A 144,179-nucleotide genomic window follows, 5' to 3' on the forward strand; every position below is an offset into this window, starting at 1 on the left:
GACTGATGAACTGTATCCAAAGCACAACTGCAGAAAAGCTTCAGGTATCCTCTCTCCACTTTCCCTTCTATAAACAGAAGAAAATGGTGCTTAAGACTAAATAGGTTAAGTGGAATCCACTCCAAATCCTTCTTTTGAAGCCTACATTAATCATCAAGCCTTCTCATTGATTTTGGTAGAATGGTAACATTATACAGTTAGGAAACAACAACTAATCATGCTGGGCTCTCTACTTAGGCTCTCTGATACTCTGCTGAGGTTAGAAAGGTGATTCAGAGTCACCTTGCACTCTCAATTGCATAAGCGTTACTGCAGATAGTGCTCATTTGAAATACCACAGCACTGGTGCATTATAAGAATTAGGCAAAACTTCCAGACTGCATTTGCAGCATTTAGAAGATCTGACAATTTTCTTTCCTAAAATAAAAATTTTTAGCTTCATTAAAATCTGAGAGGTCTTTAAATAAACAAATAAAGCAGTCAAATGATTTACCAAATTATAAACTTTGACAACCAAATTTTTGTTATAGTACCTGCTAAATTTCCTAATAATGCCAACATTCTGTATATATGTACAAGTTTGAATTATACAGAGCACAAAACTTCCTAAATTAGCACATGAAAGGAGATGTGTAAACCAAACAGTACATCACCACCTAAGATATGCAGTCAACATTTTTCTATGAATATCTGAAAGGGTTTTACAAAGTGGTTTTTAGGCAGTTGGACTAGATGATCATTGTAGGTCCCTTCCAACTGAACTCTTCCATTCTATTCTAACTGACTTCTCTCTCATTCATGTTCATTTCTTTATTCTCCTGAATGGCCACAGTTCCAGAATTTTTAAAAGAAATTACACATTTGAAACAGATTTTGAATGCAGAAAATCCACTCAGCTATCCTTGAAAGAAATTACTGAAGCAATGACAAACATGCAACACATCTGCAAATTTCCCGTATTTGTATTCACTTTGCAAACAGGTAAAAACCCCAGTAAGTAGAAACAAAGCCACAGCAATATTCTTACTAATACTCTTCAAACAGGAAAAGTAGACTAGCTTTCATTTAACTAATTTATTACGTCTTGAGCATCTTAAAACACAAGTGATATTTTAGTTTCATAGCATGCTTGCCTGAACAAAGACTTAATCGTCAACATAAGCTATGGAACTTTAGTTTAAATGTTGCATAGGCTCCAATGGTAGCAGATTATTAAAAGTCAAAATGACTAGTACTGGACAGATTAAAACACTGGCCTCATTCTGCATGTAATATCCTTCTAAATATAATCTTCCTTTGCAACTGAAAGATGGCAATGTCTATAAAGCTTTATAAGAAAGTAATCCAGGAGATGAACTGGTAGTTTGTCAACAGTTCTACAAAAATATGAAAAACACCATGCAGAGATATTTTACAGGGAAATGAACAGGATATGTTTTTATATACTTCAGCTTTATGATTTATTGGATGTCTGCTCAGTATAAGTATACAATAAAGGAAAAGGATGTTTCCACTTTAGCAGACTCATGAAGCCAAATGCATGAAAATAAACAGATCCCTGAAATCCTAGTAAATTTTTGCCTAATAAATACAATTTGTGAAAGATATTTGTCCAAATATTTTTTTATTGTGTAGGTATTTTTATGCAACCTATTAAACTAAAATATATTATGGATTTCTTAGAATCAATTTAAGAATTATATCCTGTATATTAATAAGTTCACAGATGTTGGCCAATCGGCCCTCTGCTGTAGTCCCTTTCTCTGGGTCCCAGCAGTTGCCTGTGTGCTCAGGTAAGGCAGTGAGAAGGCTATAAGTACCTCAGGCCTCATATAGGGAGATGGAGAATGTGAGAATTGCCACCATTAATGGTAGCAGTTTTAAGTTCTTCAATATATATTACTTATATTACTTGAAGCAGCTTAATCTTCAGGTTCAAGTGCTCAGCGAAAAACCAACAGCAACATACAGAGTTGCCAAGATTAAGGTTAATTAAGTCTCTGGTAAGCTAAAAAGCAGTACTTCAAACACCACAAACAACACAAAAGGTTTCCATGAGCATTCATTTGGATTGCTATGTAGGCTCCCTCTGTCAAAAGAAGCATACATATAGTGACCATTCAGACAACAAGGTTTGTTAGTTACATCCTTGTAGAAAGCATCTTCCAGTTATATACACCCAAGCATCTTTACCAAAACTGGCTTCCCTTCATCCACAAAATCTCCATTGTCAGAGGTTGGGTTGGTGGGAATTCTCATTAGGGAAGCAATAAAGTGCCTGGGTCTACACAAATTCAAACAAGTGAAACAATAGGTTTGTTTTTACAGTATTGGAGGACTGATGTGAGATTGCAAACATTATAATTTTAGTCTTCTGCCATTACTTCCACAAACTCTCATTGAAGGTCTTTCCTGTAGCAATTTATGTTTGCATCATTTGCATAGGAATGTTCTTCTGAAAAGCCTTCCTACACAATTAAGAATCATAGCAAGAGAACCAAGGAACAAAACAACACTGTACAGCTCTACAAAACGATACTGTACAGCTCCGTCCAGAGACCACATGTTTTCCTGATTTGTTAGCCAGATCAGGCCTAGGTGTGAAACAGACTGCTCAGATTTTCTTGGTTGTCAATGTTTTCTTACAAATGGAAAGCAAAACATGTGGCTTGGTTCTTGATGCAAGCTAACTCCTCAGGCTGTGAGAATGTCAGCAGCTTTCAGTGCTGGGATCACCCCACTCCTCTCCCACACGGGCTGGCAAGTACAGTCCTGGCAACTGCCCTCTCTGTGCCTGCTCTGCCACTGACGATCTCATCCTTTTCAGCAGAAAATGTAGAGTTCAACTGGGTTTTTTCCTGGCTGGTGGATGACTTTTTATAATTACTGTTACTGACCTTCTCTGTTGAAATACATTTTAAAATGTAATATACACAAAGGTTACAATAGGTATTAAAATTAATCAAGTAACTAAATAATGATAGTATATACCTCACTTCAAGTAACCACAGGACAATAAACAAATTATGAGTTTCTAAGACTCACTGCTGTTATCCTGGATTTCATTCCAGCCCCTCAGTTATGAATTTTGCATTTTACAGTCTGCTAAATTATAGACTCAGTTTTCTGAGTACATAATCTGAATGGCCTTTCCAATCTGACAAAGTCATAAAACCCTTAAAAAATCAGTATAGATACTTACCCATGTTGCTGCTGTCATTCTTCCAATTTGCCAGTCCAACGGTTGTGTGAAGAGTTCAGAGCAGCCAGAGGATTAACTGAAAGAGAACAAAAATATGTTCAGTTTACTCATAAAAAAGCAAGAAGACAAATGAAAATAACGCTAATTCCATGAATTCAGGCACACTTGCTAGAAAAGTCTAAGATAACAAGCATTTCCAGATTAATATTCTCCTCATTCATTACACCGAAGGCTCTTTAGTATCAGTTTCCTATTCACAGTGGTCAACGGTATTTCCTAGGACATGCCTTTCAAATTTTTTCTTTTCTGCTTAGAACTTCATTCATCATGCCAGCTGAGAATCTAGACCAAAACATCCACTTGCTGGAAATGTAGCTAAACCATTTTATGAACAGGTTCAAATACACTCACTTCCCAAAGCACTAAACTTCTGTTACCTCTTCCTAATTTTCTCATCACCATTCTCTCCAATGAAACTTTGCCATTGAAGTATGGAGGTCTAAAGTTCATGCTTATTTTCGTTGATCAAACACTATCACTGGGAGAAAAAACGAAAACCAAAACAAAAACACTTGCGAAAAGATGCCAGACATGTATAATGCAGAAACTGGAGGAGCTTTGCTCTCATTTCTATGTGACGAAAGGAGTGAAATAAGAAGTCTTTTATTTCTGGAGTTTAGTGGGTAGGCAGCTACTGGTTATAGCTCATCATATATTTAGTAACATTAGCACGTAAGGTTGGGAATTAGACTCCTAATGGAATTGTCATGCATAATCTAGCGACATGCTAGGAGCTATTAACCAAATAATTTAAGATACCAACTATGGAATCACCCAAAATGTGGCAAAAAAGGAATGTAAAAGACAATAACCCTGACATCAGCCATCACCCAGTGCAGAGAGGACATGAAAACAACGTACTGCCTTTGAAGGGTGATTGAGTAATTATGCATTAGCTGAAGAAATGTCGTGCACATTCTGTTAAATAAGCCCCTGCTTTCAAAGATGAGCCATAGCCTGGTCTCCCACAAAGCTGAGCAAGTCACACCTGAGTTCCTAATTGGGGGTAACAAGAGAGCAAATTTGCCTTTCTTTTCTCATAGATCCCCAGGCTCATTCATTGTATTGCAGTTCTCTCCTTGAAGAACTTCACATTTTGTTATGATGCAGTGTGCAAAATTCACAGGCAAATGATTCACAATTGTGCTGTCAAAACTCTGGAGAGTAAGAATAAAGGGGCTAGTAGGGATGGGAGGAGCATGAGCAAGGCTCTATGTCTATGTGAGCACTCCTTCTCCAAACAGACAAACGTATGAATGTAAAAAGCAATTCTTTTTCTCCTCATTTAATTCCTTGTTGTACCCCTGCAAGAACCATGCTGATCTAGTGGTCTCTCCTATAAAACATATATGAAAACATATACCTTTTGAGAAAAAACCTCTCTTGTGAGTTTCACATCATGTGTGACGGTTCTCAATGCTGCTGAAAACTGTTGGTAACAATTCAGTATGTCTCTTGTGTCTTCACCAAAGGCTTACAGTCTTACTACAACCAGAAACTGAGTTAGGACTCCTGGTTTACCTGCTTCCTACCTAAACAAAATCTAAATGAAGATACTGATTGAATTGAAGCACTCAGTACAGCAGCTGTAGGGAAAAAACCTCACCACTGCAGTGAAATTAATTATTAGTAAATTATGACTTTATTATATTGCAATCTTCCTACTTCATATGCATGACAATTAGACCATACCTGCTTAAGTTTTCAGCTGCTTATTTTAATAACCTAAAAGTTTAGGGTTCTTCAATGAAAGTTTATTTTCTGTCATGCAAGGAGAAGCCATGACATTAATGGATATTGGCTTATACTCATTTGTACAAGGAAATTCAGCTATTGTAACTTTCATTTCTAGTTACCTTTTACAGTTTATTTTATGAGATGTTCCAAAAGATACGTATGTGTTAGTTAGAGATTTGTGTTCTGTGTTCAAAAACTCCAATTACACTTTCTAATTAAAAGCCCTAAGTGACAAACTTTAACTCAGTGCTCTATAGATATAAAAAGGAACCCAATAAATGTAGAAACATCATTTTATTGAAGAACCAGAACCCAGTTACCTGATGCAACTTTTGCTACAGACTGAATTTCAGCTCAGCAAACACAAAATATGTTAAGTTTTATAAAACATGACAGTAACAAAACAAAACAAAACAATCAATTTCCTATTTCAAACAGAAAAAAATAATGTAGGGTCAGACACTAATGAAATTCTGCTCTTTGTCAGCTGTCTTTGAGAAAAAAAGAAAGCCTACTCAACACATTCAAATTTTTTCAATCACATCTTCTATACTGCCACTGAGGCCTACAGTCTGAAAATTTTGTGAAGTTCACTGATGGGTGGAAAATGTTCTCTAGAAATACCCCTCTTATACTTTTGTACTGCTGCCTCAAACAAAACCAGTAAGGGACAGAGGCTGAGAAATGTCCCTGAAGCTGTAGGCCAAGGCCAGCACCACAGCCAATGTACTGCTGCCTGTTGAAACGAGTTAGCTACTCGTGGTCCTGCCTCGTTTCTCTTCCTAATTCTCCTTACTGAAATAAATTACCTAGCTATGGGCACACTGCCTCACACGGAACAGGCCTGGGATCATGCAGCAGGGCTGGCTGCTGCACCACTGTGAAGGGTTCACTTGAAGTCCTCATTCAGTTAGGGGGAGGGTTTTGAGGGGGGTAAAGGACAGTGCAGAACTTCTTGAACTTTTCTTCTTTTCAGGCTTCTCCATCACTCTCCCCAGCTCCTGTTCTCTCTACTGCCTCACCTCCCAATACTTTTAGGAATGCAGCACAATATTAGATGGGGAAACCAAGCAAATTGCAGAGCTGAAGCACGTACAGGCAATGGATTCAACTACTGCATACTATGCCCTCTGCATTATAGGGTTGTAGTCAGGAAGATGACTGCTAAATTAAATAACACCAAATTAGTGTAACTATCCTATTGGAGCAATGATTTTAACGGTATAACCAAAATACCAGAGCCCAGCTGAACAACTGAGTAATCAGAAAGTACTTGCAGTCCTCCTTGCAAAACACGATGTAAGATAATACACCTGCTGACATGTCTGCTGCAAGTCTTTTCAGACCTGTCAAACCTTTTGTACAAGAAGTTTCTAGTGAGCTCTTTTTTTGGTTGTCAGGGTTTTTTAAGTGGATTGTCATTTTTTGGAGCCACTTTCCTAAGCGTACCAGATACACTTCTCATTTACAGTTCACTTAGATGCTTGGTTGGTTTTGTTCGTTTTGCTTTCTTAGACAAGTTTCTGGATTACTCATGTTATCTGTAAATAACCAAAGCATGCCAAGAACTTCCGTATCACTTAGCAGTGTCATCTCTACTGCTAAGATGGAAAGACAGCAGAAAATGAAAACATCAGATGTGTTCTCTGGGAGAAATATATTAAACCTCAAGCACTGTGTAAATTAAACATTAAGACTATTGGTGTCTCAACTAAATACCTACTTACATGCATACCAGGAGACACAATTTATCCCTAGTTTCAAGTAACTTTAATTTTTCAGCTCACAAAGAAAAGCCTTTCTCATTTATAATACAACACAGAGAGATAAATTATTCAACCTTTAAAAATCTGACATTTAAGAAAATCAGGCCAAAGGATGTCAAAAAATGTTAGTTGCTTTACCAGAGTTCATTAGCCCATCTGAAACAGGATGCTGTGGCTGAATGGCTGAATGGCCAGCACTGGGAAACCTCAAAGGGATTCCTCAAGGCAGCCAAACAATAAAACACACAATAAAATCTCCCTTCTTAAACTCTTAAATTAAAAGGTTTTCAGGCATCCAGTCCAAAGATATATAAAACTTCCTTTACTGCTTTATATATTATATACAGGATAATATATTATATACAGTTGATGCTCACATAAACAGCTTATAGATTTATGAAAGTAATGTAAGTGGAACATTATCCAGAGATGATGTTTTCATGAAGTCTTCTGTTTCTGATCCCTCTGACTCTTCTCAACATTTTATATTACATGGAGCAAGTGTCTGAAAATACAGGAGTTTTGCTTATGAACTCTGGCACTGAAACACAGATTCTTCCAAATATTTTGAGCATTTTAAGTTTTGTTTTTTATTTGTAGTGTTGTCACACTGCATATATAATATGATATTCTGTCTATGAGTAAGCAGACTTAAAAAAAAAATCCCACTAACCTCTTAGTCTGAGTGAAATCCTGAAGCAGCTAAAAGTATGTGCTAGAGAAAAATAAGTAATTTCCTTTCAAATAGAAGTTTAGTTTCATTTAAATTAATATCTATACTTCCTGTTGTCATGGGAGAAGGAGCAAGTGCAAGGACCCTCTCTCGGCTTCACAGTAACAAATGATAGAGACCTTCTCATATCTGTTCTTATTTACTGTTTCTCCATAGTGAACAGTATCAATCTTTTCACTCTTTCATAAAAAAGTTTTTCCACATCCCTAGTCTTGCTTGTCATCCCTCCCTGGTCACTGTGCTTTAATCTGGCAAAAAACTCATGAGATCCAAAACTTAGAGGAAATGACTTGGGAGTGCACGTTTTTATACTATGAGAGCAGACACTTGCACAGCTTATAGAGGGATGTACTATGCTTTCTAGTTTCTACAGCACAAATAGGTGTTTTTAGAGATAATTTAGTTCAGCATTACCAGATGAGGTACTTTATCCAGGGATATAAAGGACATCAGAAAAGATGACTCTAATGCCTGAACATCAAAAATCTGTGGCATCATCCTGAATCTAAAACAGTCAGTAGGGAAACCTGGATATGGCATACTCTACCTCCACCCCAAAATTTGCCTAGCTATTTAGGAAAAAAAGGGGATAAAAGTAAAAAAGTTTCTGCCCATTTTCAAGAATCTGCAATCTCAATGTGATGTCTTTCTGGACAAAATCTTACAAAGCAATATGAGGCACTTAATGGTTTAAAGTATCTTTCTTGCTTCATTTATGCACATCCGAAAAAACTGTCCTAAACAAGCTGATGCGTAAATATGAAAATTTACAGAGGTAATGACTGGCATGGATGCATCAACCTGCAAGTTCTTCAATCTGAGGAAAATACAGAGGATTTCCAGTGATAGTTCAAGGAAATAAAAAACAGATGTGAAATCATTAGAATCAGTATTTCCAAATGCACAGGTAACAAAGGAATGGTTCTAAGGTCATCGACCACTGCATCAGGGGAGGGAGAAGAAAATTAACATTTTGTATAACAAAGAGTTTTTGAGGACTATTTTGTCATAAGGCAGCTTATCCCATTTGTGAGATAAGGACAGCCTCTTGCCTTTGGAAAACCTCCTGCTGATAAAACCAAGAGCATAAATCAAGGGGCTTAAGAGCACACTGAAGTGCTTTGCTGAGTAGGGACAGACTTGTGCATGTGCCTAAATGCTTCATAAAATATTTGTTACCATTGACAGGGACCGAAGATTGTGTAAGTAATAAATAAAATCATTTAAATATCCATTTGGAAACATCCAGGTAGTACACTGTGTTTATCAGTGAATATATACCAGATTGGCTCTACAGACACAGTTCCTCCTGTTTCAAGAACCAAACTCAATTCACAGAACTGGAAGAAGGTACAGTCATCCTTAGGTCATATCCTGCATTTTTCAAGACAGCTGTTTGGTTTTTTCCCCCACTCTCTGCTACCACTGAACAGAATCAATGGGTGAAAGGAGACAGATGTTAGGTCATTTGGGACCTCAACAGGAAATTCATCATCATCCGAGCACATTACTTCTTAACCGCCTTAACAAGGTGGTTTCTATAGCTAAACATAACTTCTGGGGCCGAGACTCAACATGGTATGGTGTTTCTGAATTTGAGGCTTAACCTTCAGTATGCTATCATCCCTCTTGCCAGTTGTTTGACAATATAAACATTTTGGACACTGGCATCATTAAAGATACTTCACACTTAATTACCTTTTTTCTGCTTTAAGCCTTTCTTAATGTTAAGTGCTACTATGATTTCTTTGGTTTCTTTAAAGAAAACAAGGAGAGATCTGTGTGAACAGTAGCTTCATTTAGACAGAGATTACCCACTCTGCATTTGTAAGATTAGAAGATAAATATTAATAAGATTAGTCTGTATGAGGAAATTAAAAGGACCTATGAATAACGTTTCTCTGTATAATTCAACACACAGCTCTAACTTGCTATTAGATGAATGTGATTATGTCTGATTTGCAAAACTGGAGAAAGTGAAATAATCAAACTGGTTAATAAATGAATGTTGGGCAAAATTATCTGTTCCTAGCTACTTGTTCTGTTATACCAAAGTCTGGCATCTCCAGTAGTGAAGTGCACAGCTGTCTTCTCCTCTTGCTACAAACATTTCAACCATATTTACAAATGTTAAATAAAGATGAACATAATGTAAATACTACCAAAAAAAATTAAACTAGGTAATGAGCCAGGTTGAAATACAGCCAGAATACTCCATTCAATTCAGTAGAGTTAAGTCACAAAGTTTTTTTGATGTAACCCAAGGTGCTTGAGAAGGGTTATGTATGACTCCAGCACAGGCACGACAGCACAGGTCAATGGTAACAGTACCTGTAAGTGATCTCTTCAGGAAAGACATTCCCTGAATTATATAAACTCAGGCATTAACTGTCTAAATCCACGGTAGCAGTAAAACAGACCAACACTTATCCCTAAAAAACTGAGGAGTGTCTTAAGAGAAGATAATGATTATTTTCTTTACGAGGTATTGACTGTTCCAGGCAGCAATTAAAGCATGCATGACTAACAGCAGCAAGAAAGATGAGACTTTTCCATTATCTTTATAATGAATTTAATTTCTTGAACATGGTTTGTATATTATTTAATTTACCGATAGGCACAATCTTCAGTGATGCAATCTTCATGCTTCTAAAACTAAAGGAGTTTTGCCATTTACGCCATACTCTTTACTACAGGTTATTTATTAAGTGTTTCCTTTCATGGAATTTATTTTCTGCACTAAAGCAAATGAAAATGTAAACCTTCAGGGAAGGAAACAAAATAGGTAAGAAAAATGTTACAGTTTCAGCTGTCATTAGTAATATTCTAGAATCATAGCACTAGTGTGATTCCTCCAAGCCAGGCCCATTTACTAAGACCCACAGTGATGGGAGGGTCTTTAAGCTAGGGCAGAGCAATAACATTACAATCTTCTCTCTAAAAGGATGGATTCATCCACGCACACTTTTGGCATTTCTTCTGAGTCAGAACTCCTGTAAAAAGGTCATCCCTTCAGTCTGCTGACAAAGCAAAGAATTGGAGACTATACAAAAAGGCAAACATCTACCCACAGTTGTCATTGTTGTTAGTAGGGACTAATGCTCTTCTAAGTGATAGGTACTCTTTACTCTGTGTTGCGTGCTTTGACATATTGGTATCTGGTAAATACATACATTTTATCTCATTCTTTGATATAACACATATAGACACTGACCTCCATACTTTTTCTATTACCTATATAAAATCCAATTAAGAAGGTATTATAGGAGCTCATTTTTACATCAGATTTAATGGCACGATCTGAAAAAAATAGATACATGCATATATACATAAACACTTTTTTTTCCCCCAAATCAGATCTTTGGATTTCTAAGACCCTGTCTACAAAGGCACAGAAGAGATCCTGCTTGGACACAAGTCTTCTTCAAATGACACTGTTGTCTGTCTATAGAAAACCTGCCTGGCTTGTTACAGGTGGGTATTGAATGAGTGAGATGAGACCAAGAAGAAAAATGGTGTCTTACTGTGAAGGAAGTTGTTGAAGGGTAAAAAAGCATGGGGGGAGAAAAGGTTCTGAGACCCTTTTAGAAATGAAACTTTTCACTGAGGGCCACAGAGTTCTTCGTGATATGGGTGTTGAAGTTATAAGTGGGCTCCTGCACAAGTGAGCCTTTGCTCCTACAGAGCTTACTTAAAATATTTAACAATAACTTTCTCTTGTTAAATTATCCTGGAGAGCTTACTGTACTAATACTACTATTTTTCCCTTACACTTTGCATATCAGAAAATTAAATTAACAAAGCACTTCCATTTCATAGTTGCTTAGTAACCTAATTTAGCAATCTGCAAACATCTATGAAGAGTACTATAATCTCAGAATATAGCAAATATTGTTTGAATATTTTAGTAGGATCCCACTTTCAGCTAGTAATAGTCAGTTTAGAGTAATGCTGGTCACTTTTCCTCTGCTATGCACTCAATAAGATGCTAGAGCTGTTACAGAAAGAGAAGAAATAGCACTGAAAAACGTCTGTGGCATGTGTAACTGAGGAATTTTGCAGTGTACCAATCCACTCAATTATATGCAGGCATTGTCTGTATTATCAGTTAACAGTATTGGGGCTTATAGGTGGTGCTCTGAGCTTTCAGGAAACTTTCTCATGATTTGCTCAAAAATTCTGAAGTTGAATTGGAGAGGAGGAACAAGGCAGGAGGCTGGACATACTAGTTATGACTTAAACCATCGCCAGGTAGACTCTCTTTTTTTCTTCTTTTCAGTCAAACTAGACAACTTCTTTCTCACATTCTGATAGCATGTCTTATATAAAGTCCTTAAAAAAGTCTAATCATCACATAAGAATTAAAGCTCTTTCAGAGACATACCACATTTTCTCATTTAGTTAGGCTTTGTAGAGTGCTGGCTCAACAGGGCTTAGATCTTTATTGGCATCTTTGAATGTCACAGCAGTACAAACAGAAAATGCAAACATAGTCACTGTATAAACATTAAGCATGAAAACAGAAGAATGACCCTAGCAAAACAAAGCCCTATTAGCTATCAGCAGAGATAGGGAAAACCTACTACTCAAATTGAAAAGGGCTCAACAATTCTGAATATCCCAACAGCTGCTGGATCCACATAACAAGATGAAAAACTCTGAACAGAGTGAAGTAGAAAACAGATGCAGCAAAACATTGAAGTAGACTCTCCAGAAATAGGAACAGGAGAGAAAGAATTACACCACTAATCTGGAAGTAATACCAGCAGTGAAACTTAAGGAAGGTGAATCTCCCTTACTAAAAGTATTGGTTACAAGCTCTATCATTTTGCCAACTTTGCTTCTGAGGAAAAATGCTCTTTTGTTCTTAATGTTCTTGGGAAAAAGTGAACCACAGACTTCTGGGGATATGACTGCAAAGACTGAGGGTAACTCAAAAAATTGTTTAAAACTTACATGTGTGACTGTGGCTTTGCTGCAGTTTGCAGTAGTAGCTTCACTGTTTTTTGAAGTGTTAAGATTTCATTCAGTGACATGAGAATCCTCACTGGTCCCTGAACCTGGCAGAAAACCCCACACCCCTTCTCGAAGCAGGAGATCGATCCAGCCATAGATTGGACTGCTCTCAGCCAGATTGCCATGCTGTGAAGAACACACAATCAAGGACACAAAAAGGGGGCAGGAGCTGGCTGCTGCTGCAGTCAGGCCCAGCCCACAGAAAGAAGATATGGCCAAGGGTGTTTGTCCAGGGGCTTAGAAGGATCTCCTGATGTGGATTGCTCAAGTTTACACATCTGGTATAATCTATGCTTCTCTCTCTCTCTCCCCAGTCTGGTAATGTTTTGCTTATTTAAATATATTTATATATTGTGTGCATAAGCCTAATGTATAAAGCAAAACCCATTCAGCACCTTTCAACTCAAAGAGCTTCAGAGCACAGGGAAGCCAGGAAACAGAGTCCTCTGCTAGCATCTATTGAAAAGGAGGAATGATAAACAAAAAGGACAAACTGGCAGGCATTAACATGCTTGGTTTCATGAGTTATGTTATTAAGTTAGAGATATTCCTTATAGATAGTGATACAATTACCATACAGCAGAAAAGATCTTGCCATTTATGTATGAAATTATCACAAATCACCCACACATGCCTGGGTGAAGGCTCACCCTAATCAAAGCCAATAGCTTCCAGCATTGGGGTAGAAAATTAAAGAACATAGGAAACTGAGGAGGGAGCTTTATGTAAGTGCCTGCTCCAAAGCATGAGCTGGGAGAAGCTGTTAGAGGGTCACTGATATGTTGGGAGACTGTGTTAGCTCTTAGTGCTACATGCCCTCTTGCTAAGAGCTGAAATAAGGAAAGCTGTTAGCAAGGCTGGTATAGGTAGGTAGAGCAGCAGGTGGCAGGGAGCAACAAGGTAAAAATAAAAAGCAGGTCACCACACAAAAACCAACAACTTAAATCAGGCCGTGCTACCCAGCAAGCCTGAACAATCCCAAGCTGGAGTCAAGTGTTAGCACAGAGGGGGAAGAAACCAGCTGGTCTAACACTTGTTTCAGCAGATGAAAGAGCACCGAAAGCATTATACCCAAGGAATGAAGCAGCACATGCTACTCTACCTACCACATTACAATCCTACTGTTGCCCTTCAGTATAAATCTTGTTTGCCAAGCTAATTTAAGCCTGCAAGCACAGAAGATTAACTCATTGCCATCAGAAAGTGTGGTTAATTTTCCTCAGGTTTCCAGGCCAGAGCTCAGCCGATGCGGTCACAATGGTGACACTCAATCTGAAACAGGCTGCACACCCAGAGCTAGGAGAAAGGCCACCCGTGTGAGTACCTTCCGAGCACCCAAACAGCATTGTTATTTTGCTGGTTTCCAGATGAACTGCATAATTTTAATAGGGATCCCTGCACACCAAGCTTGATTCTGCTGCTGACAGCCAATGCCAAGCAGAAGAATATAAAAGACAAGATTGAGGGAGAGGGCAGAAGATAATCTTTTTTTTTTTTTTTTTTCTCTTGAGTCTTAAGCCTAACTTTAGAAATCCAGACTTTTCTCAGGAGATGGTGACGTGATGTCACAAACCTCACTGCACATTTTGAAAAGAAGCCTTAGTGCCTGCCTACAGAAGGATGCCACAGCTTTCATCACTGTTATCACTTCCCATCCTTTTCACTCATTCCTGCTTCACTGCTGAGGGAGCTGGTGAATAAATTAGTTCCATTTTCAAAACCAGGCTGTGTCATTTTTCTTGAGTGTTAGTTCCTAATGGTATTTTCCTTTTTGTGATACCACTATCAATTTCAGGCCCAATTCTGAAATCAGAGAAACACAGAGAAGCCCTCTTCGCTGAAGTCAGTGAAGCAATAGAGATGTATAATCAGAATCAAGCCCATTAAATACAGAAGATCAAACTTTGTCTTTCCTCTGTGTCTCCTGAATACAAGGTACCAGATGGAGAATTTGGAGTGTCTAAAGAAGTGCTCTGGTTCAAGTGCACCCCTGACAGAATCAAAAATGCACCAAGCTTATGGAGTACAAGAGGTCAGTTTTGCTATTGAGACCCACAGATGTGGTTTCCAACATTTTGTTTGCAAGTCCCTGGGGTTCACCTGACTCTTTCCAAGGGATTCATAAAACCTGCAAAAGGTAGATGGGGAAAGCAAGCAATGTCTGGGAGAAGGTGCAGAAGGGTATGTGCAAATCCAAACAGGTCAACAATTACTGATTGATTCCATTACCTCGTTTTTTCACAATTTATGTAGAAGTAGCAGCTATAAGCAACAAATGTGCAGATAAAAATATTCTATGTATATATTATTACATCATTTATATATGTATTTTTTAGACATTTAGAGTTATATATATTTATTCTTCTATTATTTTTTCCTTCGAGAAGGAGGCATATTCTTAATCTATTGGAACGCAGTGTGGCAAGATCAATTCAGGATTATTACAGTATATAGCTACAAGCAATTCAGCATTTTGATATTATAAAGCCATGCAGAGTTAAATTAATCCCTAGCCTGTAAAAAAATATTCAGTGCAGTCAGAAGCTGTAGCTTGGAGTTGCTGCCAAATCCTATTCCCCAAAATGCTATTCCCTCCAACTTCAGTGATTTCACATGACTTTCCTCCAGATTTACTCTGCCATATCAGGGATCAACAACTGAGTTTTCAGATCTGATCCAGTTTATGGTTCAGGCATAACATGGTCAACAAAGTAACTTCCAGGGGCCAATACAGAAGCAGAGATCTCCTTCCTCACTTTGGTTTCTGTCAAAGAAATATAGCATGAGGATATTTCCTACTGCAGTGTTGTCAGGTCGGAGGTAATCAGTCTGACTTTTGTATGACTGTGGCATATGCTGGAAGCTGTATCTAGAGAACTATCCATAAAATAAGACATAATTTCAAAACTTAACATAGAGTTCAGTTGCCCTCAACTCCAATCATGACAGGCATAAAAGCAGTTGACCAAAACAATGTTGCTTTGGTTTATCTCTCTGTGTGTTGGGGTTTTCTTTAATAAATGCATCTCAAGAGCTACATGTAAACTTTCCACCACAAATGGAAATCAGCTTTTTTGAAACTAAATCCATTATTTTACTCTCACTAATGAAGCTGGTACCAAATAGGTCTGACTGGACTAAAGCCTGTCATTTTAAGAAAAGTTGTAATGTAACAACATCCAACAGCACTAGTTTTTCTCAGAAGCTACATGGGTCACAAAACTAAAACTAGTTTTAGTTCAAACCTCCACCACACTGGTTTTCAAATGATTTAATTTCTATTTCTTTGCAGATATGCAAGTTCACTAAAAAGTAAATGGAACGAGGAGTCTGACTCTGCTTTCCTGAGTAAGGACTTTGTGCCAATGTTAGACTAGACCAAAAACTAAAAAAATCTCTTACTCCCTTCATATATTGCGCATATCTCCTCTGACACTGACCTTGAGGATGATTCAAATCATTTTTGATGAAATCAATGCTTTTTATGCTGTCAAATGTAATGACAGCATAGCTACAGTGATGATACTTGCTGATGGGTGATTGTCCTGGGTTTAGTGAGTGGTGGAGTTTTTTGGTGGCAGGGGAGGGGGCTATCAGGGTGGCCCCCTGTGAGAAGCTTCTCGAAGCTCCCCCAGCTCCAAGTCAGCTCCACTTCTGTTTGGAAAATTGAGCCAATCAGCTGCGCCTCTGTGAGAACATATTTAAGAAGGGACGTAGTGACTGGCAGTGGGACTGGTGAGGAGGAGTTGCTGCAGCTGTGTGAACACCAAGGTCAGTGGAGGAACGGAGGACGAAGGGAGGGGGGAGGTGTACCAGAGCAGAGACCCCCCTGTATCCTGTGGGGAGACGGCAGGGCGGCCCCCCCGCCACCCATGGAGATCTACGGTAGAGCAGACATTGATTTATGGCCTGTTGCTCCTGCTCAGATGATCAAGGTTCTGTGCCCGAAGAAGGCCAGGGTCTCATGGGAAAAGGCAGCCCCGCTGCTGTAATTCAGTGCTGGGAGGATTGCAGCATGCGGGGGAGTCCCACACCGGAGCAGCTCAGGAAGGGCTGCAGCCGTGGCAGAGAATCCAGTCAGAGGAAGTTAGTGACCCATGACGGAGCAGTGTGGGGAACGCTGCGGCCCATGGGAGGAATTCAAGTAGGAGAAAGGTTGTGGAGGACTGTCTGCTGTGGGAGGGGGACCACGATGGAGCAGGAGGAACAAGTTTCGGACACTCCCCTCACCAAAGATGAAGGAAGTGGCAGCGCTGACTGCACCCCCCATTCCCTGCCCCTGCGCCACTGGGGGAGGAGGTAGAGATATCGGGAGCAGAGCTGAGCCCGGGAAGAAGGGAGGGGTGGGGGGAAGGTGTTCTCAAGATGTGGCAATGCTTCTCACTGTCCTATTCTGTTAGGTGTTGTTTGTGTCTGTAATAAATGTATGTTCTTTTTTCCTTCCCCTAACGAGTCTGCCTTTTGCTCGTGATCATAAAAGGGGGATTTTTCCCCATCCCAGTCCTATCTTGAACCCCAAGCCTGGCTCTCTGTCCCTTCTCATTGCCGGAGGGGAAGGGAGAGAGAGCTGCTGCATTGTGGTTGGCTGCCAATCAGGCCTAAACCACGACAGTGATGCAGGATTTGACTTGTCAAGACAGACAAACACATTCCTAGCGCACACCAGCCTGCAATCAGAGCAGGTAATATGAGGAAATTCCAGTAAGCTTTCCAAATCACACATGCAGCAAGCAATAGCAGACAAGAGAACAAACGCTTAGTGAAACTTTGTTCATAAAACCAATATAAGCCCACAGTCAAAGCTGCATTACATACTGAAGCTGAAGACTACAAAAGCAGTTTGCCATCCAATCCTGAAACAGACGGAAAAGGCAAAAACCTTCTACACTGATAATATCATCTGAGGCAGTATACACAGGAATCCCCTGTTCAGTGACCTCTTGTGCTCACTGGGCCTTCTGCAGGGGAGCCAAGGTTCACTTCTGTGCACTTTACGTACTCATTCCCACAAGGTAATGCTGAAATCTGACAAGTTCAGAAGTGGAAACAATCTGAAATGCACATTTTCCTCAGGCTTGATTCTGACTGTCATTACATTGCCAAGAAACTTTAGTTTTAATGCAGCATAAGCAACGTTAGTTAGAATAATTACAAAGGTATTAGCAAGGCCATAGACAACTTCTGATGAGTAAAAAGATACTGATGTCAACAGAATGGTTGTTTGTCAGTGAAATTTAGACTTTGCGTCTTGTATAATCCTGCATATATTTAGCCAATCAGCATGTAAAATGGCATGTGACAACCTGTAAGGGAGCAGGATGTGAATGATTACTGTGACATGCCAGGGTAAAGGCTGGGAAAACATAGGATTTTTGGAAGTGTTACGTATGTCTTAAGTCTGAACTGCCAACCTATTTTTCTTTTGAACCCCAAAGATGGGTTTTCTGTCATGTACGTCACTGGTTCATTAGAATGTTTTCACACAGCTCCCCTTCTCAAAAGTGTTCTTCAAAAATCTGCATAGCTACTCATGCTATAGTGCACCTGAAAATGCAACTGGTTGTCATTCAACAGCATCTTTTTAAGGTAACACTGTGTGGCTGTGGTTACTGACTTCTACAGTGAATACTAAGGAGAAAGGCTTTCCTCGAACTATTACTAAATACTTTATCTAAGTGTTAGTACAACATCAAGTGTGCGCCTCAAAAAATCCCATTTAATGGTTTGTCACTAGGTACACTGTTTAAATAGTGGTTTATATGTATTTTCATTCCTTCACTGGCCTTTAATTATCAAGCAAACACTTGATCCTTATAACAGTGTTTGAAACAAATGTAAAGAATAAACTGTTGAAGTATTTCATCAAAAGAGCACCAAGTTTTAATTAAGGCAAAATAATCAAAATTATTGTTTGCTTTATTACAATTTGTGTCTTTCCATTTAAAAAATCTACCTCATTGAAGATTGTAGAGAAGACAGTCAGAGTCATCTCACAGTGTGCAGCTAAAGGACAGGGATCAACAGACACAAGGTATAAGAAGGAAATTATCTTTTTTCACCAGGGTGGTCAAACACTGAAGCAGGGGTCCAGGGCAGCTGAAGGAGTCTCCATCCTTGAAGATATTCAAAGTTCATCTGGGCAAGTTCTTGAGCAACATGATCTACTTGGGCTGCTTTGAGCAAGGGGTTGGACTAGGGGCCCCCAGAAGTCTCTTTCAGCCTCAGTTCTTCAATTCTATGATTCTAAATAGAGTTGGGAATAGTAATACAGAGAAAGAATATATTGATTAATTTATTCCCCCTTTCCCCTGAAACTAGTCCATAGAAATGGACTGCTTCCTTCCAGAGTAGGTTTGAGTCAAGCTGCAAAACTATTTTCCACCCCAAATACTTCTATAAAATATATTTATGTGAGGATGGAGGGCAGGGTGGGAGGGGGGGAAAGGGACAGGACATGGTTAGAAATGAAGTAACACTGCTTGTGCAAGACTGTGGCTCCCACTGAAGTGAAATAAGGCAACAGAAATTAAAAGAAAATGTCTTGGGGAAAAAAATGTGGTAGAAATCTGGAGATAGCAGATTGGTAGTATAAAGAAAACAGTTATGTGATAGCTGTTAATAAAAGATAAAGCCTTTCTGGATTGGTTTTTATATGAGAAAAAAAATATACCTCCTCTTATATGACTACAGACAGATATGAGAGATGGACAAAAGCGTCTGCAAAACACCAACATTTTAAACTGGATTCTCAGTGCAAATTGGAATGTGGTTGTCCTAATCAAGCCTGCCTAAGGACCAGCCTTGAAATATCATCAATTGCCTATGAGTAGAGAGAAGTGCTTCTAGAGATTCTAAAAGCCCCATTCTTTCAAAATAGGCTCCAAAATCATGTAGCTTTTTAGAAGTATTTTAGGTGCTCCTGAAATACACATAGAAGTAATAATTCTAGCACTGCCATTCATAGTTATTTGGACATTTTTCAAAACAGATAGGTGATCTGTAGAAAGAGCTAAAACTTCTCAAATTGAATAACAACAATAACAAATTAAAAAAAAATATATCTCCCCACACCTAATATGGAAAGCTGACAGACTTCATTAGTCAAAAACCCACCACCTAGAGATAGGTTTAGACCTCTCTACAGAGCCTTATTTTTCTTAGTCTTCAGGATTCAACTGATTAAACATTTCCGCAGTTGCTGCTAAAACCATTACATTTTGTAGTATCCTGTCAGCTGGGAGGAACACAATATTTAAGGGGATGTGAATCTAAGTATTCCTGTGGTCCATGAACCTTAGCATGAATTACAAGCCAAAGCTACCATTCTTATTCCACTATCTAATATATATTTCCTAGTCCCAAAGTCTCAAACACCACAAATTAAAATACACTCAAAAATCTGCTGCTATAGACACAAAACCAAATACATGCTGTAAAGAACACAGCATGAAGGAAAAAGGCTAAAACCCATCTCTTTGAAAAGAACATATTCCTTGACGATAACACTGTCTTCCCAAAGATGAAGGAATAAGTACAGTACCTGTTGACATAGGGAATGACTGGGAAAATGTAAATGAAAAGAGAATGCAATTTCAGCTTAATTTAAAAATCAGTGCCCTACTTCTGCTGTTTCTGGCACGGAGAAATAACGACGTACAGTTTCTCAAAACAACAGAATGGAGACTTATGCTCACGTCAACAGCACATCAGAGGTCGTCCTAAAATAAATTATGGGGGATTGTATTGTGTAAATCTTGCAACACAGACCAAATACAGGGAGTTTTAGCTAGTTTTCCTGGGACCTTCCTCCATTTTCTCTTTCAGCAATTTCTTCTTTTTCCTCTCTTCCTCTCATTTGTCAGCATACTAGAACTAGCATGCAGGTATGGTGAAAGTATAACTTCAAATAATACAGTTACTTTCTACAAATGTGATGTCTTTCCTACGCCTTATTTAAAAAAAAAAACAAAAACAAAACCAAAAAACCAAACCAAACCAAACCAAAAAAAACAACCAACCAATCAAACAAACAACAAAACCCAGTATCTGACAGCAAATGAATAAGCTGACATAACATATGGTCTTGGTCTTAAATGAGAGATGGTGGCAGAATAAGACAAACACCTTTCTCATTAAAGTAACTCTGGCACCATGACTGGATTATTCTTTTCATAAAGGTAATGTTTACTTGCTGTGTAAGGAATCACTGTTCACACCCTCCAAGTAAATAACCTGACAAGCCACAGTCTGTTTTCCATATCTACCCAGCAATAGACCACAGATCACCCTTATTATGGGCACATCAAATAACTCTCAATGTAAAAAGAAAGCAACTTTCAGCCCCAGTTGAAATAATAGAGCTTAAGCCATATACCCTTCCCTGTATAATCTATCTGAGAACAAACAAAAAATAGCCATGGAATTGATTTTCTCCTGTTGCTTCTTCAGTGCTATTGTCCTTTTAGTGAATTTTGTAACACCTCTGGAGACCTGAGCAGTATATTCCTTTTTCAGCAAGACCTGTTCAGAAATCAATAGCACCTATTCAAGGGATTTATAGTGTGATTCTGCAAAATCCTTTCACAGTGGCTTGCATAACTTGTTAGGTAAACTGAGTGCAGCATTATATTTACAAGTGCTCTTCTAAGATTTAAAAACAAACAAAGAAACAAAAGTCATTTAAAGGATAGTAGCACAAGCAACTCACAAATATCTAATGAATTGATGTAAGATTTTAAGATCATTTTAAGAATAACACACTGGAGAAAAATTCTTGTCTCTCTAGCTTCAGGAAAGGTATTGCCACATAAAGACAGAATACCACTTTATGTGATTGGGAGTACTGGATTCTTTACTATTTTAAGTGCAATGCTGCTGTGTCAGAGGAAGGATTAGAGGACAGCAAGATTTCTGATCAATAACTGTCATCAACAAATCCTCAGTGTGATGCAACTGGAAGTGATGAATCTGGTAATAAAACATTTAATAATTTGCTCTACTGAAGAAGGAAACACGACCCTAGCACAGCAAAGCCACAGTTAAGCCCCAATCAGAGCAAGTACGTAAATCATCTTTAGTTCGTAGGTCTGTCTGCAGCACTGGGAAATTTGTTCCCCAGCCCAGAGTTGTTACTGCTCTGCCTCCCTCTGATTGCTGATAATACATACAGTAACTGTTATTTACTGTTCACCACAGAAGTGAATGATTCCAATACTTTGAGCACAGTAGTTGTGCTGTTAGGTTATCTTTGAGATACATCCAGGTGATGCCGCAAAACACAAGCACAGAGGTAGGTGTAATTTCCTCGTGATCAAGTGTTGTTTTGGGCACACAAACCACAGGGTAGACAGTATGAACTATCTTGGGGAGTAGTGGATAGGCGGCTCTGAACAAAACTCTTCCTTTTTTCCTCAGAACTCTTTCCCCTGGTAATCAAACACAACTTGAGAATTCACAGAGATCCATTTGTGAAAGTAAAGTACTACATAACCTGTCAGCAAAACCTCTGACAAAACCAAGTTTAGGATTACTGTGTGCTGATACCACTGTTCTCTTTACTAGTAAGATTCAGAAAGAAGAAATTCTGTTTCTCCATAGGCAAACAGTCTATTTGCAAACAAGACAGTGAAGCCAAGTGTGAGAGCACCTCAAGTTTGTCAGAACTTTGAGAGGGAGCTGCCCAAGGATTTCCATATGTGCTGGTTTGAGTGTCGGGTTTTTCAGTAGCAGGGAGGGGGCTACAATGGTGGCCCCTGTGAGAAGCTTCTTGAAGATCCCCCAGGTCCAAGTTGGACCCATCTCTGGCCAAGGACAAGCCAATTAGTGATGCTGGCTGCACCTCTGTGATAACATATTTAAGAAGGGGAACATGAGAGGGGGTTGGGACTTATGAGGAGGAGTTGTGAGGAGGACACCTATGCGACCACCCAGGTCAGTGGAAGGAAGAGGAGGAAGAGGATAGGTGCACTGGAGCAGACCCCTCTGCAGCCCATGGGGAGACAGCAGGGCCGCCCCCCTGCCACCCATGGAGGTCTGCAGTGGAGCAGAGGCCGACCTGAAGCCTGTGGAGGAGCCCACACCAGGACAGGCGGCTGCGCTTAAAGGAAGCCGGGAACTTGTGGGAAGAAGCGGCCCCCTCTGTTGTAGCTCGGCACTGGCAGGACTGCAACAGCCACGCCGGGGCAGCTCGGGAACAGCTGCGGCCTGTGGGGAGGACTCACTGCGGAGGAGGTTCGTGCAGGACTGTCTGCAGTGAGAGGGGAGCCCCGGGGAGCAGGGGAGGGGTGTGCGGTGCTCACCCACCTCCTGAGCAGGAAGGAGCGGTGAGCTGGCTGTAACCCCCATCCCCTGCCCCTGTGCTGCTGGTGGAGCAGGTAGAGAGATGGTGAGAAGAACTGAGCCTCGGAGAAGGGAGGGGTGGGGAAGGTGTTTTTGGATGTGGTGGCACTGTTCCACCTTGTCCGTTAAGTGTTGGGTTTGTTAGTGTTTGAATTAAAGTGATGTTCTTTTTGTTCCCTTAATGAATCTCTTTTGCCTGTGACTGTAATGGGTGTCATCCCTTTCCGTCCTTATCTCATCTCCTGACCCTTTTGCTTCATGTTCTCCTTCCCATTCCTGATAGGGGGAAGGGGTGAATGAGCAGCTGCGTGGTGCTCAGTTGCCTTCTGGGCTCAAACCACAACACCATGCCAGCTTCTGACAGAGGACTGGAAGATCTTTAAACACAGCAAAAGCCAAACTTCATTACAACAACATTTCCGTTATTTTCATCTTTAAGCAGATAAACTCAAAGTGCCCATGAAAGACAGAAGAGTAAAACAAAAGATTTGTACACAATTCTATCTGCTTATTGCATCCTCAAGACAGGTCTCTGTTTCAAGCCAAATCAGTGATGGCAAGGTCTGCCCAGTCCCTTTCGGTCCCCAGAAATTTCTTCCTCCTATTGATGGGAGCAAACTCTGTTAGTCCCACCTGAGCTGCAGGCTCCCAGCATTGAGCTGTGGCTCTCTTGCCTGTCACTTCTTCCTTTTGAGCAGGATAAGTAGTTCACAAAGGAAAGTTAAGATCTCGCTCTCTCCCTTGAAGAATTTGCATGTAGGTTAGAACCAAGTCGGGGGGAAAAAATCCAACATCAACACCACCACCACACCCCCAAAAACCAACCAACCAACCAAACCCAACTGCAACCATCATCCATTGTCTCAAGTATATTTAGCAAGCATCTGGTTTAGAAAAACAAACTACCATTACAGAATATTAACAGAAAGAAGAAAGAAGAAAAATCTTTCTTTGGAGAAAGAATAATGTACCTTATAGTCAGAGTAAGAGGGCTGTACATACGTATTTCTGGTAGTAGTTTCTTGTGCCCAGTGGCAATACTCATTTAACTTTTCAATCATTATTGTTCCTCCCTCATCTCATTTGTTAAATGTTACTGATAAAACTAATCATTAATTCACTTCAGATCATTATCTGGAAACTATTTTAACACAGCAAAAAAACCTCCATGGGGTTGAAAAGCACATTCTTCCAACAGTTTCTCTAATTATGAGAAAAGTAACTAGGACAACTCAAAGAGCCCACTAGCCTAAGATGTTAAAATAACAAATTAATAAGCTGTATTCAGAAATATGCAACATATTGATCTTTGTTCAAGTTTTAGCATCCAGGGAACTAAAGGATATGAAAGTAAATCATTACCACTTCCCTTGCAAAATTCTTAAAGAAGGAAAAATGTTTAATATTCTTTGTTGCAGAAGTGGTTTTAATTATATTTAATATTTTGGGGCTATCCCCACATGCATTCATTCCAAAGCACTAAAACTTCATAGTGAAATATAGTGGAAGGTGAAAATTAAAAATCAGACATATAAAGGTACTGAATAACTACTGCATTCTACTTTCATACCCGGTATATGCTAACAAAACTGTCACTGCCTATAACTGTTACTGTCTGATACAAAGACTGCACAGACACAGATGTGCATTTCTTAATCTCCCTATATTCTTATAGTGGATAGGACAGAAAGGTTTGTGTAGAACAGCATGGCAGGAAATAATACTGTGGAGATGATTTTAAGTAGAGAGAAGTAATTGCAATTTGTCCCTCAATACTTGCACTTGCCTTCACAAAGGAAATATTTAAAATTCAGTATGTGTCGTATTTGATGGTGTTGAGAAGTAGTGAACTGTAATAATATATGAATAATATATTTGACATGGTCAAGGGTTCAATCAAAACTGAACTACTGGGTACATCACTTAGTAAACATTCTTTGTGTATCCAAGAGTATTCACTCATTTGGTTCATTACTTAGTCAACAAAACTCTCAGAGAATGAAATGAGTATAAATAAGAGGACAAATCATGCAAATGTAACATCAGGAAAATGCACACACTTAATCAGTAAATGGAGACTATTTTTTTAACAACTACAACCAATCATAGCTTCCCTCTTTGTTAAGCCCTTTTGTCTGCTTGGTTTTGTTTAGGGTACTTTTGCACAATGAAGTTGAAACAAGTTATTTAATAAAGATTTTCATAATCTTCCTTTTTTTTTCTTGTTATTTTTGCTATAGAAAAGAGCAGGGAGATATAAGCAATATATTGGAGTTCTGTTCTTTGCAGCCAACATTATTCTGGCTACCAGTTAGAGCTATAAAAAGATGTGCACACACAGATTCACTGGCTGGCAAGAAAAGCAGAGCATAGTGACCTAGTCTTTTCTGAGATAATATGATACAAAATAGGTCTTGAAAGGAGCTCAAGAGATCATCAAGTTTATCTCCTAGCACCAAGAGGAGGGCTGGAACCTCTCTGCTGAAATCATTAGTGATGTACATTTACCTAGACTCTTCTTAAACGTCTCAGGGGAATGAAATACCACAAGTGTCACCAGAACCCCATTCCCAACCCATTCCCATTCTTCAATAATCTTATTACTGGAAAGTACCCAGTCTCTAAATCCACCTCGCTGCTCTGCTTCCAATCATTTGTGTGCAGCTAGTACAGTTTCCACCTCTGTCCCACACTGTTTTTCCAGATGCCACCTTGCCTTATCTTGCTTATGAGAATACCACAGACAACAATGTCAGAGCTTTCACTGAAGTGAAGCTACAGCATCTTACATTTACTGTTTCTTCCACAGCCACAAGGTCTATTAACCTGTCATCGTCAGTTTGACATGATTTCTTTTTGACAAATCCACATTCGCTGCTACTTGCCACTCTATTATTTTTTTAGTGCTTGCAAGGCCTGATCATTTGTTCCAGTATTTTTCTAAAAATTGAAGTCAGTCTGGCTACTCTGTCCTGCCCACACCACACCTGTTTTCCTCCCTCCCTCCCTCCCTCCCTCCCTCCCTCCCTCCCTCCCTCCCTCCCTCCCTCCCTCCCTCCCTCCCTCCCTCCCTCCCTCCCTCCCTTCCTTCCCTCCCTCTCTCCTTCCTTTCTTTTCTCTCTCTATTTCTCTCTTTGTCTCTCTTTCTCTCTTTTTTCTGATAGAGTTCATGCGGACATTCTTCAGCCTCCTAAAACTTCCCATATGTTTCTTTTCCTTAAAGTCCTAACTACAAAATGTGACAATGAAAATCACCTCAAGCAAACCAGCAAAATCCAAAAATTTCAGTTCCAACCCCCAGCTAACTGTATGTCCTTTAAACAACTCTTCTTTAAAGTACATGCCAGAAGGCACCCCTTTAAAGGGCCTACTATGCAAGCCATCTGGATTAGTATTTAAACTACACTAAGCTGCAAAATAGCACATTTCTAACATAGCACCTTCTTATGAGGGAAGGCACATTTCTGTATTCCTTTATGTCCACATCCATCATAGACAACAACATGCCATTAGTTCCAATTATACACAACAGAAACACAGTAATACAGTATTTTATAGTCTATTACCCCCTTTGCACACATATTACAGCTAAGAGTTTCTGACAATGCCACTTCTAACTTAAGCATCAGCCATGCTAAATCTTGCTTCTAACCCAGATGGCATTTTCGATCATATGGTCTTAAAGTGTCGCTAACAAAAGAGGTTTATCATTAGCAACAGTGATTTGGTTTCAAGACCCCCGAAGTCATTTGAAATACATACTTATATCCACAAACAATCAAATACTTTTCTACCTCTTGTTTCCATTAAAGTGACAGTATCAGACAGCTACAGGAACACTAGAGAGTGAAAGCAGAGCAAAATGGTCTCTTGTTATAAATGACTGACTTGCAATATTACTGCTTCTCATTAGAATGTTTTAAAAGCAATTTATATTATTTCCGCTGATAAGTGCATCACTACAATTGAACATGTTTAAATCACACTGTTTAAAAATAACTCATAAAGAAGGCACAAAATAAAGTGGTGTCCGTTGTTTTGCTCTTTGGTTTGGGTTTGTGTTTTTTCTTTTTATGGGTTGTTTCCCAGCAAAGGCAAAGAGATACTAGCCTGTACAACTCTCAGAGCTATTTAAACTCCTGGAGTTTAAATGAAGAAGTATGCAAGCTAATATATTGTATGTAGGGAGTTAGCCACAAGGATAAAATGAACACTCTGTTTCCTTGTTTTCAAGCCTCTTGCAGTTGACTAGACTCTTGCCCAGGCAAAGTTGTTTAAAATTTAATTTTCTCTAACCTTTGTAAGAAAAGACTTTAAAGTAAGCCCTAATGATTTTTTTTTTTAAATGTAAGAAGTCATTCCAAGGCATGAAACAATATAAACTATTATATTAAATGAGTTTAAAAACTAGCATGTTTCAGGAAAAGGGAAACCTAAACACTCACTAAAAACACTAATATAAGCAGAGAGATGCACAGCGAGTAATTTTCTGTCACAATCTCTGTAAACCAAAACAAGCTTTACAGCTGTGTAAAGATCTTGATTAAGCCATGGGGAACAAGGTGAAGTGTTGTAGTGAAAGATTAGCTCCTTTGTGCATTTACACTAATAACAATTTTAACTATACCTCACTGTGCAGACAGGCAATGCTGCTTTGACAGAAGCAAGCATGGAATTTATTAGGGACTTAGTAAAATCCCAGTCAGAAACAGTGACAACATCTGACTGACAGGAGATTCAGCTTACTGCTGTGTGCTGGGGAATGATGAAACCACATGCAACTTGAGATGGCATATTTTGATTATGAAATTTAAAAAATCCCAAAATCCCCACAAACTAACACACCCTAGATAATATCATCTACCATTAATGTCATAAACTAAAGGAGTTAAGAGACATGTACTAAGACAGGTACCAAGGCAGTAAACCACACCAAGACTTGTAATTCAGAGTAATTTGTCTGGTCTATCAAATATGGTGTTAGGATCCTAGCAAGGCAATGAGCTTCAGATGAGAGAAGTTGAAAGACTGGGAAAATTTACATTCTTTCAGAACTTTATTTTTTTCCCATAGTTTCATAATATACAAGCAAGTGAATAATAAAGGACTACTGAAGAAAAGATTTGAAGAGGTAATAAGAGCTGAAGATGTATGAGGACACTTGGGTTAGCAAGATGCTTTACTGGTCACCAAAGGAATTTTGATCTATGATGGTTCCATGAAGTACAGTAAACGTTCAGTGATCCAATCCAAGCATTAGTTTTTTCCTCTTCTAGCTATGGGTGGAAAAGGAAAACCTACTCATACACAAATCTAAATCCTGAAGGCCTCTAACAATAATGAAATCGTTCTACATTGCCTTTCAGAATGGGTTGTTTTCATGCTGAATTTTATCTCCCTCCCCCCAACACACATTCTATCATCTGTTAAACTACTAGGAAATAGTTGCACAGACTTTCCTTTTGACAGACAAAACCCTCTTCCATTCAGTATGCTCAAATTCCCTAATAAAAATGAGCCAGTTGTGAAGAAGTCAACCCAGAAAGTTTCTGCAGATTACAAGAAACTGAGAAGGGTGATTAAAATGGAGATTGCCATATGGCCTCTACCCTGCACATTAATAAGCTTGTTTGTACAAAGCATAACATAAAGGATGCATAATGGCATTACTTTCTTCATCATCTTCTCTTTCCTGCCCACTCTCTTTCCTTGCTTCTATTTGATTTTTATGAAAGTTTTAAAAACTAAAGTAGCAACTTCATTCCTCTTCCGTCAGTGTTCAGTGCTGATTCAGTGCTAGCCAGCAGTAACACTTTTTGCCTGCCAACAATACTTTCTATACTGCAGACCTAGCTATGTTAGCACAAAGCTGCCAGGTACTGAAAGCAGGCAGCTTTAAGATAAGCTATGGAGACAAAATACAGTCAGCAAACCCAGGTCCCATTAACTTTGTATTTCTTAAATCCCAAATTCATGTGATGGGTACAGCACTTGAAAAATAGAAGGGCTGAGACATGACTGAGTGCCCTGACCCTGTGACTCTTCACTGGTCCATGTGGGGGAAGGGTTCCTCACATGGCGTTGTAGGAGTCACGGCTTAACCTGCCCTGTCAAATGCAGCTCTGAAAAACCTCTCCAGTATTATCCTTATACTTAGCACAGCAGTTCAGTGTTCTCATCTTCTCTGCTTGTGAAGATGCTAGAGGTGGAAGACAGTAATCTGGCTAGATATTTCCATGAAGGATAAGAGGCAAGGTCCAGGGACAGTATTTTATCTTAAGCTGGGTGCTGATAATAAATACAGGTTTTGTAAACTCTACAGAAAATATCTTTCCAAAACTTGAATTGAAGCAATGACAACCAGTGCAGGGACCCAGTGGCAATGGAGGTCGTCACTGGAGAGTTTTGACATTCTTACTGGAGAACATCAGCTTCCATGAGAGGGTTCATGATGATAAATTTAAACCCCAACAAAACCCTAGCAAACCTCTTTTTCAGGTCAGTAATGTAGGTTTCAGCCACTCACAACCTTGACATCAAACCTAACTAGTCAAGAACAAGAGACAGCTGTCATTGCTCTCCTTTCACAAAATATACCATTTATCAGATATTGATGGCTCTGCTCCTCTCCTGGATTTATTTTTTTAATTCCTACCTTTTTCAGACTGAATCTAACAAAAAGCATTGACAACACCCCGCAGGTCTACAAAATACAACATTATTTTTCTAAAGAATACAAGATTACAAATGCATTATAAATCACCCAGGATTCATTAATAAATACACTATGGTTATTCCAAGATTGTTTTCAAGCAGAACAAAACAAATGACTTGCCAAGATTTTTTAAAAATACTTAGTTAATACTGAATTGTCTACCTGAAAGAAAGAAAAATTGTCGCTTGACTGGAGATACTCAGAGACACTTAGATGCTGGAATCGTCACAGAATTACAGATGCATGAAGATTTGATGGCTTATTATGTCATTTCCCAGGTCAAATGCTAAGACCAGAGGATCTTTTTTCCCTCCTCCACTGCCTAACCTATCGTACAACCATGGCAGATCGCTATTATCCTGCATAGCCAAAACAAAACAAGCAAAGCCTAAACCACTTCTCTTTTATGCAATACACACTACTAAGCCCTATACTTCCAAAGGGTTTCCCACAATCTGTTGAAAAGGAGCAGACTTTTAATACTGTCCCAAAATGAAACAAACTATTTCTTATTTTTGGAGGCTGATGTTCACAACAGTGCTTCTCAAAATAACTGGACTGGTGGGAATTTATACAGTTTCTGCCACATTTGCTGTCTCCGCTTCTAAACAGGGGTTTTCCTAAGAGCAAAATGATTCAGTTGGCAAAAACTTCCACTTGCCCTTTTCCAAACCTTAATTTCCCCATAGAACACCACTGTCATGGCCTAGCAAGCATGTTGGCTGTTGGTCAGACACACAAGCATACACACAAAGAAAACAGTCTCTGTGACTCAGTTTTCCAGAATGTACACTTGAATATTTTTTTTTAATAAGAAACTGTTATTGAAATACTATGATGAGCAAAGGAGCCCCAACAGATGTTGAGCTGGCTCTAAAAATAGTTAATTCTGTGTCAAATCTTGTGTCGGCATGGTGCAGCAACTGTAGAAATAGTAACAGTTGCTAAATTTTAACCCCCATTTTAATTATATAACCAAATTTAATGCATACACAATGAAGACAATATTATGCACTAATTATTCTTTCCTCTTCCTTTTTTAGTGTTCATACTCTGGATATTCAACAGTCATGGTATTAACCATCTTGAAATAACAGTATTTAGGAGAATAAGTTAATAATTAAAAAAACCCTAACCAACAGACAAAAGAAATACACAATATGGTAATGGATTAGAGAGATTTAGCATATTTTCCTGCAGAATTTCAACCCTAAATTTGTCAAAGACGCTTCACTATTAGAAGCCATATAAACATACACAGCTCCTCTAGGTTTATGTGAAAATAAAAGGAAAGTTCAATTTCCAAAAATAAAGTAAGCCTGTTTAATTTTCCAGTCGAAATATTTTCTCCCTTTCTTGAATATTCCAGAGAGCCTTGGGTCCAGTGACACACTGAACTGTTACCAAGAAAGGTATCAAAAGTGTACTTGACAGGAATAGCTATAGTCTGCATTGAAAGAAAAAGCATTTACTGAATAACTAAAAATTAAGACAGGTCCCGCAATTAAAGCAAACATATGTGAGAGATGACTTGTAACTTCCTAAAACAGGGTCATAGAAAAAAAGCCCGAGAAAGAGCTAAGGGATGGGGGGAGGAGGCCTCCGAGCCGAGGAATGCCTCAAACACTGGCAAATAACGCAACTCCAGTCACAGGGTGAATTATGAGGAGCCTGGAGCTGCTGAGGCAGCCTGATTAGCGCAGGATGGGGCTGGGGAGGGGGTCCTGGGAGGGCAGGACGGCGCGGCTCTGGGGCAGCCTGGAAAGTGTCAAGGGGCATCTGTCCCGGCAGTGGCCTTTGCTTCATTAGCCACGAAATGCATATTACAGTTGACACCTCTGAATATGCTAATGAAGATTAACAAGATCATGCTAATTACATCATCCCATGAAGCACCTTACCCCTCCCCATACATGTGATATGTGGGTTGGCCAAGGAAAGGGTGTATAAACTGGAGCGGGGGCAAGGAGTGAGGCAGGCAAGCAAGGGAGCAAACAAGCAATAGATAGAAAGAATAAAAGAAGATGCGAAGAAGGGAAGAAGACAGATGCATCTCTGACAAACTCACATGGGACCAATGCAGGACCCTGGTCCGGTGATCTCTATTTCTCTCTTCTCTCTCTCTCTCTCTTTTATTTTTCCTCTCTTCCTTTATTACCATTAAATAATGTAAGGCATACTATATTGCTTACCATAATTCATCATATACTTAGTCAATTATTGTGTATCCAGTTAGTACATTGTGGAAAATGAATAAATGCCTGTGCATGGACTTTGAGACTTGTCACACTGTTGTCCACTCTGTCGAGGATTTACGAATCTAAGTCACTTGTCTCAGCTGGATATAATACCATATTTATTTGAAATGTGCTTTCATCACTTTTGATGAGTTTCTTTTAGAATTTACTGCAATTACACTCAGCATAATGTATTTTATAAAGGGAAAAAACCCCCATCACTTTTTTAAGGATATTTTCCAATTTAATTATCAAGTGTCATTAAAGTATCTGCATTGGCAGTAACACCAGTGAGGAACTCCTGTGGGCAATGACCATGTAATCTCTCTCTCCTCTTCAAATAGGAAACTTTTATAGAAAACTTGGGATCGCTGTAGAACCAAATTCTGCCTTCAGTACTACCTGTAAATTAACTTGCACCTGCACGCAATGCCCATTTTAGAGGACATTTAGTGATATGCCTTCAGTGTAATTCAGGAAAAAAGGGAAAAGGAATACAAGAACTCTTATTTTGGAAACAGTAGTTTTCACTGAAATTCCTATTTGAAATGAAGGTTGGGTTTGGGTTGTTTTTTTTGTTTGTTTGTTTCTTTGGTGAAAAAATATTTTTTTCACTTTGCAAGAAAATTAAGCTTTAGTAAACTACATAAAGACTATATCTGCCTTTCATGGAATCCATAAATTAAAAAGAAGGAAGCTGCCATTCCAAGATTAGCCACAGTAATGAGGGTCATGAAGAACAGCTGCATGGACCAAGCCTGAGAAACACACATTGCTGTAATTAGGAACAATAGATTTTACAAGCTTACTGTCTTTTTTCTACCAGAGCACTGTTTCATTTGTTCAAGTTTAATAGTTTATTATACCTTCAATTATAACAGTCTTTCCCATACCACTTCAACTTTGTAAAATTATCTCATGTGGTGGGTGACTGAAATATTTAGTCACAGAGAAAACTGGCTGAATGAGATCTGGGAATTTATCACTATGTAAATGGGGTCATGAAAGCCTCAAAAACTCCCTGCAGGATGACTTTATGGTAGAACTGCAATTTTGTAATATGCGTGCGGGTGATAATTCTAAAGCCACAGAACATTAGTCCTGAAACACTGACGTGGGATCTTGATGGAAGAAGCTAGTGAATTTACTAGAAAATAAACAGAAATAAACCCCATGCAGATTGGCTGTAACTATTCCAGATTCCAAGAGAATGTATTTTTGAACCACATTGTAACAGAAACACTTGTCTAAACATGTGGATACTTATAAAAAAAAATCCAAACCACATTTAAACAGCCTTCTTCAGATACCAACTTTTAATATAGTAAACCTTCAGGTTTGCTTTTCCACCTCAGAAAGCTAGCTGGGCTACAGGCAATGACTCCACCTAAAGCATGAACTCATAATTATAAAAATGTCCTGCTTTTGCTATTACTAAAGAGTCCCAGGAATTCATTTTTCAACTTACAGAAATCTCAGCAAAATAAATTAATGCAGAAAGCTCTATAACGGATCTGAATTTCTGGGATATCCCAAAGAGAGAGCACTCGTAGATAGACCCTTCTTTTTAATCATGGTTTAGATGAAGAAGATACTTATAAAATCTCATTTCCTTCATTGCAGGCAGTGCTGTTTCTGAGACTCAACAAGACTGGAGGAACATTTTCTGAAGCCATGAAAAGCCTTCCAAGCAAAGCAGCTGGGACTCTTCTCCCTATCCGAACATGTGGGTTTTTTCACCTCTGTGTTGGTTTTGTGTGTGAGGTGGGGGTTATGGTAGCAGGGGAGGGGGGCTACAGAAGTGGCCCCTGTGAGAAGCTTTTGGAAGCTCCCCTGGTTCCAAGTCGGACCCACCTTTGGCCAGGGCGGAGCCAATTAGTGATGGTGGCTGGACATGTGCAAGAACGTATTTAAGAAGGGGAACCTGAGAGGGGGTGGGGACTTGTGAGAGAGACACTTCTGCCAAAACCGAGGTCAGTGGAAGGAGGAGGAAGGATGGGAGGTTGGCCGGAGCAGAGACATGTAAAAGGGACCCATACTGGAGCAGTCTGTTCCTGAAGGACTGTACTCCATGAAAGAGACCCACGCTGGAGCAGTTCATGAAAAGCTGCAGCCTGTGGGAAGGACTCATGTAGGAGGAAGTTCATGGAAGACTGCCTCCCATGAGAGGGACCCCGCGCTGGAGCAGGGGAAGAGTGTGAGGAGTCCTTCTCCTGAGGAGGAAGGAGCAGCAGAAATAAGGGGTGATGAACTGACCACAACCCCCATCCACTGCCCCTGTGACGCTGCAGAGGAGGAGAGGGAGAAGTCAGGAGCAAATCTGAGCCTGGGAAGAAGGGAAGGGTTGGGGAAAAGTGTTTTTAAGATGTGGTTATACTTCTCACTGTCCTACTCTGTTTGATTGGTGGTGGTAGTGTTTGAATTAAATTGATACTCTTTTTCTTCCCCTAATGAGTCTGTCTTTTGCCCTTGAACATAATGGGTGAGTCACCTCTCCCTGTCCATATCTCAATTCCAGAGCCTTTTATTTTCTCCTTCTCATCCCTGAGGGGGAAGGAGAGAGGGACCAAGTGAGTGAGTGGCTGCTTGGCATTCAGTTGCCCTCTGGGCTCAAACCCTGACACTCTCCATCAAGATGATACACCTCAATCACCTGATTATTTACACTTGTAAGAAAACAAACACAAACATTCGTTCTGCAGATTCCTTGACCTTAAGGAATCCCTGTCATCTCCTCACCAGTCTAGATGAAATTGTCCCCAACTGGAACAAATCCTCTGCAGGGAAAGTTAATCTTATTATTTAACAGTAGGCCTCAAATGCCAGCTAAATTTACCTTCCAACCCTGCCCAGACATGTCTGTGAAGACTGCATCATCCTAATCAAATCACACTCCATGAAGATTGAAATGATTGACCCTCTAAAAATCTCAGCAGCCTTCCTTTTTAGTTAGTGAGCTCCCATTCTTGTTGGTTCTGTTTTTTGGGTTTTTTTGGGGGCATATGATCAGTTTCCTTCTAGGATAATGTTCCAAGGAAAAGCAGTGAGTTATAGAGAAATAAAGGATAAAAACCATATGAAGAAGGAAGAATTGATAGGAAAAAAAATTACAGCAGACAAGAAAACACAAATATATGCCTTCAGATTCCAAGCTATATACTGTTACTGGACAGGAGCTCATTACTGCTTTCTTGATGCTCAGCTCAGGCTCTCTCCCTCATAAATGTGTTTTCTTCTTGTGTTCATTTTTGCAAGCACACCAAAGTAGGAGACCACATTGCCCTGCTGAAGGCAATCACACAGAGATACCTAAGTGCCTTTCCAGAACAACACAGCAACAAACGCTGTGTGGCAGAAATGAATTAATATAGCCTTGAAATACTTGGAATAAGTTAAGGACTGTGAGGAGAAAACTAAGGGGGATCTAACTTCTGTCTTCAGCTGCCCAGTGGGCAAGACAGAGTTGGACTCTTCTAAGAGCGGGGGTAACAAACAAATTGTTGAAAGGAAAATTGTGGCTTGAGCATAAGGGGAAAAAAAGAAGTCCCCAGTGAGGGTGCTGGGACTAGTTTGCCCAGGGGCATAGCAAAGTATCCAACCATGGAAATATTCAAAACTCAGATGGACAAAGCCCGGAACAACCCACTCTATATTTGAAATTAGCCCTGCTCTGAGCAAGAGGCTGAACCTCATGATCTTCAGAGATCACTTAAACCTTGCACTCTGTGACCTGAACGGCATGCTTTATAGTCCTGATAGAAGGCTAGCCCTGGTGTTTTCTATGTGTTGCATGCAAGTCGCATTAGAGGGACCAAACTCTTATCTTCAGAAGAAACTAAGTGGTCTTTCCTGAATCAGCATGAGGTTTATACATCTCCTTTCTCTGCCCGTCTTTGTCTCCTCCTTCCTCTTTCTCGCTGTCTCTTTCATGACCATAAAAAGGAAATGAGTTTGCCTCTCAACATCTAGATGTCTTTTCTGTTCTGGGAGGGGAGATGGGGTGGGGTGGGGAGAATGTCATTCCAATTGATTTATCTAATCCTTTGTCTCTCTAGTAGAAAGAAATGTTACTGCAATGAATACCAGTACATATGTTCATTAGTTAAAACGCACAAGGTCACTGAATGAAGTAAACCAATGACTGAGGGACAGAAACTATATATTCTGGTGCTTCTGTTTCACTGCTTGCAAATGAGTCAGCAAAGATGATCAATTATTTTTATGTGAAATCAATAACAATCTCTTAACAGGCAGAAAATTGTAAAGACGAGTATGAGACACTAACACAAATAAAGGATAGGAGAGATCCTGAAAATACAACTGATTCAAGTCTCAATTACACTGTGGACTTTTTGACTACCAAGTGAACTGAAAACTGGACTCCAAATCATTAATTGTCTACTGTCAACTAAGAGGTGTCCAGTTCTCACCCATGTGTTGCTCCAGATTGGCTGCCATCATCTTCACTTCCACCTTTGCCACTTGCAGCTGCTGTTGTAAGTGCTGTAGAAATTTCAGTGGAAGTCCAGCCCTTTGAATGCCCATGTGTGTACTAATTACTTTGGCAAGTCCCCCAGATTTTTCAGAAGTACCAAGTTGACACTGAAATAAAATGCTATTTAACCATTTATTTATCAGGAAATTCTTTAATGATATTTTAAGGGACAAAACAAGGTCATCTTACTAATTGGGTGGCACCTTTCCTTCTCCCTCACCTTCTCACCTGATGATAAGGGTTTCCTGAAAAATCCACAGATCCTATGAGGCTGTAACAAAAAAAATGCAAAACAACAACCAACCAAACAAAAAACCCTCAAAACAAAACAAACAAGCAAAAAAAAGATAAAGGATTTTCCAGTGTATAAAGGAAATGTGGTTACTGTCAGTTTGTCTAGAAGAAAGACAGACAGTAAAACAAGGAAACTCCTTCTAGGCATATTCCACAACAAGAGAGACATGATATAAAAGACAAAAGCTGAAAATTGAAATATCATAGGGGAAAAGCATGGTTCTTTACGCTACACATAATTAACCTGAGATGCTCACTGGCCTAAAGGATCTGTAAGGTCAACAGCTTAGTAAGACTTAAAAAGTGGATTAGCCATTTATATAGGCACTAAGGATTTTCCTGGTTACATCTGATAACATTAGACATTTGTAAAGTGTATTAATCCTTATGTTTCAGCTATGACACAGCCTCTCGTTGCCAAGGGTTAAGAAGGAACGTGATCATCCTGAGCACCAGGGATACTAGACTAGACAGCCCAAATTTTTATGCTAATTGAAGTGCTGGAACAGACAACAGTCCTGCTCCCGTTGAAGACCATTTCTTCTCAGGGTGTTGTACCTTGGGTGAGGTGTAAGTGGGCTTGTTAGCGCCACTGACATTGCAAGTTATACTTATGGCAATAAAATGGGAAAATGCACAAGTAAAGCACCTGAATGATTGTCTTCCCTAGGCTAGAGGAAGGTGAAAATAAAAAGTTATGATTGATAAATTCTTTCTAAACTTGTTTAAAAAAAGGACAAGTTACAAAAGTAACATGGAAACCTTCTTAGCAATGACACCAAAGTAACAGACAATGTTGCCTTGATGAGAGTGTTCAAACCGAGATACAGTGTAAGTGGCTTTCCAGAATAATAAACCAACAAAAGACACATTGTGGGTGAAATTAATTAACCTAATCTTTGAAATCCTTGGAATACATTAAGGATGTCTAGAAGCTGACAAATAGGAAATTGAAACTGAAACTAAAGTTGTAACACAAAAAGACAGGCATTTATCATTCAAATGGAACAATAATACAATGCCTTTCCACTCAGGAGGAAAAGTAGTAAACACATTTGCCACAGTTAACAGCAAATTCCACCATACTGGCATTCATACAGCACAAAAATATAACTTCCATACTAAATCGTACAAGGAAGAGAATAAAGTTAATTCCTCTAACATCCAAGTCCACTAACAAAATTCCCTAGACCTACATTTGTTTGACAGTAGGAAAATTTCAGCATAAAGGCTGGGCACATTTACTAAGAAAATAACAACTGGAAGTCATGACAAAACAAGGCTTGTTTCTGAAGTCAAAACAGTGATATTAGGTCTTCTCATTGAGGAAACATACTGCTTCACAAATATATCTATAAAATCACCTGGAATTCCCTAGATGGATTTAGACTGAAATGCTTGTGCATGGAGAAAGGTTCATGAATCATTCAGCATGACAGAGCATGCGCAGATGCCATCTTTGGATCTGACCACAGTTTTGGCATAAATGGCAATTCTTCGGGGTTCTAGCTGCTGTGGCCTCAGTCTGTGCCTCTACCCAGTCACCACTCACAAGAAGGGCTGGAAGCCCTCTGGTCCATTCCAGGGGAGGCTGAGGCTGGGTGGAGAGGAAATTAAATGAGAAACCCTTACGTCACTTTGAGGTGGCTTCTAGGTTACAGCTTAAAATGTACAAGAAAAAGTGTCATCCAGTATAGTAAAAGATAACCAGCATGAACAAACAAATCAAGAATGAACATCTGCAATATCATCTCCAGATTCACTTTGGAGAGCAAAAGAATACAAGGAAGGAGTCAGTCCGTCAACCTACATGTGTCAGCATTGATGTATAAAATAAGTTCTTGCAAGTAGTCTTCTAGTAATGGCATGAATTACCAAGGCAGGAGAGAAATTTGCTAACTTATACAAAAATTCATAATGAAATATTTCCTTACAGCATGATTAAACTGTGTATACAGCCTGGACTGAAGTCCTGCTGAGTTTGTCCACCCATCTCTTTGAACAGAAGAAGCCTACTCTGTGTTCAGATCCCTGCGCTGAAACAGAGGCAAATATAGCGAATTCACGGTGGCTATTCACAGAGAAGTTGACAAACTATCTGGTAAATACTGTTAGCATTCTGCTACAATTTCACTTTATGTTTGTTACAGCTGCTGCCTGAGGCTCTTCTTTCTACACACACTGCTGGCTGAATTCAGATGGCCAGTGACTATCAGAGCAGAGGGAACAGGAAGAATCAAGCAGCAAGCCAAAGCTGTTTATGTCAGCAATGGGCGAAAATGTGTGACTTGGGAATTATATTCCACTACTTCCCCTCATTATTAGTGACAGCTCCCTAAAGGTTGAGGGTGTCTTTCAGCAATCACTACAACTAATTCTTCTTGTCCTTTCATAGTAATGGTTAGGCTAAATTTCAATTACTCGATCCCATAAAACCATTCAAAGCTCAAGCGAGCCCAGGGAATCATGACGTGAACTTCAGAGGGGCTGGTGTTTTCAAGGCCTGAGCAAGGGTACATTCCAACTTTGGCTTTAACAATTTGAACAGGAAGACTGTGCAGATTTGAACCTAAAATGTGAGCCATGCTGCAAATGCAACATAAATTTACCCTTTTAAGAGGTCAATTTGTAAAACTCTATGCACACATTATTTATACCTGAACATATTCCAAAGATGGAAATCTACTGGAAGCAATCAAAAACGTCTAAAGAATTTTTAAGAGGAATTTCTGGAAATAGGTGCAAAACTAAATTTAAGAATTGATTCCAAAACCTACAGGAATCTCTTATCTGTAAGCTTGCTTAGAAATACAAATGAATGTATTGGCATATACGTAAAACCCACATCAAAATAGTTTCTTAAAAAAAAAAAAAAAATCTATCATAGGCCTGATACTTTCTTTCTGCAAATAACTGCATGGATTGTATCTTGAATTGAAATAATATTCCAAAGTTACAAAATTGGTTTTAAACAAGTTACATAGAAATTTTCAATGCAGTTCACATATCTTGTCTCCAAATGCATCTAGTATCAAAAGATACAGGAAATCATGTGGTTTTGAAATGACCTGCTTTCGTATCTTCTTAAGCTCCAATAATTAGAGGTTGGCTAATCTTCAAAAACATGAAATACTTTTCATCTTACATCCCAAAACTTATTCAGGTTAAAAATTCATAATGTTATATGGTTTTAGTCCTTTAGTTCTTTTCCTCAGAACAACAGGATTTCGTATGATACTAAGTAATATATAAAAAAAAAAAAAAAAAAAAAAAAGGAAGATCTACAGTATAATACAAGGCACACAAGAGATGAACTGGCTATAAGTAATAAAAGGCAGATTCTACCCAGGGAAATGGCAAAATAGGCAACTTGTGGTAGACTTCATCTCATCTAATTTTAGAATAACTCAATACAGAGGTCTACATCTGAATCAGTCTTCTGGATTTACTTTACAGTCAGTAGAAACAGACACTTTAAAAAACAACAACAAAACCAAAACAAAACAAAAACAAAAAAAAACCAAACCAACAAACAAACAAACAAAAAAAAACAGAAACCCAACCCAAACACAAAAAACACATCAACCTTATAAAATGACTCATACTCTACAACCTCGCATTTTTGCATGAATCAGCAAGAACTGCAGAATGTGGGAGAAGATGGCTATCATTTAAAGTCAATTATAAGATGTACCTTTAAATAGTATTAACATGAAAGTAGAAAAGACTGGTATAAATAACACAGTCACTGCACCACTCCACCTTCTGCTTAATTCAGAATTTATCCTCATTTACTGTCTTGTTAGATTGGCTGCACTAAAACAAAACTTCCTAAACAGTGACTTTGGAAAGCTACACAAATTTCCTTCACTACACTAACTGACTAAGAAAGACTATCTTTACAATGCAACAGGCCTTTTATCAACTATATGATCAGTTATAGGTTAATTACGAAGTAACTCAAAACTAAATCCTTTGAATTTCTTTGCATAAAAGACACTTTCCCTTTTTGCTCAGCAAAGATTTATGAACTGTTGCAAGAAAAATCATTATTATAGTAATTAGGAATCCTCTATGGCTTAAAATCTCTGTAATCCTTCTGAGAGCTAAACATTTTTTCATTGTGTTGCATTAGTATTCTGACTCTTAGGCATAAAAAAACCCCTTTAATCTCCTTGTGCCCTAGGGATCCATCATTGTATACTGATACTTAGAATGGTCTCAACCTGCCTAAGCATTTTAACACGTACTGGTGAATAAAATAATCCTGAACCTTGACTTTTCTTCATTGTTATTTTAAATCAGCACTAGCAGGATAAATCCACATACAATCTCTATCATAAAATATACAGGAATATTTCTCTTACATGTCCCTGGACACAATTATATTGAACTTCTGTTTAGGGTCCTCAGGATCACTACGTGGCTCCCCTCAAAATATACATTTCCCATTCTCTGCTCCACCTGGGGTAAAGCCTTTGCAACTATTCATCCAGGTCAATTTTCCACTATATGACCAGAGGTAGAGTCTGCTAACAGAAACCTGGGTTTGGTCTAATAACTGAAAGCATCTTCCAAAATTTATTATATGTCATATGCTGTATCACAATACTTCACATAAAGAGATGGTGACAGCTTTGCTTACACTAACCAGTATCTGAGCTCATTCCCTGGAGGACCACTCCCTGGGACAACTGCAGGCTTGTTTTCCCAAAGGTGTTACCTACATAGAAGACTTAGAATTTAATCTTAAATGGTGAGAAAACTTAGTCAGATATGGGCCATGACAAGTAACTGTGTAGAAGCCAGTACTTAATTTCTGATGTAGAAGCATAATAGCACAATCGAAGAGTTGCTCAGGCAGGCAATATGCTCTCTCGGTGAAAGCCTGCCTATGGACAGTGCAGTCAGTAATTCAGCGATTCCCTGGTTTTCTGCATGTTGTGCACTGTAGGAGGGAGGTTTACATACACATCCACCCCCTTCAGATTATTGAACATTTCGTCTGGAGGCACGGTCACATGATAAAACCCCTGGGAAAGGGTATAAAGTGGAAAGAATTAGCCTGCGTGTCACAATTAGATAAAGAATGAAAGCAGGGAAATTTGGATTCTAGTTGGAAATGCTGATTACAGTGTCACACCTAATAATCATCCTTGTTATTGGAAAATTATAAAAATATGCAGCTTTCCTAGCATTTCTGAGTCAAGTCATTTCCAAGTGCCACTGTGTATGACACTACAGGAATAAAACCCATACTCTTCTGACAATTTAAATCTTTTCCACGGTCTTTTAAGCATCTAAGGAAGAGGCAAACAAAATGGCATTTAACTACTTCCTATGAAGGAGGAAGTTTTGTTCTCAACTGCTAAAATGTTGGCACCAGTAACCCTGTGACTCACTAAGTCAGTGCAGAACACCCTAGTGTGTCTGTTCATTGGCATCGTCTTCCATCCTGGTTGAACACTACAAAAAGTGTATCAGTGAAATAAATTAAAGAAGACACATCTTGGGATCCATTCTCAGTATCTGATATACATAGATGATTTTTATCTGACTGTCGGCTGAAGCTATACATATATATCTGAGGACAGAATTTAACAGCAACAGCAGATCAAAAGAACCAGCCTGAGAATCTTCCTGTGAAGTGATACAAAAGGGAGAGTAAAATAAACAAAATATCATCAGCTGGATATCTTTCTTTATGTAGAAGGGTGTAAATACAGAGCAATCCTTGAAATCAACAGCTACCCTAAGTGGAGAAGGAGGCTCGAGGACTGTAAAAAAAGCTCCTAATGAGCGTCTAGCAGAATTGATGGGAAATGCCAGAGTAAATTAAACAGTCTTCAGGGGTATAAAGGAAAACAAGAAACTTAAAAAAACAGCTTCACATGCATATAAAGCAACTGAACTTCAGGGATGAAAAGAAACAGAATACTCGGGTTCTACAAAGAAGCCACAGGCCATCCCACAGAAGCACTTACCTGAAAGAATCAGTCCCAAAAATACCTTCAATGAAACATCTGCAACCAAGAGAAAGAAACTGCAACACCCCATCCCACCATCCACCACAGTTTCCGCACTTACCTTCCCTGCAGGCCAAGTTGATTCACTGGCTACCTCAGCATAACCGACTCTTAAAAGATCTAATGAAATAAATTGTTTTGGAAGAAAATGATCTACTGAGAAGCAGATAGTAGTAAAATTAAAAATTAAACCCACCAATACAAAAAGTAGAAACAGACATCAAAAAAGCAAGGGGAGACTGACAGAGGGAGAGTGAAGGACAGAAGGCTGTTCTGTTCAGGCGTGGGCAAAGGCCGAGCTCTGCTGCAGGGATGACTGCACGTGCAGGCACCTCAGGCGGGCACAGCCATCGCCCCAGGCTCCCTGTCACCCCCCCAGCGCAGCCCGGCCGCACGCACCCACCCTTCCTCCTGCGGGCCCCAGCCTGAACGAGTCTGCAGTCCCTTCCCAACCAAGCGCCGGACTGCCCGTTCTTCCGGGAGGATCTGGGGAATAATGAAGGCCTTTTGGCAATTGGGTGGTTTTATTCTGCCATGTTGTTTGCAAATGGAGTAATTTGAAGGCCTAAATAAATAAGCTTCAGATGTGTCAGGTAGTTTAAGTATGCACCCAAGGTTGAAGGCTGGATTGGAATAAAAGTCCAGGTTAATTCCACAGAGAAGTGACAGGACACAACTGGAATTTCCTGATCTCGTTTTTAAATAAGTGGTGATCTCTCACCCTCCCTGTTAGGTTTCCCAGGGACAAAACTCATTTATTGATGAGTGATACAATAGATGTAGGAGAATGGTTTTATAAAGTACAGAAGATACAACAAAAGAAATTGTTGTGGTGCCTACTACATAACATGAGAAAGTACTGTTTGATAATTAATACAGTAATTAATGGAAATAGCTAATATTTAGGCTCAAATCATAAGTTTTGCTCTTATTCCAGTCAGTCAGACACTGTACTATGCACTTAAAAAAATATTAACAGCCATTTACATTTTGCCTTGTCACTAATCAATCCTATTTAACTTCAAATAGGATTTAGAAAATGCCATCATTTTACTGTGACAGAGAGGTCAGCCATCTGAATAGAATCGATTAACAATATGATGAAATACAAAAGGCTGAAAATGTTCTCCAATCATCACTATTAACTGTGCACAAGATGTTAAACAGACCCATCAACAGCAACACACTGGCAGTAATGAGAGCTTAATGAAAATGCAAACTCTATACTAGATATTGCAATGAATAATTTGGAATTACAAAGTATGACAAATACAGCGTGTAAAAAACACGTTTAACATCCACTTCAACACTACTGTGCTGATGTGTAACTTTTGTTACAAAGTAGGATTAATAACTAGCACAATATTTATATCACATTGGGAATCTGTGAAAATTTTCAGTATAAATGGCAAGGGCCCCAAAACATAATAACTAAGTAGGAATTAAAGCTACCTGATTAGCTTATTTTCCATTTACATCTGCATTTAATCTCAGCAGGTTAGGCATGTAACACATGTGGCCTTAGAGGTTTTATTCCTGAAAAAAATTGCAGTTAGGCTGTTGCCTACCTCTGTGGTTTTGATGCTGAATTTCTTTATAAGAGTCTTCCAGCTCCCTAGTAACTGTGCTACAACAACCTGCTCCACAGACACACTGCTCCCTCTTCTCTATCTATTGCCTCTGCTCCTAGCCTACTCTCACTTTTCTGATATCTCATGCTTTTGCCTCTCAGACAGCTTTCCATGTAGAAGACCGAGCACCAAGTCAGTCACAAGCAATCACAATGCTATTGGATTCGGGGTACGGCAGAGGATACCTAAGAGCCAGTAAATGCCACAATTCAGCAATGTGTCATGACCAGGAGGGGAGGCCAGGCTGAACCACAGCACACAAGCAGAGTAACCAAGAAAAATACAACAGAACTTCATTGGATCAAAATGATACACACATTTTTTTTGCGTATTCAATCTTGGAGTTAAAACCAGATGCATCTTCTCACCGTCAATTTTAATGCAGTCACAGCCAACAGCAGCACAATGTAAGAGATGACTGACTTGCACTTGAATCTCAGTTGTGTGCGGTAGAATAGACAAGTTTTATGTTTCCAGACCAGCAGCCAAATGTATTTTCCATGTAAATCTCACGTTTACAAAAAACATAAGTCCACAAATTAGGTATTTACAGTTACTCTTTTTCCCCTATGTTTCCTCTACATACAGAAGTTCTCATAAGGCTATGCTATGGCATCTAGTTTTATTGTGCTTGGCCATCATCACTCTTCTGTGTGGCAAGAACAATAGACTTCCTTGTACTTCTGCAAGGGGTCAGCTTTCTAATGCCACCGGATATATAACACCTTTTGTCAGACTTGATTGGACTCTGTTTCCCTCCTAAAATACACTTTCTGGGTGCTAGGATGGCCAACTCACAGCTACAGGTACTGCCTTATAGATGAGGTTCTTTACACTGAGTCCTTTATAATGGCAGAGGTTACCTGTTCCACTAACCTCAAATTCGAATGCTATGTACAGCAGCTGTGCTCTGGGTGGTCCCCTCCAGCCACATGAGAAGGAGTATGGCAGCCTTTTGACCTGCACATCAGAAGTTAATCTCACAGTTTCCAAATATCTCAAGACACAGAGAGAGATTGATTTAAAAAATACCTGAGAACTTTCCTTTCAGAATCACACCAGTGTATTAGACAATCTAAACAAAGAAACAATTGCTTTCTGCTTATGGACATGGAAAGAGCAACGCCAGTATATAATACAATGGTATGAGCCTTGTTTGCTTGAAAAGCACATAATGATCATCAGTTGTGCCTTCCAAAAATGACATTCTAGTCATTTTATCTTCACCTTCCTTGAATATGTACAATAAGTTCACACAAACATGCAGATACAAATACAAGAATTTATCTTTGCACAAAGAGACACAGAGGAAGCTTGCCTCAGAATTCATATTGCCATATCAAAAGGAGATAGGAACTTGATACACTTGCCATAGATCAGTAGTTTCCAAATTTTTGGAGCAAACACTGTGAACTGTTTTCAATGACCACTTTTCATGAATTACTTGCTATCATCATCAAGTTTTTAATGAAAATAACAAGAAACTGGTTTCCTCTGTGGACCAGCTTTGAATTTCTTTGTACAGTCTCAAGGACTGCCCTTTTGGAATGATTGTCTTTAATGGTCAGAATAATATAGCAGAGGTGTTCAATATGGGTGTCAAAATATAGGCAATCAAGTAATCAGCCTGATTTTTCAAAAGGCTACGTACCAACAGCTCATTTTGAAGTTACTTTTGAAAAATGTGGCAATTTCAAGTTAGATCAATGAAAAAAAATGCCAGTTTACTTCTACAGAAACAGAATAGGTCTTTATTTAGGTACCTTCATTTAGGCATCTCTGACTGAACGTTGTTCTGTTACATTTAAAAAAAAAAAAAAAACAAACCCAAAACCACCACTACTACTAATTTGGTCACCTACCCAATTAGTAGTACTCAACCATAGACATTTTATTTTAAACTAATTTAAAGGGCAGTTTTCCTTGTCTTTACAGATGAAGTATATATATTTTTCAGTTTGCTTGTATCAATGAAAGTGACCTCCACATTGAGACACACTCTTGACATACCTCTCCCACTAACAGTGATCAGATTACAGCACGGACATACCAGCTCCTTCTAGCATTTACAAGTCCTACTGCAGCAGCCTGATATCAAGCAAGGACCACTGTTCCTCCTAACCATTTAAAAGTTACAAGATTATAGAAGTGCATATAACCTGTAATCATCATTGTATGCATATGATAGCCTCTCAGCTGCACATGACTTCAGCAGTAAGTTATGAAGGGGGCATTTGAAACAGGCTTGGTAAATTGCCGGCACAAAACTACTTCCATTTAATTTAATCTTCTGCCTTTCTAAATGGATTATCAACTGTTCAAAACTGTCCAAATCTATTGAGGGATTTTGTTAAAAGAATAAGCATTGCAGTGTGGTATAGTCCAAGAAAATAACTAACATTCAATTAAACAAAAGTGTCCAAGATCGAGAACTTAAAATATGCATGACACTTGCTAGAAATCTCCCTATTGAATGCCTTCACAACTTTCCCTGCCAGTGGACCAGTTTTTCTCTGACACTGAAGTATTCCAAGATCAAAACTGCGTCTACATATGCTACTTGTAACACATAAACTAGCCCCTTAGTTTCAGAATATTGCCAGGACAGGTTCTGACATAGAACTGTTCAAAACAATACAATCTAGCAATAAAATACTACCCATTAAATTCCTTCTAGAGACAGAATACCATGTCCTAAGGTATGATCGGAGGAATAAAAATAATCTTAAAGCAGTTTCAGACAAAGTAGTTAAAAGTCTTTAGGTATCTCAACAATACTTCTTAGTTTTATTAATCCAGAGTCCATATACATTTGCAAAGAAGGTTCCTCTGACAATTGCTACAATTGTCTGTGCTACAGCCAATGTGAATCAGATGGAGCTTCACAAGCTACAGTGTGTTTGTGAGAGATGGCATCCTGGCCGCAGAGACAGTTGCCTTTTCTCTGTAGCCTAAAGCTCTAGTCTGAAAGCACAACAGTTCTCAAAGACGCAGCCCTCCATCAACATCTGCTCGGTGGGCCAGATAACTGCTTCACCTGCCAGTTTTACACTAGACCCAGCAGGGTTTATCCTGTTGGCTCTAATCCTTCAGCTACTCTCTGGTCCCAGCGGGTAAGGCTCCCAAAGGCTGTGTGTTTTCCAAGGGTCTTCCCAAGGACAAAGCAGGGAGGCAGATTGGGGCGGTGGGGAGAGATGGGAACATTGATTGTGTGTCAGGTTTTTACCTAGCATAGATCTTTTGTGAGGAAGGAGGACAGGTAGGCCACTGGGAATAACATTCCTTAGTTAATTCCTCTTCTAAAAGATTTCTGCCTGAGCTGCTTCTAAGGAGTTACTCTGTTTCACAGAAGTCAGAGAAGGAGAGAGAAAGGAAAAAGGCACTGACACAAAGAACACAGGCTTTGACTCCAAAGGCAGATGTGCAGTGTTCGAGACACGAGGTTAACTCTGTGGTTTTAAGCTGGGAGGTGGGTTATGTGGAAAGTATGGCTCCTTTAGAGAGTAGGGAACTGCTTGAGGAATATCAAACACAAATCAGTACCTATCCCTGATAGGACATGTCATGAAACACTGGCACTCTAAAACATGAGGGTATTTCCAAGTAGCCCAGCAGAACCAGACTTACTATTCTGGTTTGCTGAATAGCTACTAACGGGCTAGCCAGGCCATTATCTTCTTTAGCAGCAGAGCCAGTCAAAGTAATATTGGAAACAATGTATTCCTCAGATGAAGCATTTAGCTCATGATATTTTGCTATTTGAAATATATATATATATATATATATATATATATATGCTTCATTAAGTTTTTAATTAACATATTCAGGCCAAGTCTTGAGAAATGCTGAATATTTTTACCCAGCAACTGCAATTAAAATTCAGTCCATGTGGCTGGTTAGATGATGTGCTATCCATTTCTGTTCCTTGTTGATTGACAGAAATAGTTCCAGAAGAAACTTAGCAGTCAGTCAGACAAACAGGTTTGGAAAATAGTAGTACCCTCTTTGGTTACCTGCCCTTCCAGCTCATATACTAGATGTTCAAACTTTATCACTTGGAGATTTTCCTTCAGCTCAGATGCTAACACAAAACAAGCAGGTATTTGTCGACTGTTACCATAGCAATACTAGGCAAGGAATTTTCTGACAGCTCAGAGCCTGGCATAATGTTGCCTATTTAGCTTGCTAACAAATGTCTGATCAAACATTCATGTTCCCATAGTCATTCAATCCATATGGATAACTGACTTCATAAACACTTGACCCAAATCCTGGTTCATTACGTGGGTGAGTTAAGAGTGAGGTGGTGGGGAAAGAACCTGTCACAGCACAGCTTTGCTGCAAAAAGGCACAGTTCTTATTTGGAAACCAAATGAACAGCAGGAATGAGATCGAACTCCTGTATCTGCACATACTACCTGAGTGAAATGTGTACTACATTCTCCGTAACATATACACACACAGGCCCACGAGCGAGTGTTGAAATCACCACATATCATGAGGACAAATGCCTTTTGGAAAGGGTCATAATGATTTCTTTGAATTTAGATGGGCTCTCAGTTCCCTGTCTGATCTCCTGCTCTGCAGGAGAGGATAACCGTTCTCTGCTTGAGGCTGCAACATGAAGTGGCAGAATGAGTGCCACTTTTCCACTTTAATTGTCTCAGGTAAAAGGATCCTCCTCTTTACCCTCACAGAAACCTTTCCACTGCCCTGCTGCCCCTCCAGGAATCACACTGCTATCTCCTGTCCAACCACTAAGCCTTTTGTTGGGGAGAGGAATGAAAGCTTTGGCTGGGGAAACAGAATGTGGGGTGCTGCCCACTCTCTGCCTCCCAGGCTGGAATAAGGATGTCACATGTACTTCTGAGAAAGATGTGGTTGCAAATGAAAGCTGGGGCACAGGGAGAATGTATGGCAATGTGGAAAAGGACCAGGGGCAGCAGCACAGAGAGGGCACAGAACAAATTCCGCAGATAGAAACACCAATGCCTTATGACTTCAGGGTTTTTTTGTTGTTGTCACTGTTTTGCTTTGTTTTAGTTTTAGAATCTCGTGTTACTGATGTTTAGGAGGGACTGCACGGGCTCCCTAGAGAGGCAGCCTAAAGGCTGCATGAAGACCTTGATTAAATCACTGAACAAGCTCTATTGACATGCAGAAATTCTTCTCTGCCCTCTTCCAGAGTAACAGTAAAATATAATTTTTACCACCTTATTTTCCAGCCTAAAACAAAAGAAGTTTAAGCCACATGCAAGAACAGTGGGATCTGCTTAAGGACAATTTATCCTATGTTCATGCACAGTTTCAAGAAATAACTCACAGAAGTGGGAGATCCATAGAAGATTTAATCTCATTTTCATCTTTTAATCTCATCTCCATCTAGCTTTTAAAATTCCTTCTGTCCTTCCCTGCTAGAGGTCATGCTTAGCAAGCATCAGCTGGTGACACTGTGATGATATATAGGGCTGATAAATCACAAACGTGGCACCTCTACTCACTAGCACTCTGTTGGTGTAAGAGTCTGTGTATTATATTAGCAGAGTGTCATCACTCTGGTGATGAATTAGTGTGAAACACCACCTGAAAGGACTTTCCTGCTTGGTGTACAGCTCTCACAGCCTCAGCAGCAGGAGAAACAACTCCTACAAAAAAGGCTCGTGTAAATATTCATACAAGAATTAGCATCACAAATTAGAGGTTGGGTTTTGTTTGATTTTTTTAAAAAACAACATTTACTGGAGTTAAATTCTGTGAATGTCTGTGGTCATTCACAGTCACTGTGAAGCTTTAGAGAGGCATTCATATCGGACTGTCAGGATATGACACAGTTGCCCATTTTGACCTGGGCCTGTGCCAGACTAGACCCAGCATTCGGGCAAACTGAGCCATCCTACTGCCTCTAGTCTAGCTACAGTTCACAGGAATTTATGCTTACAAGTCACATTAGCCATAAAAAGACTCAGCTGCAAAACCTACTGAAAAACCTGTGTGACAGCTCTCCACCTAGATGGCTGTAGGGTAGAACTCTAAAATATATGGGTTTTTCCTTCAAATTGAATTATTTTGTTCTCAATGGAGGTTGCCTTTGAAATGTTTTATCATGTAAACATCTGGTGTTAACTGTTACAAATCTAAACTTCTCTACTCTCCAGATTGTCTTTATACATGAACAGAGAGAAGGACTTTGCTTATATATGAAATCACATAACTCTGCCACTTATTTTGGAAAAGGTTATAACTGAATTCATGTGGTACCAGTTTGTTCAAGAACACCGAATACTTTACAATCCCTCATCAAATAAAACTCCCTTATTTTAAAATAAAAATACAAAATGAGAAATCAAGCACCTCAGAGACACAGCTCAAATCACAGGTTTAGTCACAAGGAGCTACACAAAGTCACAAAATTAATAACAACAACTTCTTTAGCAGCTTTTAGCCATATGGGGATAGCATAACGTGTAGAGATATTTCAAAAACTTCAGCCACTTCAGTAATTCTAAAAGAACACTAACTCAGATAAACTTCTGCTTACATTTCAGTTCTACACATATTAAAAAACCACAAATTTTTGTGTTATTTGTGTTTCTGTCTCAACGTATACTTTAAAGATATGAAAACACTGCAGAAAGTGGTTGATTCTGAGCCCACTCCTTCTATGTGTATGTTCTGCCTACAATTGTCACTGCCAGTTACATATCCGGGTTTTCACAAGTGTCATTTCTGACTGGTCCTTCAGGAGGTTTTCATACCTGTGAGATTACTGTGCTGGAAGCTGACCCTTTCCTCCCCTGGAATGTTCTTCTCCCTGAAGGTCAGAGACTCCATTTGAAGAATTTGTAATGAAAAGGCATTTGAAGAATCAACATTTCTTGGTGCTCCAGACGCACTACTCTCCAGACCTCTTGCTGACAGCTAGTATTAAAATCCTGAGCTACCTCTCTTGTGTCAGGCAATTGAGAGGCAAGACAGGCTCAACAACAAGTGCAAGGAGAATGCAGCAGTTCTGAAAGCATTAGAAATCCCAGAAAACTCTCAAGAGATTCTGACTATCAATCAAAATAAAAAAAAAATAAAAAAAAAAAAAAAAAAGAAGAAAAAGTTTTCAGACAGGTCTCAGGCCTGCTAACACAAACATGAAAAATGCTGACAATCTGCTAACCTATCTTCTGACAACAAACATGGGTGACAGAGCCAGGAGGTGGAAATCAGGGTGAATGTCATGAGACATAGTAATTTGGCAAGTGAAATATGACTTAGATTGTAATGAATAGCTGTCTGCTTCTGCCCTCTTCATTTCTTGCATTTAGTCACCAATCACAGTATGAATGCTTATGGCTTGTTTTTCTCCTGAACTGTCTTGTGAATAAATGGTCAGAATCACAGCAATGAAATACTTCTCTAGTTTCTTCTGCACAAGGACATCACCTCTGTAATCCTTGATCACAGAAGTAACTAGGCATTTCTACCTAGGCACATATTAAAACTTCACTTCTTACAAACAAGCTAGGTTTTTTTCAAGCATATACGTTACAAGAGTTGAGAGCAAGACACAAAGACACAACACTGGCCAGACCAGCAGGCACATAAATATCCCCAAAACACAAAGATAACAAACACCAACTCTGACAGGTGACTGCTTATAACCTGCTACTGTGTAGTAGACTAAGAAACTCAACACAGTCCTTCCAGCAGGATTGCATTGGCATGGCATTCTGCCCTCAAAGAAATCAATGGGGGAAGAAAAACAGACATCAAGCAGCATGGGTAGATCACGAGTGTACAATTTAACAGTATTTTTAAGCCAATCTAGTGGCTAACCACTGATAAAGGGGTGTCCCCACTATTGCCTCCTTCCCAGCAGCTCCAAACATACCCTCCTGCAGATTCCTCTGAGCAGTCACTTCCATATTTCCCCAGAGATTAACTTTTGTGAACCAATCCAACAGAAACGTAACTATGCCAAAATTCCCTTAATCAGTTCCCCAGGAAGTCAGAAGTGCCAGTGCAAGGAAAAATATTGGGAAACACATCTAGGATGAAATCTGGGCTGCACGTTCAGTGGCAGCTGAGTGGTTCCTCAAGCTATACCCAAAGGAAGCAACACATCCGAAACTGTCTTGCACTGTGAGATACATTTTCTTCCAACTGGAGATATCTTTTTCCAATGCTTTTATCTTCCCTGTTTTTTCATGTGAAACATCTTATTCCTACAAGTTCGACCATTTCCAACAGGAAGACCTTAATAATCCTACATATGACCAGCAACTTCATACTATCTTCATACACAGCAAGGATAAAACAAGGCTAAAAGTCAAAACCTGATCACTCAGTTCCACTGATCCAGTGGCAAACTTCATACAAAACTTTCAAAAAAGCATCAGGATCTTCATTGTCTCAACATTACAAGCAAGGTTGTCATGTTAGTTCTTCTCTAGCACATCCAGCTCACAGTGAACCCCTACCATGATATCTCTGTGATCTGAAGAGAAAAGAAAAATCCCTCAGCCTTGGACATACCCCCACCTCCTGGGTTTCACATACAGCTTTGATTGGAAATACCTCAGGGACCATCTACTAGGTTCTTTTTTTGAAAGTCACCCCTCTAGATTGCAAAAAAATGTAGGTCCACTTCCTACACTTTCCACTTTCACTGGGCCCCCAGGCCAGGGAGCAACTCAAAGGTCTAACCTTCAGTGTCTGTTGTCAATTGTATCAGGTTTGCGTGGCAAGGTTTTGGTAGCAGGGGGAGGCTACGGGGGTGACTCCCATGAGAAGCTGCCAGAAGCTTCCCCTATGTCCAACAGAGCCAATGACAACTGGCTCCAAGACAGACCCATTACTGGCCAGAGCTAAGACCATCAACGATGGTGGTAGCACCTCTGGGATAACATATTCAAAAAGGGAGGAAAAAAACCTGCACAATTGCAACCAGAGAGAGGAGTGAGAATATGAGAGAAAAAACTCTGCAGGCACCCAGGTCAGTGAAGAAGGAGGGGGGTAGGTGCTCCAGGCACCAGAGCAGAGGTTTCCCTGCAGTCTGTGGTGAAGACCATGGTGAGGCAGGCTGTCCTCCTGCACCCATGGAGGTCACTGGTGGAGCAGATGTCCACCTGCAGCACGTGGAGGACCCCACACCGGAGCAGGGGCATCTTGCGGAAGGAGGCTGTGACCCCGTGGGAAGCCCACACTGGAGCAGGTTTCTTGGCAGGACTTGTGACCCTGTGGGGGACCCACGCTGGAGCAGGGAAAGAGTGTGAGGAGTCCTCCCCTGAAGAGAAAGGAGCAGCAGAGACAACCAGTGATGAACTGAGTGCAACCCTCATCCCCTGTACCCCTTCCCCACCAGAAAGGGTGAAAGAGAGAAATCAGGAGTAAAGCTGAGCCCGGGAAGAAGGGAGAGGTGGGGGGAAGGTATTTTAAGATTTAGTTTTTATTTCTCATTATCCTACTCTGATTTTGTTGGTAATAAATTAAACTAATTTTCCCCCAGTTGAGTCTTTTGCCCATGATGGTAATTGCCGAGTGGTCTCCCTGTCCTTACCTCCACCCATTAGCTTTTCATTATATTTTCTCTCCCCTGACCTGCTGTCATGGTTTGAGCCTGTTCGGCAGCCAACCACCACGCGGCCACTCTCTCTCCCTTCCCCTCCGGCAATAAGAAGGGACAAATGAGCCAGGCTCGGGGTTCAAGATAGGACTGGGATGGGGAAAAAAAATCACTCTTTATGGGCACGAGCAAAAGGCAGACTCGTTACGGGAAGAAAAAAAAGAACATACATTTATTACAGACACTAACAACACGTAACAGAGTTGGAGAGTGAGAAGCATTGCCACATCTTGAGAACACCTTCCCCCCACCCCTCCCTTCTTCCCAGGCTCAGCTCTGCTCCCGATATCTCTACCTCCTCCCCCAGTGGCGCAGGGGCAGGGAATGGGGGGTGCAGTCAGTGTTGCCACTTCTACCATCTGCGGTGGGGGGAGCTTCTGGAACTTCTTCCCCCTGCTCCATCATGGTCCCCCTCTCACAGGAGACAGTCCTCCACAAACTTTCTCCAATGTGAGTCCCTCCCACTGTCTGCACTGTTCCCCACACTGCTCTGTCGTGGGTCACCAACTTTCTCCGACTGGATTCCCTCCCACGGCTGCAGCCCTTCCCGAGCTGCTCCAGCATGGGACACCCCCACATGCTGCAATCCTCCCAGCACTGAATTACAGCAGCGGGGCTGCCTTTTCCCACAAGAACCCGGCCTTCTTCAGGCACAGCACCTTGATCATCCAGGTGAAAAGCACAGGCCATAAATCAATGTCTACTCCACTGCAGATCTCCATGGGTGGCAGGGGGGGCCGCCCTGCCGTCTCCCCACAGGATACAGGGGGGTCTCTGCTCCAGCACACCTCCCCCCTCCTTTCTTCCTCCGTTCCTCCACTGACCTTGGTGTTCACGCAGCTGCCCCAACTCCTCCTCACCAGTCCCACTGCTCCTCACCACGTCCCTTCTTAAACACGTTCTTGCAGAGGCGCAGCTGATGGGCTCAGTTTTGGTGCAGAAGTGGAGCTGACTTGGAGCTGGGAGAGCTTCGAGAAGCTTCTCACAGGGGGCCACCCCTACAGCCCCCTCCCCTGCTACCAAAAAAACCCACCACTCACTCAACCCAGGACACCTGCTGAGGAGGGCAGTGACAAAGCAGCTTTGGTGGGCACTTGGTGTCCAGCCAGGGTCAACCCACCACACCAACATACTTGCTTTGGCTGATCTTCTCCCTCCTCCTATTTTTCTCTACATCTGCTAATCTGGATGAGAGGAGTCATCATCATCTTCTCACAGAGAAGAAACTGAAAACCCAGAGGACTAAATGCCAATTTTGCATTCCTGAACTATTTCACAACTTCCATCCACATGTGGAGTGACTTCCTCTACCAGCAGTAAAGAGGTAAAATGGGAATTTCCAACAGCACAGCTTTTGTGAAAGGAATTAATCAGCAGAGATTGAAAACTTCAGCAAGCAGAGAGGCAGTTTCCAGACAATAGGAGGACAGAAGGTTTTAGGAACAGAATGCAAACTAATTTGTAACCAGATATGAGTGTGCACATACTGAACAAGATGAGGAGCCATGTTAACAGATTCTCCCAAAGCCACCAAAAATAACACGTGGGCTGTATCTACTCATATATCTTAAAATATACTCCTGACATAAAATAGAAAGGTACTGGGCTGACAGCATCTGAAATGCTGTAGCTGCTCTGTCTACTTGGTAAATTTTAAATTTATATGTCCTCTAGCAAGTCACTTTAGGAGGCATTTGTGAATGAATTAACCAATAAAACAAACTCATAGTAGCAATTTATTTCTGTATTTACAAGCATGATAAAGTGTTTAAGGTGCTATCTGAATTAATATTATAGTATTACACAGAGAGATTAAAAAAGAAAACAGAAAAAAAATGAGAGTGGAGGGAATAGTTTTGGGAATTTATGAGTCAATTAATTCTTTCGTCTCAATCAGACTAACTTCAACTGTTATTACTTTACTAGAAAATAGAAAATTCTGTTGATGCTGTACCATAGTGATTGACAGTAAAAATACCTTGACACAGCACAAAGCTTGTATTACTGTCTCCAATAGTGCCATTGATAAATATTACAGATGATGGAGCCTGCAGAAGCAGCAGCAACTCATGCTCTCATCCCTCCCTTTCCAAATAGGGGACCCCGGCATCACAACTCGATCTTTCTTCCCAGTGTGTACCCCAAACTTGGGTTCTAGCTTCCAAGCATGTGTCTTCTCCTATCCTCTGAAGACATGGCTTTGCCTCCTCAGCCTGGAATCCCAGTCCCAGATCTTCACAGCTTTCTCCCCCCTGACTCCCTGATCCACCTCTACCTCAAGATCTGAATGCGTAACCTCTAATTCTCACGATGGATGCCACTGGTTGACAGCAGTTTAGAGCTATCACCTTCATAAAGAGGTGTCTAAAATGAGAACCGAGTTATTTTGGAAAATCAAGGCTTAATTATGTTTACTTGGTAATTGGCACCAAAACCTATGAAAATGCAGCATGAGCATTAATACAACTCCAAACAGAATTCACCTCCACTGCCAAAGAGGATTTTTGGACACATCTAAAACATAAATTCATCATTAATATTACTAATGCATTTAAATTGCCTTTTATACCCTCAAAGTGGCTCAGTAAAAATAAATTAAACATTAGCACATTTCTTACAATTAGATTCTCATCACACTGCTAATCCTATTCATTCTAGTGAACAGGATTATTTGAATACTCTTAGTTGCATCCTTGTATTAAGACAGGACAAAAGAAATTTTCTGTTAGAACTGGGGAAGCCATACAAGATGTATAATTAAGTATTTCACAACTGCTCACTATAAACAGAAGTAAAACCAAAATGATGGGTATTTACTTGAAAGTGCTGTCAAAATATTACAGTATTTTAGTTAAAGACAAGAAAACATCAGTATGAACAATAGTGTAACATATTAAGACTAAAAGAAATAGAAGTAAATACATATATTTGCAGTAAATCTTTGATTATAACATTATATAAAGCTGTAAAATTATTTAGTAATCCCATTAATGTATAACTGCAAGAACTACTCTAATATTCTCCAGTAGTTTTCTTTCCCACAAAGACTTTCTACTGGGTCATTTGATTATATATCACTTAATGAGAATTCAATTTTCTGATTTTGTAAAAATACGTTCTCCTAAGTGCCTCATAAGTGCCACATAGGAATGATCTGACACTAGATGCAATAAACACATCAGTCCCCATGCACAGGTGCAAACAAACAGCACCTGCACACTAAATCCACAGCCACACCACTCTCCTCCTGCTTTCTTCATTGCAAGTGCTGCCTACAAACAGCAGTGCTGAATTTGTGCCATCAAAATAATTCCAGTGCCTGCGGACTGCCATGTCATGCTTGACTGAGCAAAGGTAAAATTAGATGGCAGAGATAAAGCCAAACCACAAAAAATATTGGAAGCATAACTTACTTTGTGTACAAATCAATAGTTCAAAGTTTGATCCAGTGGGGAAAAATCCATTCTTTGAATCACTATAGAGGTAAAAATTTTGATATTGAACTTTGGCTGATGTAAATGAATGTATTGCCGTTGTCTTCAACATTTGTAACAGCTTAGGTATAGTCTGATACATTTTAAACAGAAAAGGCATGTTCCCACCTATGTGATTCACAAACAGCACACAGTAGATACCAGAAAAAAATATACTGCAAGTTTGAAATGCTAGTTTGAGCTCAGAGCATGGACTATTTGATGTTTAGCATTGCACACAGCTCTGAGAGCAAAGCTGGCTGCTCACTTACACATTTTTGTTGAAATTCACCCTCACCAGTATAGCATGTGCTGACCACTTACACCAGTGTTAACAAAAATCCCACATGCCAAGAGATTTATTCTTCAAATACATTATCAAAATGGGGTGAAAAAGGTGTCACATCATCAGGCAAGCTGATTCATTTGTCCAACTTTATTTATGGACAAAGTCAACATTTTTCAATCAATCTTCCACCAGAAGACTGTCTGTTCCTAGACAAACAATGCCACTTAAGCTACCTTAATAGAGGAAAGGCAGTTCAAATAGGGTCCTGCAGAGTTATATATTGGCCTTACAACTATTCTAAGTTTTGCCAGCAGCTGAGATGCTGGAACATAGAATATATTCATAAAACCTATGGATGGCTCCAAGCTGGGACAGACTGTAAACTCTTTGGAGTACTAGAACGGAATACAAAATCAGATCAGAGAAGTGGTCTGAAATCAAAGAGATTAAATTCAATTTAAAACAAAACAAAACAAAACAACCAAAAAACCAAGCCTCTGGAGAGAATAATCCATTTGGGGGAGTGGGGAAACCAATGCCCAAATATAATAAAGTCTAAACTGTGGATCTCAAAATATGATACAGTAATTATACCACTAACAAAATGAATGCAGAGGAACAACTTGATTTTGATAAAGACAATGCTCAGGCTGTGATGCACTAACAAAAAGGCTGGGTATCTAATTCACTTACTCTACTAGTTCCTCAGGAGGTGACGTTAGAGCACCACACTGTCATAAAATTATAAAGCAACTGGATAAACTCCAAATGGACCATCTAGTATAGCAAGATGATTAGAAAGCATGATTAGTGACAAAAAATATGGATTTTAAAAAAAGACAAATGATTACTATGGCCTCAATATCATAGTCATTGAATTACAGACTGGTTTGTGTTGGAAGGGCCCTTAAAGCCCCCCCAGTGCCCCCCCCTGCCCCGGGCAGGGCCCCCTTCCCCCAGCCCAGGGGGCTCCCAGCCCCGTCCAACCTGGCCTTGAACCCTTCCAGGGAGGGGGCAGCCACAGCTGCTCTGGGCACCCTGGGCCAGCGCCTCACCCCCCGCACAGGGAACAATTTCTGCCTTAGATCTGATCCAAATCTGCCTTCTGACAGTTCAAAGCCATTACCCATATATGCTTGAATATGAACAAGGAAAACCTTGTTAAACCCATGTGGTGAATCTCTCAATCCAGAAAGGTGGCAGGACTTCCTTTGCTGTAAGATTTTTAAAATAGATTACATAAACACTCACCACACAAAAAAATGCAGGACAGAGCTTCTCAACCACCAGTTTACAGACTCCTGGCATCTACGCACATTTTTAAGGGGCCTATGGGCGGTAATCAAGACAGTCAAGCCTGTGAGCAACAAATTCACTACAGTGGAATACACCTCTGTAACAAGAAAATGGCTGGTAGTTGGAAACAGAACACCTGGAAACCCATGGGGTAGCTCATTTCCTGGGGTTGTACTTCTTTTTTTGTTAACAAAAAAGACTGTATCTAAATTTAGAGGAAGAAACTTGGAGACTTTTGGTCCAGTGAACACTCCTGGTTCTGATGATACCCAAGAGAATTTTCCTTTTTACAGCTATTATACAACTGTGCATCAGGAACAAAGATTCATAGGCTGTTAAGCAAGCAGAGACCTTTGTATGGTTCTAGTGTAAGAGAGGATTAAAGTCCATGTTTCTTCTCTATATAACACAAGGCTTAAATGTTTAGAGCATGTTTCTTCTCAAGCCATTTTTACTCTCCATTTTTATCTGACCCCTTCAATATTTTTAGAAAACATGAAGTCTCAGGAAAGAAAATGTTATTTGTCTTTTGTGCCAGTGTAGACACAGGAACTTTAATATGCTACTTTCTACAGGGAGATGGCTGAGAAAGAGACAGATGGCCCATTCTGATAGAATTGCAAACAAAAGCTCAGCTCTTGTACCTGAGGAATTTTCCGCCTCTGGAAGTTAAAATACTTAAGCTACGAGACTTTTGAAAAATGAATGCAAGCTAGGAATTTTTTATAATATTAAACTTCAGTTAATGTGAAAGAGGCATTTCCAAGCATAAAATGGAAGAATGAGGGTCAAGTTGAGGAAAGATCTTTTCTGACTGAAAAAAGGGTAAACAGAAACAGATATATCAAGTGGGACAGAAGACAGCCAGGTCATTAGACCTCTCAGCATGCAATACTGTTTTTAATCTACACCCACCAAAAGATTTCTTTTCAACACTGCAACACTTTTTATGTCTTACAGCAAGACAACATTCTTCCATTGTGTTAGCTGAGTTTCTTACCCCACTGCCTCTCCTCTGTATCATACCTTCTCACTGTTTCTCCTCAATGTCCAAGCAAAGTGTCAGAACCTCTTGTTTCAAGTGTTTCCTCTAAACCTCTTTTTTTTTTTTTTTGAAACCCTGGAGATTTTGGAGGGAACTGAATGAGAAAAATGCCTCAATTACACCATACAAGTAGGAAATCAGTGCCATTCTTATGATAAATGGGAGAGAAACAGTCAACATTGTCAGCATCAGAGAACACGTAGCTGGCCATGCACAGTTTACTTACTCTCTCTTTCTCACTCCCCACTGCTTAGAAGCATAACCAGCTTTGGTTTCTTCTGATTTATCTGGTGTCACTAATTCAAACGGTTATCTGCACTTCTGCAAAGGGAGTATAAATGCAATATGAAATCAGAAGAGTAAATGTTTAACTTGACACTTACTTTCTGCCTGTGTAAGTGGCCAACTTGAAAGGAATAAAGCAATGGAAAATGTGGTCCTTTCTCTTACAGCATCCAAAGTTCTCTTATTATCCAAAAGCCAAAGAGGAAAATCTGCCAATGGTTTTAAAATAGCATAAAGTTTAACATCCTGTAATTTGCAGCGACTTTCACCTCTCCCAGCAACATAGGCCCTTTCCTGTGAGAGGATGACTCACAATTCCTTTTGTTTCCTAGCAAGGAAGGCAGACTTAGTGGCATCTGCATTATAAGATCTGCTTACCAGGCATTCCCTATGCCAACAGATTCCTTCAGATAAGCATCACGGGGCTTGCTGAGGAACCTGCAGCAGGTCAGAGCTGCCACCAGCTCCAGCTGCCTCCTGACTCTTCTACCAGAAGTTGCTGCCCTCCTACCCAGTGTCACCAGACGGGAGCCCATACCCTCAGGACATATGTCCTGCTCATAACCAGGTGACTTTGTGCTCTATCTACAGCTTATCCAATAAACTGAGCCACCAGACGATGAGAGAACTACTGTCCCTATGCAGGCTGGGGGAAGAGCCAGAAGGTTCACCAGAAGGCAGCTATTTGCTATGTATGGTACTATAGATCCCCTACACAGTAACAGACATGAGAGGATTCACTGAGTAAGGAAGGAGAAGGGACTAGGCCTTGAAGTACCACAGCCTATGTACAGGTTCTTCTGCATATACATCCCTGATGGTCACAAATGTAGTCTGTACCGGTTGTTCTTTAGGCCCCCTGGACCTGAAAACACAATCGTGACACAGCACTGACAAACCGATGTTCAGCACTGGCACATCTCACATGATTTCTCGGCTTTGCCTTTGCCATTATTCTGCCTGGAAGGTGACAACTACTTCTATGTTTTTTATTTATTATGTTTTAGATACCTTAACTGCAGATGGCAATTTTAATAGGTTTTTTGGTTGGTTTTATGTGTGATACAGCTCCATCTACAGTGAAATGCAGCCTAAACTCAACTACGAAAATCATAGGTTAGGATGGTGCATTTGAGCAGAAGGCTGATCTCACAAAACAGAACATATTTATCAGTTGTCGGAGTACTGTCACATAAAATAAGACTAAGCATCTGTATCTGTTTAACTTTTGACTATTTATTTAATACATTAAAGTACACAGATAAAGCTTCTGTTTTATGAGATGAATTTGCATTTTGCTAATAAAACCAGCATTTCAGACCTACAGTGAGACAAAAAAAATCCCACAACCCCAAGCAATAATATATAATGTGCTGCAATTTGTTCAGAATACCAGTTCTGGAAAGAGTGTCTTTTGTTGGTAGCTTAGCTGAGCTAAAAATTTGCTTTCAGAAGCATAAATCATACAGGTGATAGATTAGCAATGAAGGAAAAAAAAATACAGAAGGAAAATTACAGATGGTGTAGTCTAGCAGAATTACAAACAAAAGATTATCCTTCTTCAAAATGTCACTGTTTTCCTTCTCATTTTAATAAGATAATAATAAGCATATGAAACACATGGACTTAGATAAATGGAAAATAGAGACCAACAATTAAAATAGCGAATCAGAGATTTTGCTAAAAGATCCTATTATTTTAAGCGATTTTCTTATTAATGTTGAGTATCTGGAGAATATCTTTCAACAAGAATACTGGCTAATACCAAAGACAATGATAGCGAGTGACACTACTGTAATGAAGATCGGTTGTAAAAACATACAATCTGATTCCCTGCTGCCTAAAATGACTATAAAAGGTTAAATCTAGTACAAACTGGTTATATGGTAATACTATAGGAAAATAATGTCAATAGCTACTCAGCAGGCACAACAACAAAAACACAGACCTATAACATGACTTGATACTTTAACAAACTAAACCACATTGATTAAGAGAACTGAAGCTAATCTGGTTTGTCGTTTATGGCTCTGACATAGAGGGAAGTACTGAAAGACAGGGATTTTCTTTCCACTCACATCCACCTTTGTCAAAAGGCTAGAGAGTTTGATTATTCCTTGCTCAGAGATCAACTGCTGCATAGCACAGTCTTCCTGCTTACATCTTATGCTGGACAGTATCATCCCGCGTTCATGTCCCCCACCTAGTACAGTTCAGCACTTCCCTCTCTCCCCCTCTGAACACATACGCAGCCACTCTGAAGAAAAAAGGAGGATGCCTCATCTGGCCACCCCGCACTCTGATTTCTGATTCCAAGGATGTTAGTAGGTAACAGACCCTACCCTCAGTTTGCTTGGCTCATATCTTGCAGCCAGGGGATGTGGAGGGGAGACAGAGAGAATAGGAGTTCCCCAAACTCTCTAGTTTGAAAACTGCAGCCAAAGAACCACTCTTTTGCAAGCTTCTTATGCCTTTTCAGAAAAGTTCCTGCGCCCTTTGTATATGCCTTTTCTTTTTACCATATGCTTAAAACCACTCCATGAAGCAACAACATAAACTTCCTGCAATTTTCCGTTAGGTTTTATAATTGTTCTGGAAACTGCAATTTGATATTTATAATTACACATACCAGACATAGAAAGAATAATGGTAGATCTCATTTATTTTAAGTTAATAGAGCTGGTGATACAATCATGTCATTAACCAAGTCTGGCTTCAGCATTACCGTTCTTAGATAGAAAGGGAAATATACTGTCTCTAAGTCATGACCTGTAAAAATGCTATACAATTCTATGCTTATTTAAACTTTACAGAATGTATTTATACTATATCCAATTTATAGTAGATACCTGCATGATCTCTGAGTATCATTTTATATAAAAAAAAAAATATATTGAGAAATTTAGGGGAAAAAAAATCCTTTCTGATTTTGAATACTTTACATTAAACAACAGATGATTCTCTGATTTTGAGAATTGGTGGAAACTTGGAAGATAAAACCATGAAGGCTTCATTGGTTAAGACCTTTGCATAGGACTTCTAGACATGTTAGAGACCCAGACTTCTGGGTGACCCTGGTACTATTGGTATGTCTGTGTCTCTGCTGCAGCTCTAACATGAAACCAGTACTCCCTTACTTAAGAGGAAAATAGCAAGGATAAATTTACAGAAGATTCTAAAATTCACTTATACTACACTGATCGATTATATTAGCCTACAGATGATAAATATTTGCATAGGCAAGCTAATTTTAGGTCACAGGATCTAAAGGTTACAGGTACTCCCAAGAGTGCAGGACCACAATAACTTTTGCTAAGGGAGTAAATCAGAATGAAGTGGTATAGGAAATGATATATCAACCAGCTTCCAGACACCTGCTGTCAAAAAACAGAGAATACAACCTTGTCTCATCTTGCATGACAACACAGATGAATTAAATACATGCCCTCAAGTTGTGACCCATTGCCTACCACAGATATATCATATCTCTGAAGAATTTTTGTAGGTTAAAGATAACATTGCTGTATTTTGTTCACACCAATGAAAACATTTGTGAGCAAAATGATCTGCTGAGCTATACATTTGCAATATCCTCCAAGTATAATTTCACTTTTCTTGGCTCATGAAACTGCATGCATTTTTTATTTTAGAAAAAAAAGGAAAAAAACAAACATAGTTCTCTAGACTACAGAAAATAAAAGACCTGCAGGAAAAGGAACTGGAGGCAAAAAAAGCTTCTGAAATTGTTGTAGCTTCAGTCTGGACCAGATAACTTCCTTTGCCTTGTAAATTCAAATTGCTTTGAAAAAGGTTAATTGTGATTCTTTCCATACTCTCTGGGGTTTTAGTGTTGACGTCAACTGCAAGCTACCAAGCACTCCTCCACAAGCAATTACAAATTGCAATAATGTCTGCTCAGTCTTAGACCAGACATTATCTATATTTTCATCTTTTTAATTGTACTGTCCAATAATATGCTTCGTTTTTAGTTAGAATGCCATGTTCCTTAGATCTAGGCTACATTATAGTTTCAAATCTGATCCCCCTTTCTCAGCTGAAAACTATTAAAAAGTTAATAAAAAATAACTAAAGAAAGAAAAAGAAACGAATTCCCAATTTTTCCTTTTTTAAAAGCTATTACTTTTTAATCCAGAATAAAGTGCTGTTCACACACTTCTCAAGCATTCTCCCACATTCACACAAGAATTTTCAGATTTTTGTTTCTGTCATTCTTTCCTTGGAGATTTCTCTAGGTTGCTCCAGTTCTAATGCCATGTGCTGCCAAGGAATTACCTTGAGTCCCTTCACAGGGAGGCTGTTGCACAAGATTAAACTATGAACCTCTGGAGAGCCAATAATAATAATAATAATAATAATAATAATAATAATAATAATAATAATAATAATAATAATAATAATAATAATAATAATAATAATAATAATAATAATAATAATAATAATAGAAATTTAATCTGGATTGTGCCAGTCTGTCACTTAAAGTACACCCCAGACCCACAGCTGTTACTAAAGATCACCTTTAACCTTCCAGCCATATGAAGATACATACACGCCCATTAAGAGATTAATGCATATTTTTTTCCTCTGTACCTATTACATGAATTTAAGATTATTTAACATAGAATGTACTTTGCAATTCATTTTCTTCTTTCTCTGTGCTTTTTAAAATCCTCTGACTGTCCTTATTGAAAACATCTCCTTTTAAACCACCCCTTTGAGAAATACTAATGCTCTCACATGTGCCTTATTCAGGACTTTCATTGACCTTGTGACTGAGAAAATCTTTTTCTTTCTGTATCAAACAAAAGCAGACTTTTAAAATAAGAGATTATCTTATGACAATGTCAGAATATCTTGAATTCCATGAAGGAATGAATAAGGAATCCTATATAATTTATTTAATAGAAAGCTTGACAGAGGCTGAAATATTCATTTCTATTAAATAGAAAATATAAAACTAGCTGTACACTAGAATGAACATCTTGGGAAGAAAAGCAGCAGTCTGCCTCTCAACTTACTCTCATTCCCCCCATCAGCCATTCTAAGCTCCTGGCAGGTGTTGTCTTTATTAAATCTTCAGGCCTTTACACAACACTTAGTTCTGTATTAGCAGCCCTGTGACAAAATCTTCCCCACGCAGCCATTCTGAGTTATCCTCTAGGCCCACTGGAAGCACTCCTTTGAATCACTCAAGGTTGAAGTCAGAAAAACTGGCCAAAGGAAGTTAAATTGTACATCTTTCTGATCCGGCCTTTGAACTCAGGTGATGGCTCAGTAATGCCATAAACCCAGCTTTAGGGCTCCTTGTACTTCATCAAAAATCTGCGGCTATATAGAAGTACTGATCTGGAATAAGCTGACCCTGCTGACTGGGTACAAATTCACCCTGCCAGTTCAGATCTATTAAAATACTGATGAATTGTTAAGTTAGCACCAACAGACTTTATGAAGGATTAAGCATCACCTGCCCACCTGCAGCCAGTGTAAAGGATTAAAGCCAGCACAAACTCCCAGCTCAAGTAGACTGGCTAATCTGAGAGAATGGCTACCACATGCACAACCCTGTTTCTGATCAGGTTTGTTTTGCTGAGGGCCCTGCCAGTACACCGATCCAAATGCATGATTATGGAAATCAGAGAGAGAAACTTCTGAAGGGAAATTCACGCAGGATAATAAAAATGGTTCTTCTGGACTTCAGACCCAGGAGGTGTGTGGGAACAACCTTAATTTGCACTTCAGTTCTTCGGCATCTAACATAGAAAGGATAATGATAGTGACAGAAAACTTAAGCAAGATGCATTACGTGGCAGCCTGCAAGGCAGAAGTAACATGAGCCCGGGAACTTTTGACATAATCTCTCCCAAAAGAATAGTTCATTTGGGACACAATGACCTCTTGGAAGAAAGATTTTTGTCACCACAGCTGCTGCCCACACAGACTTACTGTTTCTGGGGGCCTCTAGAGGATTCAATTCAACAGACACTAGGGTAAGATCAAGGCTCAGTTCAAGGCAAGTTAAATCTCAACAGACAGAAAAAGTTAATGTGATTTGTTAAAGTTCCTAGCTTTCAGTTTTCAGGTCATATATCATATCTTCCTACACTTCACTCTTTAAGTAACATATATTACTGACTTTGAAATAAATATATTAAAAGTCTATGCCCTAGCTTCTAGACATACTTTGGGAGTATTCAGACCAGTGTAATATTTTCTTTTCTTTGTTTTCTAGAAATAAAACAGTTGTTGACAGGCCCTGAATGGGATGCAGACAGCAGTCACATTGTAGAGCAAATAGGCACAGGGTCGATCCTTGGGAATAAAGTAACATTAAATGCAAGTACTCAGTCTCCACACTAAGCCCACAAAGCACATGTACAGCCACAACATGCATGAATTTCAAGAGATTAACTATGCATTCTTTATGTTAATTTTCTGCCTGTTATTTTACTGGTTTCTATATGATGATTTACAAGTTGTATGACTCGCAAACCTAAAGCAAATCAGATGGTAAGGACATGAATTTACATACTTAATTATGTATTCCTCATACAAACTAGTAATTTCATTTTTACATTTGTCTGCATGACTACTGCAGTGTAATAAAACAACATCTGTTCACAGCAGTACTCAGGCAAAAGGTGGGTTCCTGAATTTTCTCGTCATTCTGTGGCATGCATGTCCACCAGTTTATACCTGTGGTCTGTTATTACCGCCTAAGAAATTCAGCACATATATAATTGGTATTGATTATTTCATATATGCTTCATATCACCAACTTCAACAAATAATGTGGTCTAAATCCATTTGATTTAAAATGAGATTTTAAATCCTTTCCTTGCTCTTGGATACCTTCTGAAATACTGCAGCAAAATCTTCCTTTCAAATTTATTCGGTGGATCTCTGAATTGCAGCGTAATCCTTTTCCCATACTGTTACCTCCTTCTTCACTCAGAGAATTTCCATTACCATGATTGTACATTACGAGTATGTTTATGCTATGTATCCTATAGGAGTCTAAGCATTCTTGTATAGTTTTGTGACTAAGAGGTACAAAAGAAGGTTGCCTCACTGCCCTGCTCACACCAAGGGCTTCCTCTGAGTCCCTTGTACCAAAGCTGGCAAACAGCTGGACCATGCTGAGATAGTTCAGGGACCTAAACTAACAAAAGATTAATTCACCCCCAAAACAACAAATAGTTTCAGGGTAGCAATCCACAGCAACTGAGTGCTGAGTCAGGAGGCTTGCACTACTGTACTCACAAGTGAAAGGGAGGGGCAGAGACATATATCCGGGTTTAAGCCTATCTAAATTATGTAATCAAACCACACCTAAAAGGTCCATACTGGCTGCCAATATTTCCTGTTTAAAACAGCCTTATAAATTAGAGTCCTAATCAAAAAAAGGATGACATATAGCAAACCACTTGTCCTGGGTTTGGCTGGGATAAAGTTCATTTTTCTTAGTAGTTAGAATAGTGCTGTGTTTTGGATTCAGTATTGATTTGGTATAAGAATGCTGATAACACACTGAAGTTTTCAATTGTTGCTAGGAGGTCAAGGGCTCTCCAACTCCCCATGTCCTGCCCATGTGCAGGTGCACAAGAAGCTGGGAGGGAACACGGCCAGAGCACCTGACCCAAACTGGCCAGTGAAATATTCCATAGCATCTAACATCATGCTCAGCATATAGAGGAGGGGTGGCCAGGAAGGAGGGGGCTTTCTCTCTTGCTTCCGGGATTGCCATTGTGGGACCTTGGTATTTTGGGATCACTAGCCAGGAATGGTCTGGGTATCAGTCGGCAGGTGATGACCAATTGCATTGTGCATTATGCCTTTGTACTTTCTATTATTGTTTGTTTTATTTTATTTCAATTATTAAACTCCTTTTATCTCCACCTACAAGTCTCCCTTTACCCCTCCAATTCTCTCCCCCATCCCCTGGGCAGGGTAGAGTGAGCAAGTGGCTGTGTGCTGCTTGTCTGCCAGCCGTGGTTAAACCATGACAGTCCTTTTTGGCACCCAACAAGGGGGTTGAAGGGTTGAGATAACAACAGATCTGATCAGAATGTGTCAGAATTAATTTGTTATAAGCATTCATTATATTGGCTTATCAGTTACTTGTCATAATGTCAATCTATCAGCTCCCAGAGTCGTGGCTTTCATTCCTACAGTTGTGCTATGCATAACCTCACTTGCTGTATATAGTCCTCACGCTGCTGCTTATCACCCGTGGGAGTTGGATTAAGATTTTTGCTTTTCTGTACTATGTAACTCTGATTTATGGCACGATAAAGTTGTCACTCCTGAGACTAGTCTGTTTTTTGTACTCAGCACTGTCATCACCTCTGTACTTTGGGGGTCATCTAGCGGAATGGGTTAACAATTACACCCTTTACCTTTTCTCCATGGAGAGCCGATCTGTGCAGGAGACACCTCCCTTCACCTTCCCTTTCTCTTCCAGCTTACTTACAATAGCATTTGAGAATTTCAGAAATTGTTAATATCCTTGGAATGTTGACACTAATGTGGTCGCCTTATTGCTAGAAGCCAGTATGTTCCTGCCTGTGGTTCAGGTTTTGTTCAGTGTTAAGCAACTATTTAAGAGTCTCACTTGGAGATCTACCCCAAGTCTGGAGAGTTGTGAGTGGCAGGGGGCGTGCGATAGCATGGGCAAGTACCTAGGACAGTGGGCACCTCCAGTGTGTTGGAACTTCACACCTGAACAAGTGCAGAATCCTGAAAAGCTAGTAAAATATTTGGAAAAAGTATACTGTCACCCTGGTAATTCCAGAGAGACACATATCACTGCAATGTGCTGGGGCCTGGCCCACGCCTACTGAGCCCTGCTCAACTCTATTCAATACCATAAGGGGGGAGAGAAGCTCTCTGGATCTGATAACAAAATGACAAGCGCTGCAACCACTCCAATCATGGCAAGAGGTACCACAGCTGAAACAGAACCAAGCATGATGGTGTCAGTTTCCCCTATACATAAAAAATATAGAAAACAATCACCTCATGTTGTAAAGGGTGACAATGAACCAGGGCCATCTCGAGAACCGGAAGAAGAGGCAGAACGAGTGGTAATCACCCAATTCCTATCCCTGAGTGAGCTGTGAGACATGTGAAAGGATTTCAGCCGCTATCCAGGTCAGCACATTGTTATCTGGCTGCTCTTGATTCTGAGATAGCGGGTCCAGTAGTTTGGAATTAGAGGGTAGGGAAACCAGGCAGCTGGGATCCCTGTCTAGGGAAGGGGCCATTGACAAGGCAATTGGAAGAAGGACACTGTCCTGGGTTTGTGTGAGTGGTAGAGTTTTTTGGTAGCAGGGGAGGGGGCTGTAGGGGCGACCCCCTGTGAGAAGCTTCTTGAAGCTCTCCCAGCTCCAAGTCAGCTCCACCTCTGCACCAAAACTGAGCCCATCAGCTGCGCCTCTGCCATAACGTATTTAAGAAGGGACGTGGTGAGGAGCAGTGGGACTGGTGAGGAGGAGTTGGGGCAGCTGCGTGAACACCAAGGTCAGTGGAGGAATGGAGGAAGAAAGGAGGGGGGAGGTGTGCCGGAGCAGAGACCCCCCTGTATCCTGTGGGGAGACGGCAGGGTGGCCCCCCCTGCCACCCATGGAGGGATACGGTGGAGCAGACACTGATTTATGGCCTGTGTTTTTCACCTGATTGATCAAGGTGCTGTGCCCGAAGAAGGCTGGGGTCTTGTGGGAAAAGGCAGCCCCGCTGCTGTAATTCAGTGCTGGGAGGATTGCAGCAAGCGGGGGTGTCCCACGCCGGAGCAGCTCGGGAAGGGCTGCAGCCATGGGAGGGAATCCAGTCGGAGAAAGTTGGTGACCCACGATGGAGCAGTGTGAGGAATGCTGTAGCCTGTGGGAGGGACTCACATTGGAGAAAGTTTGTGGAGGACTGTCTGCTGTGAGAGGGGAACCACGATGGAGCAGGGGGAAGAAGTTCCAGAAACTCCCCCCACCGCAGATGGCAGAAGCAGCAGCACTGACTGAACCTCCCATTCCCTGCCCCTGCGCCACTGGGGGAGGAGGTAGAGATATCGGGAGCAGAGCTGAGCCTGGGAAGAAGGGAGGGGTGGGGGAAGGTGTTCTCAAGATGTGGCAATGCTTCTCACTGTCCTACTCTGTTAAGCGTAGTTGTTAGTGTCTGTAATAAATGTATGTTCTTTTTTTCTTCCCCTAATGAGTCTGCTTTTTGCTCATGACCATAATGGGTGATCTGCCCAGTCCTATCTTGAACCCCAAGCCTGGCTCACCTGTCCCTTCTTATTGCTGTAAGAGAAGGGGGAGAGAGTAGCTGTGTGGTGTCGGGCTGTCAGTGAGGCTCAAACCACAACAGACACAAAACCTCAGCCTATGGAGGCAACTTCTGTCAGGCCCAACGGAAAGGTACCCCTTCAATGAAAATGTTATATGTCATCCAAGTAGGTGGACCACCATGGAGAGAGGTATCTAATACTTAAGGGAATTAGCCATGTGAGAGATGGTTTATTATGACCCAGATGAAGTCCAATGCACCCAGCCCATGTGGCAGAGGTTTGTACAGAGCACACCATCGTCACATGAAAATGTATTAGCAGTAATGGACTAGAAAGATGAAGAGGGACCAACAGTGGATTAATTGGCTCACCGACTGGCAATACGAAGTAAGTCTCCCTCCCTCATTGCAGCTGTGGAGAGGTTGCCAGACATACTAACAGAGAAATTGTCTTGAGAGTTCTAGCGGTTTGAGGATTAGTTCTGCCCCTCACCTGCAGAGACTAGCATGTCAGCTACTAAGAGCAAGCATTCACCTACTCAAGAGAAATGGTATATACCACAGGGGAACCTGTGGTATTGCCTGCGTGACCATGGAGAATGCCAGTAGACTATTTTGGCCTGAATGAAGTCATGCCGCCGCTGAGTCCTGCCATGCCGAACATTCTAGAGCTACAGTATGAACTGGAGTCAAAGGCAGCCAAGTGGTATGCCACAACTGATATTGCTAACACATTCTTCTCAATCCCTTTTGCAGCAGAGTGTAGGCCACAGTTTGCTTTCACCTGGAGGGTTGTCCAATACACCTGAACCGACTGCCCCAAGGGTGGAAACACAGCCCCACCATTTGCCATGGACTGATCCAGACTGTACTGGAATAGGGTGAAGCCCTGGTAGACCTGCAGTACATTGATAACATCATTGTATGGAGGAATACAGCAGAAGTTCTTTGAGAAAGGGGAGAAAATAGTCCAAATCCTTCTGAGAGCTTGTTTTGCCATAAAGAGGGGTAAGGTCAAGGGACCTGCACTAGAGATTCAGTTTTTAGGAATAAAATGGCAGGATGGATATTGTCAGATTCCGATGGATGTGATTAAAAAAATATGTCCCCACTGGCTAGTAAAAAGGAAATACAAGCTTTCATAGGTGTTGTGGGTTTCTGGAGAATGCATATTCCAAAATTACAAATAGAATGATTTTACATGGGGCCCTGAGCAATGACAAGACTTTGAAGAAATGAAACAGGAAATAGTTTGTGCAGTAGCCCTTGGGCCAGGCTGGTCTGGACAAGATGTCAAAAATGTGATCTACACCGCAGCTGGGGAGAATGGCCCTAGCTGGAGTCTCTGGCAGAGAGCACCAGTGGATACCCAGGGTCAACCCCTGGAGTTTTGGAGTCAGGGACATAGAAGATCTGAAGCCTATACTCCAACTGAAAAAAAAAGATATTGGCAGCATACGAAAGGGATTGAGCTGCTTTGGAAGTGACTGGTACTGAAGCACAGTAACTCCAAGCACCTTGGCTGAGGGAGCGACCCCTCTACACACCACACAGCTGATGCCATGTGGAGTAAATGGGTCACCCTGATCACACAGGGGGCTCGAACAGGGAGCCCCAGCCACCCAGGAATATTGGAAGTGATCACAAATTGGCCAGAAGGCAAAAATTTCAGAATAGCACCAGAGGAAGAGTTGATGTGCTGAAGAGGCCTCACCATAGAATAAACTAACAAATAATGGGAAGCAATATGCCCTGTTTACTGATGGCCCCTGTCACATTGTAGAGAAAGATCGAAGTAGAAGGCATCTGTGTGGAGCCCCACATGACAGGTCACAAAAGCTGCTGAAGGAGAAGGAGAATCTGTAGATGGAGATAAAGTCCCTGTAGAGTATGTTAAAAATATGCCGGGGAAGACAGCCTGGGTTATTCCTGCCTCTGGTAAAGGTAAACTCATGTGTGGGATTATTTTTGCCCAAGGACCTGGGTGCACTTCATGGGTAGAGCAGAAAGACAGGGAATTCCAACGTGTGCTTCAAGGAGATTTGATTTGGGGTAAAAATAGCTGATGAATTGAACTGTATGATGTTCATTGCTAAATAACCCTGTTATTGAAGATCGTCATCACTACAGTTGGTACATATTATACTAACGACACCATATTAAGAATCACACAGGTTAATGAGAAATGAACTTTGATAGATTCAGGACTGAATTGGTGCCCAGCAACTTCCTTGAGATCAACATCTTCAGCCCGCAATCTGTGAGCATGGACCACACCAGATACAGCGGCTACGAGCTCCAGATGTAGCAGAGGCTACGTGCCCTCCTCCTGCTGTGACCAAGACCACCTGCTCCACCCACCGAACCAACGCCACATCACCCCGCCTGACTTAAAAGACTGTCATGACAGTGGACCCCAAACTTATGGACTATATGAACTCACTATACATGTTGGAGGGATGGCCTAGAGGCTAAGGGAATGATAACTGTGTGTATACCTCAAAAACCAGGAAATGGGATGGTGATTCATTAGAACGTACTGGGAAACATGGAACCTGAGCATAATGTAAATGGTATGGAATAAGGGGTGGATACTGTCCTGGTTTTGGCTGGGATAGAGTTAATTTTTCTTCTTAGTAGCTGGAATAGTGATGTGCTTTGGATTCAGTATGGGATTTGGTATGAGAAGAATCTTGCTAATACACTGATGTTTTCAGTTGTAGCTGAGATTTCAAGAACTCTCCAACTCCCCATGTCCTGCCTGTGTGCAGGTGCACAAGAAGCTGGGAGCAAACACGGCCAGAGCACCAGACCCAAATTAGCCAATGAAATATTCCACATCATGTAACATCGTTCTCAGTATATAAAGGAGGGGCAGCCGGGAAGGGGGGATGTGGTAGGCCCGATGAAAATGTGGCTTCCTGGCTGTTGAACCTTTCCTGTGCCCTTATCCTCAGGGCTTTACAGTCCTGGGGGTCCTTGAACAACAGGGGCTGGTATTGCCCACAGGTCAGATTCGGCTGGGTACAAATTGAGTCCCCTGGGGCAGCCATTTTGAGCTTGTCCCTCCTGGAGCAGCATGCTGCAGGTAAGGACTACTCTCCCCTTGGGTTGGGACACCGCCTGAGGAAACTCCTTGGGGTTCCTATGGGTTGGGATGCCGTCCGAAGAAGTTTCTCAAGGTTGAGAGTCTTTTTTTTTTTTTTTTTTCCTCCTGAGTGATTGAGCGTTTTCTGTTGTAGTTAAATCCTAGGAGTTTGGGTGGTGATAGTTTCGTTCTCCTCTCAAGGACATTTGAACCTGCCATTTGTATGTTTGCAGAGTTCTGGTTAACTGTGTTGGAAAATAAATTTTATTTTGGTTGTTATTTGTTCATTAGAGAGCTTCTGCAACAAGGGTGTTCTCTCTCACTTCCAGGATTGCATTTGAGGGGTCTTGGTATATTGGGATTGCTAGCTGGGAATGGGCTGGGTATCAGTTGGCAGGTGGTGAGCAATTGCATTGTGCATTACATGTTTGTACTTTCTACTATTGTTATTGTTTTATTTTATTACAATTATTAAACTGTTTTTATCTCAACCTACAATCCCCCCCAGTTCTCTTCCCCATCCCCTAGGTAAGGTAAGGTGAGTGAGCGGCTGTGTGGTGTTTGGCTGCCAGCCATGTTTAAACCATGTCAACATTTACAAAGAACTTCTAGATAACTGAAAAAGAGCTCTTTGTCTTCTGTTACAACTGTGTTTTCCAGTTTCAGTGCTCTAGAAACTATTGCTACTTGCTGACCTCGAAAGCAAAGCAATGCTTGTGAAGAGAGATCACATCTCTTTTTGGACTCACTGACACAAAAGATATGACAGTATTTGGTCACTCAAGCACCTTGTCAGGTCTGGAATAGGAAGAGCAATCTTCAAGTTAAAAGCCAGTTGAGAAAATAACTTTAATTATATCTCTCAAGTAGAGAATTCTGAGAGAAGCACATTGGTAGCAGCAGTCCAGCAGGACTATGTTAGGGTCAGAGATTATGTAACTATGGGGAGAAGAGACTGGTAGCCAGGGAAATGTCGTTAAAGTCAGGAAGGAAAAAGAGAGTATTAAGTCTATATTGCATCATGCTTTCAGTACATAACTAACAACAACTCCTCATTAGTATTTCAGTCTGCCTTTAGCAATCACTAAAGTGTTTATTTTCATTCTTTTCCACACAGTCACAAGGAGGCTAATTTTCAGTGACAGGCTAACAATAAATAATTTAAAACTTTATCAGGAGTGTATGGGATTTTTTGGCTTCCTTGTATAGTCAGTCTGACAACTTGACAAGCAGGAACAAAGCACTGGCAAGGTTGAGAAATCCTGTGGTTGCAGCAAGGAATCAGAGAAAGTGCAAAAGAAGACTATAATGATTTAAAATCAAAGGTACATGAAACAGCCTCAGATCAGCCCATCAAATACATTTATACTGCACAGAAATCTGAGACAAGGCTTGGCTTGCCAGGCTGACATTGCAAGGCCGTGAGTTTTTAGGATGCAGGCTGGAATCTAGGAGTCTGACGTGAGGGTAACAGGCACTGTAAATGTGTCTTTTATATGTTACAGGAAAAAATAAAGGCTCAGGGCTGAATAGTGTTTAATACCTGCTCCTCCCAACAATTTTAGTAGAGGCTCTCTCTCAACATCTGTCATCAAATATATAAACTACTGCTACATTGCCACAGAAAATCCTGGCATATTTTGTACCTGCTTTGAAAGGTATTTTTCCTGTGCTGCATGAAGATGGGATCAGTAGTGTAACCATTTCAAATATCAATCTCCTCTTATAGCAAATTCCAAACTACAGCAATACTTTATTGAAATGCTAAGGATTTAGTCTCTACTACTTCTCAAGGCTTTTCATTGAGATTTTCATTTTCAATATTCAATTGAGAGCTGATGCCTTCTGTCAAGTGATTCATGGTTTTTATTGGAACTGATTTCATCCCTTCATCATAATTTATGTTTTATATATACAGGATATCCACTAACTGACTGAAAGGCACAGGCCTTTCCAGTGTCCTAGGAAGCATATTTTTAAAGACAGTGTCAAATAGTCAAAATCAACATCTTATTGGAAAAGTAGAGAAAGACTAACCATGCCATGTATGCCTATATTTCCTTTAATTAATAAATATTGGCATTTTATTGGAAGACTTCAGCACCTTCTTAATTGAGAAGGACAATGAGAATGATTACATTCTTGTGTATAAATAGAAATACCATGTGAAGTTTTCCACATCTCTTCATCCTAAACTTGGCTCTTCTGAGATGGTATATGTACAAAGATTTCAAGTTTTTTTACACACAAACACACACCTCAGTTTTCCTATCTAAATACCAAATCATTCTTGATTTGATATTTCTTAAAGCAAAAATCTTTTGTCTTCACATAGTCCCTGGACATCATTTTCCCTCATCACTCAACTTATAATACCTTTTCAATAAATTTTAAACTCACTTCTAAGACACTTTTGTGGCTTATAAAACCACATGTGCAGAACCTGGATTTTTAACGATTTGTAAAATAAAAACATCTAAGACAGCAAAACTGATGAATCAGTATGAAGTTAAGCACAGGTTTGTATTCATTACAACTAATCCTAATCTAAACCAAAAAAATTTCCACTATTAACAGAAAATTAAAGATGGGTGATTGACTTTGATAAACCACTGATTAGTTTAAAACTTAATTTAGAAGAATTTTACTGAGGGAAAAGAGAACAGTCTAATTGATTTCCAAGCCAGTCAACCTCAAAGTACCAAAACATTGCACTGATATGGTGTTTTTTATTATTAGTTATCTTGGCCATAGCAACTTTATTCTATTCCTTACTGCTCTATACAAAATCACAGTAAGTAGGTAAACATTGGCAATACAAAAAAGACCTTTCTGGACGATGCAACAACTTCTATTTGTTTTATGTCTAGTATAGTTCTGAGATTTTGAAATTATATTTACGGGACAACTTCTATAACTTCATCCAAGATGACAAATTCTGAAGCAAGTATCTATGTATCTCTGCATTTGCATATATTATAAAATGTATTTGCATATTAGATCTAATTCAGAGGTAGTAGTGGTTCAGCAGATGACTGTAATGCCTGACGATTTAAACCATGAATCATTTAAAGAAGTCATCCTGAAAAAAAGAAGGAACTCAAGAAAGGATAAGGGAAGAGAACTATTCTTGGGACAGGAACAGCTCACTGTGAAAATACAGGGACAAGAACAACTGGTCAGATAGCAGTTCTATACCAAATAATCTAATCCATAATAAATCAGCCTGCTGCAACACTGGGAGGGTCTCTGTAAGTGAATTATGCTTTCCTTTCTGATTTTGCAGGAAGACGCTTAAACAATGTGTTGCTGTATCTCAGCTGGGAGATGTAATTACCAGCAAAGGAACTGTATACCTTCTTAAATCGCCTTTGGCAGCTCCTGAATATTTAAGAACTGCTGCTCTATTTCAATGTGAAGACAAGGAGGGATTAAAAAAAAAAAAAGCAACAATGTTAAGCTCACCTATTTGCTTTTGGGACATTTCAGTTCAAGTCATTCACAATGTGAGAGGTGATAAAGTAATTTTCTAAAAGCTTCTTGACTCTGACTGCTTGAGTACTTTCCAAGTCAGCTTCACAGCAGAGTCAAACATGCAACCTGGAATCAGCATTTCAAACTCACTAGCCTGACTTTGCATTGAGGTGGTGTAAGAGTATTCATACAGGCTGTAACTGCTGAGAAATGGGTTAAAATTTGGCAACGTCTTCTCGTGAAGATTTCAAACACAGTCTGTCCTCCCTGCAAATCTCTATGACATGAGAAATGGGAATGCAACGCACTCTAACTGCTGAACCAGTTCACACAAACTCAAGCATCTCTAGGTATGTACTACAACTCGTTTGAAGCTGTACTAAATGTTGGTCTAGACCCATTGCCTTTTGTATTCCCTTTTACAAACTATCTTCCTTTTTTGATACGTTTCTACATGCTACCACTGGTCCTAAAAAGGATTACAAAATAGAAATTGTACTTTGAGATATATTGTAAACTTTGGGAGGAAGTTTCTGAGATGAACATTACATTCTTGTCCCTAAAGCAGTTTCATCCCAACCTAATTATGGTACCATACTGTGTACACTAAGAAGAGCTAAAAACATTTTTAGCATGGTGGTTCTCTGCATGAGCTGTTAAAGACTTCTCTAGAGATTCATCATAAAGATTAGCAGTTACTAGACGACCATCCACAAGCTCATAGGTACTAAACTATGACATCAGTACATTTATAGGTAAGCCTATGACAGACGCCTTATTCACATTTTCATTCTCTATGAATGAGGAGAGCCAGCACTGCTTCAGCATCTGTGATCCATACTCAACATACAGCAGGTGGGAACTCCATAAGCCTTGTACTCACTCTACTCAGCTGAACATCCAGGCTTTGGCTCTGGAAATTGCCTAGGCTCCAATTTGGAATGTGAATTGGCCTCAGATGACTCCTTATTCACCTAGGTATGCTTAATTAGCACTAATAACTTCACTGAAGTGATTAAACAGAGACATTAAAAATGAATATTTACATTTACTGTTAGAATTTCCAGGTTTGTTCTTTTAAAAATTACATAACATAAATAAAGAGGGAGCTGGATATATCTCACAGGGGATGTATCACACACAGCTTTACATATTCTCACCCATCTTTTCTGGGAATTCAGAGTACCCCTTTTTCTGAAGGCATCAAGAGTGAAATAAAACTGTCTGCACAGGCAAAAGACATAAAATATACATAATATACAGAAATAAAGCAACACCAAAATAGGTCTGCCAGAATACTTGTGCTCAATTCCCCATTCACCTTGAATCGACAAAAGCTGCCATTTGCAGCTTCATGTACTGGACACGCATTAAAACCTTCCGAGTAAGGCTAAAATGTAAAGGGTTCTTAAGGGAAAGAAGGGTTGTGATACACCAGAATGGCAAGTTCTGTAATCACAAAATACTCAGTTTGAAGTGTAAGGTGAAAGCTTTTACTTGGATCATGTCCCAACATCATTCAAGAGGACTTACAGTTACAGACAGATTCTGAATTTGTATTTTTTTCATAATGTGTATTTTTTTTCTAGCATTTGTATATTCTTGGTTGGCTTTAATTAACTTCTTTCTATGCTCACAAACTTGGAAAGGATTTTCTCTAAGCTTTTACATCTCTAGTCTATATTAAGATATTATAAGCTTTAAACCTCTAGTACAGTTAATGGATTTAAACCATTTATGAAGGAAGGAAAAAGTGCTAGCAAAATGCTCCCAAGCTGAACGTTTTTGCATGAACTTTCTATTTGACCCAACTTAAAAGTTATTTTAAGACAGCCTAAGAACTCCTGAATGGGTCCAATCACAACAAAACTGTACTTTATTTCCCATGAAATAAAATGTGGCAAGCTGATAGAGAAAAAGATGGGGAGCATGAGGGATGGAACAGAAAGAGCTAATGTGAACTGAAGCATAAAAACCCCTGCAGTAAACAGTAACCAAAAGGTCTGCTGCAGGGAAGGAACTTTTTGAGTCCATTAAATTAAGAGGTTGAGATAACAAAACATGCTGGGGAAAAATGAGTATTATACAGAAAGCAAATCTATAATGAAATGTAAAATTTATGGGTGAACATTTGAAAAGAAGCACACAGCCTTTTAAGAAAAGAGATGCTTCTGTGTGGTACATGGTGGACCTGATTTTAAAAATTCTTCTCTGTATCAAACATATTTCAAAATATTTGTTTTCTCTACAGTGGCTGAGAAGTTCTCTTCTATTTGCTGTCCAATACATAGAGCATTAATAGTATAACCTTAAGCATTCCCTCCTCACCTGGAAATATCGGTCTTTCCAGAACACAACAAGTACTTCCTTCCCTTTTAATCTGGTAGTTCAGGAGGACTGAAAATATGGTCCCTACCATCTCTCCTTTCCGCTCACCTCCTCATTTTTACCCACAGAGATCTTCAACTAGATGGAGAAATGCGAATGGTGTTGGTACCAGTTGAATATACGACATAACAGACACAAATCTTTCCTGCCCCAAGTGGGACAGGAAGAAGATAAGTGTCTTGAGGGTCAACTCCATACAGATTCTGGAGTCCCACTCATCCTTCAAGCAATAGTTCCAAGTTCTCTTCCTCCTTTTGAGGAAGCATTGCTCTCCCTTGTAAGTACACTAAGGCTTGACTCTCTCTTTTACTTTGGTATTAACACAGCTGAAGGACCACAAGCAATACTGAAAAGGAGTTTGATCTTCTACCATTCCTGCTCCCTGAGGTAACCACAGACACAATCCTTGGTTTTCATCCATGTTTCTATCATTTAGAAAGGAGCTATCAGTTGGTTTCGTGCTCAGCCATCTGAAGCACCATGAAAAGCACTGAGAGTCAGCTGGATTCGATGATCTTAAAGGTCCTTTCCACTCTAAATGAGTCTATGACTTTCATAGAAGAAAAAAAAAAAAATGTGCATGAGACACCCCCCTGACCTTAGTTTTTAGTATTTGTCACCACCAAGATCACTGTTATCAAAATGCAGTGCTACACAAATTGTAATGTTTGATTTAAAGTAATATTTTACAAAAGTGAATTACACAAGACTTCTCTTATTCTTCTATTTTTTCTAGGAATTGAATAATTTACACATTTGTGAACTGCATACCTTACACAAGTGTTGCTCTTTCAAATGCATGCAAAATACACACCCTGTAATTGAGTGGCCTGATCAGTGCTGACATACAGAAATAAAGCCATGGACACACTACGTGGCTGTGCCAGAGACATAAAATATGATGCTGCTTCTTGTTCAAGCTTCGTGTTTGTTATTTGGTAAGTGTTGCCTGTTATAGTAATGCATCTGAACTGATACTTCAGTGGTTAAAATACCATTTCCTGAGATGAGACTTCTTACATTAACATTGTAACGAGTAGGATGAAATCTATCTGTATACAATATAATGAGGAACTGAAAAGGATTGGTAGAAGATACACACAGTTAGTAATCTCTGGTTTTGTATTCTGTGAGTCTACATCTGTTGTTAAAAGACATGTTAGGATCCCTATTTTAAGAAAAGTCAAAATCACATGTTAGTATTCCTGATACTCTCAGATATCAGCTGGAATATAAATAGACAGAAAGTGCTGACCTGCTGTTTTATGCTGATGTTGTTAAAGCTCCTGTCTTCCAGTGGTACCACATAAAGTCTGTAAAAAGCAAAAAGACACTGCTCAGAAACCACTGCAGGCTTCACAACATTAATTTGCAATTACTCAGATAGGAGGCCGGTGCTTCAGAGTCTGCTCTTGGAAGGAGCAGGTGCATCTCAGAACAAGGTGAGCGCTCACAACTGAGAAGCCTATAGCTTGCTCAGGGACTGTTGCTTGAAAGTACAAGCTTCCACTTTCAGTCAAGTCTGTGGTTGGCTCTTTATTGTGGAGAGTAGAAGGAAGCATAATGAACCCCCACTTATATGGCCTGACAGCCCTAATTTTGTTCCTTATAGTGACTTTATACTACTTTAGCATTCCTCTCATTCCTTTTGAAAAGAGGTAGAGACGATGTCATTCTGGCCCTGTTTCAAGTAGATTTTTGAATGGGTCCTGAAAGCTTGCTAGTGTGAAAGCAATATAGTTTGCCCTCTGGATATGCAGAGTTAGGGCTTTCAATCAAGAAAAATTTGAAGGCTGTAATGTTGTTACTGTATTCTCATTTTAAGATCTCATTTAGCAGACCTATATAATTTTTCTCTGAGGGACCTCTGGGCTGACTCAGCAACCAAAGAAAAACTTTGTCACTGGCCTTCTATGCTGACACCTAAAGATCTTAAATCTGGAAATTTGAGCAAGCTGTAAGCACATATAACTTCCACGGTTACTGTGTCAAGTATGTATACCGGTGGTACAGGTCAAAGGACACAACAAGTAGAACCAAAGAGAAATTGGAAGTAGATGTGGCATCTTCTACACTGGCCTTAGTTCCAACCCATCCATAGCCCCATCAAATTATTCCTTTTCCCCAAGAACCTGATGATGATGATCAGATGATCTTTCAGGGCCCTTCGAACCTGGGCTGTTCTATGATTCTATGACCCGGAGACACTCAATACATGGCTGGGTACTCTGTTGTACTGGGAAAACAAAAAGTCACTCCTATTGTGAGATCATTGCTCACCTGCAGGTCCTCATCTGCACAGCAGTTTGTTCAAAGGTCTTCCATGACTTTTCAAGTGGCCTGTCACCACTCTCAGGAGTAGTGTTACTTTTTTGCTTTCAAAGATATCTGCAGGGGCATCTAATATCAGATATCCAGCTAAAAGAATGAAAAGATTTGTAAAATTAGCACGTTTGCATTGCAGCTTGATGTTTTAATTGGGTTTTTTTATCCATAAAAGGTATTGTTGCAAATTGCACATAGTTCAAAAATCTTGGGCAAGGGGTGCAGCATTTATTTACCATGCCTTGTTTTGTCTGCTTCTATGTCAAACCAACAGCCCTTCCTGACATCTCTGTAGCTGGTATCTTCAAGTTCACATTGCACAGAACTGTGCATCACCCAGTGATATATGTGTTACCTTATTCAAATGGTAACTGTGGGACCAGATGCCTCCAGGAACTGTTCTCAGTGACTGGGCACACTGCCTTTTATGTTTGCTGAATGAAGCCTCACAAGACATGTGCTGCATAATTACAGAAAAACAACTCCTGTTTAAAGGAGGGGCAATTTGTGTGAGCAGTACTTGCACTGCAGTTTTGAAGCACATAGGCAAGTCTGCGTGAGTCCATGTAGCTCCTGCTGTTCTTTCTCCATGTCATCATCCTGTTTCCAGGTCTACAGTTACCAGAGGCCTTCAGACAAAGCTGGGCCATTTCCACACTTTACCTTTGTTGGAGAAGATGGGAATCTTTTCACTTATATAATCAGTTATCATATGGAACACAGAGTAATATGAGCAGCTACCATCAGTTTTAAATTCTGTCTTCACAGAAGAACAAGAGTTGTGAGACTGTAACCAGGTTAAGATCAACATTACTGTAGTCTTCACCACAACGTACCAAGCACAGGCTCTTCCTGGATGTTTAGCTGCTAGCTTGTGCCAATGTGTCTTCACTGTTGTGGCTATCTATAATGATAACCTATGTCTGTATAGATAAAAGATGTTTATAAACTACAGCTGTCAAGAGTATGCCTTTTACAGTGCTGTGGAGTAGACTCATCCAAATTTCAAGTGCTGAACATGCCCTGCCGATACCTGCCTCACGCTCCCTTTCAGCAGTGCCGGCACTTGCACTGCAGTGCTCTGTCTCAAGGCATTGGCAACGTGTCTAGTTCCCACCACATTACAGAGGGCACATTTCCCAGGAAAGCTAACTTCCAGAAATATCCTGACGCAGCGAGCACTCCGGTCCCTCAGTGGATGCGCATGCTGTCACACTGATGGACATGCAGGTCTCACCCGTGGGGACTCCGTTAACTGGAGAGGTTTGTTGATCTCCGAAGGCCTCTGCTGCCACCACCCCCACACCCCATGTCAGAGGCACACTAGCCGGCCCTCTAAACGCCCTGCCTGTCCACCTGCAAACGTCCCTGGTACTCGAGGTGTTCGCTCCTACTAATAGCAGGCAGTTTGAATTTGGAAAAGCAACCAGGAAGCTTACTATTTTTTTCATGTTCTTTGGAGGTAAACAGAAGGAAAAATAATCTTAAACTGCTATTTATAGGGGGCAGTCCAAATGGAAAAAAATATAGCTAAGAAAGAACTGCAGCTTTCTGCAGGTGTCACTGGAAATATTATGCTATTAGAGAAGCTGACAACCTATCTAGACCAGTGCTTTCTGACACCACTGGAGAAGAAAGTGATGTAACAGAAATAGCAGAGGTCTACAGAAGGGTAACAAAAATGTCAAAGATATTTAGAGCCCTTCCACATGAGTGCACCTGTTTCATTTTGAAATTTTTAGTTTAAATAGTAAGTTAGCAAAATTGATTAGCCGTTCTTAGCCTTCAAACAAAAGCACTAGTGTGACCAATGAAATTAAGATGTAACACTGCATGCAGCTAATAAAAAAAAAAAAATCTTCTTTATAGAGTGCATGATTCTGTTGTGAAACTCTATGCCACACATTATAAATGAAATATAAAACACAGCAGATAAGCATCAAGGCTAAGAAAACTTTCATCAAAAGTCACGTCACTGCAGAATTTTATTTATTTATTTATTTAAATATAATAGAAACAAAGAGTTTCAAAGTGGCGAAACAAAACAGAAAGGAAGAAAAAAAAAGTAAAATATATGCCCCTAAGAAAGATTAATGAGTTACGCAGTGTAGCCATGCCTTCTAACTAGTCAAAATCTTTGTTATGAATAGCTTTTTCTTGACATATAAAAAATCTATTTAATTTTTGTAAACCACATTCATGAAGTGAACAGATACAATGAGCAAACACAAAGTAAAATGGTACATAATTAACAAACTAGTACACTACTTCACCCAATGACAGACAGAGCAACTGACCTATCGCTGGACAGAAATATTTGTTTTACTGTGAAATGCTGGCTGCTTTGACTTTTACAAGCTTAATTAACCAGTGTGCTGGCACACTCTATTTTGGAGGAACATCTGAAGTACATGTTCTTACAGAAACAGATTATCAGAAGTTATGTTCAGAAAGCAGTGAGATTGGTTCTAAAAAACAAACATGCAAATTACAAAGTGAAACTAACAAAAGTTTTAGTGTGGCAAAAGCTTGCTTTTATTTTAGCATACTTCTGGTATGTACAAAGGAATGTAAAAAGCCTCAAGCCCTGCTGCACATACCTACCCACAGACTTCCAGCACACATTGGGCTAGAAAGTCCACTCTGCAGGAAAGCTAAGATTAAAATTCACAGCTGTTGAAGCATTTGTTTATTGGGGTAAGCTTTAAACAAGAAAATTGCAACTGTCCAGACAATCTTTATTCATCAATGTTCTCCTCCTCAGAGATCAAATAATCCCAAGATCTTACAAAAGTAAGTAGCAAATAATGAATGTACCTGTTTGCTATACACCTCAACTTTATTGACTTCTACCCCTTAGAGAAAGGGGGAACAGCTACTGTCATATTCTCCATGCACACTGCCATCTGTCAAGTGTTAGCTATTGGCTAACACAGGCTTTCCAAAACTTTATTATCCAGTGCTACCAATTATCCCGAATGGTACAAGCAATATAAAGTTTTTTTTGCTGTTTTTATTTGGACATTAGTTCTCTTGAACAGATTTTAAGCTGTGGGCAATGTTGTTCTCTGTTGTTCTATTCTTTTGCTGAGTTCCCACTGGTGCAGTTCTATTGTTAGGAAAGCAAAGCAAAGCAAAGCAAAACCCACAAAGATCACTGGCTAGACCATTTCATTCAGCAAAACACAATTTGCATTTCATAACAGGAAGTGTATCCAATTACCTCTAGGTTGTCTCTATCGCTGTCTGCTATCAAATAGTTTTATTCTGCTCAGCTTGCCTTTTGGAAATAATTTGTAGAAAGCTGTTCACTGAGATTTTGTTGCCAGACATCAGCATTTATTTCCTCCAGCATTTCCTAATAGTTTATTTAATTACACCTGGTTTTTGTTTTTTTCTTTCTTCTTCTTTCAACACCCTGGCTTTGATGGGATCCTGTAGAGTTTCCATTACAAATCTAGGAGTAGAGAATAGGATCACTAAACTCTACATGTAGACCAAGAGAGTGGGGCAGCCACCTGTTATTGCTGTGTAAACAATTACTCTCCTTGGACAAGCTAGGACTGCAGAAACTTTCACATATGTCCTAACATGGCAAACACAAATTTTGCTACTGTGCTTTTTTGCCAGATCCTAGCTCTTTTCCTCTCTGCTCCTTCTCTTCCCTCCTTGCTCAAGTTCTTCAGAAGATAATACCTCTCTCTGTAAGATAACATGAGTCAATAATGTCACATATTCTCCAAGGGAGTTATAATAATGCATGAGAAAGAATGACCAAGTTATCAGAGAACTGATGAAGTTCAAGACCAAATCAAACAGAAGTAACCAGCAAGTGTTATATCTATGTATGAACACTTCCTCTTTTTAAGGATAAACCCTAGATCTTACAGCAAAGAGGAGAGCTCAAGAGAAACAGAGTTAAACTCCTACTCTTGCCCACAGTTATGATCTGTATCATAAACACACTATTACTTGAACCTACTTCTACATTAATATTTAGCATGTCTAAGCCTCTCTTACATCTTTGAACACCTTCCTCATATTATCTAAAATACTAATTGTGATGGGGTCTTACCTGCTAGCTTTGTATAGGATGGTATATGTACACATTGACTAGGGTACCATTCATCAGATAATTAGAATTTAAGACAACATTTAAAAATTTAAAAGAACTTATGTAAAAGGCAATAAATGAAAATGGAGATAATGAAATGGAAATTAACATTTAGATTACACTAGAAATAAAGTTGTATGCAAACGGAAATGTTCTATATAATTTCTCTAATTTGAAAAAACAGGAGCAAGGAATATTGTATACTAGTACTCATAAACGCAGGAATTACAAAACCCATGCTTACGTTGAATGTAGATAGAGAAATAAAGAATGGCATCCATTCAGAAAAGAAGTACCGTCAGAAATGTTCAATGAAATAGCTGAATCCAAATAGAAAAAATATCCTATTTCTAGCATGACAAAAATATAGCTGCATAGTAATGGATCTGAAAAATAAGCCTGTAGCTTTTGGGGTTTTTCTTTTAGCAAACACTAATGTTTTACTTCAGAATGACAGCACACCAAATTTCCGACATACCTCTAATAGGCTTCTATGTCCTTATTTCAATTTGTGATCTGTTGTTCAGAAGATCAAAAATTTTGCTTTGAGTTGTTCCTGTAAATGTTCTCTCCTGAAGTATTCCTAAAATACCTATAAAGATGACACAGGTAACTTCTACCTGCAGGAAATGACACATTGGCAGCTATTCCATCCTATTTAAGAGTCCAAAAAGTAGAACTTAAAAGCAAAACAGTTCTTCCAGAAAACTTAGACATTTATGCTGAAAACATGTTTTTTAAAGCAAATAGAATGAGATCTTAAGATTATAACTGAAGTTAGTAGGAAGCTCTCAGTTCAATACTCCACATGAGTCAAAAATGCAAAATGAGTTAGTTTTTAAAACTCTTAGAAAAGGAAGGATGGACCAAATAGTCACTACCTATGGTTCTGGTTCCCTTACTTCAAGGGAGTACAGCAGAGCTGGAAAAACATGGAAGAGGGTGGCTAGAATGATCAGAGATAAGAAACTCCTTCTGACCACAGAATGATTAGCCTCCTCTGCCAGCAAGACAGGAAAACAATAAACTGAGGTGGGATATGACAGAGGGCTATAAAATCATGTATGGCGTAGCAAATAATTGTCACTGATCACCATCTCTTCTTTCATGTGATCTGAAGGATATTAGAATAAACCAGTAGATGTCATTCCTGATTATATTGTCTAAAAAATTCCAGCAGGATGAGTTACTGAACTGAAGATCATCTTCACATCTCCAATTCAAAATTAATGGGATCTATACAGTTAACTCCCTATATACCTTAATGAAAATTGCCCAATTGGAATGCAAGAACCCTTAAGAACTTTCATTTTTTACTTCCACTAACAATTGTCAATAACCGGACAATGGCACCTGCTTATAAAAGGCATTTGACTCAATAAGAAAGAAGATAAGCAGAAGATGCAAATAAATTAAATTTCTGGGAATTTACTTTTATTTTCCAGATTTTTATCCAAATCTTACAATTCTTAAATCTGAACAGCCTCATGATAGATTACATGCCTCCAGCATAGTAATGAAAATGTCCCAGCATTCACGTCTCAAACATAATTTTCAGATATAAGCGTCCAAATGCCTAGCAAATTATAGCTAGCATTTTGCAGAAGGATTAGAAAGAGCAAACTGTATTAGAATATTGTTAAGTGCACTGAATATCCTATCCAAACCACTCAGTCTGGGGCAGGGGTTTACTTGGTGACAGTTATTCTATGGGAGTACAGTAATGTCATCTCCATGGCCAGTGAAGCTCTCCACCCCTACAGATGCATCACCTGCTAGAACACAAAGATGTCAGCTTCAGTAACACTAGATTCTCAGGCATCCAAAGCCAGATCTTTAGCCACCTGGTACAACCAGCCTTCGATATCAGATTTCCTAACAGAAGCCAGGCTATTCCCAGTAGCTTAGCCTCTAAAGGACTTTCTCACTGACCATATTAATCTCACCAGGTGAGATGTAAGTACACTGAAGGTTCAGAATAAAATTTTAACTGGCTATTTTTTCATCAAAGTACTAATCTGCTGAAACTAAAGCTGCTTGCAGGATTTTGGCTATTTGGGATACACAGCATGCTCCAAAACATGAGAAAATTTGAAGATATTCTCTGAAAATGCCACAATATCTGCCACAGAAGCACCCCTATTCCCAAATCAGACCACTCTGCCGGGCTGGGCGAGCCGAGGACCCAGCCAAGGAGGAAGAACGCAGCCGACTCAATATGAGTGATAAAGCATGCTTCAGTTTATTGATTTTCATTACAGCCTTTTATAATCTTTCTACTAATTATGCCTACTAGTCACTAGCTGATTGGCTTAAGCTCTAAGGGTCGTATTCTCACGGTCCACCTACTTGCAGTTAGCTTACAGCACAAGTTTCTCATAACACTAAGTTTCTCATGCTACTATTTCTAATTCCTCTTGACTTGTTTTTGATACACAACAGTACCGTAACACAATGTTTCTCAGACCACCGTTATCATAACACTAGGTTTCTCAGACCACTATTCCTAATTCCCCTTAGCCTGTTTTCGACACACCACGGTACACAAGGCCGAGGCGTCCTTGACATTCCTCAGGTATCAGCAGCTGCGAGCAGCTGCAGGCAAATCCTAGTGAGGCCCAGCATCAGCAGCTAGAGCAGGCTCTGATCATACAATTGCTCGGTGGGCTCAGGACCCTTGTCTCTGAGCCATTCTCCAACACCACTCAACTAGAATTTCTTTTGGTATGTGCCTGGACAAATTAAACTCACTGTTTTACAGGATTCAACCTTGGATACATGAAGGAGAGGAAACTTCAAGAAGGACATCACATCACTTCAAACAGCAAGCTGAGGCCCCTGAACATGGAAAAGGTCCTCTGTTGTGCAGAAGGTGAAGGAAAATTAATGGTCTCACCTGGAGTTCTGTGATCTCTTCCCATCTCTTAAAGACCTATTTAGAAACTGAGTTTCACTTCAGCTTAAGTTTTAAAGGTCAGCTTCTCATGTAACCTTAGCTTAAGGCTCGGAGTGTTTTAGTTCAGCTTTGAGCTGGGTGAAGGAACATAATTTAAATTTCTTACCACCTAAAGTGCCCTATTATCAGATTAAATGCAAAATATAAACAACAACACTCTACTGTATGCTGACTTGACTTACACTTTGTGAAAATTCAGAAGGGCAGAAATCAAATTAATATACATGGACATATTAGGAAAGAAAGACCATAAAGAAAAATTATTTGTGATCCCAATTTTCTGTACTTAGCATCTTACAACAGTAACTGGATTTTTAACCTCAAAATTGTGATGTGAGGAAGGGTAGCTGATATCTGAAGGGACTGCTTCAAAAGAAATAAAAGTCATAACGAAGGTTATATAAATAAACTGAAACTTTTAAGGAGAAAAAATTAAGTAATGGAGAATCGTTTAATGTAGCTGGACAACTTACTTCACTACAACGACAGCAGTCTACTGCTAATGAGTAACTTCACTGTTCACTAGAGTACCTGACTTAAGTGAAAATAGGAATACAATGTTAAGGGGGGGAAGGGAACCCCAAAGCCCCCCATAAATCAAACATGCTATTGCTCACATGGCAAAGGTTTCTAGGATTAAATGCCAGCTAAATTCTAAAGCACATATTTCCCAAAGAGCAACTTACACTAAGCAAAGGAATGGCCCAGGCATTTAACATGAGCATCCAGTAAAGTTTTACAAAAGCATTTTGTATCTACCACAAGAAAAGACTTGGGAAACTCACTTTTGAGTATTTTGGCCATCTTAACTTCCAGGAAAGGTGAAAAATAAGGTCAAGCCCACTCTCTGAAATGTCTTGAAACAGCTGTGCAATAAGCAGATAACTACTGGATTGTGTTTTAGGCTCTCTCCCAAAATGTATCATACCATAGGCGATTTCAAATTATTTTCTGTTGGCATAGTAATAAACATAACTGCTGATATTAGCCAGGAGTTCCAAGAGGATAATGGTGACCAGGGGCAGAAAGATATGAAAGATGCTATACCAGGGCCTACTTGACTCATAGCTCTTCAATTCTTTCCCTTCATTAGTCCCTCTTCACCAGCCAATCTGATTGCAATGGCTCTGTTTATCCCTAACAAGAACACGTGCTCCAGCTCCCCATGGACTAGGCAGTGTAGGAGTAAGCAATTAGATCTCACTCAGCAAGCTGAGCACAGAGTCAGCTTTGACTAATCTCCTCCCAGTCTCCCCACTCTGGCTCCATCTATCAGGACTCTCTCCCCAGCCTTTTTAAGATTTACTCAGGCTCTTAAAACAGCGGGGGAGAGACCTTAGATCTTAAGGACAAATTTCTTACTTCCCTACAATGCCTCAAATGATGGGGCCAGGGCAAGTCCTATTTCTTTCCTTAGTTTTCTGAGCCTCCTGCCTTTGCTGATATATATGTAAACAACAAAGACCGCTGTATAAACAGACCCACATTTTCACCCTGTTCTCAGTACTAATTCCAGACTTTGTGAGGTACTAGGCAGGTGCACAAAGCACAGGTATTAAAAAACTGCAGTGGCAATGGGGGAATAAGAGTAGCACAGGAAGCACATCGGTGCAGCTGCACACTGTGTTTAGTAGATGAAATGAGAACCCGTCAGTGCTAGCCCAGAGCCACAGGACACCCAATGTGCAAGGCAAAACGCAACAGGCTAGCTGCTGGGAGGCAGCCAAGTTACAGAGACACTGAGAGCACTCGCTTTGTTCCATACTAACACATGGTAAAAGGAAACTTAATTCCCTTTATAAGGGGATTGTAGACCAGACTTAAAACAACCAACTAATTCTCTGCAGGAGTTGTGCTGTGTGAATGCAAGGCACTTTAATTCATAAAAGGAAGTAAGCCTGAAGGAAACCCCCTGTATTGACATTCTCTGATATCCACAAAAAGATTCTGAATCCAAAGTTGGATTTGGAGATGTGGCTGACCAGATAATTAGTTATTTATTTGCACCCCATGGTCTCTACAGCATCACACTGATTACAGGAAGATGTCAGTGGGCCCAAAGACACAGCCTCTTATTTCTCTAATGTGTTTGTAGGAACATTCAAGGAAAGGAACTAACTTTTTGTGTGTTTATCTTCAGAAAACAAACAAGGTTACATTTTCCATGTATAAGAAAGATGTGTAAGACTTTTTTTGTAAACAAATTATGTATGTAAATATTCACCCATTTGTACACTTGATAGTAAAACGTAAGTTTGTTTGATAATGTGAAGACTGTCTCCAAAATAGTCTTTGTAATTAAAGCACTCCTGAAAATTGTAACCACGCAGTAAAAAGTGAGTGAATAACAAGAAGGATTTATGTTCTTGAGAGTTATCATCATGGCTGCAGTTAAACTATTTTAGTTTGATGCAAAATTCCATGTTAATCTCCATTTTAAGATATTAACGTTGATAAAGGAGAGGAAAATAATAACAAACTTAATTCTCAGCACAGGAAGTACGATTTTAGAAAGGATTACCATGAAGAGTTAACTATTTGTAGTGGTTTCAGCCTGGTCGGCAGCCAAACACCACGCAGCCACTCTCTCCCCCTTCTCTTCCAGCAATGAGAAGGGAGAGAGAGCCAGGCTTGGGGTTCAAGATAGGACTGGGATGGGGAAAAATCACCCTTTATGGTCACGAGCAAAAGGCAGACTTGTTAAGGGAAGAAAAAAAGAACATACATTTTTTACAGACACTAACAACACAGAGTAGGACAGTGAGAAGCATTGCCACATCTTGAGAACACCTTCCCCCACCCCTCCCTTCTTCCCGGGCTCAGCTCTGCTCCCGATATCTCTACCTCCTCCCCCAGTGGCGCAGGGGCAGGGAATGGGAGGTGCAGTCAGTGCTGCCGCTGCTTCCATCTGTGGTGGGGGGAGCTTCTGGAACTTCTTCCCCCTGCTCCATCGTGGTCCCCCTCTCACAGGAGACAGTCCTCCACAAACTTTCTCTGACGTCAGTCCCTCCCATGGGCCACAACGTTCCCCACACTGCTCCGTCATGGGTCACCAACTTTCTCCGACTGGATTCCCTCCCACGGCTGCAGCCCTTCCCAAGCTGCTCCGGTGTGGGACACCCCCACATGCTGCAATCCTCCCAGTGCTGAACTACAAGAGGAGGGGCTGCTTCTCCTTACAGGATCCCGGCTGCTTTTGGTCACACACACTGTAAATGGTCATGTGGGACCCCCTACATGCCATAAATCAATGTCTGCTCCACCGCAGATCTCCATGGGTGGCAGGGGGGGCCGCCCTGCCGTCTCCCCACAGGATACAGGGGGGTCTCTGCTCCGGCACACCTCTCCCCTCCTTTCTTCCTCCGTTCCTCCACTGACCTTGGTGTTCATGCAGCTGCCCCAACTCCTCCTCACAAGTCCCACTGCTCCTCACCACATCCCTTCTTAAACACGTTCTCGCAGAGGCACAGCTGATGGGCTCAGTTTTGGTGCAGAGGTGGAGCTGACTTGGAGCTGGGGGAGCTTCAAGAAGGTTCTCACAGGGGGTGACCCCTATAGCCCCCTCCCCTGCTACCAAAATCCCCACCACTTACTCAAACCCAGGACAATATTATTTTCTGGTTCTAAGTCTCATGCATAAATTCCTGTCACCACAGAGTGCACAAGTTGTTAGGATATAAAAAGATAACCAGAGTCCCCATCAAATATTTGCGTATTTATTGTATCATTTAGATCAAGATAGCTTTCACATTGCTGTAGCACTACTGGATTGTTTTCTGCTTCTAAGTTGCAACAGGCATATACCTGACTGCTGACTTTTAACAAAACCAGCTATTGAGTCTTGAATTGAACAAAACAAAACAAAACAAAAAAAGATTCTGTCCAAAGCTGGCATGAAATTAAACCACTCAATGTAAAGCTGCTATGACATTGTAATTCGTGTTGTAGCGATCTGTTCACCAGAAATTTCAGCTGCAGTGAACAAGACCCTCTAGGCTTATGCATACAAAGCAGTTGTTGTGTCACCTGTTAAGCTTGTTGCATTAAGCTCATGAGGAAGAACTGAAACTCATATTTTGCCAGCTTTAAGCTGGAAGCCAAGGATAACGTTCATTTTTTTCCACACACAACTAAAAGCATACTCAGAACAAGATAATGAAACAACCTAGTGATCTGAGAGCTATTCACATGACTGCCTGCTGTGCAAAAGCACTTTAAAGAATAGAGAAGGTAGGATGTGACATGGTGAATAGGACTGGGAGTACAGTGCCTCAAAATAAAATATGTGAAAAGAACAATGAAAAGTGTCTACTGTAATGTTTTTGGTTTTGTTTCAGAGAAGTAGATTGGATTATTTCTTCTGAGACGATATATTGGCCCTTTAAGTCACAGGGAACATGGGGAAACAGACCCTTGCTTCTAGAAAATAGCAACACTTGAAGAAAGTAAATCATTCCAGGGTTATTTCTGCTGGCTATACAGACCACCCCACTGCAAAATATTCTGGGAACAGCAGGACCAGAGCTCTGCAGTGTACAGCTTTCCTTTTTCCTAACCAGTTTGCCTGTTGTCTTCTCTTCAAAGGAAAAAAACAAGATGCCCTGCACTGACCTTCACATTAAAAACACTGTGACACAGTACACCTGAAAGTATCCTGAAGAAGGCTCTGATACCTGTTTCTAAATACTATTCCTGAAAAAACTTTGCTACAGAGTTAAGTGAGCTTAGTCTAAAGGAAAAGCCAAATAAACTCTCTAGCTGCAGTATGAGATATTTATGGAACTGAAAGAGGCAGGTGAGAACTGTGGTAATTACAAGAACAAAATGAAAAGTTATGAGCGTAAAGACTACACTCAAACTAAATCTGCCCTAGTATGAGTAAGGAGAGCAAGAAAACCACACAACCTGTCTCAATAACATACACACAATACCAGTTAAATCTACAGTTTTTAAGCATATTAACTGTAACCACGTGCCAGAGAAGATATATGCCAGAAATATATAACTGATCTAGAAATGAAAGCAACATACCTATAAAAAAATTTCTTTTAAACATAAAGCCTCCAAATCTAGTATGTTGGTTTCTGATGTTTTCTGAAAGCTCAAGACATCAGAATCATTAACTCACACAACAGACGGTTCATTACCAACATGAAAAATGCCTTGAACCACATTCAGGAGTAAGTACTCCATTTACATCATATACAACGCTTAAGATTTTGTTCTACTACAAAAATCCCTCTTAATTCAAGTACTCTTGCTTCAAACAATACTCGCTGATCAATACAAATCACACGCTGTGTTCGCTGTCTCACTGTGAGCTTTCAACAGTCACAAGGCAATTATTTAAACTACACTTAGGATGCTCTATTAAATAACTGAAGATGATAAACCATTTGGAGTGAGAGGAATCAACAACATAATGAAAATTTGTACCAAAAATTGCAGTGTCTCCCATACAATATTTCACATCTGTCCAAATGTATTTTACATCATTATGGGGACTAGAATCTCTTGTGTTTTTACATGAGCTAACTTGTTCTTTATTGAGTATTCCTATGAAGAAAGCCTGGCATGCCTTACACAAAATGAGGCCAGATACGTATCTTTAAAAATTACCTTGCTGATCTTTCCTGTAACACTCAGACCAGCATGTATGTGGTCTTGCCACAGAAGGGAGATAAAGCAGAAATTTGTCTTTAACACTATATAAAACTGAGCCAGATCTGCATTGATATAAGAAGTGACTGATTTTTTTTCCCACTATATAAAAGCTGAAATGGAGAAAAGATGTTCCTGCTTTTAAAAAGACAAAATAATGCAAAAGCCTAATACGTAAACCTGGTATTTCATGACAACCTGTGAGATTAAAGCTGCAATATTTTTTTTTTTTTAACGCGCACTTCTCTTTGGGGCATTTACTTAGATTTTTCAAAAACTGACTATTCTTAAGCATCAAGTTAAATAATAACTGAAAATCTGAATACATTAAGCAATCTATACTGAAACTGTGAAAGTGTGCCTGGATAGTAATAATTTCTATTTCCTAAGACGGAAAAAAAAATAAATTAACCTATGTCATCTCTGAGTTAGTTAAAAAGAGAAAATTATGTCACCAACACAAAGATTTTCAGCAGAACTTTAGTTAAAAAAAGTGTATTCGTTCAAACAAAAATAGGGAAATGTTATTAATTCTGACAAAAAAAAGTGATTGTTTTGGATTATTTAGTTTTGTTTACACTGTTCACATCTTTTACTTAAATCTTCCTCTGTGCTCTATGAGAAGCTGAGGGACTTCACCTTTTTCTTTTTTTCTTTGTTTTGAACAAAAAGTGAAAATTAAATAGTCAGAAATATTTAATATTGCTGATAAAAAAGAAAAGATTTCAAATGTTGTCACACAAAGCTTGTATCTCACTTCATGAAACTAGGTATCTGTCAGCTGGACACCCTTTCTCACCAGTGAACATAACTATTCTTGATATTTAGGAAGAGATGACCTGCACTATTGAATTAAAGTGTTTTTATCAGTGATAAAACTGAGAGAGCAGATACATATGTCTGCATTGCAAATATCCGAAGCTTAATGGGTTAAACACATCATAAAGGCAGTAGCAGACATTACATCTGAGGAAACATTAACATCTCTCATCTGTTGATATTTCAAATTTAATCATGTGAAGGTGCAATTCTGCCATTGCTGCTGTGGTCTGGCACTAGAAGAGATGCTCACATTCCCCCTCCCTTCCCCAAAATTCCTTCCATGGTCAGATGACCAAGCAGCAGCCAAATGTCAGATTAGCTCATTGATCAAAGGGGGAAAAAATGGAGGATTTCTAAATGGGTTGTTTACCTTTCTGTCAGATCAACAGCACCAACTTACCCCCTGTATGCATACAGTTGCTGCATCTGAAACAGAGCAGGAACGCACAGCTGGGAATTAGGGAGGAGAAGCTTTCAGCTAGATCAGACTGAATTTACAACAGTTTTCTAAGGCTAACGATGCATGTTAATATTAGCTACTTAGCAAGGAGATGTTGTCCAGCAAATGGTCAGAGAATTTGGTTCTCATGATACTGAGCTTTGCAAGGTATCAGCTCAGGCTAGCAATGTAAATAATTTATATTTTGCCCTATTAAAACTCTCTCTGTTTTGATTTGGTAACATTTTGGAGAGGTCATACTGAATAGGTAATTTCAAAGAGCTGGCAACAGAAGAGATTCCTGCCTTCTCCAAAAGGATGGAAAAAAGAATGTATGAGGTTCTTTCTCCTGGAACTGTGAAGGGCAAGTCCCAGCAAGCAAACAAAACCAGATATAAAATCAGGAATTGGTATGAGGGTAAGAGGAAGCTTGTCATTAAGCCATTTCCATTATGATGTTAGCACTCATTTTTAGATCTAAAATTAGATTTCAATCTTCTGAGAAATTTAACATGACCTGCATCATCTTGAATAGTTTGGAGGGCAACATAATTAACAAATAGTCAATATCTTGTACAACAGAACATTATTTCATTCTTTAAATGCTCCAGTACTTGCTAAGATCATAAGATTACTGAAAGTGAAGTGGAAGGGGAGAGTTTGTCATATAAAAATATCTAATTTCAGGCAGACCTTCTTGTAGTGAGCTCATACATACAATGAATGAAGCTCAGCTTTTTTGTACAGAGTTCATTCACTGGCCTACGTAGCTCAGTTCTTTTCTGTTTTGGTAATAACTGAGAAATAATCCATTGGCTTTGGTAGGCATGAAACTGTAGCAGAAGTATTATGAATCATCCTACTGACTCCTAATTATGTCTTTCTTAATTTACAATTTTTCATACAAAAGATTATGGAGTAATCAAATTGAGGAAAAAATTGCAATGGGATTAGAGGTGTCTATAGTGCTCCAAATGATTATGTTTATATCATCTTTCAAATAAGACTGAAAACTGTTTCATTACTAGCTGTGGGCAATTCACATTCCCAAATCATTGAAATCAAGACATTAAACTAACTTTCTAAAAAAAATGACTTTTTTTCTTTTTAGAAGGAAAAAGAATTATTTTAATGCATTTAATTTGAATAAAACAGCACAGTAGAGATATCAAAAACTCTGCTGATAACTACTTCAATCTAGTGGCAAACACCCAGTTAGGTGCATATCATTAAAATTAAAACACCCAAAGAGGCTATATGCTAAAGTCAAGTAGAATAATCAGCTTGAGAAGCAGGACTGGATTTTATTAAAAAGCTTCAATTGTAATATCAAAATGGCTGTTTTGATTCATCTAAACTTAAAACTCATCACTGAAAGGAAAAGTGGCTTGAGTCATTTCTCACAAGAAGAACTGTCCCAAATTATTCTCATTTCACCTGCAGAAATAAAACCTCACTAGTTTGTGAGAAAGTCCTTCTTTTTGTTAGACCAGATTCCTACCTCCAAAGTGAAGACAAATCTTACACACTCATACGCATTTCTCCAAATGTACTTGTAGCTGATTTCCTGTAGAGCCATGACCACAGTACCTTACCTCTCTATCTGGTTTATTACCCCATCTTTTGATTTGTTTGTTTAGATGGAAAGCTCTTTGATCAACGGTGTCACCTCTGACATTGGCCAGCAGTGCACACTCAAGGCAAAACACAAGACAAGTACATATACAGAATTACTGTTCCCTGCTGCCAGTAATCTGTAGCTCAGGGATTTCTGAAGTTGAAGACATAGGAAGTACAGATCACTGCTCTTAGTATTCAACTGCACACGCTCTCTACAAACATCTATTTCACCTGCACTAATCCCCCATGAGTACATTTGATATCGCTTTACATTTTAGGCCTCCAAAACATCCCATGGACCTGGATCACATAATGTAACTATGACATGTCAAAATACGGTGGTTTTCTGTTTGCTTCAAATCACCTGTCTGGTAAATTTACCAGGTTGTCCTGATGCTTTAATTCCAAGGAGCAATGAGAAACCTTCTTCTAATTATCTTCTCCCTCCCAACATGATATTCTAGACCACTTTCACTTCTCCTCTTACCTTTTTTCCAGGATGACAATCCAGTCTGTTAGCTTTTCCTCCACACTCGTATAGAAGCTGTTACATATTCTTCTTATCCTTCTCTGCATCTTTCCTATTTCTGCCCTGTGACCTGCATGACCAGAGCACTACAAGTACACCATGGAATTGTATAGCAACACATGACCACGTTTGCAGGACTCAGTACTGTAACTCATTATGATGACAGTTTTCAAGAAAAAAATATCACCTTCACATCCACTAGGGTTTTTAACACATACTGGATGTAATCCACCTTCTTCCTTCTTTGCTTAGAAACAAAATAATATATTCCATAGACCAGATAAGTGTCCTTACTAGATATGGCCTCCAATCAGACAAGACATTTTATGCAAAGCTGTTCAGCAAAACACAACACAAAATTAACAGGGGGGAGATGTTGGAAGGATGAAGAACTAACAGAGTTACTTTCAGCATCTCTGTGCTGGTAAACATCAGCACCAGAAGAAACCAGAACCAGAAGCCAGGCATATGCAAATGCGACAACCTCTTTACAAAGTGAGTAGAAAGACTAAGGAATGATTTCGACAACATGAATTTCTAACAGTGACTAAAACTTCCCACAGAAACTGTGCAGAATCTAGAGGTGATAGCAAAAAGATTACTCCTTTTATTCCTTATGAATTCCATTTATCTCATCTTTGGTCCTCCCAAAGGCACTTCCCTTTGACAAAATCCTACCTTTCAAGTAAATAAGAAAAAACACGGATAACAAAGATAAAAGAGAACTGTTGATTCACTACGGACATGCGATTAGAGGAAAACTGTGTGTCCTGGTGATATACCTTCTGGCCTCAGGATGCCACAACCTCCTAACTGAATTATGACTAGTCAAGCAACACCATACCCATCTTCTCCTTCCTTTCAGTAATTTCTCACCTGCTTGTTCTTGTAATATATATAAAATTTCAAAATACACTTGGATCATAGCTCTGCATAACAGAAACTGTCCAATATTCCTATTTCATGGCTTTCATGTGGAAAATGCTCTTGCCAGTCCCCTTTCCCTTATTATCCCTATCTGTAACTGCTTTATTTTTTCTTGCAATTGTGAGATTCCAATTTCTGCAAGAAGTTCTGGTGGAGGAAGAAAAAAAAAAAAAAAGGAAATTTTAAAAGGCTACAAAAAAGGATAAGCAGGTGATCTGGTTCTGTTCTCATGGAAAAAAAGCTCAGACATAGGAAGTCTACACCCTCCAAAATAGCATAACACCACCTCCAAGAACTGCCTAAATTTGATCTCTGCTCTAAAACCGCCCATAGCAAAAACATTAGGTTCAAATCATAGATACATATACAGAATCAGCAGCAAAGGTTTGTGCCATGAGAAGTGTGGGAACATCCAAATTTTTCAATATTTGATAGAAAGTGGAGTTTTGTTTTTCAGGTACATGAAGCCTACAGAGCACAGTACAGAGGAGTCACAAGTCTTTCCTATGTTCTCTCCTCAAAAGGCTCCCTGCAGTACAGAAACCTCTCTGTGATTCCATCTATGATTGCAGTTAAAACCAATGAACTTGAACCCGAACTTCCATTGCTAAAATAATGCAGTCCAACAATAGCTGTTTTCTATATATCAAAACCTAGAAAGTCAGAATCACTATACCCCAAGGGTTTTCTCCTTTGTGAGAGTGTAGAGAAGCATTACAGAAGGGACTGAATTTTGTTTCCAGCATTCAAGAAATGGGATGAAAAACAGAACATTTCATCTATCAGGCTCTGAACTTCAGCACTGCTCAAGAGAAAGTATTTCATGGACACTTCTCCATAAGAGTATGTTTTTCCGCACTAAAAATGCCAACTCCAATTAGGAGATGAGTTACTCTTTGTTCTGGCTGAACTAGTTCACCCATACTTATGCTTACCTTTAATTGACTATCTCCTTGTGCTTGAAACAGTTCCAGTGCCTGGGCTGCTCCACACCAAAACAAGAACTAGGTGATGTTTGACGTGTGATCACATCATGCAGCCCAAGTAGTTAACAGACATACTTCATACTTCTAAGAAGAGCTCACTGATATTCATTTGCTCTTTAACTTCACAAACATGTTTACAAATAAGCCATACAAAGGCTGTGGTTGAAAAGGAGAAGATGATATATTCTTCATGACATGTCTAAGCTGGAAGCAAGTAAATGAATGTTATGATTTAATGAGGTTTCAGTTTCATTCAAAATGAGTACAGCTGACTTTGCTTCACATCTGGCTTAAAAGAAAATTTCCACTTTTCTTTGTTTTATTATGCAGGCATAAGTTTAATGAAAAAGAAGTCAACATGGTGACTTGTACATTAGTGAAGCTAAGAGTGATTAAGATGAGCAGTAAGTGAAAGGAAACATGGAGCCACAGAACAGCTAAGCCATGAAATAACTCCTAGCAGTAATGTAACTCAGACATGATTTAAAAACAGACAGAAACTCCTGAGGCAGCAGCAAATAAATCAAAGAGGCTAGTTCAAAAGCTAACTCTGTATATATGATTCAAAGACTGTATGCTGTCAAGTATCAACAGTATGCAGTATTTTTGCAATAATCTGGCCAAAGGGTTAACGTAATAAATGGTGACAAGCTCACACAGACAATACAATAAGAAATATAGACTCAACTTTGGCCTTAGATGCATGCCTGCAACTCTGGTTAATGACAGGCAGAACTAGATGCATGTGCCTGCTGTCAGAATTTTACTATCAGAAAGCCATTTCCTTCATTACTATTCAGCCTTCCATCTCAGCAGGCATAACCAGAAACAGCAACTTCCTCAAGCACTCCAGGAAGCTACTGTCGTCACTTATTTACACAATTATATTTGGCTGCTTTTTTTAGTATGCAAAGAAGGTTGGTATCCTGAAACACAACATAAATGGCACTCTACTTGTCTGCCCTCTCAAGGGTACTTGAAACCTATACATACATTCTCAGCATATATTTGGGCATTAATCCATTACACAATCAACATCTAGTTTCTGTGTCAAATGACTAATGCAACTGTACATGTGACATCATATGACAAATGGGCAACTACCATACGATAGGTATCCAACTGCTCGTGTGAAGGGCAAAGGCCCCAGGGGCTGTGCAGCATAGCTGCCTGCAGCCCCCACGTGACCTACACTAGTTACCAACGCAGCAGTAAGGAGCTTGCTATCACTAGTGATACTAAACTGAGCCAGGAAGCTGCTTCAATTTTAAAACTGGATGAGGAGAATGACTTCTTTGTCCCAGCTACTCCTGATATAGCTGTTGAGAAATTTTATCTTCTATAGTTCTCCCAGTGATACTTTAGGAGGTTCTAGAACTACATACAGAGAATTCCTTTTCAGCAGGACTGCAATAGGGTGATAGAAAGGAAATGATCTTTCCACCTTCTAATAAGTGCCTCAGCCCTAATAAGGACACCATGTGGTCACCGAGGGCTACCGTGCTGTTTAGATATTACACCATACTAAGTGTGGTGACACAGAGCTGACTTAAAAAGAAAAAAATCCACACAGAAAAAAAAAAAAATCTGCCCAAAATAGCTAAACTTTTCTCCAAATACATTTATGTTGTTTATGTTTCTCTTAATTAAATTGCCCTTGTTTCATACAGTGGCATGGTGCTTGTTAGTGAGGAGCACATTTTATTATATCCAAAAGTCTACATGGCTACTTGACCAAATGATGTGTAAGTGCAAAACTATAAAGAAGGATTCCTCGTGATTTGAGCCTACTCCTTTCTACTAGTAAAATCATTTGGCAGAAGGGCTTCTAATCATCCAGAGACTGAAATACTGATGTAAGAAAAAAATCCTAATCTAATCCTCAGAAATACACCAAAGCTTTTGAACAGGCAGTCCTGATGCACAAAGAAGGAAGAGAACATTTCATAATAAACACTAATTTCCAAGAACTGCTAAGAGAAATATTTGCATCAGGAAACTTTGGCATGAAGCTAATCAATAAATATAAAATGAAGCTAGAACTGCAGGATAGGAAATAAAACACCTGCAAATACAGTAGAGGGGAATTATGCACCTAAAGAAATGAACATTCATTATAGATTCTTCAAAGATTTTCTTCCTTCTGTGGAAAAACATCACTGCAAAAGGTCATACAAACCAAGAAAGTGCTCTCTCTGTCTAAATAAGTCTGAATTTTTATAAAACAAACTTTTATATGGTCTCCAAAAGAGACCAGTGTAATCATTTAGTCTCACCTCCTGTCTAAAACCAGTCTATTTCACCCCTCATCTGTGTATCAAAACTACAACTTGCTTTGAAAAAAGCCTCTCTCTAGAGAGAAATCCATGCTTGATTGAAGGACTCCAAGTGATGGAGAAGCAACCACATTCCCTGGGTAAACTGCAACTGTTATTACTCTCAGCAATAAAAAGGTGTATCTTACTGATGGTCCATTTGTCTGGATTTGACTTTCAGATCACCATATGGCATTATCTAACGAGCCTGTTACCACAAATCCTCCCCATGTATGGGGAGGGTATATGTAGGCAGTGATTGAATTACTTTCAATATTCACTTTGGGTGAACTTCATAGCTTGAGCTTTCCAAAAGTCTACTAATTCTGGCAGGTCTTTTCAAAGTATACTTTAAAATAGAACAATATATTTCACCAACAGCATCATAAACACTTGAAGAAAAATAATATCACCTTGGTGTTTCTACATGCTATTTCTAGTGTTCAAGGATCTCATCTGCTCACTTACGTATTCCAACATGCTAAGTTTATGTCCAGTTAAAGCCCCAAGATCTCTTTCACTAATTTCCAAGCAGTCCCTTATTTTGAAAAAAACTTTTTTGCTTAGATGCATGGCCTAAGAATTATCTCAGGCTTTGAACAATGTTCAAACATTCTCAGTGTCTTAGCGCATATGGTATCAAATGAGTAAAACTCAAAGATAATTAGGCACCCATTTGTAGAACAGACTCTAGTAGCCAGACCCCAAAAAGAATCTGAAATCTCAAAAGAAGGATCTGAAATCCCTGGCCACTAGACAGAAGCAATATAAACCATGCTAGGCCCTGCCACATGGCAGCACCCCAAGAGCTTGGCACAACTGCCTCCAAGTGCCTTGATCCAGAGCCCAGAAGTCTCTCCGAACAGCTTCTGTTACTCCAAAATACTGTGAAGAGACCAGTGTTTTGAAGCTAAACTCCAGCTACCAGAGAATCCAGTAGAAAGGTACCAGGATAGAGCATTGGATTCCAGTGACTATTTCCAGGTTCACTTCTGAGCTTTCTAGGTAGATGTACCAGGACAACAGTCTGGAAGCCAAGACTGCTTCCCCTGCTCTCTCATCCATGCTTTCCAGATGAAAGCCCTGTGTAGGGCTTTTCCTTATTTCCTCCTCTTTTACCAACCACAAGCTCCCTGGGACATGACTTTGGACATCTTTCCCACACTGATGCATTTCTCTAGAAGTGTCACGTTGAGTGCCCCTTCCCCAAAGAAGCTGGTACTACCTGTAATTTCCAAGGAAGTAGGACATGTGGCTTTCAATTCCCTTAGACTGAGAAAAGTTTTCCTTCCTTCTTCTTCCTTTTTTAACAAGATACCAAATAAAATTGCATTTTGTGAAATGTCAAGCTTCATGGTTGTTTTGCACCCTGAGCACACTCACTGCTGCAGCACTTCTAGTTGACTCCTCCTTTCTCTTTTTCAATAATCCTAACAGGTGAAGGTAAGAACTGCAAGAGAAGCTATGACTTCAGCTGCCCAGGGAACAATTCAGAAAAGCACCTGATGTGTGGTGAACATGTGGGTCAGAATTCTACACATCAGTACTTAAAACATGCCTGTGTCGTACATCAGGCCTTCTGAAACTACATTAGGAAGGGGCAAAATGTGAGGCAAGCAACAGTATAACCCTTTGATCTAAGCCAACATTAGGGAAGATGTAAGCACATTTTTTAAGGAAAGATTCATAGTTACATGGATAAATATAAAATTACTCTTGGTAAAATCTATTCACGTTGGATTCATCTAACAATTTTCTTTACTAAAAAGAAAAAAAAAATAAAAACACAACAGATTTGTTTACCCACAGACCTGCAAGATTTTTGTTAAAACTGGAAAGATTAAATGTAACACAACAACATAAAAACATGATAAAATGAAGGACAGAAAAAAAAATAGTTGTACTTAATAAGGATTTGTCATGTAGGAAGAAGCTTACCAGAAGAGTTTAAAATTGAGTTCCTGAATTTCCCCTATTATTTTCATTAATTACTATGGCCTAAAAGGAGGACTACTTATATCTGCTATGACACAAACTTAGTAGTCATCCTTAGTATTCTAAGAAATATTTTGGAGGAACTGGAAATGTTTTCTGTTAGAAGGAAATGGGATAAAATGTAGTAGTAAAAAAGAAAAATCAGGTCCTTAGGAATAAAGAATGGTAAATTATTTTGAAAAAATGAGAATTCATAAATTGCAAACACAAAAGGGGAACAAGTTTTCAAGAAACAGACAGTAAATATTTCTTTCTTTCCAATTGTTTCAAAATAATTAAATTCACTTTTAAATATTCTCATGAGTAGAAATACACACACAAAAAAAAGTAAATACTGAAACTGGGAACTGAATAATCTCAGAGCTCTCCATAACACCCATTTTAAATATAATGCGTATTTTAAAAAGTAACAAAACTGCAAAAGGTATATTCTTTAAGAATTATTATAAAATTATATCTTTAGCCACTATTCATCCAAGCCTTGAATCATTTAATTTCCTCCCAAAGACAACAGCTATTTTGGTCTGTGTGACAGCATTACCTATGTACAAAGAGCATACAGTGATGAACCTGATTTCAGTCGTGCTTCAGCTGCATTACTAATAATCTTCTTCTTGATATTCTCTTAACTATCTTGTCACATAGGTGCTGCAATATTCTTCATGCAGAAAATAAAATTGTATTGATATACTTGGAAACCAATGCAAACCTTTACAAGTAAGCTAAATGCTAAGCATGGTTTGTTTCTTAATAAACATGGCACTGACAGCAATGATCTCTTCAAGAGTTCTTGATATTTTAATCATTCACGTGATACTGACTGACAAGAAAAAGAGTCAAACCTTTCAAACACAGGCCACAACACTGTGTCTGCTTTTGGTTGACAAAGAGATCCTTTCACATGGAATTGCAGAATTACCATCTTGCTGTGTTGCTATATCTATCAATGAAAATACCAAATACTATTCATTAGGTCTTCCTAATAGGACCCAAACTTGAAAACACTAGTCAGATTCTTAAGAATCAATTTTAGGCAGTAGCTACAAATGCTACAGAATGCCTATAAAATGAAGACTGTATTTATTTCATGCTTTTATATTAAAAGTGTGTTTAGCATACTTTTAAAAGAAACAAAAAAAAAAACAACAAAAAAACCCAAAACATACCATCCCCAAACAAATGAAAAAACCCAACTCTTCCTGGGGTATCCATAAGCTGTTTATATTTCTGTATAATCTTTTTTTGTACTGAAAAAAACCCCACACTGTAATTAAACAGCATTAAATGGTACGCAGAGATATCAAGCATGGCTAATGACCACACACTCAGTTTTGCTGAGAAACACAAACTTCATCAAACAAGTAAATTTTGTGGAAATTTACCTGTCTATTCTGTTGCCCTTCCTCTATGAATATATTAAATAATAATATTTAATTACTCTTTTTTTTTTTTTTTTTACACTTAGTAAAAATTTCAAAATTCACAGATTTTAGGAAATCAGTTCATTTTAGGAACTGTGTGTCTCCTTCATCCAGTCTTGCTACAAAGACTGTAACATCACAATATAACTTGGACTTTGTTAACCTTTGTAAGGAAAGACTGAATATTCTGAGCCCTTTGGCATACTGGCATGCTATCTAGCAGCACATGGAAAAAATTGTATTGAAATCACTGAACTGGTTATGAAATAATTAGAAGCTAAATATTGTTTGCAGAAATCACTGGGAAAATACTTTATGTAATGGATGAAGTCAATAAAATTGAATTGTTCATGGAAACTTTCTGACCAGAAAAGAAAGAAAAAAACAGGTCAAAGAAATTACTAAGAAAGAGCCATTTACCAGTTCAAAACCTCATAATAGTAAAAGAACAGCAATTACATCAGTTGCTGCTTCAGGAGATTGAGTACACATATGACTTGGAATGTTTTAGTTAATAGATTGCATTTATTACAATGTGTGAAAAAAAATGTAATTGTTAATCCCCATTTCTGCAAACATTTAAATGCTCAACCCAAATAAAAGGACCTAATTAGATTACACTGATAAATTCAAATCTCTTCAAAATAGCTGTAAGCAAATACATGCGAACTGATGGTTTCCAATAAGACTTGACAAGTGGAAAGCAGATGGCAATGTGAAAGGCTTCAGTTCTGCCATAAGCCATGAGCTATAGAAGTTGTGAGAGGGTTTATGTTTCAGGTTTGGTAACCTTAGAAAATATTTTTAACTGACCATCACCTGAACAAAGATTACCATAAAGAAACAAGCAATACCTTGCATGCTACCAGGATACCACAGATTTGGTTTAAAAATGTTCGTTTTGCCAGAAGTTTTGTCAGATAATTAAAGACATTTGAACTCTTGGGGGAAAAAAAAGAGAAAAGAAAAAAGAAAAATATTAGGAAAAATACAGCTGCCTGGTTATTCTTCATTATGCTATCATGGAAAGCTTTTTCTGCCCTTGCAAAAAAACATACATATGAAAACATATGTTCTTCCTTACCTCACAACAGATTGCCTCCCTGTAGCAAAGGCTTATTATCAGAAGCTGATCCTTGCCATATTTATTTACAAGGCATCCCTGGTTCTTTGCAATCATGTTTCCCGTTTGGTGAGCAGGGAAGGAGACAAGCTTCTGCCAAACTACCAATGTGATTTTTTAATGTAGACTTAGACTCATATAGTGTGGAAAAATGAAAGACAAAGCAAAAGAAATTGATGATGAATAATACCCATAAACCCAAATAAAACATGAGACAGCAAGTTTTAACATAACTCAGGCTGAATGAGCATTTTCTTGCCTGGAAATTACAGTTAACAGGACATTTAGCCTTGTACCTTTAACAAAACAACAAATAAATCCAGGAAAGAAAGTGGCAAACATTGTGAGTCAATAGAGGGTCTCTTGGAGTGCCTCTACTTATCGAGGGTACTGTGAGAGAACTTCAGCTGTGCTCATGAAAAGCCTTCAAGGTTTTTTGACTTTGGGCATCTAATTTAGGAACCAGAATTCGAAGCACAGCTCGCCTAACCAACAGAGATTAAAGACAAGACTTGCAGGCTAATTAGTCAGGGAATTCTGGTTTTAAATCCCTGAGGTTATTGCAGATGTGTACTAGAGCCACTACTAGGAAGAAACTGCTCCATTTAGAAAACCCCCTCCTCCAATTTTATTTTCTGATTTTTTTCAATGAATTTGGAAAAGCATTATTTGGGACTTCAAGTCCAGATCTCACTTTGGTTTCACATGCATGAATGGCTTTGAAAAGACTTGATTTTTTTGCCAAAACTTTACTCATGCTGGCATTTCCATATTTACACTGCAGAGAAAAATAATCTCCTTAAATCCCAGCCAGCAGATTGTGTTCATGCTTGAACCCCAGTAGATCTGAGCCACAGCAGGATGTTTGTTCTCTCTCACTAGACAAAGACCAAGAGGAAGAAGGGAGACAGTCCCACTGCCTCCTTGCAAGGAATTCACAGCAATGGCCTCACTGTCAAAACAAGCTCAAAGGCCAAGGCCCATGTTTATAGCTCACGTTTTGCCTTGGGATCGATGAGGATTCAGCTGTGTTTAGAAATGCAGGGCTTTCTCCTGCATTGTCAAACTCCTGCAGCACCTCTCTCCATCTTGAGACTAGATGATTGTCAAGGTCCCTTCCAGCCCAAGGCATTCTATGATTCTATGAAGCTCTGCATTAAGGGGGCATGTAAGACCTGCACACCTGTGATCCCACAGGCTTTGTTTAGCTAGCTGCCTGAGTGCCCACAGATGTGTGTGCACATCCGTTTCAGGGAGGTAAATTTCACCCTATTTTAGAACTGAGCATCTTCTGCTTGATCCTTTCCCACCCCTCAGTCTTTGCTGCTCACATTTTGCCTTTCTAAACACCTATAAAGGCCTCAACCCAGAGCAAACTTCAGAAACTGATTAGAAAGAAAAGGTGAGCTCTCTCAATCCTTCCACAGGCTGACTTCAGTTATTCTGTGTGCATTCTTTTTTTCCTCCCTTTGGTTAGAAAACAGTATGTGTGTTCAAGTTTTGATCCATTTGTTGGAAAATTAAAGCATTAAAGCAGACATCTGTAGACAATGATTTATCAAACATAGTTTCAGGAACCAAAGTGTAAATTGAAGCCAACTTCAAGAGCTGGAGGCTTAATATATCTTCAGGAAAAAAAAAGAAGAAAATAAAAAGAGAGAGAGAATGAGTCTTCACAGAACCTAAAACTCCTGGCAATTAGAAAGGGGAAGATATTTATAGGTGTGATGAAGAACAAAGAAAAAAACCATTATAGCAGCCTAGAAAGGGGATCATTTCAGAAGACTAATTTTATTTTAATCGCTGCAGAACAATGTATTCATTTAACAAATACACTGTTACAGCAACAGTCTAGTGATTTGACTTTGTATATATCACTGAATTTAAGATATGTGATACAAATTCTGTAGTACTTGACATTTAAAAGGGGTTTTGAGGAAAGAATACAACATTACTGGTGAACAATGATACTCCTTATAATCAAAGGTAATTGTGAAGGTGATTTTGTGTCATCTTGATTAAACAACTAGTTTTCAGACTGTTGACAAGTTTCATTAAGAGCAAGTTTTATTCTGTCTCCTGCAAAATTGAGAGAGCACTGGAAGGAATTACCACTCCTCATTGAATTAATCAAGAATTATGTAAAAATTTGATATATTTTTTTTTAATATCAGAAGCCCTTATCCAAAATAACGCAAATCTTATACACTGATCTGCTTTTAAGAAACAATGAAGCAGCTAAAACTATCAAAAGTAAATACTTACGGTACTAAATAACCTGTGTTTCTGACGGTACATATAAAAAGGTTTATCAGGTGACAGCTGAAAGATAACTATAATAATGCTTTATCAGATACAGTTTTCTAAGCACATCCCCTATTGACAGAATACGCATAGGCTTACTGAAGGCATCTGAGAGGGATTTTCTCCTTAGTACACAGCAGAACAACAAACGAGACATATTCTGAATGTGTTACAAGACCTACAATGCATCTGATTTCAGCCCTTATTCAAAAGGATTACATATTGTGGCAGCTCTTCTAGGAATCTTGATGGCAATTGCTGCACAGTACAGCTACGGTGATTGCCCACTATCAACACTGAAATCGCTGTTGAATACCAACATTACTCTCCAGCCTGGGTAAATTCTATTGCAGAGGTCACTGCAGTGTGCCTGGCAGCTGAGCTCTGGTCAAGAGAGTCAGCAAGAGAAGGGGAACACAAAACCTTGATGCCTTCTCTTGGGTGACCTGAAACACTTCTCTGTTTGGCACTCATGTCACAGGCAAAGCAGTGTATTGTGCTATGCTTTTACAGACGCATTCTGTTGATTATGCCTAGTGCCAGCTACTGTGACAAGAGGTATCCACCAGGAAAAGACAATAAACATTATGGCAGAGGGGGAATGAGTTCAACTTCCCGCATTTTCACCTGCACTGCTCCATTCCAATGCTCCTGTAACGTTCCACTTACCACAGAAAATTGTGAACTTACGCACTCCTGCAAAATAACAATGGTACTACAAAGGACACTATAAACAGAAAGATAACAAGAGGATTACAGCTTTGTCTTCATTCAAAATAAAAAACAAACAAACAAACAAAAAAAACTCCCAATGAATTATTTTGATGTTTAATTCAATCCCCAAAAGTTCCTGGATTTTGGGGATGTTGAAGATTTTGGTTATTATTTCCAGTTTAAAGTGTTCTGCATGGTAGACACATACTTTCTACATTACTTTTGAAAAATAACTTTTGAGTTTGAGAGCTTCAAACTAATCCAATTTGGACAGTAATTCCTATTTTACCAGAATTTATTTTTTCCATTTCAATCAAGCGTTTGATTCAAATTAAACTTTGTGACTCCTTACTTTGGATTCAGAGAGGAATTAGAGTTACTGGAGATGCAAGCCAAAAGTACACCCATCACCTTCTTATTCCTTGCAAACACATAAATTAACCCTCCTCCATATAACCTGTGTATTGTTGCACATCCTGTCCCAGTATTTTCTTCTAAATTAAGACAAAACTGGATAGCTTAACACAAGACCTTCATTTTTGGCACCACCGTAAAGACTTTGATATTTTTACACATTTGCGTAGAGGGAGATCAAGCACAACACCACTCAGACAAGAAAATTCTGCCTTTAAATTGAGATGCAAATCCTTTATTCCTATTTGAATACAGCAGGAAGACTCATACTTCCTAGTAGACATAATAGGTATAATTGTATGGAGCTATTTAAAGGGGTAAATGTTTCTGTGAAGTATTCAGCAAAATACAGTTTTGGTCACTCCTGAATTATAAATTCATTTAGCCCAAACACAGTGAATAATTTCAGCTGAGAGGGAACAAATAAACAGAGCTAGGTTCAAAAAATAGCACGGTCACTTCAGGTGCTCCTGTTATCCGTTGCATTTTATGGCATGGACCACACAACAGAGATTCTAGGAATTGTTCAAGAGCAGATCTGGAATTGCACATTGTGGAGCCAGTGCAGACAGCTGGGGAGGCACCCAGAGCTGGCTGGGAGGCACAGCACCCCAGGAGGGCAGCGAGCCCTGGGCCCTGAGCTCCAAACTAACACAAGATTATCACCAATTATGTCACAGGTAACGCCTCATCTTTTTGAAAGGCAGCAGCTCCCAGTATCTAATGGGTTCCTACCACACTTCACCTCTAATTTAGGTGAATTAATACCCAGCACCTGCCTTTGGAAAGTTGCCAACCTCAGCACAGAACAGTTAACTTTCCTTCAGGCTTCTCTATTTAGCAGGTGAACTGACAAAGGAGCTGTTTGCACAGCTCTCAAGTGAGCTGCATGTAAATCCCCCAACCGAAGGAAAAGTCCTACAGTGTTTGATTTGGCCTTTATGTTTACAGCCAAGTACAAAAGTGGCTGCAGCAACTTGTGAAATAACTCCTAAATGATTCAACTGATAAACAGAGTCAAGACAAAAATACATGGTTCAACTGGACACTTACTCATCAAAAAAAGGGAAGCCTTTACAAATATGACCGTGATGCTACTCAGATGGCAGATGGGTACAAGACTCTTAGCAAAGAAACAAGAAGGCTTGCCTTAGAAGAGAATTCTTGCAGTGCACAAGGCTGTGTTAACTTCCTGGTGATAGATTTATGCTGAGTGTTGGTAATACACAATGAAACCCCCCTTCTTGGGCAACAAGCTTCTATCCTATTCTGTACATATCTACAAATTCATTGACACATCATCACTGAATCCAAGAAAAAGCGAGTATGCAGAGTCAGGACAACTGCAAAATTCCTGCAGAACCAATTTCTCTCACACAATGATGTTTTGCATTTAGTTTCTCATCTTGCTCACCTAATGTACATGGCTTAAAAGACTGGTAGCATTGTTCGTTGCTTACCATTGCTGCTGGTCTTTTATTATATTGCAAACACAGCAACTTGCATACATCACCTCACCGCAAACAGTACTGCAGGCAAATCCTAGAGAACTGTAAGAAAATTATTAAAATTGTCATGAACAAAACACAAATGGAAACACATGTACTAAAGCACCTCTAGAAACAGTGGAACCAGGGTTAAAGGAAAACTCTCTATCGATAATGAAGAACACCTCTCCCAGCAGTGCAGGTGTTGAATGTGTTTATCGAGACCAGAAATCCTGAACTCTGGCCAGAGCACAGCACTGATGACTCATCCGAGGAAGACCCGGAATCCTAACAACAGGATAGCAGCAAACCTAGCAGAGCACATCACACAGACATTCCTTTTCCAATACACAAAAAAGACACATATTTCAAATAAATAAGAAAGCTAAGATTTATGGAGACAGAGTAAAGCAAGATCCCGAAGCAAAGCACCACCCCCTACCAACTACTGACTGCCAAGCAATGTAAAAGGCCACTGTTGCCAGGCCAGAAGAACCCCCAGAGACACGCCAGGGATTCGACTGTCAGCCTCCCTTCCCTTCCTCTCTCCATCACACACACACAGTCCAGGGCAGACCACTTGGGCACGCGTGTTCAAATGCTTGCAAGTGTTAGGAAATTATAGTGATGTGAGAATGAATGAGAATGGGGATAATAAATCTGTTTAGAAATTCTGTAAAACAGTATTACTTTCCCGCAAGTTCACACATTTAGTTTTATCGTGATAACTTTCTAAAAGAACAAATAGGTTTTATTTTACATGTTAAAGAGCAAGCAATTCAAATTTTTTCACTACCTTTGAGGCTTGCAAGAAACTGGTAAACATTTACTTTTACTCTAAAAAATTAAGTTTTCTGAGTCTACTGTGTATTATATATTTGCCTTAATTGGGCTGATTTTAGCCTCCTTAAATTTTGTCTAATTTTTTAACTTGGACTTTTATTTGTTTCAGAGTTTCTCATAAAAATCTGCAAATGAATTACAAACTGTGGTTAATGAGCTATGCATAAACATTCTTTTTTCCTTTATCATTCTTACCATCTGCTTTGGCTGTTTTATTATCAGCCTGTAAGCTAATAATCTATCTACTTTATTTCCCATCTCACTTGGAAAAAAAAGATGAAGAAGTCCAGAAGAGTTTTCAAACTCCCCATTTCCTCTGAGTTTTCCCTGAGTGGTGCTTTATGGTCCAATGTGTGTTGTGCTCCCATTTTCTCCTCTGCAAAATCCTGTTTTCCAATTCTACTTAAAAAGCCCATCGGATTTCCAACACACACCCCTCCCTCCCCCAAGAAAGCAGCAGTACAGCAACTGGAAGATTCAAGTCAATCTATTTTACCCGAGTTCCCTCATTGTCATTAAGCAAAAATACTTCTTTTTCCTCCCACTAATCCTATTGTAATCTTTATTGACTACTGATTTGATGTAAAATATGACTACAGATTTGCAGAGAAAAAATTGCAGTTTTTATGTCTTACCTATCCATGTACAAGAAAAGTATTTAACCGCAGACTTCTTTCTATTCACTACAAGTCTAATAAATGCTTTGATAAAGTTGTTCCTTCTCTTCCACTTAGGGTCAATAATTTTTGAGGCATCTATATTACATTTTGGTATGTCATATCACACAAGTACTATTTACATAGGACGTTGATCTCATTAAATAAAAATTTTTCTCATTTCATCTAAAAATGTCATTAAAAACTTCAGACATTCTCTTCTGAACTAGGCTAGTACTGCATTTTCACTTCCTGTTCAAATTGTACCAGGGGAACTTTTTTCACTTCATTATTACCTCTTTGCACACAAATGGACATCCAACTCAAGCGAATATGCTATACTGTGCACAACACACTGCTATTACAGAGCTAACTTACATGGAAAGAAAATGTTTCCAAGCAGATTTTCTATGCCTATCCATTACATAGCTAATTGCTGACTTAAAGTGGACTTTAGGAAGCTGAGGTAATATTTTCAATAATAGTCCCAGGAAAAAATATTAAAATAAAATAAAATAAAATATAAAATACAAGAACACTGTTTAAAATTATGAAAAGTGACACTGAGCACCATTATTTCCTATAGGGGTAAAAGCTACGTAATTTTTTCAACTCAAAACAATAGAGAGCAATAGGACAAGAATGAGAAATAGGACCAACCTCTTTAAAAGTCAATGAAAAAAAAACTTAAATTCGGTGCTATGTGTAATACAATCATTACTAAGCAGGTTAAGAAATAGCATAATCATGGTCCCTCCTTTCTAATTAGGCTACTATTTTCAGAACTAAGAGTTAGATAGCATTTGTTCTTTATAATAGAATAACTGATGAAGAGAAGTTGGAAAAGCCAGCGTTAAGAACTAGGCTTTATTTAATCAGTGTGGATTTGTGAAAAACTATCACAAAGTAAGCAACAAACAGTTAACCACTAAGCTGAAAAACTTCTTTTGGATCATCTGCAGATTTCCTAGCTGAGCTGCTATTCTAGTGTATAAGCTCTATAGAGACTTTAATCCATTTTGCCCCTGAAAAGGGGCATGTGACTGAAATTATTACATTTTCAAATGCAAGCTCATGGGAACATAGCCTGGTGCTGAAAACTGATACTGAACTGCGCAAAAAAAGAAAACCAAAGCTTGGTTAGACATTCTGAGGTCCTCATGTCAGCCTCAGGCACACTATGTACAAAAGGCACCTGGTAGATCCTGTGTTACGAGCCCATGTATTTAGCAGTGTTAACCAGCTTTGTTTTCTTATTTCCCTGTGCTCTGACATACATTATAGTACTTCAACAAATAAACAGTACATGAACAAGTCTTGCTGTTTCCCATGTTTTCTGATTTACTATTTGTTTTATAAGCCAAAAGCAAGCCTATCTGAACAAATTTTGTTTATTTTTTAATTTACTCTTAGTATGTTCCTGTGATAAAAACAAGTTTATCTTCACAGGTATAGAAACTTGGAAAAACAGAGAGAGAGTGCATGTACCTGGTTCAAGCCACACTGAAGTCCACAGAAAGACCAGGGGAAAACATTCTTCTCTCCTAACTGCAATGATTTCAAAGTTGTCTGGTCTAAGGTGGTTGCAGAGGCCTCCACAATCAAACACAATTCTGTCTTTGAGTATGATTCATTATTCTCTGAATGCACCAGTCTCTCCCTGTTGGTTCTAAAGAGGACCCAGATGGGTAGTTTAGCTCAGGTATCCAGATTCTAAGACTGCTGCAGTTAAGTAAGATCCACTGCTGCTGATTTAAACGGAATGCATTCTGATGGCACATAGGAGTCTATGGCAAAGAAATGCCATGATTTTAGAACCTCCAGTCCCATACCTTAACCAGCAAAGACTATCGCTATTTGCCATAGATGAGATTTCACCTATTGGAGCTCTAAAGCAGCATGCCAGCCAAAGGAAGAACAAATAAAAAATACGTCAATTAATTTAAAATAAGGACAATTAATACACAGATTGACTGTATTTCTTCTTCTAGAGTCATTAACATCTACTACTTTTTTCTCCTAATTAATCTACATTTCTATCATGTCAAGTGAACTGAACAAGGTCCCAGAGCATCAGGCTTTCTCCTGGCAACTGTTACAATACTTGGATAGGTCACATGCCCAAATTTACACAACAAACACTCTTATTGCAATTGTTTTGTTTCTTAGTGTTAAAATACTAACATATTCTTATCATGCCAAATAAGTTGCAACTTAGTAGTAAGCAGTACCACTTCTATGACTAACTAGCCCTGACCAGTCTCAATGGGCGAGAAGACCACAAGGCCCTTTTCCAGCCTGTTTTTCCATATCAACAAGAATGCAGGCTGGTATAATTTATATGTTACAGTACTATGGTTCACAGACAGGCAGGAAAACAGGAAGAAGCAATGCCTTTCAGTTACACACTCCATCCCCACAAAAACCACTGATGGAATAACAACAGAGGGCAACTGTGTAAGAAAATAGCAGTCAGTAGACAAGTTCTGCAACTCTTTATGACGGTGTACAGAAAGTTTTCACCCAGGACAATCACCCAAGAAAATCACAAAGAAGAATGTCATAAATATGAGAGATTGAAAATGCTGATGAGCATTCAATGTCTGACCAATATGGGTCATAGAGAAGCTCCTATCCTTACAACTGTTTGGATGGAAGGGGACACAGTTCTTGTTTTACTCGCAAAGGGAAGGGCTCAGTTGAAATTATGCTTGCTTTTTTTAATAGTTCTGAACCCTTTTAAACAAACAAACAAACAAAACAACAACCAAATACAAAAATCTTAGAAAAACCAGTGCTTTCCCATGCAATCACAGCACCCGTTTCTTTGGCAAGTTTCAGCTCAAGAGGAGAGTTTAAGCTCCGATTAAGTATACAGTACACCCTTGTAGCTACTGATTGTTACAGAACCTGTAATTGATATATTTGTCTGTCTTCCGCTCTCTTTTGTCCAGTTATTAAGGTCTGTTGTACGGTAAAACATCTCAGAAATAAATCTGTCACTTCTGTGATCTCATTTGACACAGGTTTAACCCTTGCTTATTGTTCCAGGCTGCAGTTCTGCACTGATTTTCCCACTAGGCCATTTAATTTTCTTCCATCCAGCTCAGCTTAAAGCACAGCTGCTTAAATACAGAAAACTTGATGATGCTGACTCAGTCCAGGGGCCCACACCAGGGGTAGACCTAAGTATACCCCCTCAAACCACTGTGCATGTTGGGTACTCAGCACCGACTGCTTTACAGACAGATCTACTCCTGCAGCACTCTACTACATGCCAGTATGAACACAGTCAGACAGTTCTCTGTTTCCTGGTTTGGAAGTCATTCTCCTTCCAGAATCTTGGCACTTTTAGTAGGAAGGAGACCATTCAAATGCTGCCCTCATTTCCCTGGTTTGTTCTGACAGAGAGAGGCGAGATCTCATCTACTCCCCAGTACTATATTATGAGAAGGCAGCCTCCCCAGTACTTTACTATGAAATATTAGCCTTTATTATTTTCCTCACAAGAAAAATACTCCTGAAGCGTGTTTGGGAAAGAGAAATGAGGCTGCCTTCCTCTGACTAAAATAATTAACAACAATGGAGTTTCAGTCTTGTCAGCCAGACTAGGTGCAACCAGAAAAAAAAACCCAAGTACTGACACTCCAATTTCATAGTGCTAACCGTACATATTACTGTCCAAACAATGAGGTTCAAAGGTGTGACTGATTCTCAATGAAAAATTCACCAAGCCAAGTAAGACCTTGGCAAGGTCTAAGAAAAATAATCATAATGTTAAAATATATAGCGTTTAATATTTACCCCCTTAACATGAAAAGAGTCCCCACAGCCAACAGAAATTTTAAATGGAGTAGAAGGCACAGCATCCATGTGAAGCTAATCTTTAACCTCTCTGTTCTTGATTCACATAATTATGATTGTGTTAAATGCAATGCCCTTTGATTCAAAAATATCACCATCACTGTAACGGAAAAAGTAATTAGTTTTTTTAATTAATGAGAGACTTGAAAATGCATGAAGGGAAGCATTAACTTCTGTTTTTCTGGAGCTATTAAAATAATTGTATAAAAATATCATATAAAGCAGTCACGTCACATTATAGATTTAGTTCTTAGGGCTCTGCTAAAAACTATAAGGTATGAAACAGGTATTTTCATATCAAGAAAGACTTAATCATCCAATTGGACAAATTAAATGCTTATCTCTTATTCACTAAGGATAAACAAAAGCTGTGGAAAAAAAAAAAAAAGCAGCTCAGTACAGCTAATAAGAATAGTATTTTGTGTCACCATTAGCATAGCACATGCCTCATTGCACCTGGTGATGCTGGTTCAACTAACAGAAGCCTCAACACAGTCTTGAAGGGCAAAGGGTTAGACAATAGGCCCCTGTTCAGACCTAGAGATTGATCTCACCTGATTTTAGAAGCCTAGAATGTAGACATTTACATTGGAATTAATAATCTATAGACGATGACACTTCTAAAGTCCAACATATCTTACCTATTCAGATAAACTCCACGAGATGAAACATTAGGCCACAGAAGTACCTATTTCTTTCCACTAACTATAAGGGAACTGCAGATTACCAATTCATGCATAAATATTTGGACACGGGTAATAAGAATTGATAAAACGGTTCTTTAGAGTGAGTCAACTTTTTTTTTTATATTAAATAGTTAATGTTCCCCCCTCCCCAACCTGTATCACTGTCTGATGCTAGTGTAAGTCTCTGTAATGATGAGAGAAAAAAATCCTGCACATTTCATATAAATCTTTGCAAGGAGGTAAGTACCACAGTGAGATGAATAGCACAGCAATTTATTGTATCTTCTGCTTCTCCACAATCCAAGGGAGGATTGTTTCTCAAACAGAAGTTGCCTTTGTGCTAAAATGTCCCATCTGAATGGGGGTTTTTCTATCACAGAAGCTCAATACAATCTATATCGTTTCTTTAAAATCATCTCTCGTAAAGTCAGATCCTGAAAGTATTCTAGGTGATTACAAACACAAAGGAGTTTCAAAATCATCTGGAAGGCTTTAGAATATTTTCATTAAGTATTTCTGGTTAAAATAAAGATTTAAAAAATGCCATGATCTGCCTAAGTAAAGTAAATCTGTACAGTAAATATGGTTGAAAATAATTTAGTGGAAAGTATGGCAGCTTAGTTTTACAGAATATCCTGCATGGGACCAAGTTCTCCCCACTGTAATGTCACTAAGTTTTATGTCATGATCTTACTTTAAAATATGCTCTTTTTTTGTTCAATATGAGTTGAGCAACACAACTGGAGTACATTCTGGTACAAAAGCAAGTATAGACTTACTCACTGAGCCAAGCTATAGGCAAACACTTCTGCCACTGCAGAATGACCTATCGTTCTAAAAGAACTGTCAGTGTTTTGATCATTTTAAGAGAAATCACATCAAGTTGCTTACTGTAAAGGCTAATCTACTTTAACATTTATGCACCATACAACTCTCTTAAATTCAAGAATATACTTGAAAGGCTCAAAAATCAGAAAGCAAAAGTACAATAAAAATTCAATAGCTATGGTACAATTGTTCACTACTGAAGGTTAACAATACCGCTCTAATTTTAGACGCTAAATCAGAAGCTAAACATTTATCATCAATAAAATACTAGTAGATGATCTCCAACTGAATTCATTTGCCTGGAGAAGTGAAGAAAAAATAAATACAGAACAGAGGACTATAGGTTAATGAGATATTTAAAACAAGAAATATGAATTAATGCTTCTACTTGCATTCTCTAAATTATTTTATGTATTACAATACATTGTGTATTGCGGCTCTGGGTCTTCAATTCCAAGATTAGTCCTATGACTTAACACTTTAAAATTGATCTTGGCAAGTCTGTCAACAAGGGACAAAAGGCCCAACAAATTGAATGTCATTGATTAAACCTGGCAACAAGAGGTTTTGGGTTCCGTCAACACAGAAAACACACAAATGGAACTCAATTGCCACCACAAAAAGAAATAAGACTTGAAAATAAGGCCTTACTTCACTAGGTGCATGAATCAGGCATATTAAGCAGATACACTATGACACAGATCTTAGGCTTAATGCGTTTGCATATGCATCAATGACAGCAATATTGTATACTCTTCTGTTTCAAACAAAGCCAGTTTCACTGTCCTTAATCTCCAATTATACTGCTGTCTTCTCCCTCATTTTATAAAGGAAAAAGAAGAAGGAAAAAATGGACTAGATAATTAGAGATTTCAAGAACTTTTTCAATGAATCTTGAAAGTTAAAACTTCAAAAACAGGACATCTAGTGCTTGCAGTGCTCCAGAGCATATCAACAGCCCTCCCACACTCAAGAACAGAACAAGGAAGAGCAACTAAATCTGCAGAAACAACACTCAAACGCCCTAATATCCTAAAGTGATCCTCACTTAAGGGAAGGTTCCCCCTCACTAAAGGCGGTCATGATTTCAGTGCTGGAGAAACTCAATGCCAAACAAACTGAACTGTAGATGTACCATCTACTCTCTATCTAAAACAGTGGTCTAGTCACAAAACAAGACAAATACAAAAAGCCTGCAATAAGTACTGCAATTTATCTGTTGCCTGCAATGATTACTCTGTTTGTCCACAGAGAGACAAAGTATTTATTGAGCAAGAATTCTTCATTTAGTCTCTTGTAATCTCTTAGTCTCTAATAACACAGATGCATCCTTCATATGGGATGGATGGATGTGTCCCACATACAGGCCTACCTCACCCAGACATGCTACTGCAGTTTCATAACTGGAGCTTTGTGCTTTTCAAGATGAAATATCTGAGGGACAATCTAAGAGCAGCATTTTTTCAGACCATAGGAGCAGCACTGAAGCATTTATTTGGAATATACACAGGCCACAACCCTCATGATCTTATCAAAGAAACTGGGAATTGATGAGAAACAAAAGGCCCTCAAACCACCAAGCAATCAGCATAGCCATTAATCTTCACATCAACAACAAAAACCCCCAAACCATTCCCCCCTGCCAAGTTTTTCCCACTGCAGAGGCAGCAATGTATGTATAATCACATCATTAGGACGGCTGAGTTTCCTAACTAATTCTTCAAAGATTGTGTGCGATTTCTTCCTAGTTCCTGTCAACAGCCTTCACACATTCTATCTGCAGGGCTGACAGGCGTGCTTGGGCTCCCAAATTGTTACCTACTCAGACCAATAAGTTTCACTTAGACCCTAATATCACTTGCAACTTTGCAGCTGGCAGAGGATTGGGTTCCTCAGTTTGCCTCTCTACTTAAAGCAAATATGCTCCCTCACAAAATGAACACATCGGTGTTATGAGAGACTGAGTGACTACAAAACACTAAATGGGGAACTCATGCTTCCTGAACCCTTGGTCTCTCCATAGCTAAACACAGAATAATTAAAGGCAACTGGAACACAAGTTGATTGAGAGCTGTTTGCCTGGTGGCAGAACCCAGCCCAATTCCATTTATTTCATTGCTTTTCTTCCTCTGTACATGCAGAAAGTTTCTATGCAAACAACTAGGAGCCTTTTCCTGCATCTACAAGTGGTCTAACATCTAATGCCTGAACTACTGCAACCATCTGTGTGTGATGGGATTGAAGGAGTGCGAACCAGAGGGCAATCACTCAAGGGACATGATGTGCATGTGCAGAGCTCTATCACATGCAGCCCTACTGCCGCATACACCAAGCCCATGGAGTAAAAAGGAAATTGCAGAACTGAAGCTTGTTCTAACAAGGCTGGATGATGCCAATGTATGTAGTATCTGTAAGACGATGTGTGCACCTTTTCATAAGCTGGGGACACTAGATAGCACACAGAAGGAAGGTGTTCTCTCAGAAACCTTGAAGTAATTTACTCCCTTTTAAAAACAACTGGATTCGGGCCCGAGTCACACCTACCATTAAGGTAAGACAACTACATGCCACCCATTGGCACTTTGGACAGCAAAAGTTACACCCTGCATTTACAAGATTTTCCTGCTTGCAGCCAAGGCAAGCTGGTGCTGCTGAAAGCCTTTGGCAACCTGACATAATCCAGCTGAAACCTAAATGGAGCTCAGAAGGGGACAGGCAAGGGAGGGCAGGATTCACCCTACTCATTCTCCTGACCAGTTGCATGAGAACCAATAGAATCAAGCTGGGATTTCTAATATTACTTATATGCACCAAGAGCATTCAACTGGAGCAAAAAGGACAACTTGGAGAACACTCACAGATGTACAGCAATAGCCAAACATCATTGTTTACTGATGACAACCTATAATGTATTCAACTGTATACTTCACGCTAGTCCAATGACTCCATAAATAATGGAATAAATGCATAATACACTTGACAAAATTTTATCTTGCATTCAACCAGCTCTAGTTCAGTGAAACATTAGTTTTGTTTATCTGTCTGAAATACTAAAAATGAACTGTATTTCAACTTAATTGCAACTGCAGTCTTCGTAAGTTTTTTTTAATATATCTGAAGTATATGTTCCTACGTTAAGTTTTCATAAAATATTGAAATGTGTGAAGAAATGGACTTGTGCTCTCACTTTTGTTTTCAAGAGTTAACTTAGACATTACCTTTTAGAGTGCTTAAGCCACCTCCCCACTGCTACATTTAATGAAAATACTTAGCTTCAATACTACTTTACAGCTTGTTTAATCTGACATGTCTTCAATTTACAAAGTACAAAATGTGATTATTCCATAATGTGATATTGCCTATTAAAAATGAAAGAAATACAATTTAATTTGAATTGTATTACTAATTTACATCTACATATAGGTTATTAACTGCTGCTGGCTTCTCAGTTGGGTAGGCAAAATAAGAAATGTTTTGATTTATGTAATAATAAGAGTAAGACCAGGGTTCTTTCCATATTCAAAGTGCATTTCTTCTCTGAAGAGTGACTTTTCAGAATCTTGCAGGTTCCATATTTCTCTCCTAAACTCTGAAAAATGATTTCTCTTCCAAACATTGAGAAACAGTTTGAGTTACAAGTGAAAGTTCTTGTCCTAATTTTGAAACCTGTAACTTCCATCAAAATCCAACTGGGTTTTTTACTTCTCATATTACTAAAACTCCAATACAGATGAATATTACACTATTTTGTGAAAAAGTGTCTCTGATAATGGGCTCATTTGAAGCTTGGATCTTCAATGACTTAAAAAAGAATTATCACATTCAGTCAGGAAAATGTACATATGTCCTTCACCAAAATGCTTATTTTTCACAGATGGTTTGGAATAGTTTGCTCCATCATGGAGAAGCAGTATTTGGCTTTATAACTGAGATTTTTACTCAGGTTCTTTGTGGGAAATAATTTACAATGAGATTCAAAATTCCATGGTCTTGAAGCAAGTAATTTGAAGAAGTGTGACCATAATAATAGAATTAAAGGTTACTTTGCCTGGATCAGTAGGGATTTATTCAATAATTGACCTTTCAACTCTGTCTTTATGAATGTAAGAAAACTACTCACATTACTAAAGATAAAACTCATGTTCAGGCTTTTAGTCATGCCTTGCAAAAACCAGCACAGGGGAGTCTTTCTCTTCCTCATCTTACCTCAAGACACCTGGGATTCACACAGCATGTGCTGCTAGACCACATGCACTGCTATGCTCCCAACAGCTCAGTAAAGTCTTTTCTGGATGCAAATGTTTAGAGTATTCTTGAGTATTATTTACCAAATAAATGAGCGAGAGTTTATAATGGAGAAGCAGTTTTAATTATTTCAGGAGATATCTAACATACAAATGAGAAAGGAAGAGGAAGTTCCGTATCTCATTCTGTCAGGATGCCATTGCAACTACCTAATACCTACATGTTCATGCCAAAATGTCCTTCTCAGGTGGGTCTTACACCTTCTTATAAGTCACTGATGCCAGATTGTTATATCAATAGCATCACACAGAATCCCACCTGCCCTCAGGCAGCAAGGGTGAGTGCTCTGAGCAGGCCATGATTGCAGTCTTCTGCCTATCAGTACTTTTCTCTGACGCTGTCCAACCCTCTGGCTCCCTCGCAGTCTATTTTGTTCCACAACTTTGACACAGAATCTATCTTTCATTATTTGGGGGAGAATTCAGATGTATTTTTTCTTCTTTCTAGTGTAATGTTTTTGACCAGAAACAATCTCACAAGAATATAACACCACTTTGTGACAGAATACTGAGACTTCCGGAAATTTTAATTCCCACATTAGCCATTTCTAGAGACACTGCAAATACTGTGATAACTTTTTAAACTCTTCTGTGTGGATGTTTCTCTTTTCTCTGAAAGAATTCACAATTTGATTGACTTTAGCAAGAGGGTTATCAAGTCAGACAGTCCTGTATGGAAACATTTCCAAAGCTGCTCTGTAATCAAGCAGTATCAAACAGGAGCATGGATTTAAACTGTTTAAGCTTGCCAGAGAAACTTTTTGATAATTTTGTAATTATCTCCCAAGAGGCCAAAAAACATAAGTTTATCTAAAACATATTTATAAATTAAAATGATGCTACACCATCTGATACCACATTTGGTATGCCACAGATATATGGATCTCAGTTATAAGATCACATCTGCCAGTCACATTTTCTGTACTATCTCTCCATACTATCCCATGATTTGTAACCTCCCAACCTAGACAGAAAAAAATTATACATGCCACTTTTGAAGCATGAATCTAAAAGTCCAATCAAACAAATTTACACAAATAATATCACAGTCCAATTATTGTTCCTCCTGTTATTTACCATATTTTCTTGAACAGCAGTATTTCTTTTATCTTAAAAGTATTCATAGTAGTTGTACTTGATGGACATTTTACATTCCCTTGTTATTGCTATGCTTCAATTTATTCTATTTTATTTTCTTTCTTTCTCACATTTTTTCCTGTAGTTTCATACATCTACAATCATAAATTCCTTCAAGAGGGCATGATATCCAACACATTTTCATAGTACAAAGAAACAGGATATCTATTCCCTGAAAATTACAGCCGTATTTATTTTTTCATAACATCATTTCCCTTTGCATTTAGCTCACATATAGCCAGTACAAATACTTCCCTCAGTAGACAATCTAAGCTGGTAGTAAACATGTCCATCCCAATATGATTCCTGATACGAGGAATGAAGATAGGTTGTTGGCAACTATTGCTGCCTCCACATACAAAGTTTAAATATTGTCCTTCTCATCATTAAGTTGTAAGTAAAATGCTAATTGTACTCTAACATAGAGCACAGTTCTCTGTCCTCCCACCATCGCTGCTCTGAACATGTAGGATGGGTCAGAAAAATGCTGGGAGATCAACACTAAGCTATATAATTCCACAGTGGGTGCAGGCCATTTATCTTGATAATTGAGAAGCTGAAATAGTCTGCAATGGGAGGTGGCTTTCCTGGAGAGAACAGCAGCAAAAACAGTGATCCCAAGAAGCCAAAGGTGGCACAGACAACCGGGAGCAAGGTCCTATACTGTACATGCTGTAGGTGGCAGAAAGGTAAACATGGGGTAACTTTTGGCGCCCAACTTAATTTGCATTTTTAATGTCCTCCACTCTCAGTGCTTAAACAATGGAGAGGCTGGGCATCGTACAGTCTAACAGGACATCCAGAGCTTGGAAAACGTGTTGCTTGGGGCCACAAGACCACAGGCCAGACACGGAAGAAGTGAAAGAGGAAAGACCTGTTATGCTCAGACATCACAGAGTCACTTTCAAAATTACTTTTTCTGTTGAAGTGCAGGGTCTAAAGACACTGCAGCAGGAAGGGCTCCATTTGGCCAGGCCTGCCCTGCTGCAGAGTTTTGTGACAGGATGGGTTTTTTGTGAGAACAATTTTCTGGCAGTGCTGCTGTCAGGCTTAGCCCTGGGTTTGAAAGTCATGCAGACCCAGAATCAAAAGACAACTTAATGAAGACACATTAAAATCTGAAATGCATAGGATATACCAGTCAGAACTTTCACACTGTTTGCAGAGGACTTCTTTAGTTTGAATGTTTCCAAATATAAGAGCCATTACTTTAGTATTATTTAACCAACCACAGAAAGCTTTGACCGAATTACCAGTATCAGTGGCAAATACTTAACCCAGTCTCCAAGGAATCAGAAACTAAAGGAATATGCAAATAGAACAGCATTTCCTTTTTTGTTCCATTTGTTATTTTTTGCACCAGCTTCTTAAAATGCTAAAAATTTGGCACAAATCACTCTCCTGACTGTGGACTTCTATAGCATTAGTCTGAAGTTCTAAAACAGTTAGCAAACCATGAAGAAGCTCCCAAAATCAAGAAAATAGCATATTATGTATGCTTGCTCAAACAAACAAACAAACAAAAAGCCCTATCACAACCACTATGTTCAACAGTAAATTAATGCTTTGGGATAGTTTCAGGCAAGATGGCCATCACCAAAAGAAGATTTGTCGTGGTTTGAGCCTGGTCGGCAGACAACCACCACACAGCCACTACTCTCTCCCTTCTCTTCCGGCAATAAGAAGGGACAGAGAGCCAGGCTTGGGGTTCAAGATAGGACTGGGATGGGGAAAAATCCCCTTTATGATCACGAGCAAAAGGCAGACTCGTTAGGGGAAGAAAAAAAGAACATACATTTATTACAGACACTAACAACACATAACAGAGTAGGACAGTGAGAAGCATTGCCACATCTTAAGAACACCTTCCCCCCACCCCTCCCTTCTTCCCGGGCTCAGCTCTGCTCCCGATATCTCTACCTCCTCCCCCAGCGGCGCAGGGGCAGGGAATGGGGGGTGCAGTCAGTGCTGCCGCTTCTGCCATCTGCGGTGGGGGGAGTTTCTGGAAATTCTTCCCCCTGCTCCATCGTGGTTCCCCTCTCACAGCAGACAGTCCTCCACAAACTTTCTCCAACATGAGTCCCTCCCACGGGCTACAGCATTCCTCACACTGCTCCATCGTGGGTCACCAACTTTCTCCGACTGGATTCCCTCCCACGGCTGCAGCCCTACCAGAGCTGCTCCGGCGTGGGACTCCCCCGCATGCTGCAATCCTCCCAGCGCTGAATTACAGCAGTGGGGCTGCCTTTTCCCACAAGACCCCGGCCTTCTTCGGGCACAGCACCTTGATTATTTCAGGCAGAAGCCACAGGCCATAAATCAATGTCTGCTCCAACGTAGATCTCCATGGGTGGCAGGGGGGGCCACCCTGCCGTCTCCCCACAGGATACAGGGGGGTCTCTGCTCCGGCACACCTCCCCCCTCCTTTCTTCCTTTGTTCCTCCACTGACCTTGGTGTTCACGCAGCTGCCCCAACTCCTCCTCACCAGTCCCACTGCTCCTCACCACGTCCCTTCTTAAATATGTTATCGCAGAGGCGCAGCTGATGGGCTCAGTTTCCAAACAGAAGTGGAGCTGACTTGGAGCTGGGGGAGCTTCGAGAAGCTTCTCACAGGGGGACGCCCCGATATCCCCCTCCCCTGCTACCAAAAACCCCACCACTTACTCAAACCCAGGACAATATTTTTAATAGAAAATAATTTCTATTAAAAAACACCACAGTTTAACAGACAGATAATGTAAAATCAAAGCAAAACTGTAAAGGACCAATTGTATCCCTTATCTATCCTAGAATCAGAACACACAATAACAATTGTAGCTTTAAAGAACTGTGCACGTAAAAGAATTCATTGCTATTATGTTTATTCTGAAGCTCTCTTCTTCACAATTTAATAGTAAGTAGCTTCTATGCATTTATTTTCTCCACAGCTCAGGACAATTTACGAAGCAAAACTTCAATGAAATGTCAAAAAAATTTTGTTAGATGACCAAGAGTGAGATCAATCTGTTTTTGTACTACTTTAATAAACAGAAAGACTATTTCACAGTGTTTCATTGAACAAAAAATACCCCAAACCCATAACTGTAGAAGCTATTATAAAAAAAGGAGTTGAAAGCTGAATCACTGCAGGAAATCCTAATTTACGTATTTGAAATGGAGACCAGTAACCCAGACTCTGAACAGAACAGACAAAGAATTTTGAATTCTGTGTTTGGAAAGTGTCAGAAATAGTAGAAGTAACACACCAACACTAAAACGAGATTAGCTAAACTGACATTCCAGCAAACATTTAGAGATTTAGCCACATGCAGAACACAAATCACATGTAAGTTGATTATAGTACATTATTACATGCTAAAATCAGCTGGTACTGTGAATTCCAACTCTAATTACAGGGAACACTTGATGTTACTCTTTAATCCTGCTGTTCTACCACTACTCATCTTGCATCAGCATATTTTCAGTCTTGGGAACAGTTTATTAGCAGTTAATGGCCTCATCTCTTCACTACTGAGGTATTAGAACAGAGTACTAAACAGCAGCTTGTCTCCCATAATGCTTAACTTTGCTAACTTGTGTGTCAAGCAGCTGTGCTGCTAACTGAAAAATGACCATTCCAAAAGAAATAACATCTTGCTCCTCCTCACAGTGATTCAATTTTCTTACCTCAGTTTCATCCCTGACAACCCTAAGCTCTGGACTGACCTGTCTGTAATCCTAGGTAACAAACTAACCAAACAAAACCCAACAAATCGAACAAAAAAAACTCCATTAAAATTGTTTCTGCCACTTACGATTCATTTGCTATGACAAATCTTTTGCATATACCACCATTCCCTTTTTTGTTTGCCTTAGCAGTAACTATGAAAACACAGACAACTCAGGAGACAACTAATGGGACTTTGAAGATGAAAAAACAGGTAGTGCTCCAGTACAATTTATGGTTGAAAACACCATAGTTTTAATCATGAATGTTGTATACACACTCCTCACCTTCAGTACAGCAAATAGCCAGAACTATATAACTTCTCACTGGGGAATCCACTTTGCTCAATAATGCTTCAAGAATGTCTCATATTATTACAACAGATGTGACCATAACTCTATACTTGGTCTATAATAGAGCTCTGTTTGCTCTATAATACTATGTCAGAAACAACCAACAACCAAACTGAAAACACCACAAAGGCTTTCAGCTATTCCATAAATTCATCTTGTAAGCATCAAGCTATTTCCAACAGCACAGACACAGGGCTGTTTTTCACAGGAAGCAACCCTTGTTATACTAGCACCAGGCTTAAAGTGTAGATACACAATGAACTCAACAGAATAGCAGTCTTGGAACAGGCATTGTTGTCTTCATTTATACTGCCTTGTCAGACACTGCATGCCTGGTATGGTTTGAGATTTCTCAAGCTTCCAAATTGTTTCAGGTGAAGTTGACACACTCAAGAAATTTGCTCACCTGACAACTAGTGTTGCCTGTCCAGAGTCCCAGTGCAACAAAAGCTCAAAGGAACTGTGAAACATAACTGTTTCCAAGTAATTCTAGCATGACACTTAACAGTACACCCAAACCTCACCTAATCACAGCACTGTCCTGAATTATCTGCCTAACTAAACTGAACAAGTTCAGTTTCACTTACACCCATAAGCTTATTAAAAATTATCTCTAAAAAAGATGCAGAGGACTCCATTCCTCCAAAGGCAAATGAATGACAAATGAAAGCAAAGGGAGCAAGGAAAAGTTCCTTCTAAGAAAGAGTTCTGCAAGAAAATAGAAGATTGTGTAAACACAGTCCCAGACCCTTCCCAGTCAGCAGCTTTACAACTGGGAACAAACGGTAGAGAGTTAGACTTACAGACAGTGCAGAGGGAGTGGAAATTATACTATTTCCAGTTCATGAAGATCTCAGTGTGGCGACAGGACTCTCCCTCTGAATCCCGAGAAGAGAGAATCAAGACACGTAGCACTGTACCACAAACCACTCCACTGCCTTCCCTTTGCACACAGGCACAAACACACACACACACACACACAGATGCCACACCTCCTGCAACAAGACAGGCTGAAATCCACTGGAACAGGCTTATCACCATTTGCTGCTGTTAAAAACTGAATACAGGCACAAGGATTTCTAAAACCTGTTCCAATATCTTATGTCCCCTGTATTAATGGACTGGACCAGTAAAGTTAAAAACAAAAATTGGTTGCTTCTTACTGTTTTATTATAATTTGATATTCATCCAATCTAATGAGAGCAAATACTCTGAAATCATGCTGAAGTTGTGTTTCCTAGTTCGGAGGGTGATACTGTCCTGGGTTGAATGAGTGGTGGGGTTTTTTGGTAGCAGGGGAGGAGGATATAGGGGCAGCCCCCTGTGAGAAGCTTCTTGAAGCTCCCCCAGCTCCAAGTCAGCTCCACTTCTGTTTGGAAACTGAGCCCATCAGCTGTGCCTCTGCGATAACATATTTAAGAAGGGACGTGGTGAGGAGCAGTGGGACTGGTGAGGAGGAGTTGGGGCAGCTGCGTGAACACCAAGGTCAGTGGAGGAACGGAGGAAGAAAGGAGGGGGGAGGTGTGCCGGAGCAGAGACCCCCCTGTATCCTGTGGGGAGATGGCAGGGTGGCCCCCTCTGCCACCCATGGAGATCTGCGGTGGAGCAGACATTGATTTATGGCCTGTGGCTTCTGCCTGAAATAATCAAGGTGCTGTGCCCGAAGAAGGCCGGGGTCTTGTGGGAAAAGGTAGCCCCGCTGCTGTAATTCAGCACTGGGAGGATTGCAGCATGCGGGGGAGTCCCATGCCGGAGCAGCTCTGGAAGGGCTGCAGCCGTGGGAGGGAATCCAGTTGGAGAAAGTTAGTGACCCACACCGGAGCAGTGTGGGGAACGCTGTGGCCCGTGGGAGGGACTCATGTTGGAGAAAGGTTGTGGAGGACTGTCTGCTGTGAGAGGGGGACCACGATGGAGCAGGGGGAAGAAGTTCCAGCAGCTCCCCCCACCGCAGATGGTAGAAGCAGCAGCACTGACTGCACCCCCCATTCCCTGCGCCACTGGGGGAGGAGGTAGAGATATTGGGAGCAGAGCTGAGCCCGGGAAGAAGGGAGGGGTGGGGGAAGGTGTTCTCAAGATGTGGCAATGCTTCTCACTGTCCTGCTCTGTTACGTGTTGTTGTTAGTGTCTGTAATAAATGTATGTTCTTTTTTTCTTCCCTCTAATGAGTCTGCCTTTTGCTCGTGATCATAAAGGGGAATTTTTCCCCATCCCAGTCCTATCTTGAACCCCAAGCCTGGCTCTCTGTCCCTTCTTATTGCCGGAAGAGAAGGGGGAGAGAGTGGCTGTGTGGTGGTTGGCTGCCGACCAGGCCCAAACCACGACAGATACTAAGCAGAAAAAATGCTTCGCAGTATCAATTCTGAAAACAGTGAGTATTCTGCAGATCAACTTTCCATTACATGTTTTTACATCTTCTATACAGAATGAGGCCCCCAACACGACCTGATTTTGGAAGCACTAGTACCATATAAATATTCTTTAAAAAACAAAAACAAGTAAGCAAGAGAAATGTGAGTGTATCAAGGGAAAAAAAATACCCTTTTTACAAGCTTATTCAGAGCCTGTAACACTCTGCTTAAGCCGATACGAAAGTATTCTGTCAGTTATTTCCCAAGTTGATATGTGAGTTTTCTTCCCGGGGGTGAACTCAGACTTTCAGAAATTGTGACTAAACAACAGCAACCACAAAAAGTGGAAACTTGCAAAAACTGCAATAAATGTTGAGAAGCCATCGAAGTTTGGTATTACTGCATTTTCATAGGCTATTCTAGAGACTCAAGTATAGGCTTATGCAGGTTAACTGTGAACACTTATTTGTGAAAATGAAATTTTTAGATTTTACAATGTGTTTGTTCACTCAGTACTGCTTTCTTTGCTATTATAGCTATTTAAGTCTCCTCATAGAGCAAAATGTAGTTTCTCTGTTACTGAAATACAGGTGTTTTCTGTGTAGAACTTTGGCAGCAAATTCTAAAGCATATTAACTTCAATTGCTACCACTTTATAGTACTTACATCAACTATACATCTCACAGATTCTGTAATAAGAAAAACAAATATTGATTTTCACTTTAATCGACTTACTTGCTTTCTTTAAAAAAAATAGTAGTGCCTTTTCCTGCCACTGTTTACTTTCCAAAGCTTATGCTTTTAAAGGTACATATAGCCCAAGCAAAATACAAGAGAAGAGATACTAATTAAACACAAATCAGAGAGATTTAATAGTAAATCTGAAAATTACTAAAACTCCCAGTTTACAGCATCACTCTTAATATAACTCTCTTGCATATAATTTTGTATACTGGATTAAAGAAATCCTGCAGTGGAGTGTTTGGAAGCTGCAAGTACTTCAGTGAAGAACAGACTGTTATCAAAAGAACAGGAAATAGGCTAGTTTAATAATGAGTTGAATATTTTAACTTAATTACGTCAACTTCTTACTTTATTTCATGATCTGAAGTTAATCAATTTCATTATGAGAAATAGCTCATGGCAAAGGATATAACGCAAATATGACTTCACAAAAAAGCATTTTAGCTCTTTTATTGGATGTTCAGCTTTCCTGGGCAAACTGGGAGAACACAGATACTCAGTGAAAAAAAAGACAACATTGTTAACAGCAATGCTGCTTTGCCTTTACGTTAAAATCATTTTTTTGAGAAACATTAACTGAGATAAACCTATTCCTGGTAATTTTTCAGCCAAGTACATTATCTTACCATTACGTTTTTGTAAAAATTTGACCTTCCATGATTAGATAGAACATATGTAAATTACTGCAGGATCAGGACATAAATCAATTTACAATGTCATATAAGCTCTTTACTGACCATATTGTATTTGCTGACTTTGGTATTCAATACTCCTTTTTAAGAAAGTGGAACTGCATTCCAAAATTAGAAAATTGTATTGAAGGTCTTCAGATGCTGAAGGAATTGCACTTTGAGTATCGGATGATGGAGAGAAGATAACTCTGGAGCTTTTTTCCTAATAAAACAAAGGAGAAATGGGAAAATTAAGGAAGAAAGTGTTACACAGCTAAACAGCAGCAGAAAAAGTAAGAGTTAAAAGCAAATTAATTCATCTTAATTCATCATTTCTTACAAAAATAGTTGATAAGGGGGCGAGAGAAGATTTAACATGAAGCAAGATCCTGTGCACCACTTAGACATTTTATGCAAATTGGATCTGAATTTAATGTGGATTAAACATTAGATAAGGAATTATTACCAAGGTAAGGTATCAACACAGTATCTCATAGGTACCAACACTAACTGAGTTTTATTTAGGAACGTACAGTAAGACTTTGGAATAAGAACACACTAGAGCAATGGAACTGCAGATTAAGTTAGTTCTCTAAAGAGAAATTTTCAAGGCTAATTGAACAGACAGACCGAAGCAGAAGATACCCAAATGTAAAAGCTGAAAATGTAGATATTTTTTCTTAGCAGACAAATATGGGCATAAACACATGCTAGCATCTACAGCCATCCCCAGCATACTTTGCCCGTTCCCAGATCAAACAGGTAACCATTAGTGGCACACCCAGTGAAGAAAGGGAGGCATTTAACATTGTTACAGTTAATTCTTCACAACTGTACATTCACAGAAAGCCAACCAATTCCTTGCCTTCACATTCAGACAGTAAAGAACAGCATGATGCTGATGGCTACTGCTTCAATCTCGAAGCAGTAAAACTCGGAGCTGCTCTTCACTTCCAATTCTGTGCTACTCTTGAATGATATTCAGTTTGACTGCACTGACAGTTATTCTCAGCATCTCTCTGGAGATGAGTGCAGGCCTGGCTATCTGCTATCTGTCAGGAGTCACTTTCATTCTTATCTAAGTTTTCACTACTGCTCCCAGCCATCTATTTTCTCATCATTATTGCAACAGCCAGTTTTTAAATCCCAGAATGTAAAGTAATTTTATTAAAAAAAAAAAAAAGTAACTTTCTTTTATACGATCATTTTTCCATTGGGTGGGTAGTCGAAGGAAAAAAGTATCTAAAAATAAATTATTAAAAATCAGTCTGCCCCAAGTTTTAAATGTTTAATACTGGAATTGAAGTTTCTGCAACTTCCAGCATATGCATAGCTCACTTTATTTGATCAAGAAACAAAATAGCAGCCCTTATATTTGGCATATTGTAATCTATAAATGATGATGCCAATTACAAGATGCTACAGAAACACCACAATGAGTTAACTCACAGAGAAGGTGCCAAACTCAGTATTAAACCATCTCAATAAATGCACGCTTGTTTATTCTACAGAGCACATGCGGATCACTGTTTTGATGTGCAATGACAGACTGCATACACAACCGATGAGGATGGGTTATTTGAATGACAATTAAAGAGTTTTTTTTCTAGAAAACTCAAAGAAACTCACTGTTTCTGTGTTACAGCTTTGCACTGTGCAATTCCTGACTACTGTATTTGAAATCAGGGATACATCAAAGAGCAAGGTGGGTTTTTATGAGAGGAACATATAAACCAATACACAGAATCGCAGAATGGTTTGTGTTGGAAGGGCCCTTAAAGCCCCTCCAGTGCCACCCCCTGCCCCGGGCAGGGCCCCTTCCCCCAGCCCAGGGGGCTCCCAGCCCCGTCCAACCTGGCCTTGAACCCTTCCAGGGAGGGGGCAGCCACAGCTGCTCTGGGCACCCTGGGCCAGCGCCTCACCCCCCGCACAGGGAACAATTTCTGCCTTACATCTCACCTAAATCTGCCCTCTGGCAGTTTAAACCCGTCACCCCTCATCCTATCCCTACACCCCCTGACCCAGAGTCCCTCCCCCCCTTCCCTGTCCCCCCTTTAAGCCCTGGGAGGCCGCTCGAAGGGCCCCCCAGAGCCTTCTCTTCTCCAGGCTGAACCCCCCCAACTCTCTCAGCCCGGCCTCCCAGGGGAGCTGCTCCAGCCCCCCCAGTATCTTCGTGGCCTCCTCTGGCCCCACTCGAGCAGCTTCATGTCCACACATTCCACATATTCCACTTTAAAATATAAAGTGAGAAAGCTGTGTCTGGACAATTTTAAGGAGGGTCCAAGTGGTTATGTCAAATTATTCCACTCAAATATATGAATACATATGGTGCATAGTTCCTATAGTGATCACCTCTATAGTGACCTACATTGAGGACTTTTTTCATTGTGTACTACTGACTGTATAAGATTGTCACCACTGGGGGCTCTGCTAAATGCTGCAACACTGAAGGGGTGTGAGCAACATCTTCCCCTCCAGGTCTGACATCTCTACACATCAAAACAGTTCAAAGTTAACTTCAATGCATCCTAAAGTTAATGCATCTTCCTGCTTTCATTGCCACTCTAAGTCCTTACACAGGCATTTCCCATTGCAAGATCACAGTTATTTCCCAACGGATTGTTCATTTTGTCTTGCAAAAAATACCTCCCCAAAGTGGACCGTAATCCCCCATGACCTGCTCAGACAACTCTTATTTGAAATGCACCCTCCTTGCTGCCATCATGTAACCATGCAACAAAGGTGCAGAGAAACACATGTGAGTGTAAACAATAGATCACATCATGATTCTTTTTGCTATTTCCTCTGAGTGTTGGTACCAGTAGTACTTCAATGTAATTCACACTCTAGAAAACTGAAATACTGAAATAAATTTGGAGAAATGGTCCTTTTCTTCTTTTTCTTTAAGAGTAAAATATTGTTCCGCTCACTTGGCACATACTCTGGATTGCAAAGCTTTTACAATTTGGAAAAGCCATGAAGTCCCTTTTTTTGCCTACTATTTTGCTGGGGAAGGCATAGAAAATTTATATGAGAAAGTGAATGCAAAGTTAAAAACACATCAGAAACCTGCAAAAAGAAGTGAGAAAAGAGCCATAAGTAAAATATATTAAGGGGATGAGACACAAAGCCATATCAGATAAATTGATACACATTAAAAGAGATTACACTTTTATCTTGCCTATTTCTTCTTTACTGAATAAGCAATGAAAAAGTAAACAAAACAAAGATTTTTGGCAACACCACTGTGAACTACTCAGCTTGCAGTCATCACTTTGCCTCTTTCCTGACCCTGATCTGAATATATGAAAAAGAGCTGGTAATCGGAACAGCATTGTTACCTAGAAACTACTTAGAAAGCACAAACATCACCCCTGAGAGTAGTAAGTAGGGAAGAAAATGCTAATTTTGAAGTGAGAATATACTATATAGCTCACTTGACAAGGGACTGTTTACTTAATAGAAAATAATTTGTATGTGTCAGCTATGTGAGAGGCTAAAATTGTTTTCTAAGAGATATCTTCCCATTTTATCTGGCTTAGATAAAGAGTATAATCATTATAAAGACTAATATTAAGCAAGTCAGAAATTCATCTAGTAACATTAATTGTAAGTAAAGAGGAATGCACATCTGTGACGCATGAACTGCATGACAGTATTTTACTTTGCTCATTAAGTTTTCTTACAGAATTGTACAAAAATACTGAATGCATATTTCTGAAACATCTCAGAACAGGACCAAGTTTCATACTTTGAGATAGACAGCTGCTTTTCTGTGAACCATAAGCAATACTTAGATTTCACATAATTCAAAATTATAGAACAGGTCTTTAATAAACTCTTGGAAATGAGGTAAATTCAACAATATTCACACTAAAAATTCCAAATTACATGTAAGAAATTACAAGTGGTATGGAGAATATGAGGGAATGACTGATCATAGTCTCTTCTAATACAAGAAGCAAGGGGTAGGTACCCAATAAAAATACAGTTTCAGAAGAAACAAAAGGAAATATTTTTCCATGTCATAACAAGTGGATTTCCTTACCCTCAGGACAGTAGGAGGACATTTAAAAAGCCATTGGCCAAAGTTATGCGTTAAAAATCCATGGAGGACTAGTAAGTATCAAATTCCCGCCTCTAGCTCAGAAAGTCAGTGACTCACAAGTTCTTGTAGTTGTGGGACTTAAGAAAATATGAATCTATAGAATTTCAAACATTCCTATAAAAATTAAATACTCTATCAGGATGTAAGTCCTGATATGGTCAGCAACCATAGGAAACACCCACAAAAAAATATTTTGAGAATCATAAATCATCAGAATGGATATGGAAGAGAGGAAAAATGGTCATTTATTGAAAAGGAAGACAAGTTCAGCAAAAGAATGCCCAGCAGGATTTAATTAAGCATTATTAGAATATATCACAAACACATCAAAGTTACAGAGGAAGATTACCAGGGAAGAATGACCATCAGGACAGAAATGCTAGCTGAAATCACTTAAGTTTAGAGAACACTAAAGAAAGGGAATATGGTTCTTGATTCTTTCCTCTTTCCAGAATCACCAGCCACAATACAGTATGATGAGCAAATGTTGAGGGATCAGCAATCAGTGAAGTGAGAAAGTGTATTAAATAAGCAAGAAAACATATAAGTTTGTTATGGCATTGAGCAGTTCATAAATAATGGACTTTTACACCTTGGTAATTCTGCACTTCTGTGTTAGAACTAAAATTGATTATGTGTCATTAGAAGGAAAGACTACAGCAGCTGTTACTAAATTTATAGCAATATGAGACTACTGAAATCCCAGAATGTTTTTAATCTAAATAGGGAGACTTTTAAAAGTCCCACTGAGTCTACACTGTGGCCTGATGAATCTTTTCCACCTGAACTAACTGCATACTCTGTGCAGCATTTAAGGCTGAACTGTTTAACACAAGAAAGGTTACGTATGTACCAAGAGTTCAAAAGTCTGACCAATACAACCTACAGGTCACATGTAACTTCTTAGATAATTTGCATGGCCATGCACTTGCTCACAAATTGTGCAAGTGCACAATTGCTTTGCACTGCTTCCAGGACACTAAGCAGCATCAAGCAATTCAACCAAATTAGTGATTTAAAAAAAAAAAAAAAATTATTATATCACTTCTTCCTGTAGGTGTCCTGGGTTTGGTGGGGTTTTTTGGTAGCAGGGGAGGGGGCTATAGGGGCGGCCCCCTGTGAGAAGCTTCTCGAAGCTCCCCCAGCTCCAAGTCAGCTCCACCTCTGCAACAAAACTGAGCCCATCAGCTGCGCCTCTGTGAGAACGCATTTAAGGGACAAGTCTGTCTTTTCCCCGTGACCATAATGGGGGATCTGCCCCTCCTGGTCCTACCTCAAATCCTAAGCCTGGCTCATTTGTCCCTTCTCATTGCTGGAAGGGAAAGGAGGACTGAGCAGCTGCATGGTGCTTGACTGCCAACCAGGCTCAAACCACAACAGTAGGTAAGACAGGAAGTGAGTAACAAACTATCATTTTCCTTTTTAAAAAATAAATAATTTTATGGAGTTTAGAGAAAGATCACTGGGCTTTAGGGGTAGAAGAAATGGAGAAAATAGCTTGCCTTGTTTTCTGATCCTGCTCCACTAAATAGTGTGATGTTACCTCTGTATGTACGACTAATGCTGTCTGGAAATTATGGAAATTGAGCCTATGGTCCATGTCTCACATGTACTGCTGCTAATTAAGTTCTTTTTGATTTATCGTTTGATTTAAAATACAGAAGGGGGAAAAATTGCCTTTTTTCCCTCCCTTTTTGGGGGAATCAAGATTTTCAAATAAGCTTTTATATGGTTATTTTCTAGAAAATCTAATTTCAGAACTGTAAACTGTTTTTACTAGAGCTGTTCAACATTAAAGACTTCACATTTTAAGGACCATACTCTAAGAGCATATTGTACATAATCACAGATATCAGATGTAATTGTCTCATGCCACTTTCTTACAGGCATTTACTGCACCGCACTTTGTGTCTCAACATGAGATTATCAGAAGTCAAGCAGGATTACCTCCTAAAAAAGCTGATCTGTAAATAGTTTAAGGTTAGTATACAGATTGGGTTAAAAAAAGTTGATCAAGAATGGAATGGAACCTTAATGGATTAGATTAATCTCAGTAGAATTTTCCTAAGATTAAGTAATGTTGACCATTAGGATATTGTTCCCACAGTATCATGTTAAAGCCATCGCTGTGGAAAAGACAGGCATAATGCCGATAAACTCAAAACTGCAGTAAATAGCAGTGCTGTGGATGGATGAGCGGCATTCTGCAGCACTCCTGGCATTGCCTGTATCATTCACACACCGAATTTCATCCCACATGCAGATATCCTAGAAAATCTTAGAATTAATTCATACTAGTTCAAAGAAGTGGAACAACTAAATATACTGTCTTCATATGATGCTTTTCACATTCATAGGGTCTTACTAACTGAAAACTGCCTTACCAACCAGATAATAGCATTATTCAGAATTGAAGGTGAAAAGAAGAAAAAAAAAATAAAATTTCTTAAATAAAATAAAATCAGTTTGGGTCAGAAAATCTTCTTCAAACAATACCAAGAATTGGAATTCAACTCCCTGTGCTTTTTGTCCCGAATATCACAGAAGGGATGCTAATAATTTAGACATTTCCTTCAAAGCAGAAAATTAAGCCCTATTTGTATTTAATGAACAGTTTTACAATTCTGGCCCTGAACATTAGCAAATGAGAGGCTGTCCCCAAAAATAATTCACATAAACATATTATTTCTCAATACTAGGTATATCTTTATGGGTCTAGTGGTTCCTCCTTTCCACCCTAGGTTGGTTCACAAACAAAAGGAAAACAAACACCTAAAACAAAACTGGATTTAGTTTAGCCTAGGAAATACCTTTTGGTATTTCCAGCTGAAGCCATTCAGTAATATTGATCTAAATTCACATGTTCTTTTGGTAAAATGGAAAGGTCCTTTTGCATCCATCTTGCAGCTTATCTAAACAAAATTGACCCAGTTCCAGTGCAGAAACCTTTGAAAAACCCATGCCTTTTGGCACTGCAATAAAGGATATGAGGTCAGTTTTCCTTCTTTCTAGTCGTCTTAACATAAAAGACCGCAGAAAGTATGAGAAAAAATAGAGAAGACCAATATGGATGACTAGTGATATGGAACAATTGCTAGTCTAAGAGCAACTACATAAATAGTGACCCAAGAAGCATGAAGTCAGACAATGAGGAATATTATAAAGGTCAATAAAATTATGGTAGTGGACAAAAGGTGAACAGGAAATCATTATTCATTATTTCTCAAGATACAAGAGCTATGAGACACCCAGTAAGTACCAGGAGAAAAAATAAAATGAACTACTTTTTCATACCACACAATTAAAATCATAAAAGTCTTTGTCACAGGATGTCAGGGAGGCCAGAAATGCAAATGAGTTCACAATGAATTAGACACTGGAGAGATCCATCCACAGCTATTAATCACAACAGCTGAAGTACTGAGGCCATCAACTGCCAGACCCTGGGCACAGCCTACCGCTCTTCACCCGACCTCTCTCAGCCTCTTTCCCTAAACACCTGCTATGGGCCACTCAAAGAGACACACCAGATGAAGTGACCTTCGGGGTGTCCTCTCACAAGGCATTCTTCCATAAATTAAAAAAAGGGTTGAATAAAAGGTTCAGTAAAATGGTAGTACTGCTTCAAGCAGTATTTTGTACTTTTTAAAGGTCACAATGGATACATTTCTCATTTTCTGAAATGTGTGCAGAAGTTGCCAAGTATTATGTTACTCATACTATTTTTATCATGCATTTTCTTAATCAAGGATTTAGACAAGAGATTTATTCAAACTAATACATTCTTTCCATATCAAGTTGAACTTAACGGATACCAAAACACTCATAAGTATTAGTGAAATTACCTGCCCATTTCACAGACTTCCCTATAGCATTGCAACCTCCTAGAACGCTTGTGAAATGAATGTAACAGTTGCCACTTCCTGTTAAATAGAACCTTCAGAACTGACCGGAACTCAGTGATGGAGAAATGACCAAAAACCAGTGACTGAAACAAGGGCAAATACCGCACAGTGTACTACATAAATCAGTAGATATTCTGTAGCAGAGAAATCGGAAGTCATTCTGGAGTTTCAAGTAATTTGCTTCCATGTTTCAGCCTTGTGCATAATGCATACAAGCTATACTATCCAGCAAACAGGGAAGTGATGTTGTGCATATGCTTCCATGCAATGGAACAGACAAGGTACAATCCCAAATCTTTCAACACAGTCTTGCTCTTGTCAAAATCAACTTCCACTGAGACGACCATCAGCAGCCCTTCAGAAAGTTCAGTTAAATAAGTTATAAATTATATTAAGTTAAATAATCCAACTGAAGTCAATGGAAAAGATGAGAGAGTTGTGCCCTTCAGTTAAGAAAGTATTACTTGTTCAAGCACGTCCTTAAGCACATGACACTGAAGATAGTGACATCATGAACATAGGCAAAGACAACTGTATGCTGTTCATTCTTATTCAGGATAGGACTTAAAATGATAAAATACCTTGGAATTTACATACCTAAAGTTAGGCACTTGTGTAAATACCTTGCTAAACAAGGGATCAAATAATGATTTTAGAACTAAATTCAGGAAGTATTTATTCTATTGTTCAAGATACAGTTCTTGGGAAACACCATGCACAGTCACTGTTGGGAGCACTATGCCAAATCTGCTTCTAGTGCATATGGGTGATGAAGCCAGTGAGATTATAAAAAAGGGAAGTTTCTTAACATAATGTTTCAATTCGTCCAAAATTATGTGCTTGCCTTTTTTTTTTTTTAAGAATGCAGTCTATTAAAAATACATTAATATTAAGTAATCAGAGAGACATAAATTTTAAAAGTAATACTTTAGTACAGATCATTATTTCAATTTCACAGTAATTCATTTGAGAAATGTTCCTAATTAATTTAACATTCATTTTTAATTGCCGAAAGATTAAGTGAATTCATCTCTCTTTTGCTGCACGAGTTTAAATGAATAGCCTTAAATGCCCTCTATATTTATGGCAAGCTATTTTGTCAGTTTATTTTAGCAGAAAAAAAAAAGTCCTTTTGTTTTTGCAGGAAAAAGAATAAATTAAACCTCTGGAAGAGATGCAAACAGAACTGTGGAATGAGTCTATTTTTTATTAAGGGCAAATCTTATTCTCTTGACCAATGATTACCAGGAAAGCTTCTCAGGAAACTGAAACTGGAAAGATGGGGGTAAAGAGAGGTACTTACTACATTTCTGCCAAATACACCTTAATTCCATTCATCAGAAAAGAAAGTAGTTCCTGTTAAAGCAGTAGGAAAAGGATTTAAAAACAGCACTTAGGAGAACTGGAATAAGCAGCATGTTACTCTGCTTAAAATTGTTCCTCAAATTAGTGTGCATAGTGTAGACATTCCTCGATCCCACAGCAGTCCCTCTGGCCTTTCCAGTTTCACAAGTGACTATTAAATAACTGAGGAGGAAACAGAATTGGTGATCAATCCACAAGTTTAGATGGAAAAAAATAAAAATGTTTTCCTATATCTACATTTCCCCCCCTTCCTGTGACTGTGTTCAAAACAGCACTGTATTATCTCCTTTATAGTGTTCTGGAAAACATATATCTCATGGACTGAGACATTTGTATTAATTTGGATGATTTACACATGGAACCATGCCTTTATCCAAGCCAGTCTGGCTACTTATCCAATGCATACTTGTATCTTTTGCATAATGCTCATGGCACTTACTTATGAGGCAAAGCCCTTACCTAGGCAGTGCTTTGGATTTTGAATTCAATCACTTTGAGCGAGACAAACAGAAGTTTTAATCCATCCTAGGTATCTGTCAGTCATCACACTAGCAAGTCCTGGTCCATCTTTCTCTCTGTTGAGCCCAAAGGGTCCTCAATCCTTTTCAACATAGCAAAACAGCCTTCTTATATAAACAAGCCGGGTTCACTGTGTCTGAAGTAATTTCTGCCTGGAATAAGTGTTTTGAAATCTGCAGAGGCAGATTTATCACAGATTAAGCATACAAAAAAGAGTGACCATGTACTTTACAGAACACCTTCCCTCTCTCCATATGCCCACTAGCATAGCTGATCCATCTACTTGCATCTTCAACACTGAAACTCAGAAGATTACTTCAACATTACTGCAGACCTTCACCCAGGATCTGAAAAGCACAGAATTCAGAATAGCTTGCTTTCCAAAGAACTGCCATTTGGCTAAGTGAACAATTGCCAGTTCAGCTGTGTTGTTTTGGGGGGTTTTGTTTAACATTATGTGAAGATCACTGAAACCTACCACACATGACATAAAAAGTTTGACTTCGTGTTCTGACATTTTCCCCAGAACTTGGTGACAGAGGCTTGCAAATACAAAGTGAATATTTGAGTTTTCTGAACAGTTTTAGCACTCCCAAATGCCTTATCCCACTTTCCCAAAAATCAGCATTTGTCAAATCACAGTGAGTTGTTTTACTAAGAATTTACAGAAAGATATCTCAGCAAACTGAAGTAATGCTTAGAAAATAAACAAATGATTGGTGTTTTAAAGCATTTTAAAATTATAGAAAACCTTGTATTTTACTTCTAGGATCCATTTCAGGGCTTGCTTCAACTCAGTGAACAAGCATAGGGCTCAAGTAATAAATTAGTATTTGTAAAAATTAGAAAAACATATAATTTTATTAGGCATTATATTAACTACGTAGAAAGAATGAGAAAATATTAGGTTGTCTCTGATTTTTTTTTCTAATAGACAGTACTGCATTTAAATGAGCACTATAATTCATAGACTTTAATTCAAATAAACCTAATTGTGCATGGTTCACTTTGAACATGATAAAAATGTAAAGCATACCATGAATTTAATATTTATTGCACTACTTAACTGCACTTTAAACTGAAGCAAAGAAAAAATTCATTTGATGGGTTGCTTTGGTTCATAAATAACAATATTCCAGTCAAAGATCATGGGAGATTTTGCAAACAGTAAATTTCACTGGTTTATGTATTTTTTTTTTTTATATTATCTTAGTTCCTTGTTAATAAAAGAAATAATGGGGCTAAAGATAATTTAAATTGGTCATAGCAAATAAATGTCAGTTCTATATCTACTTGCAGTTAGATTAAATGTTAATGAGTTACAAGGAAACAATACAAAATGTGACCACTACTATTTAACGCATCAGCATGAAACACTAACATACCAAAACTGAATAATTAAATACATCTGAAAGGCAGAAATTTAACAGCTTGCTAATTCCATCATTTATATTATCTTCTATTCATGAAAAGCAAAGAATGTAGAGAGCAGCAGCAGTTTATTGCACCAGCAGTATTTGCACCTCAGCAAGGGCCAACACAAAGAGTTAGTATAACCAACTAAGGTTTCAACTCAACGAGTTAATATATCCAACTAACTAAGATTTCAATATATTTTTTAGCATGGAACTGGAAATATCCAGATTTTGTGCTAGCTTCATTTAATAAAAGTGTGAAATTCACACTGTTCTATGACAGTATATTTTAATCTTCTTTTATTCTCTGTCTTCTGAGTCTGATTAAAATGCAGCTCAAAACAAGCACAAAAACTGGGGCGGGGAAGGGAGGTCATAGTTCTTACCTGATATTATTTTCTTTTTCTTCACATTTTCTTTACCAAAAGATCCTGTCTATAACTTCCTGAAATACCCTTGCCTATTGTAAATCACTCTATGTTGTTTTTCCAAGACTGAAAAGGACTAACAATTACACTTTCAGTTTTTTGGGGGCACAGCTTTATTTGATTAAACAATAAAACTGCCTTGTGAAGCTTTCCAGCCCCTGCATTTAAAAATCTAATGGAGCAATTCAGAACCTTTTTTCACTGAAGCTCATTATTAGAACTTCCTACTACGTCTTACCCCAACCCTGACCCAAACACTAGACAGAGCAGACCAGCCTCCTCCAGTCTTAGAATACTACTGGCAGAGTGTCAACTTTTATACCAACTAGAATTAGACAGCATTCTGGTACCATTCAAAAGGACAGCTAAGTAAATGGATTTCTAGATACTATTCTTCACATCTTCTTCTAGATGAGCCACAGCCATCACCCATAATTCATAACACAGCATGCAAATATTTAGATCCAATTCATCAGCTGAAGTAGGTAGCAAAGCTGGATTAAATCTCTCTTCCTCTAGAACACTATGCACATAGACACAAGTATTACTGTTAGTGGCAACCACATTATTCCCAGCTATGCCAATACTCTGCTGGGACGAATGTAAAGCCAAGTTAGACCAAAGGTTCCTGCTAACCCTACCTCTGGCAGTG

This window comes from Tyto alba, unplaced genomic scaffold (genome assembly GCF_018691265.1).
Source record: "Tyto alba isolate M040663 unplaced genomic scaffold, T.alba_DEE_v4.0 Super-Scaffold_1, whole genome shotgun sequence".
Taxonomy (NCBI): domain Eukaryota; kingdom Metazoa; phylum Chordata; class Aves; order Strigiformes; family Tytonidae; genus Tyto; species Tyto alba.